At 45.1% G+C, this 136,222-nt stretch overlaps 6 protein-coding genes and 1 long non-coding RNA gene across 31 annotated transcripts; 2 read left to right on the plus strand and 5 right to left on the minus strand.

Annotated features, from left to right (window-relative positions):
• Nucleotides 1-1,627: 1,627 nt before the first annotated feature.
• LOC118081003 (uncharacterized) lies at nucleotides 1,628-7,261 on the minus strand. The gene is made up of 3 exons (XM_035107095.3): nucleotides 6,803-7,261; nucleotides 5,438-5,527; nucleotides 1,628-4,091 (listed from the first exon to the last, which is right to left on the minus strand). The coding sequence occupies exons 2-3, from the start codon at nucleotides 5,472-5,474 to the stop codon at nucleotides 3,316-3,318; spliced, it is 813 nt and encodes a 270-aa protein (XP_034962986.1). The 5' UTR covers nucleotides 5,475-5,527; nucleotides 6,803-7,261; the 3' UTR covers nucleotides 1,628-3,315.
• Nucleotides 7,262-7,315: 54 nt separating this feature from the next.
• LOC132591586 (uncharacterized) lies at nucleotides 7,316-101,104 on the plus strand. 23 transcript variants are annotated; one of them, XM_088663537.1, is made up of 5 exons: nucleotides 7,316-7,421; nucleotides 9,407-9,593; nucleotides 19,591-21,537; nucleotides 45,377-45,388; nucleotides 47,549-49,322. In XM_088663537.1, exons 2-5 carry the CDS (start codon nucleotides 9,494-9,496, stop codon nucleotides 48,688-48,690), a joined length of 3,201 nt encoding a protein of 1,066 aa, XP_088519663.1. In that variant the 5' UTR covers nucleotides 7,316-7,421; nucleotides 9,407-9,493; the 3' UTR covers nucleotides 48,691-49,322. The 23 variants fall into 23 exon arrangements, 22 of the variants coding, with proteins under 22 accessions (XP_088519663.1, XP_060126400.1, XP_088519641.1 ...); XM_088663519.1 differs by lacking the exons at nucleotides 7,316-7,421; nucleotides 9,407-9,593; nucleotides 19,591-21,537; nucleotides 45,377-45,388 and adding exons at nucleotides 33,813-34,209; nucleotides 34,757-34,909; nucleotides 40,567-40,717 and having other exon boundaries at nucleotides 47,354-49,936; XM_060270417.2 differs by lacking the exons at nucleotides 7,316-7,421; nucleotides 45,377-45,388; nucleotides 47,549-49,322 and adding an exon at nucleotides 7,714-7,957 and having other exon boundaries at nucleotides 19,591-23,166.
• LOC148687068 (uncharacterized) lies at nucleotides 48,682-61,849 on the minus strand. Of its 2 annotated transcripts, none has more exons than XR_015948517.1 (3): nucleotides 61,641-61,849; nucleotides 49,931-50,023; nucleotides 48,682-49,293 (listed from the first exon to the last, which is right to left on the minus strand). It is a non-coding gene; the product is annotated as an uncharacterized LOC148687068 (long non-coding RNA). The 2 variants fall into 2 exon arrangements; XR_015948518.1 differs by lacking the exon at nucleotides 61,641-61,849 and adding an exon at nucleotides 53,157-53,278.
• Nucleotides 78,196-79,298, minus strand: LOC148687069 (endogenous retrovirus group PABLB member 1 Env polyprotein-like). Its single transcript, XM_088663637.1, has one exon. It carries the CDS (start codon nucleotides 79,162-79,164, stop codon nucleotides 78,334-78,336), a length of 831 nt encoding a protein of 276 aa, XP_088519763.1. The 5' UTR covers nucleotides 79,165-79,298; the 3' UTR covers nucleotides 78,196-78,333.
• LOC118080976 (uncharacterized) lies at nucleotides 89,269-100,505 on the plus strand. Of its 2 annotated transcripts, none has more exons than XM_060270322.2 (2): nucleotides 89,269-89,418; nucleotides 97,183-100,505. In XM_060270322.2, exons 1-2 carry the CDS (start codon nucleotides 89,406-89,408, stop codon nucleotides 99,435-99,437), a joined length of 2,268 nt encoding a protein of 755 aa, XP_060126305.2. In that variant the 5' UTR covers nucleotides 89,269-89,405; the 3' UTR covers nucleotides 99,438-100,505. The 2 variants fall into 2 exon arrangements, with proteins under 2 accessions (XP_060126305.2, XP_060126310.2); XM_060270327.2 differs by lacking the exon at nucleotides 89,269-89,418 and adding an exon at nucleotides 89,763-89,913.
• A 9,081-nt stretch (nucleotides 101,105-110,185) lies between the features above and the next one.
• On the minus strand, nucleotides 110,186-119,206 carry LOC118080983 (uncharacterized). The gene is made up of 6 exons (XM_088663574.1): nucleotides 119,097-119,206; nucleotides 117,991-118,061; nucleotides 116,103-116,176; nucleotides 115,564-115,690; nucleotides 113,945-114,058; nucleotides 110,186-111,841 (listed from the first exon to the last, which is right to left on the minus strand). Exons 2-6 carry the CDS (start codon nucleotides 118,052-118,054, stop codon nucleotides 110,451-110,453), a joined length of 1,770 nt encoding a protein of 589 aa, XP_088519700.1. The 5' UTR covers nucleotides 118,055-118,061; nucleotides 119,097-119,206; the 3' UTR covers nucleotides 110,186-110,450.
• A 1,798-nt stretch (nucleotides 119,207-121,004) lies between these two features.
• On the minus strand, nucleotides 121,005-131,041 carry LOC118080981 (uncharacterized). Its single transcript, XM_088663553.1, has 3 exons — nucleotides 130,905-131,041; nucleotides 125,954-126,059; nucleotides 121,005-124,273 (listed from the first exon to the last, which is right to left on the minus strand). The coding sequence occupies exons 2-3, from the start codon at nucleotides 125,985-125,987 to the stop codon at nucleotides 122,298-122,300; spliced, it is 2,010 nt and encodes a 669-aa protein (XP_088519679.1). The 5' UTR covers nucleotides 125,988-126,059; nucleotides 130,905-131,041; the 3' UTR covers nucleotides 121,005-122,297.
• Nucleotides 131,042-136,222: the final 5,181 nt, after the last annotated feature.

The raw sequence follows: 136,222 nt of genomic DNA on the forward strand, positions 1-136,222 counted from the left end.
CCTCAACCAACCATTTCTCATAAGACTTGGTTTCCAGACCTTTGATCATCTGTCGTCCTCCTCTGCACATTCCAGCTTGTTAATATCCTTCTTAAATTGCTTTTTTTTGCTGCTGCTGCTGCTATTGCCCCACTTTGCCAGGAGGGGGCACGACAGGGGAAAAATGTAGCTGGAGTCCTCTTTCCCCTCACTACAAGTTGTCTAGGAATGCGAACAGTTGCAGCACTCTGTTCCCTTAACTCATTAAGTGCCTTTCTGGATTGAGAAAGTGAGCAGAGGTGGCGGAGGCAAGTTGTCTAGGAATGCAAACAGTTGCAGCACTCTGTTCCCTTAACTCATCAAGTGCCTTTCTAGGTCGAGAAAGTGAGCAGAGGTAAGTTGTCTAGGAATGCGAACAGTTGCAGCACTCTGTTCCCTTAACTCATCAAGTGCCTTTCTGGGTCGAGAAAGTGAGCAGAGGTGACAGAGGCAAGTTGTCTAGGAATGCAAACAGTTGCAGCACTCTGTTCCCTTAACTCATTAAGTGCCTTTCTGGGTCAAGAAAGTGAGCAGAGGTGACGGAGGCTCCCACATCTATTTGCAGAGGCAGAGCAAGGGCGAAGGAATCTGGCCATTTGCAGCCTCATCTGGGTGCCTGGTCTGGGTGCAAAGGAGGGCGCCTAAAAGCAATGCAACTGAAGAAGCGTTACATTTCCAAAAGGGTCATTGTGTGCAATTTTCAAAGAGAAACAGCCTCAAACTTCATTCGGCATGAGCAGACCCACACAGGGGAGAAGCCGTATCAATGTCCTGGCTGTGACCAAAGTTTCAGCCAGAACTTGCACCTTCTCTGGCAGGAGGGGGACTCATGGGGCGGGGGGGGGGAGAGAAGGTGCACACTTGCACGGACTGTGGGAAAAGCTTCAACAGGAGTTCTGCCTTCCCTTCTTATAAGGGGCGAGGACCCTGTGGCCCTCCAGATGTTTGCTGGGTGTGGGTACCCAACTACCGCCAGCCCAGTAGCCAGAGATGATGGGAGTTGTATTCTAGCAATGTCTAGAGGGTCTCAGATTCAGTTTCTGAGCACAATTCAAAGTGTTGGTGTTGACCTTTAAAGCCCTAAATGGCCTCGGTCCAGTATACCTGAAGGAGCGTCTCCACCCCCATCGTTCTGCCCGGACACTGAGGTCCAGCGCCGAGGGTCTTCTGGCGGTTCCCTCGCTACGAGAAGCCAAGTTACAGGGAACCAGGCAGAGGGCCTTCTCGGTAGTGGCACCCACTATGCCCTCCCACCAGAGGTCAAAGAAAACAACAATTACCAGACCTTTAGAAGGCATCTCAAGGCAGCCCTGTTTAGGGAAGCTTTTGATGTTTGATTTCTGTATTTTAATGTTTTGTTGGAAGCCGCCCAGAGTGGCTGGGGGAACCCGGCCAGATGGGCGGGGTATAAATAATAAATTATTATTATTATCATCCCTACTTTATGCAATGGGGGCATGATGGCTGTGATTGCTCCTACCATTTGTGCCAATCACAACATCAAACATATATATTCCGCTTACAACTACTGCCTCAATATTTATCTAAAAGGCTGCTGTCATAATTGCTTGCTAAGGGGAGGAGGGAAAATAAAGAAAACTTGTAAGAGTGAAGGGTGTACAGTCTTTATTTATGTTCAGCCTCACAACAACCCTGTGAGGTAGGCTCGGGGGGGGGCTATTCCCATTTTCCAGATTGGTTAAATGAGGCTAACTTGGACAAGACAGGAAGGCTATATATGGGCAGGACATGAAGCCAGAACATCCACACCCAAATTAAAGCCTCTTATCTACGGAGGCATCCGATACAACAACAGAGTGATAAGGTTACTCAGAAAAATTAACGTCCGGGCTTAAAAATTAAGGCTAGCACTAGAATTTTGAAAAGGGTGTGATACCGTGATTAAGAAATAGACTTGAAAGGCCCAAGTTGAGGCATGCTTACTCATGAGCAAGTCCCCAGGGTGGAAAGTTAAGTGTGCATAGGATTGCCACCTTAAATGTGTTTAAACAAATAGAAAGAAAATACCAGAGTGTGCGTTAATTTAAGTCTTCCATTTGCTATAAACGGGGAAGGACTTCTTATTTTTTAACCAAATAATATTCTTTACATGTTTAAACAAAGATGTCCGCTAGCATTTATAACCGAGGCAACTAAGAATACTTTTAATCATAGAGTTGGGAGAGACCACAAGGGCCATCCAGTCCAACCCCCTGCCAAGCAGGAAACACCATCAAAGCATTCCTGACATATGGCCGTCAACCCTCCGCTTAAAGACCTCCAAAGAAGGAGACTCAACCACACTCCTTGGCAGCAAATTCCACTGCTGAACAGCTCTTACTGTCAGAAAGTTCTTCCTAATGTTTAGGTGGAATCTTCTTTCTTGTAGCTTGAATCCATTGCACCGTGTCCGCTTCTCTGGAGCAGCAGAAAACAACATTTTACCCTCTTCTATATGACATCCTTTTATATATTTGAACATGGCTATCATATCACCCCTTAACCTTAACTTAGGTTTCTATGTTGACCATGGAGGAGGGGGGTCTTCCCTCCTCCATGGCCAGCACGGAATTGCAGTCTACTTGCTTTTAAGTAGGCATATTAGGGCCGGCCTGAGCCATTTTAGCTGCTTAGGGTGGAACAAATGGCAGCCTCTCAGGTCACAGTGGGTAAAACCAAAAGCTGGGAGTAAAAAGAAAACAACATAAAACCATTTGCTGCACTTTCATGACACCCAAAATTAGTTGCCTGAGGCAGCCGCCTCACGTTGCCTAACGGTTCAGCCAGTCCTGAGGTAACTTCTGTGGCTTTTATTTACAAAGCTACTCTAAGAACACAGAAGATAACAAAATCCTTTATCAGACCAGGAAGCTGACGATTCTCTGGTTCGAATCGCCTGATGGTTCCAGCAAGAAGGTTCCTGCTTCCCTTCTCCAGGTCCTCATTGGGAAAGTCTCTGTTGAGTAAGGAGCAGTTCCCTCGTTTTAAAGGTTTCCTCCCAGGAGGGAACCCTCCTATGTACAAAGAGAGCTAAACATCAGAAAACCTTGCCGCCGGGCCTACGACACACACCAACCAACCAACTAAACACAGCCTGTCAGCATTGGCGGCCATTTTGTCAGCCTTGTGTGGATTGTGAGAACGGAGGACTTTTGACTAGTATCTAGCTAGGCATCAGGGTCCAGAGTTGCGCATGCCCTGAACCGAGCCGCAGCCCCCCCGATTCCTGACTTCACCCCGTTTCAACACCAACAAGCTTCATGCCTTTCGACCTTTCCTCAACAGAGTGAGGCGCTTTCACAAGGCCTCGCCGACGTGGGCTCTCATGCAGCCCGCCAGGCCGGCGTCAAAGCGCTTGCCGGGCTCCGGGAGATTGGCGAGGCCCTTCCGCGCGTGAGCCCGCTCGTGCTTGAGCAGGCCCGAGCTCTGCTTGAAGCGCTTCCCGCACTGAGGGCACTTGTAGGGCTTCTGCCCTGTGTGGTTCCTCTTGTGCCTCGTGAGGCTGGACTTGTTGCTGAAGGTGTTGCCGCACTCGGCGCAACCGTACGGCTTCTCTCCGGTGTGGATCCTCTCGTGCTTCACCAGGTTGGAGCTCTGCGAGAAGCGCTTGCCGCAGACCGAGCAGCTGTAGGGGGTTTCCCCTGTGTGCGTCCTTCTGTGGACCAGGAGGCTGGAGCTCTGCTTGAAGCTCTTGCCGCACGCCGAGCAGCGGTAAGGCCGGAGCCCCGTGTGGTTCCTCATGTGGCGGATGAGGCTGGAGCTCTGGCTGAACCTCTTGCCGCAGTTGGGGCAACTGAAGGGCTTCTCGCCCGTGTGCTTCCTCTTGTGCCGCGTCAGGCTGGACTTGTTGCTGAAGCTGTTCCCGCACTGGGCGCAGCCGTAGGGCTTCTCCCCGGTGTGCGTCCGGTCGTGGGTCAGGAGGGCCGACCGCTTCTTGAAGCCCTTTCCGCACTCGGAGCACTTGTAGCGCTTGTCACCCGTGCTGGGTCTCTCATGGCTCGGTGGGCCGCCAAAGCTTTTGGCGTAGAGGGGGCAGGTCTCTCCCGGGTAGATCTTTCCGCGCTCCTCGCTGCCTGGAACAGAGAAACGGGCCGTCAGGTGTCGGGAGCAAGTCGGCAGTAAAATCACACCCTGCAAGTGATCTGCACAGACCAGGCAGTGTGTCAGGCCTAGTGAGCACAGCAGTCCGTCCCTGGTAGGTCTTGCCCCCATGGATCTGTTGCCAAGACTGAAACCCCCCCGCCTCCCCACAGCTAAGTCTCCTCCTCTCCAGAGTTTTCCCCAAGCAATTGGAGACTGCGCCTGCATGCAGCCAACCTCTCCTCTGCCCTCTTCATGCTGCTGCCTGTAAGACCACTCTAATCGTCTGGGCATTTTATCTGTGGCATCACACCCTACAGAATATCATAGGGCGATGACCCAAAAATGGGCATTTTTCGCTATTACCCCGAGACTATGGCATGCCCTTCCTTGTGCTAGACATGAAGCAGCCACTGTCGGTAGCTTCATTCTGGTTTTCCCGACTGACTCCTCAAAACCTGCTTTTATTTACCTGAGTTCCCTGAATTCATTTTTTATGCTACAGCTTTACTGTGTTTTTGTTTTAAGAGATATTTGACTGTGGAACAGTCTCAGGAGGTAGTGGACTCTCCTTCCTTGGAGGTTTTTAAGCAGAAGTTGGATGGAGACACCTGCCATGGATGTTTTAGTTGAGATTCCTGCATTGCAGGGGGTTGGACTAGATGACCCTCTGCACCCAGGATAGTAGCCAAGCGGGAAACCAGAGAGAGGAAGCCCCCTTCCTCACTTTGTTGCATTGCAGAGAAATGCAGCATGAAGCTCTCTCTCTCTCTCTCTCTCTCTCTCTCTCTCTCTGTGTGTGTGTGTGTGTGTGTGTGTGTGTGTGTGAGAGAGAGAGAGAGAGGATCTAGACACAGGAAAAGTTATAACAAAAGAAAAAAATCTCTATGGAAAATCGGATTTTAAAATTTACTGCTCTCTGGCGCCATCTGGTGTTGCATGTTTATAGTGCATTCAAATCACTGTTTCTTTACTAACGCAGCTAAGTGCAGAGACTCAGGTACTGCTTGAGGGCTTCATAGAGGCATCTGGTTGGCTACTGTGAGATGAGGATGCTGGACAAATGGCAGGGCTCTGGCCTGATCCAAACGCTCTTTTTAAGTCTGGAGGGACGGAGCCCTTACATCCTTCGCTATCTCTCAAACAGGATAGCAGAAAATGAAATAAATGGAAGGCTAGCAACTTTTGTGGGCTCGTTTACATGGGCTCTTTGTTTTAAAAGCAAACACCGCAAGGACAAAAACATACAAGCAGAAAACCCCCACACACCACAACCAAGCAGGCAGCTAATGACAAATATTATAAAGAAATCCAGGGGCTCTATCGAATGCATCCTTACCCAACAAGATGGCGTTGACACCCTCATCTCCCTGCATGGTGTCTCCTAATACAGCTCTTGGATATGGATCCAACAAACCGACTTGCACCCCTGGAAAGGGCGTCACCCACGTGGAGATATAGAAAGTTAAAAAAGAATATTTATTAGCCCATTTGGGGAAATGTTCTGGGTGGGTTTGAGCATGGAGTCTGGACTAGCCAGGTTAAAACCGTCCCAGCCAACACTTTAGCTCTGAACATGGCCCCCAGTAATCACTTAAGAGTTGAAATGTTGCAAAGTACCCAAAACAGGGTGGGTTTCCCCCCCCCCCCATTCCTCTCTCTGTATTTAGGGTATATCCAGCCTAACCAGACAGGGGGACATTTCATATATCTGAGAAAGTTGTCTTACAAGGCCAGGGAGCCATCTGCAAGAAACAGTCACAGATAGCCCAGGCTGGCATTAGTAAGGTGCTTAACACATGCTTAAAATGTTTAAAAAATCCTTTGTCTTGATTTAAACCACAAGGGACAGCACAAATGTGGAAAAAATGGATAGAGAGGGTTCTTTGGTAGCTTTTAGCTGAACAGGAATTTCAAGCATGAGAGGGAGTGGGTTGGCAGAGAAGGGAAGCCATCCCTCAACTCTATCCCTCCTTCTCCCGTCTTTTTAGTAGAAGGTGCTTTTTAAAAACTATCCTGTAAAGAGACTGAGGCCGCAATAGGAACCCTATTTACCTGGGAGTAAGCCCCACGGAATTCAATTGGATTTCCTTTTGAGTAGGCTTATTAGGATTGTGCCGCAGTATGTATTGTTTTATTTAACAGATACTTATGTTGCTTTTCAGGCCCAGAGGTCCTTTCAACGCAGCCCTCAATTTTAAAAACCCTAACAAAAATAATTGCAATCCAGCACCACAGTCTTATCAGTACAAAATTTACATGAAGGTCCACTCCCGTTTCTATTTCAGCTGGCATAGAAACACAGAATGTTAGCCTCATAACAGGCTAGGTTTTTTTCAAAGGCAGGTAACTTTTGTAGCCTTATTTACAAAGCTAGGTTGCACCTGGACACTGATGTGAAACATGCATCCTGCAATAATTTTCTGCTGCTTGGAACTTTGTTGCCCATCTGCCTTTAATATTGCCTTTAATATTGGGGGGGACGGACACTTGCACCTTTAGAAAGCTACACCTGTGGAAAATTACTAGCTCTACGCATCTCTTATATGCAAGAGCATAGGAATGTGCCTTATAGTGAATCAGATCATTGGTCCAATCGACACGGACTCAAAGATGTTAGGCAGGTGTCTCCCCCGGCAGCCTCACCTGGAGATGCCGGGAATCACACCGGCGCCTCTCCATCGCTCTTAGAAGCCTTTCTTACCTGTTCAGACAGAAGCCCTTGAGATCGCCCCTCTTCTCCTCGAGCACCACTAGCAGCAGCAGCTCGTCGACACCCGTGACTATCACACGTACTTTCTACCCCGCGTCAATCAGTTAACACGAATCTCCGGCGCGCGCGCGCATGCACCGGGTTCCATCCTCGCCACCTTCCAGGTGGTGCATACATGCATTCATTTGAAAGAACCGCGGCTGCGTGCTCGGAATACGGAGCCCGCAAAGGGAAACAGGCAGCCTTGAAAACGCGTCCAGGCGGGGGCCACTAATCCGAATTAAGGAGGCTCCGTAGTGCACGCGCGCCTGGCAAAGCAGTTTATGGATTGAAGGAGGGCGCAAATGGAGCTTTTTAGCAGCGGGTCGCGGGGGGAACGCAAATAAGCCTCGCTCAGTTCTCCCTCATTGTTGTGCTGTGTTTTGTTGGTTGCTATTTCCACCCCTCCTCCCGCCTCCAAAGGCGGGTTTTCCACTCTGTTTCCGCTTCCCATCATGTGGTTGAAGCCAAGCCAGAAGATGGGCAAGGCTAAGCCCACACCAATCGCTGTTTGAGCGCATGGATGAAGGAGGCTGGAAGGAGGTTTTGAAAAGAGGTGCCTTGGGGCCAGGTGAGATGCGTCCTCCAAACGAGCCTGAGGGCACCAGGTTGGGAAAGACTGTCATCCTGGTCGCTGCCACATTTTTTTCTTATTCATCCATGCTTATCAGGGTTGCATCTTTCCTTCAGCTTTGTTGCTGTGATACATTACAAACGTGCTCCATTTCTCAATAAGCAGATTATATTTGCTGCCGACCCTCGCTAGCTCTTGTTATGTTAACTTACCCATAAATATGCTACGAACCAGAATTCCACAGTGCATGGGAGTTCTGTGTTTATGCTTATTCAGGACTGTTTCTGTAAAAAGGACATACAGTACCAGACAAAAGGCTGAACGTGGAGAGAAACTTCTCCTTCCTCCCCAGAGTTGCCTCCACTTCCGCCTTCACCAGCAGAGATAAAATCGGGGCATGCAAAGGAGGCGGGAAGCGGGGCTGCATCGTGCGGAGGGGGCTGCTTTCTAATTAAGACTCCTAATTAAGCGCCGTCACTCCCTGCCTCACACGCGGGGTCTCCCATTCCCGCCCCCGCTGCCCAGGATTTCGGGTGAGTGCAAAGCCAATGGCGGGGAAGGAGGGAAAGGGCATAGCTGCCAAGTTATCCCTTTTTTTAAGGGAAATTCTGAATAGGCTTCCTCGCAAGAAAAGGGAAAACTTGGCAGCTATGGGGAAAGGGTTTTGCGAGGGGGTCCAGGATGAGAAGCCCCGGGACGGAGAGAAGAGAAGGGAGGAAAGGGAGCTGTTTTTTAAATGGGGGCTTTGAAGGCGGAGTGGGGGGGGGGAGAGAAAAGATTCCTCCTTCAGGGATGTGGTGCAAAGGGGGAGAGGACTGGGCATTGCCGACCAGGATCGCCTTAGTAACATTATTAATTTTAATTTTAATATCTGTACCCTGGCAGGAGGCCCCTCGAGTAGGACCTTATCTTTAGGCAACAGGCGAAAGGATTCGTCTTCTCCCAGGCGTTTGGCTCATTAAACAAGCAATGGCCTTCGCAACTGCATTGGGGGAGGGTGTCGTTTTTATTTCTTGCTGTGTTATGCATCTGTGTTTTTCTATTGTAAACTGTCCTGTGATCTGTGGAGGAAGGACAGTAAACAATGTAAAGAATAGCAGTAAAAATAGGAGGCCCTGTTGCATTAAAGGGGATGGTTGGAACAGAGTCTGATCAGCATGCATTGCAAGACAGACTTAGCAAGGAATAATAATAATAATAATAATAATAATAATAATAATAATAATAATAATAATACTGTAATAATAAATACGTTACTTGCACCCTGCCCATCTGGGCGGCTTCTAACAAAATAAAGTACATTACAACATAAAAAACCTCCCTGTACAGGGCTGCCATCAAAAGTCTTCCAAATTGTAGAAATAGTCTTCAATTTTAAAGAAATGCCCACTTTAAGGAATCACCTGGTATAAACATGTATGTTATCCTCTAGGTCCATACACACACATAATATCGGAAAAGATCAGAGATCGATCAACCCAAAAGTTTAAAAGGGAATGGGAGATCTGTAGACAATAATTAAAAGAACAGTGTCCCCTTATAAAAACTTTAGAATGCTCCAAATAACTCTCGGAATTGAATAAGGCATAAAGAATTCAGACAAGATTTAATAAAGATAAAGCTTATTGATAAATAGAGGCAAGTAATTAGGAAAATAAGTTACCTATATCAAGGAAACAGGAAGTTGATGACTGGAGTAATTTTTTGCATTCGTGATGTATTATTCTATTTCTTTTTGTAAGAGATGTATTGTGCTTTTGCTTTTTCTATGCCTTTGTTGTGTGTGTATGTGTTGATTTTAAACCAATAAAGATTAAATAAACAAAATAAAAAATAAAAAGGAAGGGAGGTGTTTGAAAATGGATGGAGGCTCTAGGGATGGGGGTGCCCAGTTGGGGCTTCTCCAGGGGCAGCAGAATGTCTTGGGCAGGAGAATCCCTGCAGGGGCTCTGAGACTCCCTTGGCTTCTTCCTTCCTCCCAGGAAGCTGCAACTTGCTCTGGCTTCTGGGCTACTCAGGAAGCTGAACCTGCAAACCTAGCTGAGACGGAACCTGCAAACCTGGCCAGGATGGAAGGAGGAAGATGGACGGTTGACCTGGTCAGGCTGTCTCCTGCATCCCTCCCCACAACCTCTGAGCATTCCCTCCCAGGACCCAGGGAGAAATCTGGTAAGTTCCAGGGGAGAGGAGATGGGGACAGGGATGGATGGATGGTGGAGGGAGAAAGAGAAAAGATGGAGAGGAGACAAAAGGCAGAGAGTTCCTGGCAAGAAGAATGAAGGGGTGAGGCCTTCTCCAAAGCAACTTTGTTTCTTGAATCCCTTTCATAAAGTAGTGGGGGCAGATTTTCTTCCTCCAGGCTTTTAAATCTTAGGAGTTACAGTGGTACCTTGGTTCTCAAACTTAATCGGTTCCGGAAGTCATCCAAAAGCAAAGCATTCCAAAACCAAGGTGCACTTTCCCATAGAAAGTAATGCAAAATTGTAGATGATAAAAATTAAAATAAATTTTTTTGTACCTGCACTGATGATAGACATTGTTTGGATGGGGGTCTTTTATCCCTTTCCACAGTCACTCACACAATCATAAAACAAAAAGCAAGCAGAGGACCGCTTCTGCACACATGCGCAGCGCAATAGAGCACTTCTACGCATGCGAGCGAAGAAATCTGGAAAAATTACGTAACGTAACACGAGGTACCACTGTATCGATACATTCTCCACATTTTTTATCTATCTAAATTGTCCATAAACTGACGCATTTTACAAGTGATTCCTAAAGTCCAGCTAACGTTTTGATTTCCTTCCAGTAATCTCACCTGTAATTCCAAATAAAGAGGCTTCTGGTTTCTTAACAAAAATTATTTTAAACTGTTTTCCCCCCAATTCATTATATACCAATTCCCAAATGATACTGTAATCTTATGTGACCACCACGTATAGCAAAAGGTACCCACTTCTTTACATTTCCATCAGATATTTGAACTTATTCTATACATTTTAGATAACTTAAAGGTAAAGGGACCCCTGACCATTAGGTTCAGTTGTGACCGACTCTGGGGTTGCGGTGCTCATCTCATTTTACTGGCCGAGGGAGCCGGCGATTTTACTGGCCGAGGGAGCCGGTGTACAGCTTCCAGGTCATGTGGCCAGCATGACAAAGCCGCTTCTGGCAAACTAGAGCAGTACACGGAAACGCCGTTTACCTTCCCGATGTAGCGGTACCTGTTTATCTCCTTGCACTTTGACGTGCTTTCAAACTGCTAGGTTGGCAGGAGTTGGGACCGAGCAACAGGAGCTCACCCCGTCAAGGGGATTTGAACCGCCGACCTTCTGATCAGCAAGCCCTAGGCTCTGTGATTTAACCCACAGCGCCAACTGCTTCCCATTTAGATAACTTACTAGGAGTCAAATATCACCAATACATCATTTTCATGTAGTTTTCTTTCAATGTACAGCAAGCTATGAATTTCAGATCTGTTTTCCAAAGCCTCTCTGAATCTGCCTTTTGTATGTTATGTCCTAAGTCCTTTTCCCTTTTAGTCATAAATGATTTGACCTGTTCATCCTTTGTACACTATTCTAGGAGCAAGTGATAGATTTTAGACAGATTTTTTATGTTACTTCCTAAGAGGTTTTTTTTAAAATTCTGATGTCTCACAATTAAAACCTTTCTTTCTGTCTAGCTTAAAGATATTGTTGTATCCAGTCAGTTACAGCTTCCCTTATCTCTTCAAAATCTTAATTTCAGTTGGTTTTCAACTTTAGTTAACAGCTTTCTATAAGTTGGCCAATTACTTCTCGTATTCAAAAATTTTCAGAGATATTGCTTCCAAGGGGTAAAGCCACCAGGGTGTTTTTTAATCAAACAAATTTTTATAATTCTCCCATACCCTAAAAATGGATTTTCTTACTATATGATTCTGAAAAGCTCTATGCACCTTGGCCTTTTCCTACCATAAATATGCATGCTATCCATAATTCATGTCCTTCGAGTTCTAAAATACTGTATCTGTGTTTTCCAATGTAATCCATTTCCGGTTGCAGCAGATACAGGATGCTTCATAATAAAGTTTCAAATCTGGCAGGGCAAAACCTCCTCTCTCTCTTACATCTGTTAATAATTTGACTTACGAGATAAGAACACAAGAGTTATTCTTACTAGGCATCTTCACAACAGACATCCCAAAAGATAATAAGAGTCTTTCTATATGCAATAACTGCCGCTAGGATGGCGATTGCAAAATACTGGGAAAGCAACACAATTCCAACAAAGAAGAATGGTTATTAAAATAGATGAGCATATCGAACTGGCAAAACTAACAGAATTATTATGAAACCAACCAAGTGGAAAAATCAGTAGAGAATGGGATGTCTTTGCAAATTATATGAGGAAAGCAGGTTCCCAAAATCATGATTGGCTTAGCCTAGATTAAAAACTCCACAGGTAAACAAATTGTCTGTCCACAATGTATAAAATTATTACAGACAACCAAAGTCTGAGATTATACGAACTGTATAGTGGTTGAAGGAAGTCAATAATTTCTATCCTTTGTTTATTCCCGTTCCATATAAACCTAGATATGTCTTCTTGCCATTTTTCAAAGCATCCTGCGTTGCCTTTTGCCGGGACTGATTGGAATAAAAATAACATTTTTGGCAATACATTCATTTTTATTACTGATATTCTTCCCCAAAATGATAAATTCATTCTTCCCCATATCTCTAAATCTTTTTATTTCTTTCCACACATTTTCGTAATTGTCTATAAAATATCAATATTCTAAGCTGTGAAACAAATATCAGTATTTGACTTTTTTATGTATAACTAACTGTATTCTGTTGTAATTCCTTTTTGTCTTGCTCCATCGTGCTTTTTACCAAAATCTTAGTATTATTCTTATTTAGTTTAAAGCCTGTGACCTGCCCGAAGGCCTGTATCTTTTCTAACACCTTTGGTAGAGTATTTTTGGGATCCTTCACTGTAATTACAAGGTCAACTGCAAAAGCTTTTAATTTACCGTATTTAATTTACCGTAATTTACCGTATATGCTTTATTTCCTACTGTTATTCCTCTAATTAATTTCTCCACTCTTTCTCTCTCGCCAGGGCCTCTAATACCAAAATAAATAATAATGGTGATAGGGGATACCCTTGTCCCCGTCATTATTTTACACTTTTCTATTATAACCTTATTAACAATCAGCATGACCTGTTGGTAAGAATAAATTGCATCAATTCCTCTCCAAAATGCTTCTCCAAAACTCATTTTTTCTATTATCTTTTTCATAAAAGCCCATGAAACATTATCAAAAGCCTTTTCCGCATCTATGGAAGTTTAGTTTAGTTTATTGTTACGGTTCTCGACCAGCATACACATCCTATATAATAAAGTGCAAGTGTCTCTGCGTCCAGTATTCCCTGTGTCCCTGGGTTTCCGCTACTGCGCATGTGCCCCACGGACACAGGGATTGGACGCAGAGACTGGAAGCACACACCGCGCACTCTCCCCACTGATGAAGAGAACCAGAACCCAGTAAACGAGCCACTGGCAGAATGGGGTGCGGGACAGCGAGATGCTTGACGAAGCCGTTGGCCCTGCCGGCGCCGCCATCTTCCCGCACCCCATTCTGCCGCCTGCTCAGGACTCGGCCTCTTCAGCTGCTCGGTGGTCCGTCGGGGGAGCCTGGGGCCCTCGACGCGCATCCCCTGTGCGGTCCCAGGGCTTCCCCTCCGTTCCCGCCCAGTCACCTGTTGTGCCCGCTTCTCCGGGCGGCGCGGTGTGGGGCGGCGGCCACGGCCTCGGCTTTTCCTATAACCGAGCGCCGGGGATGCGCGTGTGCTCTCCCCCCCTGCTCCCAACCGCCGCAACGCTGCTGCTGTACTACGACCTCGCGGGGGCAGGGCGGGCGTTTGCGGGGTTTACAAACACCACGTGTCGCTGCCAGGTGGCTGCAGCCCACGCTCAGTGGGGTCAGAAGAGGGGAAGGTCTTGGGGGGGAGGCGGCCGTTTCCCTCCCCCCCCACTATTGCAGTGGTTTGCAACTGGGTGCACGTTTGCGTGGGGCGCTCTGCAAGCAGCGACTTGGGTGCATGAAGGACCCATCGCCTGCAAAAGTCGCAGGACGGATGGCGCCCTGAGGCATAAAGCTCAGCCCAAGCCGTAGCCCGGTGCTTCCTTCCTGTTTTGGACGTTCAAATTAATACAGGGCGTGGGGAATATCGGGATATTCGCGAAATCGGGATATTCGCGAAATCTCCGACGAAAGTGTCCCCCGCAGGCTTTCAGCCAGAGTTCGCTTCTGCTTGCAAAGTGCTTAGGACTCACCCGAAGGCCCGTTTTCGCTCCTGCTGTTCGGAGCCTCTGTCTGCTGATTCCTCCGTCCAGAGAGGCCGCGTTTGAGGGGAAATTAAAGCATTTGGGGCGGTGGGGAGAGAAAGCCGTCTGTGTCTGCCCCTCTCTCGGCTGCGCTTTTATTTTATTTTAATTTTTTATGGAGGCTTTTATTGGGTGTTGCTTAGGGAAACGGGATCCACAGCGACCTTTTGATAAAAGAGGCTGGAGCCGGAGTGGCTTGACCACCACATCTCTCTCCACATACAAACCACACACACACAACCCCCCCACCCTTCCCACCCCCAATACTTTCAGTCCTCCCTATTCCACAGTGACCCTGAGTGCAGACTTGCCACCAGCCTGGCTGCAATGCACACTTAGCTCGCGCAGGCGGCGCGTCCCAGAGAAGCCCCGCTCGCTTCTCTCTCTCTCTCTCTCTCTCTCACACACACACACAAAAACCGCCCACCCGCCGCCACAGCAAACCACCCAGGGGGAGCCTGGGGCCCTCGATGCACATCCCCGCCGGTGGAGGCGACGACGGAGGCGATGCCTGCGCGGTCCCAGGGCTTCCCCTCCGTTCCCGCCTGGCTAGTGCCCGTTTACTAAACGGGCTGAATGACACTAGTATATACATAAAACAATCCAAAATAAAATCTAAAATATACGCAATAAATATAAACCATTCCAACCATTATAAAAAATATTAGATAAAAGAAGATATCACTACTTGGGAGGGTACAACAAATGGTAGCAATGGATCATCTTTGGCTCTGTCCTGAAATTTTTTAGCACTACTTACTAGGTTGGCTCGGATTTTTATGGCTCTAGCACAGAACTTGGCTACCTTTAAGAGTTTTTCTGTACTGGTCCAGTAAAACGCTTCTGCTTCGCTGCATAGACCAGAAACAGTTCTCTTTGCAGAGCATTAAGCACAGCGGCTGGATTCTTGTTGTGGTAAAACTTTGTAGCTTTGCAGCAGAAACGACCCACAGAAGCCCAACTTTCTACAGACAGTTTTATTGCAGACAGATAACAGAAACACCTCCAGAGCTTTCAGACATGACTGCTCCACACCCCACAGGCAAACAAAACAAATGCTCTCTATATACTGAGCATCTTAACGACTTAACAACTTAAATCACATGACCTTGCTAATTTGCCAGCGTCTTAGGTTTAAAGCCCTTACACCCCCTCTCGCTGGCAAAAAATAAAGAGTCCTACAAAGTTATTTCAGACCCAAGCGGTTTTGTAAATCCATCAGCTAAATTTTCATGACTGGGACAGTAACTTAATTTAACTATTCCTGTTCTCACTGTTTGACAAACATTTTGAAAGCGGATATCCAAATGTTTTGTACGACCTTTAAACTGTCCAATTTTTGTGCTAACTTAAGACACGGTTGAATATAACCCCATATAGTGATGAAAAACAAACCAAGTGCCTTCATAAAATACAACTCTTTCTGCATGGCCTCACGCCACCTACTGGCTTCCTCCTGGGGTAATTGCTCAACCTCCTCAAAATTTTCAGGTTTGCAATTCGCCAACCCTACCCAAACACTAATGGCTTGATACCTTTCTGGAGGTTTTACTTTGTTGGTATGCTTGGAACGCCTTGGCAGCTCCTGCGATGCTCTATCAGTTGCCCCCTCTGACCCAGAATCACTGGTCGTCACCTGTTTGTCACTAGCAGTTGAGGGACTTTCTGACTCTGACTTTATATGTCTCCCTTGCTGTACAGGTGAACCTACTGGGCTAGATGATTCTGACTTTTCAAACTTGTGTGAACTAGAAGGTTTCTCACTCTTGTCTTCAGACTCAGATTCCTCAGCCTGTTCTGGAACTGATTCTCGCCCTGGGGCCTGTGTCTGATCTTTATCATTTGACACATCAAATAGTATGTCAGAATTGCCATGGATTCTATTCCAACCATCCTGTTCGCAAAATTCAGCACTTCTGCTGATTGTGATTTTTGTTTGATTACCTTCTACATTTACAAATCTCCAACCTTTTGTGTTTGCTTGATAACCACAGAAAATCATTTCTTTAGATCTGGGATCGCCTTTCTTGCATTGTGCCCTAGGCACCAGAACATAAGCACGACATCCAAAAACTCTTAGATGGTCAATTTTTGTTTCCCCCCCCAAATAACATGAAATAAGGAGTGTTGCCTAGTGTGCTGTTGTACACTCTATTAAAAGAATAATTCGCATACAGTGCAGCCTCTGCCCAAAAACGCTGTGGTAGTCCAGAATCAAACAGCAAAGCAGCAATGGCTTCTTGCAATGTTCGAAATTTTCTTTCCGCAACTGAGTTCTCCTGTGGTGAATAAGGATTGGTAAGTCTATGGACTATACCCTTCCTTTTTAACCACATCTCTAGCGTGTGGTTCACAAACTCTCCACCACGATCCAATTGTATCTTACGCACCCTAGTGTCAAATTTACACTCCACTTCTTCAATCTAATCCATCAGAATTGATGGTGCTTGTGATTTTTCTTTCAGAAAGAAAACCCAACTGGCCCTTGAAAAATCATCCACCAAAATTTGCATAAATCTCGCACCTCCAAGTGACTTGACTGGCAAGGGGCCACACACATCTGTGTGTACAAGTTCAAAGGGTTTCTTGCTTACTCTATCAGATCTAGGGTAGTTACATGTCTTAACCTTAGCGTGTTTACAAGCACAACAATCCAAAAAATTTGAACAGGGTTTAAGGTTACACCCCTCAGCTAAATCTGGCATCTTGCCTACATACTTAAAGCATATATGAGCTAACCTTCTGTGTAGTAGATGTGCACAACCTGTATGAGGAGCCTTATTTACACATTTAGCTTGTGCTTCACCTGTTGAACAGCTGCCTGCTGCCAACTGCTCTTCATCCAAAACAAAAAGCCCTTCCTCACAGGGAATTTTAACTAACTCCTTCCCCTGTTTTGAAATAGTGCACACATCTTTTTCAAACTCAACCTTAAAACCACTTTTTACCAGGCATGACACACTCAAAAGTCCATTCTTCATTCCTGGAAGAACAAAAACAGGAAGGTTAGTTTGCAAACAATTAACATAAATGGTGCCTTTAAGGTTCATTTCTCGTTTGCTATTGTCTGCTATAGTCACAGTTTTTGCAACTGGTAAAGTCTTGCAGTTTCTAAGACTGCCACAAGATGTCGCCGGGACTAAACTGTGAGTAGCCCCACTGTCAATTACCCATTTCAAGGTTTGTAGGTTCCTTTTAGGGCTCTGTTGTGCTGCCATTGCAAACAATCCCTTATCAGCACCTTCTCCCCCTCTGGGTCATTGACTCTTGTAGTTCTCACGTCGGTAGCTCTGGAAACTGGCCTTGGACTGCTGAAATTCCTGTTGCTTTTCTGGGCACTTTGCTATTAGATGAAATCTGCTGCCACATCGAAAACACGACTTGCTGGCCATAGCAGACACTTGTGAGACTTCTTTACAGCTCTGCCTGCCAGTTCCCCCATGCTGGGAATTCACCTTCTCTCTGGGCGTGACTCTATGGTGAATATGCCTAAGGGCTTCCCAAATTTCAAATGCAGACCTTAAGCCTTCCACATGGGGCAGTTGAGAGTCATCTATTGATACCATTAACATGCATCTAGCTTTAGTATCCATTTTATCATGTTCTCTGTTCTGAGCGTGTGCAGCAGCCTGTTGCTCTGCTGTGGCATCTGCTGCAACAGCCAAAAATGGCTTTCGCCTCTGGACATAGTCCGTCCAAACTTCATTGGCTTCCAACCAGACTTGAGCCCTCTTAGACCACTGCACATAATTAGCAGAGTTTAGCTTTGGAAAGGGAACCTGGAAATTTTCCACTGCCATTCTTGGGTTCTGTTGCCACCCCCTCTGTGTGCCCTTGCTTCTCTTCCCCCTTGGGATTTGCTTTACTCACTTTTCAGACGCTTCAAGCCTTCTCTGAAGCCTTTAAACTTTTTTTCTCCTCCGTCTCTTCACTAGCAATCTGCCACCGTCTTGTGTTTATTGGCAAAAAAAATACAACGGGAGATCAAACTAGCCTTTTGCAGCTAATTAAAGCTGTAAGCCTTCACTTACGCAGCTCTCTCGGTTCCTCCTTTTTATGGCTGGATTTACGACCAAGCAGGTCTTCTCACATCTGAAGCCACTTTCACTGCCTCTGCACACGATACAGCCATCAAAACGTGAGAGTCCACAACATTAGAATCCAAAACATAACTCAGTCCATAACCTAATAGTTTTTCTGTACTGGTCCAGTAAAACACTTCTGCTTCGCTGCACAGACCAGAAACAGTTCTCTTTGCAGAGCATTAAGCACAGCGGCTGGATTCTTCTTGTGGTAAAACTTTGTAGCTTTGCAGCAGAAACGACCCACAGAAGCCCAACTTTCTACAGACAGTTTTATTGCAGACAGATAACAGAAACACCTCCAGAGCTTTCAAGACATGACAGCTCCACACCCCACAGGCAAACAGGCAAACACGCTCTATATTCTGAGCGTCTTAACAACTTAAATCACATGACCTTGCTAATTTGCCAGCGTCTTAGGTTTAAAGCCCTAACAACCTTTGCTGTCACATTAGAGTTAGCATCTGAAAGAAGCCACTCTATATAGAAGTTGTCCGAGCATCCAGGAAGCTCAACCAGTATCATGTGGATGAGCTCGCCTCGCACCTCCTCGTAGTAGCTGCAACACAGGAGTATGTGGCCAATAGTTACCACTTCCCCAGATCCACACGGGCAGCATCTCTCGCACATTGGGATCTGTTTGTACTTCCCTTGAAGAACTGCTGAAGGCATTATGCTTTCACTTTTGCCCACATCTATTCAACATTAAGGCCACTTTTTCTCATTTTTTACTTCCAAATATTCAATAATATCAATTATATTTCTTATATTCTCCTTCATCTGGTAGAAAGCAGGCCTGATTGTGATTAATTTTTTTCTGCTAAAACACCTTTCATTATTTTCTCGCCTTTTAGTTCAAGAATTATTGAGTTGTAGTCCAAAAGCGTTCTTGGTTGTATTTCTAATTTTTCAATCTATGGTCTTCCATCATACAGGAGGCAGTGATGGCCAACAACTTGGATAGCTTAAAAAAGGATTAAACTGATGTCTGTGTTCTGTCCTTGTAGTCCTAGGCAATAATGTTTCTTAATACCAGTTCCTGAAAAGGAGAGGAAGGCAGAGGGCTCTTGTGCCCCTAGGCTGCTTGCTGGTTTCCCACAGGCATCTAGTTGGCCACTGTGAGAACAGGATGCTGGACTAGGTGGGCCTTTCCCCAATCGAGCAGCTTATTCTTATGTTCTAATACAGGCATCCCCAGACTTGGCCCTCCAGATGTTTTGGGACTGCAACTCCCATCATCCCTAGCTAGCACAGGACCAGTGGTCAGTGAGGATGGGAATTGTAGTCCCAAAACATCTGGAGGGCTGAGTTTGGGGATGCCTGTTCTAATATATTGCAATATTTTTACACTTACATTTGGCATAGTAACACTAAAGTTTTACTTCTTAGTCATAGGAGAGACTGCTACTCAAGCCTGTGATCATTTCCTCCCTGGAAAAAGAGAAATACAGAGATGTGTCTAGGAAGCCAATTCCAACATAGATTATTAAAAAATGCAGTTTATTAAGTGTAAATGGAGTTAGCGTGTTGTTCTTGCCATTCTCTCATCTGCGTTCCTAAAAATTTAGAACATAGGAAGGACAGCGGAGAATGGAGACGGTGTTAAAATAAGAGAAGGTGCATATTGGGAATGGCAAGTGTTCAGTTTCTTTCTTGTCTTTCTTGAAAGTCTAATAGGATTTTCTTTCCTCCCAATCCCAAACAGGTGAGGAAGATGAGGGCCAGAATTCTATGGAGCCACCTGTGACTTCATTGGGAAGAACAAAGAAACAGTTTAAATGCATGGAATGTGGGATATGGTTTAGTCACAGTGGAACACTTAGAAGACATCAACAAACTCACACAGGGAAGAAATCATTGGAACGTATACAGTGTGGAAAAAGCATCAGTCAAAATGGACAACTTAGAATATATCAACGAACTCACACGGGGGAGAAATCATTTAAATGTACTGAATGTGGAAAGAGCTTCAGTGGAATTGGAGCACTTAAAACACACCAACGAACTCACACGGGGGAGAAACCATTTAAATGTATTGAATGTGGAAAGAGCTTCAGTCAATATGGACACCTTAGAAGACATCAACGAACTCACACAAGGGAGAAACTATTTGAATGTATTGAATGTGGAAAGAGCTTCACTCATTATGGATTCCTTAGAAGACATCAACGAACTCACATGGGAGAGCAACCATTTAAATGTATTGAATGTGGAAAGTGCTTCACTCAATATGGACACCTTAGAATACATCAACGAACTCACACAGGGGAGAAACCATTTAAATGTATTGAATGTGGAAAGAGCTTCAGTGAAAATGGAGCACTTAGAAGACACCAACGAACTCACACAGGGGACAAACCATTTGAATGTATTGAATGTGGAAAGAGCTTCAGTGAAAATGGAGCACTTAGAAGACACCAACGAACTCACACAGGGGACAAACCATTTGAATGTATTGAATGTGGAAAGAGATTCAGTGTAAGTGGAGCACTTAGAACACATCAACGAACTCACACGGGTGAGAAACCATTTGAATGTATTGAATGTGGAAAGAGCTTCAGTGTAAGTGGAAACCTTAGAAAACATCAACGAACTCACACGGGCGAGAAACCATTTGAATGTATTGAATGTGGAAAGAGCTTCAGTGAAAATGGAGCACTTAGAGGACATCAACGAACTCACACGGGGGACAAACCATTTAAATGTATTGAATGTGGAAAGTGCTTCAGTCTAAGTGGACACCTTAAAATACATCAACGAACTCACACAGGGGACAAACCATTTAAATGTATTGAATGTGGAAAGAGCTTCACTCAAAAGGGAACCCTTAGAAAACATCAACGAACTCACACAGGGGAGAACCCATTTGAATGTATTGAATGTGGAAAGAGCTTCAGTCAATATGGAAACCTTAGAATACATCAACGAACTCACACAGGGGAGAAACCATTTGAATGTACTGAATGTGAAAAGAGCTTCACTCAATATGGACACCTTAGAATACATCAACGAACTCACACAGGGGAGAAACCATTTAAATGTATTGAATGTGGAAGGAGCTTCAGTGGAAGTGGACACCTTAGAAGACATGAACGAACTCACACAGGGGAGAAACCATTTAAATGTATTGAATGTGGAAAGAGCTTCAGTCAATATGGAAACTTTAGAACTCACCAACAAACCCACACAGGGGAGAAACCATTTGAATGTATTGAATGTGGAAAGAGATTCAGTGGAAGTGGAGCACTTAAAACACATCAACGAACTCACACGGGTGAGAAACCATTTGCATGTATTGAATGTGGAAAGAGCTTCAGTCGAAGTGGAGACCTTAGAATACATCAACGAACTCACACAGGGGAGAAACCATTTAAATGTATTGAATGTGGAAAGAGCTTCAGTGGAAGTGGAAACCTTAGAAAACATCAACAAACTCACACGGGGGAGAAACCATTTGAATGTATTGAATGTGGAAAGAGCTTCAGTCGAAGTGGAGACCTTAGAATACATCAACGAACTCACACAGGGGAGAAACCATTTAAATGTATTGAATGTGGAAAGAGCTTCAGTGGAAGTGGAAACCTTAGAAAACATCAACAAACTCACACGGGGGAGAAACCATTTGAATGTATTGAATGTGGAAAGAGCTTCAGTGGAAGTGGAGCACATGGAAGACATCAACGAATTCACACAGGGGAGAAACCATTTAAATGTATTGATTGTGGAAAGAGCATCATTCGAAATGGACACCTTAGGAAATATCAGCTTATTCACGCAGGGGGGAAACCATAGATATTTGGAAAGAGCTTCAGAGGGAGTGGAGATCTTAATATTAATAAGCAAATTTACAGGGGGGGGGTATCGTATAAAATGTATGGAGTTTTCCACTCAGGTTTCCCAGATTTCCTGGGAAGTGAAGATGACTGTCAAGTCTCTCGATGTTTCGAAAACAATTTGGAAGTGTTTGTTTTCATTCTTGGGGGCCATGCTATTTGGCGATCCCCTCTTTTTCAAGAGGGTATCTGAAGACTGTTGATCTGGATAGCTTGGAATCTGGCATTCTGGACTTTTCCCACAATGCTGCGTATTGCTTAGAAAAGAGAGCTGGATCTGGATTTCCTGTGTCTGCATCATTCCCACGTTTTTCCAGCTGTAGTCTTCTGCAATGCTCTCGCCACTTGTAGGGCTTCCCTTTCGCGTGGATTCTCTATTTATGAAGAAGGCCCAGCTTTTTCTCATGTGCTTGTCAATCCCAGGGTTCTTTTTTCAGTGGGGTTCCCAATAGGTCTTGCCAGGCTTAGCCCCTTATCAACGGCTTTTCATGCTTAGCGCTGGAGTGCTTCTTCCTTGAGTCATGGGCTGCAATGAGAAACAGACTGCAAATTACTGAAATCAAAACAAGGGAGAAAGAAATGAAACCTCTGTCACTAGATGTCAACTGCCGCCATCTATTGTTCAAGGTGCTGGTAGTGGTTATCATATTTGTATCCCACCCATCTGGTTGGGTTCCTGCAGCCCAGAGGCGTCAACTTCTGTAAATGATTGAGAAGACTGGCAAGATGTTCTGGCATCACACGTGCAACAACACACAACATCCTGATGTCCTGTGCATGCCATTGCAAGCTCCCAGGGGGGAGAGCCAAACGCCCTCAGAATATTGAACATTAAGATGGACCTCCCCACCCCACATTCCCCTCACAGAGCTACAATTCTCAGGGTGGTTTAACAATCACTCCCTCTTCACAGGGAACTCTGGGAATTGTAGTTAGGGGGGGGATAGAGGGGCCTCCTAATAATGCTCAGCACCAGTAACAAACTACAGATCCCATAATTCCTATTTTAGGATTATTTTGAAATGAAAGCAACAATCAATGCTCGACATGTGTTTTACACTTCTCGGTAGTGGCACCCGCCCACCAGATGTCGAAGAGAACCACTACCAGACTTTTAGAAGACATCTGAAGGCAGTCCTGTTTAGGGAAGCTTTTAATGTTTGATGGCTTACTGTATTTTAATATTTTGTTGGAAGCTGCCCAGAGTGGCTGGGGAAGCCCAGCCAGATGGGCAGGGTAATGAATAAATCATCATCATTATCTGATTTTTTCCGTATGGTTGATTTTTATTACTTTTTGAACGGTTTAAATAGTTTTTGACTTTTTTACTGATAATTTTATTGCTTTGTTATTTTTGTAAAACGCTTTGAGGTTTTATTACAATTGAGAGGCATATTAATTTTGCGAAGCTAATTAAGTAAGGAAATAAACAAATGTTCCAGCTGTTACCTGGTAGCTTCCTACCTGAAATGGTTCCACTGTGCCCTCTTCTTTGTCCTAGACCTAGAAGGAAGGGGCAGTTGGGACTGAATCCTTGTTGGCATTCTATGCAAAGTCCTTGCGCACGTGGGGAGGGCGGAAGCAAAATGAAAGGGAGAACATTTTAGTAAAATACATTTTCAGCAACAGATTGTATCTGAGAGGCAATGTGCTGTAGTAGTTAGAGCGCTACGCTAGGACCCGGGAGACCAGGGTTCGAATTCCCACTCATTTATGAAGCTCTTGGGCCAGTCACAGTCTACCTCGCAGGGAATAAAACGGGGTAGAGGGAAAACCACATATGCCGTCACCTCGAGCTCCTTGGGGAAAGCTGGGATAGAAATCTAATAAATAAATGAGAGGCTGTTTGAGATCATCTGGAGTGAAAAGACTGAGGCAAGGGAATGACACAGAATTGCCAGGATTCAAAAGCAGCTCCAAGGGAAGGCGCTGGGCTGCCGCTGGAGCATGGTGAAGGTTGAATGCAGCTGAGATTCCCGCATTGCAGGGGGTTGGACTAGATGACCCTTGGGTCCCAACTTTCAAGATTCTATTATTCTTTACATTTGTACTGCCAAGCTCTTTTAGAGGCCTACATGTGAAACTTGGAAAATTAGAATATCATCGAAAAGTGTATTTATTTCAGTAACGCAGCTTAAAAGGTGAAATCAGTATATGAGATAGATGCATGACATGAAAAGCAAGATATGTCAAGCCTTTATTTGTTGTAATTGTAATTATTTGTGGTAAGGTGGGTGAATTATAAATGGAATGTAATTAATGAAATGTAATAGTGATGTTTATATTTGTTTATTTTTTATTGTAACTACAGTATTTGTTTTATTACTGTGGAATTTCCAAAAGAAAGCATTTGTAAGAATAAAAATAAAAAATAAGCTGCATTACTGAAATAAATGCACTTTTCGATGATATTCTAATTTTCCGAGTTTCACCTGTAAATCAATAACCAAAACGGCCCTCACATTTGACACCCCGCTTCCTCCCGCTGCCAAAATGCAAGCGCACCGGGCTTCCGGTCCAGCGCCAGCGCCGATCGGCGGGGTTTTGTCTCGCGTCCGAGACGGCCCGCTTTCGCTAGGGGGGGGGAGGGCAGAGAGAGCGACTCTGCGCCCCTTTGAACCCAGGGTCGAGCGTCCCTGGGGCGAATTTACTCAGCAGTGCCCCAAATTCGGACTCCCCAACTCTCCGGTAAGCTCTAGTAAGAGCCCCGGAGCGAGGAGGGTGGAAGTCGCGGGGGCCATTTTGAGTGTCAGCGTCACCCTGGCGGAGGGAAGCTCCGAGCCGGAGGCGGAGAGCGCTGGATTCTTCCAAAGAAGAAATTTAAAATAAAGACTGTAAGTAAGAATTCGAAAATATATTATTTGATTTTATTTCGGCATTGGGAGGAAGGAAAAAAAAGAAACGGAAGCCACCTCCTCCCACCGGTATCTACATGACCCAGTTAAAAAGGGTCCCAAGCCTTGATTTGAAGATTTATTTATAAAGATTCCTTCAAAGACTTTAAGAGAAAGGAGAGTTCCCCCCCGAAAGCAGGGCAAAGGGGGAGAAACAGTGTGTGGATTAAAATTCCCTGCAAAATGTGGAAATAAAGCTGGGAAAACCTATCCCTTCCTCGGAGCCAGCAGCCTGACAGATCAGCAAGTATATCAAGTATTTAGAGGAAAAGAAAGAAAGAAAGAAAAGAACTTATTATAAACTTTTTGGAACTTATATTTAAAACATCTGTTTGATTTTGAGAACTTATATTGCAGCCAGTTTGTTAAAATGGGGTTGGAAAAATAAACAGCGACCATTTCCCGCTCCCCCAAAACGGACACTGACCTTGGAAGGATTGAAAAAATGTCAACAAAAGAGTACTCAGCTGGGTTCCAACAAAATGTTTTGAGAATCTTGTGGGAAATGACTACTGGAAGGCACTATGAAGAAGCACAATCGCAGGAGACAATGCAACAACCGCAGATGGTGGATAGAAATAGCGACTTTTCTGTCGGAGACAACACGGAAATTGAACTGAAGGACAATGATAGCGACTGTGACAGGAACAGCACAAATGAAAAGGAAGTACAACGCGAAGGAAAAGACAATTTGGTATTGGAAGACGGTTGGAGGAACACCCCTCCTTTGTGGGGGGAAAGACAGGATATGGTGGATTTACAGAATAAACACAAGGAAAAGATCAGTCAAAGAAGAGGAAAAACCCAGGGGGGGTACAAGGATGATTGGACTGTAAAACACTGGAAAAAGGGGGTGGGTTGAAGGAAAATTGGACATTTGATTAATAGGATTGATTAACAGGATTGAAAATTGGTCTGAAGACTACGAAGCTTGCTGTGACGGAGGGGGGTAGCTGGGAAAAGAGGAGGGGAAGGCGTATTGAGGATAGTTAAGTATGGAATTGAAAATTAGTAGGAAAATTGGTCTAAAATTTATGGAGGTTTTTGGAGGGAAAAATTAGGCTAGGGAGGAAATTAGATTTGGAATAGGTAAAAGCAAGACGGCATGAAATGATTAGTAAGGAAGGAAGTTTTGAGAGGAATTAAAAAAAAAAAAGATTAATATAGTAAAATATTAGAAAACTGGTAAAGGAGAATTAATATGAAGACCGGGGTAGGGGGGAGGTAGGGGAAGCCAGAAAAACAATGATTATGGATAAAGATTTAATAAGGTATTTTTTCTTTTTCCTTTTTTCTTCTTTCTTTTTCTCTTTTTTCTATTTTTCATTTTTTTTTTCCTACAGGACAGGCACGGAAAATAGTTGGGAGGGTACCCTCCCTTATCCTCCCAGGCTCTTGGGGCTCTCTGGTGGCAGGGGAGGGCTCTGAGGGGTGGAGAGGGGGGTGGGGATAAACCCAACTATAAAATGGATTGTCTCCGTCGATTCGCCGCGCATGGGTGGCTCTAGTGGCAGAAGAGGGCCCGTGGGGGGTGGTGGAGGGAGGGAATTAATTTGTTATATATGTTGTCCTTGTGTGTAAAATCAATAAAATATATTTAAAAAAAAAAAAAAACAAAATGCAAGCGCACCTTTCCTCCTCTGCAATGAAGTGTGCGAAGCGAAAACAAAAGCCACTTGTAGGGCTTCCCTTTTGCATGGATTCTCTATTTATGAAGAAGGCCCAGCCTTTTCTCACGTGCATGTCAATCCCAGGGTTCTCTTTTTCTGTGTGCTTAACTCCTAACCAACGGCTTTTCACGCTTAGCGCTGGAGTGCTTCTTCCTCCGGTCATGGGCTGCAACAAGAAACAGACTGCAAATTACTGAAATCAAAACAAGGGAGAAAGAAATGAAACCTCTGTCACTAGATGTCAACTGCCGGCATCTATTGTTCAAGGTGCTGGTAGTGGTTATCATATTTGTATCCCACCCATCTGGCTGGGTTCCTGCAGCCCAGAGGCGCCAACTTCTGTAAATGATTGAGAAGACCTGGCAAGATGTTCTGGCATCACACGTGCAACAACACACAACATCCCATTCCCCTCACAGAGCTACAATTCTCGGGGTGGTTTAACAATCAGTCCCTCTTCACAGGGAACTCTGGGAATTGTAGTTAGGGGGGAATACAGGGGCCTCTTAACAATGCTCAGCACCCTTAACAAACTACAGCTCCCAGAATTCCTTGGGGGAAGTCATCCGAAAATAGCTTAGGGCTACCATTGCCTTTGTAGTTCCATCCTCCTTAACTGGGTGGTAGAGGAGAATACTCTAACCCACCTTAACTGGGTGGTAGAGAAGGGGAAGAAATGGAGGCAGTGAGAGATTTTACTTTCTTGGGCTCCTTGATCACTGCAGATGGTGACAGCAGTCATGAAATTAAAAGACGCCTGCTTCTTGGGAGGAAAGCAATGACAAACCTAGACAGCATCTTAAAAAGCAGAGACATCACCTTGCCGACAAAGGTCCGTATAGTTAAAGCTATGGTTTTCCCAGTAGTGATGTATGGAAGTGAGAGCTGGACCATCAAGAAGGCTGATCGCCGAAGAATTGATGCTTTTGAATTATGGTGCAGGAGGAGACTCTTGAGAGTCCCATGGACTGCAAGAAGATCAAACCTATCCATTCTTAAGGAAATCAGCCCTGAGTGCTCACTGGAAGGACAGATCGTGAAGCTGAGGCTCCAATACTTTGGCCACCTCATGAGAAGAGAAGAATCCTTGGAAAAGACCTTGATGTTGGGAAAGATGGAGGGCTCTAGGAGAAGAGGACGACAGAGGACGAGATGGTTGGACAGTGTTCTCGAAGCTACGAACATGAGTTTGACCAAACTGCGGGAGGCAGTGCAAGACAGGAGTGCCTGGCGTGCTATGGTCCATGGGGTCACGAAGAGTCGGACACGACTAAACGACTAAACAACAACAACAAGAGGAGAATGTTTGCAGGAGCAGCCCAATTCAGAAAGGATCTCAGGTAAGAGGGCCCAGGAAAGAGTCTCTACCTTAGCCTCTGGAGAGCCACTGTCAGAGTAGATCATTCTGAGCTAGCTGCACTTATGGTCTGATTTCATTACGAGACAGCTTCAGGTATTTTGGGGTGTTTCAAGTACCTCAAACCAAGAAGAGGTCTCTCTCTCTCACATCCACTCCATGTTTTTGAAACATTTGGGTATGCAGTTAAGACATTTCCCAAATACTGAGGATTGATAATTTATCACCTCTGTGGGTTCTCTGGTGTCTAGCAAGATTTGTCCATCGAGCAAAGCATTTCCCGCACTTGATAGATTTAAAGCAGGCATCCCCGAACTGCGGCCCTCCAGATGTTTTGGCCTACAACTCCCATTATCCCTAGCTAAGAGGACCAATGATCAGAGATGATGGGAATTGTAGTGCAAAACATCTGGAGGGCCAAAGTTTGGGGATGCCTGATTTAAAGGGTTTCTTTAAATGTGTGAACTCTCTGGTGTATCATAAGGACTGAAAGATATGCAAATATTTTCCTGCACTCTGGGCACTGAAAAGGTCTCTCTTCTACATGTGCTCTCCGGGGATCCACAAGCTTTGCCTGTTGCGCAAAGCATTTCCCATACTCCGTCTCCAACTCTTGAAAGGGTTTATCTGCTGTGTGGATTCTCTGGTGTCTTGCAAGGTTTGTCTGTCGGGCAAAGCATTTCCCACACTGCAAGCACTGGAAGGGTTTCTCTCTCTCGTGTGGCTTCTCTGGTGTCTCCTAAGGACTGACTGATAAGGAAAGCACTTCCCACACAACAGGTACGGAAAGGGTTTTCCTCCTGCGTTCACTTTCTGGTGCAGCCCAAGGTCTGTTGGGCGAGCAAAGCATTTCCTACACTTGATGCACTGAAAGGGTTTTTCTTCTGCATGCACTCTCTGGTGGAGAGTGAGGCTCGTCTGTCAAGTAAAGCACTTCCTACACTCCAAGCACTGGAAGGGTTTTTCTCCTGTGTGGATTCTCTGGTGTAATGAAAGGCTTTTTCGGTGAGCAAAGCATTTCCTACACTCCAGGCACTTGAAGCTTTTATTTCCTCTGTGGATTCTCCGATGACTATCAAGGTGCAACGGATGAGCAAAATGTCTCCCACAGTCTAGGCACTGGAAAGCTGGGGTAGAAATCTAATAAATAAATAAGACATCCCCTGAATATAAACCAATGTGGGGTTATTTTAGGAATAATAAATATAAGATGGTGTCTTATTTTTGGAGAAACACGGTAAAGCCTAGGTTAAAGGGGCACGACTGCCCTTACTTAAAATGGCCACCGGAGCCTCGCATGTGACACAACGGCCACTAAATTATAAAGCGAAAACCCCTCGCTGTGCCCCCAAGTGCATGTTAGGAGAAATGATGAACGACTGCCTAATGCTGCCAGGCGTTTATTAATGCAGCCGCCGGGAGAGGCTTTGGGCTTGGCCCCTGCGCACACATCGTGATATATATTTAGATTAAGGATCGGGGGTGATGATGCGCCCTGGGACCCAGAGAACCACTTTTAAAATCCTGACCGGGGGGGGGGTCAAATAGCGAAGCCCGACAGCCCTGTAGCAACAGACAGGCCCAGACAGAAGGAGGGGGATCATATGGGCCCCTTGACGCGGGCCTCCGAATCCAAAGGGGGCCTCGGTCAGCATATTCGCAATCAGTAAAATGAAAAAAAGTAACAAAAGGGTTAAAAACAGGGCCACATTATCTTATCTACCTGGCCCGGGCCTCTGTCTGGCCCTGCAAGGGCCTGGCAACAGAAGGTGCGTTCTGAAGCAACCGAGTTGTTCAGTTCCATAAAAACCCCAGGAAGTGGCAAGGGGAAGGTAGGGGATTGAAAATTGAGGGGGGGGGAATTGGGCACTGCAAATATCTGAGGACTTAAACTGGGGAGAGAAAGTGCATGGTTGTTGTTTTTTTTTAAAAAAAGACGCATTCAGTCGTAGGGTTGCATTCAGTCGTAGTATATGTGAAATGGAGGGTAATAGCCCCCCTTCAGATCCCCCTGAGCCTCAGAGTCCCCCTGAGTCGAGGTGAGATATTGTGGAGAGGGCAGGTTTCATCCCTGTGTCTCCCCCCCCCATTATGTTCTGACCCATTATGTATCCCTGCCTTCTATTCATTGCACCTTGTTGCTGGAAAAGGCCTGTTTTCAGTTGAAACAAAATAAAAATAAAAATATTCCTTCCAGCAGCACCTTAAAGACCAACTAAGGTGCTGCTGGAATGAATTTTTTTATTTTGTTTTGACTATGTCAGACGTTGTGGCTAATCCCTGTGACTGCCCCCACGTGTCCCGATCCATGATCTATTCTGTTTGTTTCCCCCCCTTCCGTGACCGGCGTATCTCATGACGTTTTGAAGGATGGTATTTATTTTTGTCTTGTGGTTATTTGGTGGGGGGGGGTAGTGGTGTTAAATTGTCAAGTAAAAACCCCTTGCCATGCCCTCAAGAGCGTTGCTGTGGGTTATCCCCCCCCCCGGGGCCTAGTGGAGGCCTGGCAGCCTGACAGGAGCCTAGGGGTGATAATGGCCGCCTTCGTGGTTTCAGTTGCTTGGTTGATGATGATGTCATTTGGTTTGTGGGTGTGGCTTAGATTTCACAGGAAGGGAGGGGGTGTACTGTGGGAGGAATTCCACTTGAGGGCGCTGTTTGACTTGGTGGAAAAGCAGGTCTGTACCTGGGCAGGTGTGTGATTTGAGGGATTTTTGCCCCCAACAATGCGTGGGGAGTGGCCTGGATCGTTGTGTCAAAATTTCAGGATGATCGGTCAAGCGGTTACGGAGAAAAGTGGAACCTGGAATTTCACGATTTTTACATTTTTATATATATAGATAATTTTACTGCTTTATTCTTTTTGTAAAATGCTTTGAGGTTTTATTACAATTGAGAGGCATATAAATTTTGTGAAGCTAATTAAGTAAGTAAATAAACAAATGTTCCAGCTGTTACCTGTTAGCTTCCTACCTGAAATGGTTCCACTGCACCCCTTTCCTTTGTCCTAGAAGGAAGGGGCAATTGGGACTGAATCCTTGTTGTCATTTTATGCAAAGTCCTTGCGCACGTGGGGAGGGGGGGAACAAGGGGGGGAGCAAAACGAAAGGGAGAACATTTCAGTAAAATACATTTTTGGTAACAGATTGTATCCGAGAGGCAATGTGCTGTAGTGGTTAGAGCGCTGCGCTAGGACCTGGGAGATTAGGGTTTGAATTCCCACTCATTTATGAAGCTCGCCACCTTGGGCCAGTCACAGTCTGACTCACAGGGCTGTTGCGAACATAAAACGGGGTAGAGGGAAAACCACATCTGCCGTCACCTTGAGCTCCTTGGGGAAAGCTGGGGTAGAAATCTAATAAATAAATGAGAGGCTGTTTGAGATCATCTGGAGTGAAAAGACTGAGGCGAGGGAATGACACAGAATTGCCGGGATTCGAAAGCAGCTCCAAAGGGAAGGCGCTGGGCTGCCATCGGAGCATGACGAAGGCTGAATCCAGCTGAGATTCCTGCATTGCAGGGGGCTGGACTAGATGACCCTTGGGTCCCAACTCTCAAGATTCTATTATTCTTTCCTTTACATTTGTACTGCCAAGATCTTTTACAGGCCTACAGGTGAAACTCGGAAAATTAGAATATCGTCGAAAAGTGTATTTATTTCAGTAACGCAGCTTAAAAGGTGAAATCAGTATATGAGATAGATATGCAAGATATGTCAAGCCTTTATTTGTTGTAATTGTAATTATTTGTTGTTAGGCGGGTGAATTATAAATGGAATGTAATTAATGAAATGTAATAGTGATGTAATGAGTTGCAATTCAGTGACTTCTCTTTCCAGTCTGTTTCTGAAAATTTTCTCTAATAAAACAGCTGCTTTGAGATCCTGTATAGAATGTCCTGGGAGACTGAAGTGTTCTCCTACTGGTTTCTCTGTCCTCTGGTTCCTGATGTCAGATTTATGTCCATTTATCCTTTGGCGTAGGGTTTGGCCTGTTTGTCCAATATAGAGAGCTGAAGGGCACTGTTGGCATTTGATGGCATACACAATGTTAGAAGATGAGCAATTAAATAGTCCTGAGATGGTATGTTGGATGTTGCTGGGACCAGTAATGGTGTTGTCCGGGTGTATGTGGCAGCAAAGTTGGCATCTGGGTTTATTGCAGGCTCTGGTACCAGTGTCCATGTTAAGTCTGGTGGTTGTATTATTGTGGGTGAGGAGTTGTTTAAGATTGGGTGGCTGTCTGTAGGCAATGAAAGGTCTTCCTCCCAGAGCTTGAGAAAGAGAGCTGTCACTGTCCAGGAGAGGTTGTAGATCCCTGATGATGCGTTGTACATTTCAGTAAAACATTTCAGCAAATGAACATTTCAGTAAAATACATTTCAGTAAAATACATTTCAGTAAAATAATTTTCGGCAACAGATTGTATCCGAGAGGCAATGTGCTGTAGTGGTTAGAGCGCTGCGCTAGGACCCGGGAGACCAGGGTTCGAATTCCCACTTATTTATGAAGCTCGCCACCTTGGGCCAGTCACAGTCTACCTCACAGGGCTGTTGCGAGCATAAAACAGGGTAGAGGGAAAACCACATATGCCGTCACCTCGAGCTCCTTCGGGAAAGCTGGGAAAGAAATCGAATAAATAAATGAGAGGCCGTTTGAGATCATCTGGAGTGAAAAGACTGAGGCGAGGGAATGACACAGAATTGCTGGGATTCGAAAGCAGCTCCAAAGGGAAGGCGCTGGGCTGCCGCCACAGCATGGCGAAGGCTGAATCCAGCTGAGATTCCTGCATTGCAGGGGGCTGGACTAGATGACCTTTGGGTCCCAACTCTCAAGATTCTAACTCTCAAGATTCTATTATTCTTTCCTTTACATTTGTACTGCCGAGATCTTTTACAGGCCTACAGGTGAAACCCGGAAAATTAGAATATCGTTGAAAAGTGTATTTATTTCAGCAACACAACTTAAAAGGTGAAACCAATATATGAGATAGATGCATGACATGCAAAGCAAGATATGCCAAGCCTTTATGTATTTGTTGAAATTGTAATTATTTGTCGTTAGGCGGGTGAATTATAAATGGAATGTAATTAATGAAATGTAATAGTGATGTTTATTTTTGTTTATTTTTGTATTATTGTAACTATTTGTTTTATTACTGTGGAATTTCCAAAAGAAAGCATTTGTAAAAACTAAAAGAAAAATGAAAAATAAGATGCATTACTGAAATAAATGCACTTTTCGATGATATTCTAATTTTCCGAGTTTCACCTGTAAATCAATAACCAAAACGGCCCTCACATTTGACACCCTGCTTCCTTCCGCGGCCAAAATGCAAGCGCACCTTTCCTCCTCTGCAATGAGGCGTGCAAAGCGAAAACAAAGGAATGCACCACTTCTCGCTGTCAGACATGAGCAGCCCAGGTTGCACTTCTCTTCTCCTTGCAAGACCAGCCGCCCACCGCGCCTTCTTCAAGACCCATTAAACAGTGTGTGCGACCCCTGTGCCCACCACCCACCCCCTTTTTACTACAGAGAGGCAGCAGGCAAGAAACCTCTAACGCGGCGGGGAGCTGCTAGTCCTGCTTTCGCCTTTCCAAAACGCAAAGGGTTGTGGGCGTTGTAGTTTTCTGGATTGTTGCCGCTTTGTTAAACCAAGGGTCCCCCGCGCCTCCAATCGCTGCAAGTATAAGGAATGGCAGATAAACTCCGATTGCATATGGGCTGAAGGAGATGGCAAAAGCTGGGAATGTTTGAGTCTCTGTGTGTGTGCATGGAAACTATCTTAAAGAAGTTTTTTAAACTATCTTAAAGAAGTCTTTGCGGAGCCCGCAAAGGAAGACAGGTAGCCTTGAAAACGCGTCCAGACGGGGGCCACTAATCCGAATTAAGGAGGCTCCGTAGTGCACGCGCGCCCGGCAAAGCAGTTTATGGATTGAAGGAGGGCGCAAATGGAGCTTTTTAGGAGCGGGTCCGGGGGGGGGGGGCGCAAATAAGCCTCGCTCAGTTCCCCCTCATTGTTGTGCTGTGTTTTGTTGGTTGCTATTTCCACCCCTCCTCCCGCTTCCAAAGGCGGGTTTTCCTCTTTGTTTCCGCTTCCCATCATGTGGTTGAAGCCAAGCCAGAAGATGGGCAAGGCTAAGTCCACACCAATCTGCTGTTTGAGCGCATGGATGAGGGAGGCTGGAAGGAGGTTTTGAAAAAAGGTGCAGATTATATTTGCTTCCGACCCTCACTTGCTCTTGTTATGTGAACTTTATATGCTACGAACCAGTCCATGGGAGTTCTGTGTTTCTGCTTATTCAGGGCTGCTTCTGTAAAAAGTACATACAGTAACAGACAAAAGGCTGGGCGTGGAGAGAAACTCCTCCTTCCTCCCCAGAGTTGCCTCCACTTCCGCCTTCACCAGCAGAGATAAAATCGGGGCATGCAAAGGAGGCGGGAAGCGGGGCTGCATCGTGCGGAGGCAGAGGAGGGGGCTGCTTCCTAATTAAGGCTCCTAATTAAGCGCCATCACTCCCTGCCTCACACGCGGGGTCTCCCATTCTCGCCCCCGCTGCCCAGGATTTCGGGTGAGTGCAAAGCCAATGGTGGGGAAGGAGGGAAAGGGTTTTGCGAGGGGGTCCAGGATGAGAAGCCCCTGGACGGGGAGAAGAGAAGGGAGGAAAGGGAGCTGTTTTTTAAATGGGGGCTTTGAAGGCGGAGGGGGGGGGAGAGAAAAAAGATTCCTCCTTCAGGGATGTGGTGCAAAGGGGGAGAGGACTGGGCATTGCCGACCAGCAGGGGCGTAGCCAGGGGGGGCAGGGGGCAGTTGCCCCCCTAGAACACAAGCGTACCTAGGGGGGTACGCTAGCCTACGCCCCAAAAAGGAGAGAAAAGCTCCGTCTCCCCCCCCCTCCGTCTTTGGCAGGGAAAAGAGCAGAGGACTGCCCCCTCCCCTTGGGCCAACGTCCACGCCCCCGGGGATCCCGGTCATTACGTCATCACCAGCCAGCCAATCGGGTGGCTGGACGTGGCGGCGTGGCCGGGCCCCTTTAGCGAGCGGAGAGGCTGGGGGAAATGCTTTGCATGTGCCTCTACTCCGCGCTAACGCTTTCCGGGCCGGTGCCTTGCCTTCAGAGCTCCAGAGGCCAGACCCTTGTCTCCAGACCCTTGCCTCCAGTCCTCCAGACCCGCGCAGGGGATCGTGCTTCGCTGTTGCTGCCCCCCTGCCTCACCTGGCTAGATCCATTCCCTGCCTGGCTGGATCCCTGCCTTGTCGGCCTCCACCAGGTGAGTTGTGCATGTGTGCTGGGGGGGGGGGCTCTGCCGCCCGCTGCTGCTAGCCCGCTGCTGCTAGCCCTGGAAGACGGAGCCTGCTCAGCCTGGCCGAGGGAGGGAGGGGGCTGCAGGAGGGGCGTTTTTTGGGGTCCATGGTGAGAGACAAGCCCCAGGCAGGCAGGCAGCCTGCCTCTGGGGGAAGGAGGTACAAACCCCAGGCGACCACCCTCCTTTCGGCGCCAGTGTTCAGGAAACGGTGTTCAGGAGGAACCTCTTCTGTTGGATCCCTGGCCTTTCCCCCAGACCTGGCTCTTTCCACCTCCATATTCTCCCTTTCCACCCTTCAAAGCTGATGGAGCGAGGGTGGATGCACTTGGCAATTGATTGAGTTTCGGGGGGCAGCTTCAAAAGATAAGTAAAACACACACGCAAGCACCCCAACCCTCTGCTCCTGCCCCCTGCTCCTGCCCCCCCTGCGTACGCCCCTGGGCTGGACCCAGGGGGTGTGAGGGAGGGGGGAGCTGCAGAGGGTTGGGGGTGTTTGTGTGGTTTTTTTGCTTATCTTTTGAAGCTGCCCCCCCCCCCAAGAAACGTGAGCCCCAAGGAATCCATTGCCAAGCGCATCCACCCTCGCTTCATCCATGCGCTCAGGTAGCCAAGTGGATTTTTTTCTTTTTGCAGGGTTGCCTTGCAAGAGGGTTTCTGTGTGTCTCCCCCCCCCCCGTAAACGGTCCTGTGTCGTGGTTAGAGGGCTGAATTAGGAGCAAGGAGACCTGGGTTCGAAGCCCCACTCAGACATGAAGTTCAGTGGTCAGCCTTTGGACTCCCCCTCCTCTCAGACTGGCCTAACTTGCAGGGTTGTTGAGAGTGAAAATTGGGGGTGAGGAGGCAATTTCGCCCGTCTTGAGCTCCTTGCAGGAGAGCAAGGTTAGAGACATGATAAGTAAATCTTCTTTGGCGATCACTCGTAGCCGAGTTTCTTCCATAAACACGATTTTAACAATGGGTCCGTAAGTGACTGTGGAGGCCAATTCTGGATCCACACATCCTTCCACAGTGGGGACATTGGTTTCCAGGCAGGAGTTCATCACAGTGGGGACTAGTAAATAATAGGGCATTTTTTATGTCCTCTTCAGTAGGACTTGTGTTGAGGATTGCAGTCATTCCCATCCATTGAAATCTTCTCCACCTTATCTCATTTTCCATCATTTCTGTTCTTTGGCGCATGTCTGCTATCTTTGATCTCTTTTCTGGGTGGAAAAAAACAACCCTTTAAAGCTCTCACTACCTACTAATTTAAACGTTTTCCTCTCTTTTATTTCATTTATTTTTTAAATTGAATTTTAATGTTACCCTTTGCTGATAGATCTCAAGGCATCCAGTCTAAGAAGCCTATGTACTGTGAATGCTTCTTCCATGATCTCACCCCCCCCCCCTAGTGCAGCTTCTGTTTTCTTGTTTTCTTAATATGTGGAACAGTGTTGCTTACCTGAATCATTAACAGCCTATAAGAGGATTTTTTGTTTTTATGCAATCTGCTGCTCTTGTTTGTTGAGAGGCCTGTTGTTAGAATAAGCCTCCATGTGAGAAGTTGGTAAATTTACTAGTATTATTAAAATACAGGTAAATAAGAGCAGTTTGCTCTGGAAAGGAATCTTGTTGAAGCTTACCTGCGAGTAAATTTACATGTCAAAACTCCTTGAAAGGGTTTGCACAGAACCAAGAAGAGGGATGGGTGGCAAAAAGCCTCAGAGACAGCCTCTTAGCTGATCTTATGAAAATGCAGTTTTTTAATGATCCTGTGACCAAATAAATCCAATTCGAAACCTGACTTCAGATAGACAATTGCTGCAGATGGAAGTTCTACTTTTGATAAACAGTTTGCTTTTACTGGAAGGGATGCTCATTTTCCTTTTGATCATAGTCATAATACTTCTTAGGATTCCTTTGTATTCAAATAATATATTGCCTATTTTTATGCCCTTGGGTGGTGTGTGTGCCAAACTGGGTCTGTTTCGGGTCGGATCCTCCCTCCGCATGTGCGCGCAGGGCTGGGCTGCGAGGAAAAGCCTCTCCACGCTGGGAAGGGGCAGCAATCCATGTGGGCGCAGGGCAATGATAGCCACCATTTTGTTGGTGCCGCATGTGCACCATGTGGGAAGTTTTACCTGTTGAACTCTTCCCAGCGGCCTACGGGAGTTTAAAATAAATAAACTGTTTTCCAGTCTGGATTTGAAGTTGATAGATAAATAGTTAATACTGTTAATGATTTTAATAAATAAATAAAAAAACTTGATTTGGCCCGGTAGTGTTCTTTTTTCTGAATTTGGTCACACACACACCCACCCCTTTAGACCTGAGCTTGGCTTGTGTTAATCAGAGCAAAAAAACATTAGTGCACTGGTGAGCAGAGGTGAATTATCTTTGATTTGTAAGTGGATTGAGGTAATTTAATCTGAGTTGGTTAGCAATTTGAATTTATATCCGTGGTAGAGGCTTGTTATTTCAGTTCATTTGTGGACAGGGTTTGGTGCCTGATTTGAAGTAAACTAATAATTATATAACAAATAGGGTGGCAATTTATTTGATGGTTGCAGGAAATATTGGTGCTTGATTTGCCTGGAAGTCCACCTCTCTCTCTTTCTCCCCCACCCCCTCAGCTAGAGGCTGTTGTAAGAATTTTGAGCTCACTGTTCATAAATGTACCAAGCAGGAAGACAGGACTGAAAACCATTTTGACTCCCAAACTGACCAAATGTTTCTCTATGAGGAGTGAGGAAATGGGGAGGGGGAACCTCCCCTTTGTCTCTCTGCTCACAGATCCTGCCTTTAGGGCACATTTAAGATATGAATTAAAAAATCCGATTTGTTTTATTTTTTTTAAAAAATTGATTTTTTTATCCACCCTGCTCGGCATGCAATTATATACAATAAAATTTTGGTTTCATTTTGCCTTTTCCGTGCTGAAATGTCACAACCTGGACGGCCATGGCTTCCCCCCCCCCCCAGATTTGATCCTGGCTACGCCATGCCAACCAGGATCACCTTAGTAACATTATTAATTTTAATTTTAATATCTGTACCCTGGCAGGAGGGCACTTGAGTAGGACCTTATCTTTAGGCAACAGGCGAAAGCATTCCTCTTCTCCCAGGCGTTTAGCTCATTAAACAATCAATGGCCTTCGCAACTGCATTGGGGGAAGGTGTCGTTTTTATTTCTTGCTCTGTTAGGCATCTCTGTGTTTTTCTATTGTAAACTGTCCTGTGATCTGTGGAGGACAGTAAACAATGTAAAGAATAGCAGTAAAAATAGGAGACCATGTTGCATTAAAGGGGATGGTTGGAACAGAGTATGATCAGCATGCGTAGCAAGAAAGGCTTAGGAAGGAATAATAAAAATAAAAAATAAAAATTCATTACTTGCACCCTGCCCATCTGGGCGGCTTCCAACAAAATAAAATACATTAAAACATCAAAAACCTCCCTGTACAGGGCTGCCATCAGAAGTCTTCCAGTTTGTAGAAATGGTCTTCAATTTTAAAGAGATGCCCTCTTTAATGAATCACGTGGTATAAACATGTATGTTATCCTCTAGGTCCATACACACACATAATATCGGAAAAGATCAGAGATCGATCAACCCAAAGTTTAAAAGGGAATGTGAGATGTGTAGACAATATTTAAATGAACAGTGTCCCCTTATAAAAACTTTAGAATGCTTCGAATAACTCTCGGAATTGAATACGGCATAAAGAATTCAGACAAGATTGAATAAAGATAAAGCTTATTGATAAATAGAGGCAAGTAATTAGGAAAATAAATAACCTATATCAAGGAAGCAGGAAGTTGATGGCTGGGATAATTTTTTGCATTCGTGATGTATTATTCTATTTCTTTTTTTAAGAGATGTATTGTGCTTTTTGTTTTCTTTTTCTAAGCCAGGGGTGTCAAACTCAAATTCATCGGGGGCCGCATCAGCAGTTTGGTCACCCTCAAAGGGCCGGTTGCGTCTGTAGGACTATGTGTCCACTCTTTATTATCATAAATTATTGTCACTGCATTCAATTATTACTGTTTTTTGTAATAATGTAAGCTCATTCCCGCCCCCACGCTGATCACATTCCTGCGTCGTGGCGCGTGTGTGGGAGGGGATGTAAACGAGGGAAATTTGAACAAAAGGTGGGGATCGACGGCTTCTGGGGGGGGGGGCTCAACTAAACCTTCGGCAGGAAGGAGAAAGCCACTGCTGGGATTAAAAACCTGCAGATGGAAAGAGGGCTTCCCTCTCCCGCCCTGCGCACACCCAAACCCCGCTAGGCAGGATGCCACACGCTGCAACCCACCCCATGCTTTGGAGAGGGGCAGGAACATGCGGTGCAGCGCCAACTCCCTGCTTTGCTTTTGCATCTTCCCTCCTCAGCGCCAGAATCCCTTTCCCTCGCGCTGAGGGAGGGCAGCGGATTTCCCGAGGAGGAAGGCGGCGGCAGCCCCAGCGGACGTGCATCTTCGCCTCAGAGCTGCTCTTCCCCCCCACCCGCGCTGTTGTCGTCTTCGCCACCGCTTCTCCCTACTGCAGGCAGAGGAGGCTTGAAAACCTCCCCTCCCCCCCAAAAAAATCCCCTCCCACCTACTCAAACCGCGAGGCGACTCCATCTGGAGCCCTACATCACGAGGGGCTGAGAGGAGGTGGCGGCAGAGCGGGAAGAGCAGGAACCCGTGCCGTCGTCGCCGCCTCCCTCCTGGCCGCCCCCCGGGGAGCAGCTCCGCCGGAACTGAGAAGCCAAAGGGCGGCTCGGGGGTGGGGGGCAGAGCAAAAGCCAGGCACCCTCCCGAGTGTCTATGAGGAGAAAACGGGGGAAGAGGGAAGAGAAACCCGGCTCCATCAAGAGAGCGGCTGTTGCGCTTTGCCTACTTCCCCCTCAGGCTCACTCCGCGTCCCTTTCGCCCGCTCACTCGCCCACCTCCCGGATGCAGCAGAGGAGAGGAAGGGAAGCGGCGGGCGGCGGCTCCCCAGTGCCGCCTCACTCGCTCTCGGAGACAACAGCAAAGCCCGCCAAAAAAAAAAAAATCCAGCGCTGCTCCGTCCCGGCACCAACTTTGCCGGCGGCGCCTGTAGGGCTTTCCTACCTCCTCGGCGGGCCTCCTCCTCCTCCTCCTGCATCTCACTTCCCCGTCTGGCCGCTGTGCCACTGCCTCCCTCAGCTTCATTCAAAATTGAAATTCCCTGGCCAAGGCCGTCAGCGCGGCTCCAGCGCCCCGGCCTCCGCCTGCAGCCCCGCCCCCGGTTTTGACCCTCGGCCAATCGCAGGCTCCAGAACTACTGTCAGCGGCTATTGTCGGCGCCGGCTACGCGGGCCACATGACGAGGTCTGGCGGGCCGGATTAGGCCCCTGGGCCTTGTGTTTGACACCCGTGTTCTAAGCTTTCGTTGTGTGCGTATGTGTTGCTTTTAAACCAATAAAGACTAAATAAACAAAATAAAAAATAAAAAGGAAGGGAGGTGTTTGAAAATGGGTGGAGGCTCTTGGGACGGGGGTGCCCAGTTGGGGCTTCTCCAGGGGCAGCAGAATGTCTTGGGCAGGAGAATCCCTGCAGGGGCTCTGAGACTCCCTTGGCTTCTTCCTCCCTCCCAGGAAGCTGCAACTTGCTCTGTTTTCTGCTCTCCTCAGGAAGCTGAACATGCAAACCTAGCTGAGACGGAACCTGCAAACCTGGCCAGGATGGAAGGAGGAAGATGGACGGTTGACCTGGTCAGGCTGTCTCCTGCATCCCTCCCCACAACCTCTGAGCATTCCCTCCCAGGACCCAGGGAGAAATCTGGTGAGTTCCAGGGGAGAGGAGATGGGGATAGGGATGGATGGATGGTGGATGGAGAAAGAGGTAAAGATGGAGAGGAAACAAAAAGCAGAGAGTTCTTGGCAGGAAGAATGAAGGGGTGAGGCCTTCTCCAAAGCAACTCTTTGTTTCTTGAATCCCTTTCATAAAGTAGTGGGGGCAGTTTTTTTTTCTTTTATTTTTTTCTCGTTCTGCCTCGTGTCTTTTTTAAAATAAAAATAAAAATTTTTATTGGTTTTACAAAATAAACATAGGAGACACAAATCATATTCGTTCCACCCTCTTCCACCCCCCCCCACGAGCCTCCTCCTGCCACGAGATGGTCCCGTGCCGGGCGGATAGTTTAAGGTGATCCATTTTTATAGTTGAGGTTTATCCCCATCCCCCTCCCCCTCCTCCCTCCCCCAGAGTCCTCTTCTGCCACCAGTGGGACCCGGGTTACGAGACAAGACAGAGAAGAGTATCCACCCCACTATCTATCCATACGTCTCTACTAAGAAAAAAGAAAAAGAGCCCCCCCCCATCCCTCCCTCTCCCGCCCTAAAAAAAAATAAAAAAATCCCCTCCCCCCACAAAAAAGAAAGAAAAAGAAGAGAAAGGATATATCTATCTATCTATATATCTATTCATTCTTCATGCACATTTTTATATTGGCTTCCCCTACCTCCCCCCTTCCAGATTTGCATTTTAAGATCTCAATTAAGCAGTTTTCTATTCATAATCCCCGTTCTATTTCCCAACTTCCCAATCTTATTTTTTTTACATATTGTCCATTTTTTTCTGAATTCTCTTTTAATATTATTTCATCCCCCCACCTCGCCCCCAGGACCCATCCTAGGGGCAAGGGAGGTTCCAAAACAATTCTTTTTCGAATTGTGCTCCCTCCCACTCCACCCCAGTGACACCCCCCCCTGCCACCAGGAGTCCCCAGAAGGCCAATTTTTGATTTTTTCATCTACTCTCAGTTTTTTTTCCTACCCCCCCCCCCGGTCCCAGCCAGTCCCTTCCATTCCAGCAAGATCCAAAGTCCGCAATCCAGTTTTTCCATCCTTTTATCCGTCCTGATAACAAAAAAAAAAAATCTTTCCTACTTCATCCCACCCCCTTTCTGGCATGTTTTACCACCCGAACAACTCTATTCCCCTGGACTTCTCCCTTTCTTTGGACACTTGTTACTTTGTAAATGTTCTGGGATCCAAAAAAGTTCTGATTTTTCCTCAATATAGGAACTCTAGACCCAAACCAGTCTTGTTGGACATTTTCCTGCTTTCCCTCCTGGTAGCTTTTTTCTTGTTTTGAATTCTCAACGACCTTCAGTTCAATTTCCTTGATATCTTCCTCTGACTTTTCCGACTTGACTCTACTGTCCTCAGACTGTAAAAAGTCACTGTCGTTCAAATCATTGGCATTAATGTCTTCTTCTAATTTTGAATTATTGATGATGTTGTCCTCCGCTTGTAAGTGTTGTTCTCCTTCTCGCTGTTGTAGTATATCATGGCACACTCTCAATTCGAAGAGCAGTTCCAAAACTTTCTGTTGAAATCCAGGTGCATAAACTTCTGTTGACATTTCTAGACCGTTTCAAGGTCAGCACTTTCCTGGGAAAACGGAAATGGTTGCTACATATTCCTCCGTCAACATTTGACACAAACTGGCTGTATTGTTTCTTCTTAATTACTGTTACAGTCACCTCTTAAAAGCTTTTTAAAACAAAGTAACTCCGCAAAGTCCATTCAATCTTTTCCTTTTTATTCCTTCTTCCCAATCCCTTTAGTTCGCTGGTCTGTCAGGACCACCGTCTCCGGGGAGGGAGGGGGCTTTTCCAACTTTTAAATCCTGTCTGTGCAGGGAATTTTAACTGCAAATATCCTTCTCCCCTTTACCCTGCCTCAAGGGGAGAATCGTTTTTTAAGTCCTTGTAAATTTCTTAATAGAAAATAAAGTTCTTTTCCAGGCTACGGATATTTTTCGGCTGCTTCTTAAATCAATCTGTGGGAGGAGATGGCTTCCGTTTTTTAGGTCTCTCTCCCGTTCCGAATTGATAACCAATAAAGTAAAATTTCAGTCCTTTACTCACAGAGTCCAATTCTCTGGATCCTATATTTTGGAAGAATCTGCCGCACACCACCTCCGGCTCGAAGCTTCACTTCGCTAGGGTAAAACTGACGTTCAAAATGGCCCCCGCGACTACAACCCTTTGCTCCGGGGCTCTTATTAGAACTCACCGGAGACTTGGGGAATCACCAAAATTGAGGCACCACTGAACTCTTCGTTCTCAGAACGCTCCTTCTGAAACTCTTTTGGGGCGCTGCGTCGCTTTCGCAGCCCTCCCCCCCCCCCTAGCAAAGCTGGGCTGTCTCGGAACTCGAGACAAACCCGGCCGGTCAGATCGGGCGACAAACCGGAAGCCGATTTTCTTCCTCCAGGATTTTAAATCTTAGGAGTTACAGTGGTACCTTGGTTCTCAAACTTAATCGGTTCCGGAAGTCATCCAAAAGCAAAGCGTTCCAAAACCAAGGTGCACTTTCCCATAGAAAGTAATGCAAAATTGTAGTTGATAAAAATTTAAATTATTATTTTTTGTACCTGCACTGATGATACTCATTGTTTGGATGGGGGGCTTTTATCCCTTTCCACAGTCACTCACTCAATCATAAAACAAAAAGCAAGCAGAGGACCGCTTCTGCACACATACGCAGCGCAATAGAGCACTTCTACGTGTGCGAGCGGAGAAATCTGGAAAAATTACGTAACGTAACACGAGGTACCACTGTATTGATACATTCTCCACATTTTTATCTATCTAAATTGTCCATGAACTGACTTATTTTACAAGTGATTCCTAAAGTCCAGATAACGTTTTGATTTCCTTCCAGTAATCTCATAGGTAAATTTTCCCCATTCTTTTTTAAAGTCCTTGTTTTCTGTTGCATACATACCGTATATTATGGCGTGTGAGACGACTTTTTAACCCCAGAAAATCGTCTCAAAAGTCGGGGTCCGTCTTATACGCCGGGACTGGAGAATCTGCGGTCGCCGCATCTGGTGGTGGGAGCTCAAAAACGGCCACGGCCGCATCCCCGCTGTATGCGACGGCCGTATGAACACCCAGGGAATGAGGGGAGCCTCTTCACTGCCGTCCCCACTCTCCTCCTCTCTGGCTCCTTTTCCCTCTCGCTGCCTCTGCCTGCCTTGATCTCTCTCTCTCTTTCCCTGCACTGCTGCTTCGATTGCTGACTCTCCCTGCCTTATTTCTCCGTGTCTCTCTCTCCCTGCGTTGCTGCTTCCTCCGCTGACGCTCCCTGCTTTATCTCTCCGTCTCTCTCTCTTTCTCTCTCCCCGCGTTGCTGCTTCCTCTGCTGACTCTCCCTGCTTTATCTCTCCTTGTCTCTCTCTCTCTCTCTCTCCCCGCGTTGCTGCTTCCTCCGCTGACTCTCCCTGCTTTATCTCTCCGTCTCTCTTTCTCTCTCCCCGCGTTGCTGCTTCCTCCGCTGACTCTCCCTGCTTTATCTCTCCGTGTCTCTCTCTCTCTCCCCACGTTGCTGCTTCCTCCGCTGACTCTCCCTGCTTTATCTCTCCGTCTCTCTCTCTCTCTCTCCCTACGTTGCTGCTTCCTCCGCTGACTCTCCCTGCTTTATTTCTCCATGTCTCTCTCTTTCATTGAGGAGGAAGGCTGGACTGAGCTGTTTTCCTTGATACACTCGCTTTGTATGATGAGAGGTTTGTTTTTTAAAAAAATGAGGTGGTATTCAAACATGTAATACAGTCCAAGACAAGCTTTGCCATTTAATTCTATGGCATATAAACTGACCAAAAGTGTGGAAGGAACTGGAGTAGAAGAGACTACTCTGGGTTGAGTTGTTTTTAATCTTCAATCGCCAATACACAACTCCATGAATTAGGCTTTTTCTCCCACTGTAGCTTCAGATCTGAACCCCTTCTGCCCTTGGTTTTCTTAAATGGTTTTATATTCATTGCATTTTAGACTTTCCCTAGTGAATGGGGGGGGGGGCGAGAAGCCATGGCAAAAGGGCAGCTCTCCCAGGAAAGGATGTGGAGAAAAGGCCATCGAGTTTCAATGAAACCCAGTTCATCCCACAGGAGCATAGGGAGTTGCCTTATAGACCAAGCAAGGCCATTGGTCCATCTCACTTGGTGCTGTCTGCACTGACTGGCAGCAGAGCTCCAGGGATTACCATATTGAAATCAAATCTGATATTTTTTAATTTTTTATTTGGTGTGCATTGGAAGAGGGGTAGTCTTAGATGGCGAGTATATCCCAAACTCTATATTTTAACTGGAAAAGTTGGGGGTCGTCTTATACGCCGGAATATACGGTAGTGTTTTCTGGTCTTTTGAGATTTTGGTACCTGTAATTCCAAATAAAGAGGCTTCTGGTTTCTTAACAAAAATTATTTTAAACTGTTTTTTCTCAATTCATTATATACCATTTCCCAAAATGATACTGTAATCTTATGTGACCACCACATATAGCATTTACATTTCCATCAGATATTTGAACTTATTCTATACATTTTAGATAACTTGAAGGTAAAGGGAACCCTGACCATTAGGTCCAGTCGTGACCGACTCTGGGGTTGCGGCGCTCATCTCGCCTTATTGGCCGAGGGAGCCTGCATACAGCTTCCAGGTCATGTGGACAGCATGACAAAACCACTTCTGGCAAACCAAAGCAGTACATGGAAACATCGTTTACCTTCCCGCTATAGCGGTATATATTTATCTACCTGCACTTTGACGTGCTTTTGAACTGCTAGGTTGGCAGGAACTGGGACCGAGCAACGGGAGCTCACCCTGTTGCAGCGATTCGAACCGCTGACCTTCTGATCGGCAAGCCCTAGGCTCTGTGATTTCACCTACAGTGCCACCTGCGTCCCATTTAGATAACTTACTAGGAGTCAAATACCACCAATACATCATTTTCATGTAGTATTCTTTCAATGTACAGCAAGGTGTGAATTTCAGATCTGTTTTCCAAAGCCTCTCCCAATCTGCCTTTTGCATGTTATGTCCTAAGTCCTTTTCCCTTTTAGTCATACCTGATTCGACCTGTTCATGCTTTGTACACCATTCTAGGAGCAAGTTCTAGATTTTAGACAGATTTTTTATGTTACTTCCTAAGATTTTTTTTCCCCAATTGTGATGTCTCATAATTAAAACCTTTCTTTTTGACTTTTTTATGTATAACTCTGTTCTCTGTTGTAATTCCTTTTTTTCTTGCTCTATCATGCTTTTTACCAAAAGCTTAGTCTTATTCTTGTTTAGTTTAAATTACAAGGTCAACTGCAAAAGCTTTTAATTTACCATATATGTTTTATTTCCTATTGTTATTCCTCTAATTAAGTTCTCCAGTCTTTCTCTCTTGCCAGGACCTCTAAATAATAATGGTAATAGGGGATAACCTTGTCCCCTTCATTATTTTACACTTCTCTGTTATAACCTTATTAACAATAAGCATGGCCTGTTGGTAAGAATAAATTGCATCAATTCCTCTCCCTAATTCTCTCCCAAAACTCATTTTTTCTATTATCTTTTTCATAAAAGCCCATGAAACGTTATCAAAACCCTTTTCCGCATCTATTTAACATTAAGGCCGCTTTTTCTCATTTCTTACTTCCAAATATTCAATCATATCAATTATATTCCTTATATTCTCCTTCATCTGATGTTTTGATAGAAAGCAGGCCTGATTGTGATTAATTTTTTCTACTAAAACACCTTTCATTGTATTGCCCAAAATATGAGCAATACTCTACATGGAGAATTTTTTCTCGCCTTTTAGTTCAAGAATTATTGAGTTGTGGTCCAAAAGCATTCTTGGTTGTATTTCTAATCTTTCAATCTATGGTCTTTCATTATACAGGAGACAGTGATGGCCAACAACTTGGACAGCTTGAAAAAGGATTAAACTGATTATGTGCTCTGCCCTTGTGGACCTAGGCAATAATGCTTCTTAATACTAGTTCCTGGAAAGCACAGGAAGGCAGAGAGCTCTTGTGCTCATATCCTGCTTGCTGGTTTCCCACAGGCATCTAGTTGGCCACTGTGAGAACAGGATGCTGGACTAGGTGGGCCTTTGCCCAGTCGAGCAGCCTATTCTTATGTTCTAATACAGGCATCCCCAGACTTGGCCCTCCAGATGTTTTAGGACTACCAACTCCCACCATCCCTAGCTAGCACATGACCAGTGGTCAGGGATGATGGGAATTGTAGTCCCAAAACATCTGGAGGGCCGAGTTTGGGGGTGCCTGTTCTAATATAGTGCAATATTTTTACATTTGGCATAGTAACACTAAAGTTTTACTTCTTAGTCATAGATGAGACTGCTACACGAGCCTGTGATCATTTCCTCCCTGGAAAAAAAGAAATACAGAGATGTGTCTAAGAAGCCAATTACAATTAACTGTGAATGGAGTTAGCGTGTTGTTCTTGCCATTATCTCATCTACATTCCTAAAAATTTGGAAGGTAGTGAGGGCAGTGGAAAATGGAGATGGTGTTAAAATAAGAGAAGGTGCAAATTGGGATTGACATGTGTTCACTTTCTTTCTTGTTTTTCTTGAAAGTCTAATAGATTTTCTTTCCTCCCAATCCCAAACAGGTGAGGAAGATGAGGGCCAGAATTCTATGGAGCCACCTGTGACTTCATTGGGAAGAACAAAGAAACAGTTTAAATGCATGGAATGTGGGATGTACTATAGTCACAGTGAAACACTTAGAAGACATCAACAAATTCACACAGGGAAGAAATCATTGGAACGTATAGAGTGTGGAAAAAGCATCAGTCAAAATGGAGCACTTCAAATACATCAAAGAACTCACACGGGGGAGAAACCATTTGAATGCATTGAATGTGGAAAGAGCTTCAGTGGAAGTGGAGACCTTAGAAGACATCAAAGAACTCACACGAGGGAGAAACCATTTAAATGTACTGAATGTGGAAAGAGCTTCAGTCAATATGGACACCTTATAAGACATCAACAAACTCACACAGGGGAGAAACCATTTGAATGTATTGAATGTGGAAAGAGCTTCAATCAAAATGGACAACTTATAAGACATCAACGAACCCACAGGGGGGAGAACCCATTTAAATGTATTGAATGTGGAAAGAGCTTCAGTGGAATTGGAGACTTTAGAATACATCAACGAACTCACAGAGGGGAGAAACCATTTGAATGTATTGAATGTGGAAAGAGCTTCAGTCGAAATGGACACCTTAGAACACATCAACGAACTCACACGGGGGAGAAACCATTTACATGTATTGAATGTGGAAAGAGCTTCAGTCGATATGGAAACCTTAGAACACACCAACGAACTCACACGGGAGAGAAACCATTTAAATGTATTGAATGTGGAAAGAGCTTCAGTGGAAGTGGACACCTTAGAAGACATCAACGAACTCACACGGGGGAGAAACCATTTGAATGTATTGAATGTGGAAGAAGCTTCAGTGGAAGTGGAGACCTTAGAACACACCAACGAACTCACACAGGGGAGAAACCATTTGAATGTATTGAATGTGGAAAGAGCTTCATTGAAAATGGAGCACTTAAAAGACATCAAAGAACTCACACGGGGGAGAAACCATTTAAATGTATTGAATGTGGAAAGAGCTACAGTGGGAGTGGAGACCTTAAAATACATCAACGAACTCACACAGGGGAGAAACCATTTAAATGTATTGAATGTGGAAAGAGCTTCAGTGGAAGTGGACACCTTAGAAGACATCAACGAACTCACACGGGGGAGAAACCATTTGAATGTATTGAATGTGGAAGAAGCTTCAGTCAATATGGACACCTTAGAAGACATCAACGAACTCACACAGGGGAGAAACCATTTGAATGCATTGAATGTGGAAAGAGCTTCAATCGATATGGACACCTTAGAAGACATCAACAAACTCACACAAGAGAGAAACCATTTAAATGAGGAAAGCTTCATTCGAAATCGACACCTTAGGAAACAACAGCTAACTCATGCAGGGGGGAAACCATAGATATTTGGAAAGATCTTCAGCGGGAGTGGAAATCTTAATATCAATAAGCAAATTCACACAGGGGGAAAACTATATAAATGTATGGAGTTTTCCACTCAGGATTCCCAGATTTCCTGGGAAGTGAAGATGGCTGTCAAGTCTCTGGATGTTTCGAAAACAATTTGGAAGTGTTTGTTTTCATTCTTGGGGGCCGTGCTATTTGGCGATTCCCCTCTTTTTCAAGAGGGTATCTGAAGACTGTTGATCTGGATAGCTTGGTATCTGGCATTCTGGACTTTTCCCACAATGCTGCGTATTGCTCAGAAAAGAGAGCTGGATCTGGATTTCCTGTAGTCTTCTGCAATGCGCTTGCCACTTGTAGGGCTTCCCTTTCGCATGGATTCTCTGTTTATGAAGAAGGCCCAGGTTCTTCTCACGTGCATGTCAATCCCAGGGTTCTCTTTTCTGTGTGGTTCCCATTATGTCTTGCCAAGCTTAGCTCCTAGTCAACAGCTTTTCACACATACCGCTGGAGTGCTTCTTCCTTGAGTCATGGGCTGCAATGAGAAACAGACTGCAAATTACTGAAATCAAAACAAGGGAGAAAGAAACGAAACCTCTGTCACTAGATGTCTACTGCCGGCATCTATTGTTCAAAGTGCTGGTAGTGGTTATCATATTTGTATCCCACCCATCTGGTTGGGTTCCTGCAGCCCAGAGGCGTCAACTTCTGTAAATGATTGAGAAGACCTGGCAAGATGTTCTGGCATCGCACGTGCAACAACACACAACATCCTGATGTCCTGTGCATGCCATTGCAAGGACTCAGGGGGGAGAGCCAAACGCCCTCAGAATATTGAACATTGAGATGGACCTCCCCACCCTCCCATATTTTAATATTTTGTTGGAAGCTGCCCAGAGTGGCTGGGGAAGCCCAGCCAGATGGGCAGGGTAATAAATAAATCATCATCCTCATCATCATCATTATCTGATTTTTTTTCCGTATGGTTGATTTTTATTACTTTTTGAATGTTTTAAATAGTTTTTGACTTTTTTTACTGATAATTTTATTGCTTTGTTCTTTTTGTAAAACGCTTTGAGGTTTTATTACAATTGAGAGGCATATAAATTTTGCGAAGCTAATTAAGCAAGGAAATAAACAAATGTTCCAGCTATTACCTGGTAGCTTCCTACCTGAAATGGTTCCACTGTGCCCTCTTCTTTGTCCTAGACCTAGAAGGAAGGGGCAGTTGGGACTGAAATCTTGTTGGCATTCTATGCAAAGTCCTTGCGCACGGGGGGAACAAGGGGGGGGGAAGCAAAACGAAAGGGAGAACATTTCAGTAAAATACATTTTCGGCAACAGATTGTATCCGAGAGGCAATGTCCTGTAGTGGTTAGAGCGCTGCGCTAGGACCCGGGAGACCAGGGTTCGAATTCCCACTCATTTATGAAGCTATTGGGCCAGTCACAGTCTACCTCACAGGGAATAAAACGGGGTAGAGGGAAAACCACATATGCTGTCACGTCGAGCTCCTTGGGGAAAGCTGGGATAGAAATCTAATAAATAAATGAGAGGCTGTTTGAGATCATCTGGAGTGAAAAGACTGAGGCAAGGGAATGACACAGAATTGCCAGGATTCAAAAGCAGCTCCAAAGGGAAGGCGCTGGGCTGCCGCTGGAGCATGGTGAAGGTTGAATGCAGCTGAGATTCCTGCATTGCAGGGGGTTGGACTAGATGGCCCTTGTGTACCAACTCTCAATATTCTATTATTCTTTCCTTTACATTTGTATTGCCAAGATCTTTTACAGGCCTACAGGTGAAACTCGGAAAATTAGAATATCGTCGAAAAGTGCATTTTTTTCAGTAACGCAGCTTAAAAGGTGAAATCAGTATATGAGATAGATGCATGACATGAAAAGCAAGATATGTCAAGCCTTTATTTGTTGTAATTGTAATTATTTGTGGTTAGGTGGGTGAATTATAAATGGAATGTAATTAATGAAATGTAATAGTGATGTTTATTTTTGTTTATTTTGTTTGGAACTACGGTATTTGTTTTATTACTGTGGAATTTCCAAAAGAAAGCATTTGTAAGAATAAAAATAAAAAATAAAATGCATTACTGAAATAAATGCACTTTTTGATTATATTCTAAATTTCTGAGTTTCACCTGTAAATCAATAATCAAAACGGCCATCACATTTGACACCCCGCTTTCTCCCGCTGCCAAAATGCAAGCGCACCTTTCCTCCTCTGCAATGAAGCGTGCAAAGCCAAAACAAAGGAATGCACCACTTCTCGCTGTCAGACACGCACAGCCCGGGTTGCACTTCTCTTCCCCTTGCAAGACCAGCCGCCCACCGCGCCTTCTTCAAGACCCATTAAAACACGTGCACGACCCTTGCGCCCACCACCCACCCCCTTCTTACTACAGGGAGGCAGCAGGCAGAAACCTCTAACGCTGCGGGGAGCTGCTAGTCCTGCTTTCGCCTTTCCAAAACGCAAAGGGTTGTGGGCGTTGTAGTTTTCTGGATTGTTGCCGCTATGTTAAACCAAGGGTCCCCTGCGCCTCCAATCGCTGCAAGTATAAGGAATGGCAGATAAACTCCGATTGCATATGGCAGACATAGGCAACCTTGGCTCTTCAGATGTTTTGGAACTACAACTCCCATGATCCCTAGCTAACAGGGCCAGTGGTCAGGGTTCATGGGAGTTGTAGTTCCAAAACGACTGGAGAGCCAAGGATGCCTATGCCTGGCATATGGGCTGAAGGCATAGCTGCCAAGTACCCTGTTTTCCCCTGGAAACCCCGTTTTTTCAGACCATTTCCCGATGGTCCTCGTATCACTTCGTCTCCCGCTATTCTCCCTTATATTCTGCTGCCAGCGGCCTTCCCCCCCCCCCTGCTTTGCCCAAAATGGCCGGCGCCGAAAGTCACGTCTACGAATGTCCAGAAGTGCGTAGACGCGACTTCCGGTGTTGGCGGTGGCCATTTTTTGTGCCAATAGATGGGCAAAGTGACGCAACTTCCGGTGTCGCGCGGCTACCAGTCCCGGATTTTGCAGTCCAGGACTTGGCAGGTATGGCTGAAGGAGATGGCAAAAGCTGGGAATGTTTGAGTGCAGCTCCCGATGTTGTGTGTGTGTGTGTGTTTCTGTTTGTGTGCGTGCGTGGAAACTGTCATAAAGAAGTCCTTTTAATTTTTCTTCTATTTCCACCCCTCCTCCCGCTTCCAAAGGCGGGTTTTCCTCTTTGTTTCCGCTTCCCATCACGTGGTTGAAGCCAAGCCAGAAGATGGGCAAGGCTAAGCCCACACCAATCTGCTGTTTGAGCGCATGGATGAGGGAGGCTGGAAGGAGGTTTGAAAAGAGGTGCCTTGGGGCCAGGTGAGATGCGTCCTCCAAACGAGCCTGAGGGCACCAGGTTGGGAAAGACTGTCATCCTGGTCGCTGCCACATTTTTTTCTTATTCATCCATGCTTAACATTTGCTTTCTTTGTATTTAAGCGGTGGATACAGCATGTAAGTTCTAAGACAAAGCAGTCCTTCCTTCTGGAATAATGCACTTTACAACACACACACACACCCCGCAAGGGCTGCATCTTTCCTTCAGCTTTGTTGCTGTGATACATAACAAATGTGCTCCACTTCTCAGGAAGCAGATTATATTTGCTGCCGACCCTGCTGGCTCTTGTTATGTGAACTTTACATGCTACGAACCAGAATTCCACAGTCCATGGGAGTTCTGTGTTTATGCTTATTCAGGGCTGTTTCTGTAAAAAGGACATACAGTAACAGACAAAAGGCTGGGCGTGGAGAGAAACTTCTCCTTCCTCTCCAGAATTGCCTCCACTTCCGGCTCCACCGGCAGAGATAAAATCGGGGCTTGCAAAGGAGGAAGGGAAGGAGGCGGGAAGCAGAGGCAGAAGAGGGGGCTGCTTCCTAATTAAGCCTCCTAATTAAGCGCCTTCACTCCCTACCTCCAACGCGGGGTCTCCCATTCCCACCCCCGCTGCCCAGGATTTCGGATGAGTGCAAAGCCAATGGCGGGGAAGGAGGGAAGGGGGTCCAGGATGAGAAGCCCCGGGACGGGGAGAAGAGAAGGGAGGAAAGGGAGCTATTTTTAAAATGGGGGCTTTGAAGACGGAGTGGGGGGGGGAGAGAAGCTTCTTCCTGCAGGGAACGATGCTAGCCATGATCGGAACGCATTAAATTCGTAAGTAGAGGTACCACTGTATTCAGAGCAATCCTTTGCAGATAAACTCTGAAGTTCCATGGGATCTACTCTCAGGTCAGTAATGTGCATACCATCAGCCTTTGAAGGGAGGCGGGACAGGCAGATAAAGTATTCAGACAAGATTTAATAAAGATAAAGCTTATTGAAAAATAGAGGCAAGTAATTAGGAAAATAAATAACCTTTATCAAGGAAGCAGGAAGTTGATGACTGGAATAATTTATTGCATTCGTGATGTATTCCTCCATTTCTTTTTGTAAGAGATGTATTGTCCTTTTTGTTTTCTTTTTCTTCTAAGCTTTCGTTGTGTGCGTATGTGTTGGGTTTAAACCAATAAAGATTAAATAAACAAAATAAAAAAAGAAGAAGAGAGGTGTTTGAAAATGGGTGGAGGCTCTTGGGATGAGGGTGCCCAGTTGGGGCTTCTCCAGGGGCAGCAGAATGTCTTGGGCAGGAGAATCCCTGCAGGGGCTCTGAGACTCCCTTGGCTTCTCCATGGGCGTAGGCAGGGGGGCAGGAGGGGGCAGCTGCCCCCCCTAGAAGCAAAAAAAAATAATGTATTTTACAGACCATAACCAGCACTTTTCCCCTCCAAAAACTGAAGTGGTAAAGGCTTTGCTTTAGCAAGAGCAGCTAAGTCTCCGCTTGCTGGGGGGGGGGCCACAGCAGTAACAAAAACACATCAAATAAATAAAGCAAAGTGGCTACCAGTAGTTAAGCAGTTAAGACAATGGAGCATATATCCCCAGGCAAGATTTGATAGCTGACCATTTCACCCTATTGTTCTTAAGTGGGACTTGTTAATGAGCATTCAGGAGCATTAAGAGTTCTATTGGCGATTTAATGAGGGTGCAGACTCAGAGGATTCAATTTGACTAAGGTGGCTCTGCAAGGCTAAAAGGAAGTGAATAAGAAAGGGGGGGCTGTAGCTTTGACAGACACAGTGATGTTTATAAAAAGCATTGGTGTTCCAGTCTGCCCCTCCTCCTGCATCTGTATACTGTAAATCAGGGGTGGCCACCTCCCAAGAGACTCTGATCTACTCAGAGTTTAAAACTGGGGGCGATCTACCCCCTTTTGGGGGGTTCAGGTCAAAGCTGTTGAGTTTTTTTTTAAGGAAGGGAAGCCCTGTTTTTTGGGGTTTAGGTCAAACTTGTTGAGCTTCTTTTAGGAGGGAGGGAGGCCCATTTTTGTTTAGGGCTTCAGGTCATAGTTCAATTTTTTTGAGGGAGGAGGAAAATTTTGGGTGAGCTTTTTTTAGGGGTGCCAGTGACCTACCAGTGATCTACCACAGACATCCAGTGATCTACTGGTAGATCACAATCTACCTGTTGGACGTGCCTGCTGTAAATCAAGCAGAGAGAAAGCTGCTTACAAGGCTCCTGTACATGCAGAGTTCCAGCATCACAGCGTCACCCAGAGGCACCCACAAATATGAATTATCCCTCTCTCTCTTTCTTCCTTCCTTCCCTCCCTCTTCCATCCTTAATAAAATACGGGGGGGGCAGAAAAGCCGGCATAGAAAGCCCATCAACATGGGGGGATGACTCTTTCAAATACGGTATTTACCAGTAATTTGGGGGGGGGGAGGCACCTAGGCCTCTAGGAGTTGGCTGCTATGCCTAGGAGTAGGACAATTCAAGAAAGCAGAACGATGCATATGGTATGGTAATATATCAATAGAATCGTAGAATTGTAGTCAGAAGGGACCACAAGGGTCATCTAGTCCAACCCGCTGCAATGCAGGATTTTTTTCCTAAGGTGGGGCTTGAACCATGGTTGAAATATTATGCTGATTTGCAGCAACGCCTCGGAGCTGTCGTAGCTGCGGCCATGCCTTGCCCCGCCCTTCCACCCCCTCTCGCCTGCCCGACCCTCCTGTCCTCTTGCTGCAGAGTTCCAGCATCACAGCGTCATCCAGAGACACCCACAAATATGAGTTATCTCTCTATTTCTTCCTTCCTTCCCTCCCTCTTCCATCCTTAATAAAATACGGGGGGGCAGATAAGCCCCACATAGAAAGCCCATCAACATGGGGGGATGACTCTTTCAAATACGGTATTTACCAGTAATTGGGGGGGGGCACCTAGGCCTCTAGGAGTTGGATGCTATGCCTAGGAGTAGGACAATTCAAGAAAGCAGAATGATGCATATGTATGGTAATATATCAATAGAATCATAGAATTGTAGTCGGAAGGGACCACAAGGGTCATCTAGTCCAACCCCCTGCAATGCAGGATTTTTTTCCTAAGGTGGGGCTTGAACCATGGTTGAAATATTATGCTGATATGCAGCAACGCCTCGGAGCCGTCGTGGCTGCGGCCGTGTCTTGCCTCGCCCTCGCCCGCCCTGCCACCCCCTCTCGCCTGCCCGACCCTCCCGTCCTCTCCAGCCAAGCAGGGTAGCCGCCAACGCTACCAGCCCCAGAAGCACAAGGTGGCCGCTGCTGCCACCGCCACGATGTCATCAGGCCCGTTGGCCCTTTAGCCCTGCCCACTTTGTGGCCCCTCCCCTTCTGTGCCTTGGCCCCGCCCCTGAACGACCATGGCTTGCCCCCCCCCCCTAGTTTTGATCCTGGCTACGCCCCTGGGCTTCTCCCTCCCTCCCAGGAAGCTGCAGCTTCCTCTGGCTTCTGGGCTCCTCAGGAAGCTGAACCTGCAAACCTAGCTGAGACGGAACCTGCACACCTGGCCAGGATGGAAGGAGGAAGATGGACGGTTGACCTGGTCAGGCTGTCTCCCGCATCCCTCCCCACAACCTCTGAGCATTCCCTCTCAGGACCCTCAGAGAAATCTGGTGAGTTCCAGGGGAGAGGAGATGGGGACAGGGATGGGTGAATGTGGCAGGAGAAAGAGGTAAAGATGGAGAGGAAACAAAAGGCAGCGAGTTGGTTGTATTTCTAATTTTTCAATCTATGGTCTTCCATCATACAGGAGACAGTGATGGCCAACAACTTGGATAGCTTGAAAAAGGATTAAACTGATGTCTGTGCTCTGCCCTCGTGGTCCTAGGCAAAAATGCTTCTTAATACTAGTTCCTGGAAAGCACAGGAAGGCAGAGAGCTCTTGTGCTCATATCCTGCTTGCTGGTTTCCCACAGGCATCTAGTTGGCCACTGTGAGAACAGGATGCTGGACTAGGTGGGCCTTTGCCCAGTCGAGCAGCCTATTCTTATGTTCTAATACAGGCATCCCCAGACTTGGCCCTCCAGATGTTTTAGGACTACAACTCCCACCATCCCTAGCTTGCACATCTCCTTGTGCCCTCCATCTTTCCCCAACATCAGGGTCTTTTCCAAGGATTTTTCTCTTCTTCTCTTCTCATGAGGTGACCAAAGTATTGGAGCCTCAGCTTCACGATCTGTCCTTCCAGTGAGCACTCAGGGCTGATTTCCTTCAGAATGGATAGGTTTGATCTTCTTGCAGTCCATGGGACTCTCAAGAGTCTCCTCCAGCACCATAATTCAAAAGCATCAATTCTTTGGCGATCAGCCTTCTTCATGGTCCAGCTCTCACTTCATACATCACTACTGGGAAAACCATAGCTTTAACTATATGGACCTTTGTCGGCAAGGTGATGTCTCTGCTTTTTAAGATGCTGTCCAGGTTTGTCATTGCTTTTCTCCCAAGAAGCAGGCGTCTCTTAATTTCGTGACTGCTGTCACCATCTGCAGTGATCAAGGAGCCCAAGAAAGTAAAATCTCTCACTGCCTCCATTTCTTCCCCTTCTATTTGCAAGGAGGTGATGGGACCAGTGGCCATGATCTTGGTTTTTTTGATGTTGAGCTTCAGACCATATTTTGCACTCTCCTCTTTCACCCTCATTAAAAGGTTCTTTAATTCCTCCTCACTTTCTGCCATCAAGGTTGTGTCATCTGCATATCTGAGGTTGTTGATATTTCTTCCGGCAATCTTAATTCCGGTTTGGGATTCATCTAGTCCAGCCTTTCGCATGATGAATTCTGCATATAAGTTAAATAAGCAGGGAGACAATATACAACCTTGTCGTACTCCTTTCCCAATTTTGAACCAATCAGTTGTTCCATACAGTGGTACCTCGGTTTATGAACACAATTGGTTCCGGAAGTTTGTTCATAAACCGAAGTGTTCATAAACCGAAGCGAACTTTCCCATTGAAAGTAATGGAAAGTGGATTAATCCGTTCCAGACAATGAAAAACACCCCCTAAAGCAGCAATTTAACACAAATTTTACTGTCTACCAAGACCATTGATACATAAAATGAAGGCAATAATGTATTGTACTATAAAATAATTAAGACAGTATTGTAGATGAAAAAAAAGTAAAATTTATTTATTTTTCTTATCTGGACTGATAGTCATTGTTTGGATGGGGGCTCAGGGTCCTCTTCGCTTCTGTGGCAGCGGTGGTAGTTCGGCGACGGGGCAGCTGGGCTAGGGCCTCCTCCTTACCCCTCCGCACCCCGCTTTTGCCCCTGGGACCCTCCGGCCCCGGATCTCCGGGTGGCCAGGCGGACTGGGCGGAAGGCACGGAAGCGCTCTGATGCCTTCAGCCCAGTCCGCGGAGCTCCTGAGGGCAGCCAGCACGTTCGTGCGGCCCGAGCGGCTCCTGAGCCGCTGACGCCGTGTGGGTGCCCAGCGACGGCGGTCTCAGCAACTCAGGAGCCGCTCAGGCTGCGCAAACACGCTGACTGCCCTCAGGAGCTCCGCGGACTGGGCCGAAGGCATCGGAGTGCTTCCGTGCCTTCCGTGCCTTCGGCCCAGTCCGCGGAGCTCCTGAGGGCAGCCAGCATTTTCGCGCTGCCTGAGCAGCTCCTGAGCCGTTGACTCCGACACCGCTGACGCCGTGTGGGTGCCGGGGGTGCCCGGTGGACCGGCCGAGAGGTCGCCCCTCCCCCGGCGAGCGCAACAGCCCGAAATTGAGGGCGCCCAGCTGCCGATTAGCCGCCGACCAGACAGAGCCCCAGGGGCCAGAGGCCTGGGATCTCCTGTCTTGCGGAGCGCCGAGGCCTCGGACCCGACCTTTCTGCCCCCGCCGCCATGCTCAATCCGAAGAAGGAGAGGAGTCCCTCCGAGAAAGGAGCCTCGGACCCATCGACCACCCCCACCAGCTGCTGCTGCGCCGCCACGCCGGGATCGCCCGGCCACCCGGAGATCCGGGGCCAGAGGGTCCCTGGGGCAAAAGCGAGGTAAGGAGGGGTAAGGAGGAGGCCCTGGCCTAGCTGCTCCGTGAAGGCATCAGAGCGCTTTCACGGATGCTCCGATGCCTCAGTGGAGGCCTCAGTAGGCCTTGGAAACCTTGGAAACCTCGGGTTACTTACTTCCGGGTTATGATTGCTCGTCAACCGAAAGTTCGTAACCCGAGGTGTTCGTAAACCGAGGTTCCACTGTATCCAGTTCTAACTGTAGCTTCTTGTCCCACATAGAGATTTCTCAGGAGACAGATGAGGTGATCAGGCACTCCCATTTCTTTAAGAACTTGCCATAGTTTGCTGTGGTTGACACGGTCAAAGGCTTTTGCATAGTCAACGAAGCAGAAGTAGACGTTTTTCTGGAACTCTCTAGCTTTCTCCATAATCCAGCGCATGTTTGCTATTTGGTCTCTGGTTCCTCTGCCCCTTCGAAATCCAGCTTGCACTTCCTAAGCCTGCCTTGTAGAATTTTAAGCATAACCTTGCTAGCGTGTGAAATGAGCGCAATTGTGCGGTAGTTGGAGCATTCTTTGACACTGCCCTTCTTTGGAATTGGGATGTAGACTGATCTTCTCCAGTCCTCCGGCCATTGCTGAGTTTTCCAAATTTGCTGGCATATTGGGTGTAGCACCTTAACAGCATCATCTTTTAAAATTTTAAATAGTTCAGCTGGAATATCATCACTTCCACTGGCCTTGTTATTAGCAGTGCTTTCTAAGGCCCATTTGACTTCACTCTCCAAGATGTCTGGCTCAAGGTCAGCAACCACACTACCTGGAGTGTACGAGACCTCCATATCTTTCTGGTATAATTCCTCTGTGTATTCTTGCCACCTCTTCTTGATGTCTTCTGCTTCTGTTAGGTCCTTACCACTTTTGTCCTTGATTATGGTAATCTTTGTATGAAATGTTCCTTTCATATCTCCAATTTTCTTGGACAGATCTCTGGTTTTCCCCATTCTATTGTTTTCCTCTATTTCTTTGCATTGCTCATTTAAGAAGACCCTCTTGTCTCTCCTTGCTATTTTTTGGAAATCTGTATTCAGTTTCCTGTATCTTTCCCTATCTCCCTTGCATTTTGCTTGCCTCCTCTCCCCCGCTATTTGTAAGGCCTTGTTGGACAGCCATTTAGCTTTCTTGCATTTCCTTTTCCTTGGGATGGTTTTCGTTGCTGCCTCCTGTATAATGTTACTGGCCTCCATCCATAGTTCTTCAGGCACTCTGTCCACCAAATCTAATCCTTAAACCTGTTCCTCACTTCCACTGTGTATTCATAAGGGATTTGATTTAGATTGAATCTTACTGGCCCAGTGGTTTTTCCTACTTTCTTCAGTTTAAGCTCGAATTTTGCTATAAGAAGCTGATGATCTGAGTTACAGTCAGCTCCAGGTCTTGTTTTTGCTGACTGTATAGAGCTTCTCCATCTTTGGCTGCAGAGAATATAATCAATCTGATTTCGATGCTGCCCATTTGGTGATATCCATGTGTAGAGTCGTCTCTTGTGCTGTTGGAAAAGAGTGTTTGTGATGAGCAGCTTGTTCTCTTGACAGAACTCTATTAGCCTTTGCCCTGCTTCATTTTGAACTTCAAGGCCAAACTTGCCAGTTGTTCCTTTTATCTCTTGATTCCCTACTTTAGCATTCCAATCCCCTGTAATGAGAAGAACATCCTTCTTTGGTGTCATTTCTAGAAGGTGTTGTAAGCCTTCATAGAATTGGTCAATTTCAGTTTCTTCAGCACCGGTAGTTAGTGCATAAACTTGGATTACTGTGATGTTAAAAGGTCTGCCTTGGATTCGTATCGAGATCATTCTGTCATTTTTGAGATTGCATCCCATTACAGCTTTTGTCACTCTTTTGTTGACTATAAGGGCCACTCCATTTCTTCTACAGGATTCTTGCCCACAGTAGTAGATATGATAGTCATCCAAACTGAATTTGCCCATTCCCTTCCATTTTAGTTCACTGATGCCCAGGATGTCAATATTTATTCTTGCCATCTCATTTTTGACCACATCCAGCTTACCATTATCCATGGTTCTTACATTCCAGGTTCCTATGCAATATTTTTCTTTACAGCATCGCACTTTCCTTTCGCTTCCAGGCATATCCGCAACTGAGCGACCTTTCAGCTTTGGCCCAGCCGCTTCATCAGCTCTGAATCTACTTGTACTTGTCCTCCGCTCTTCCTCAGTAGCATGTTGGACGCCTTCCGACCTGAGGGGCTCATCTTCCAGCGTCATAACTTTTATATACCTGTTGTTTTTGTCCATGGAGTTTTATTGGCAGGGATACTGGAGTGGCTCCAGGTGGATCACGTTTAGTCAAAACTCTCCACTATGACCTGTCCATCTTGGGTGGCCCTGCATGGCATAGCTCATAGCTTCTCTGAGTTATTCAAGCCCCTTCGCCACGACAAGGCATTGATCCATGAAGGGGACATTTGGCATACTAACACTAAGTTTTACTTCTTAGTCATAGGAGAGACTGCTACTTGAGCCTGTGATCATTTCCTCCCTGGTAAAAAAGAAATACAGAGATGTGTCTCAGAAGCCAATAACTTTATTTTTATTATTTTTATTAATATTTAATTTTCACACTACAATGCATAACAATATAACATTTTTGTATATAGTTCCTGTAAAAGCTTACATAACAGAAGCTTACATAACAAAGTCCATTTCCCCCCCTAATCTTTCCCCCTCCCTTCCCACCCTCTTACCTAGTCCGGCCTTCCTTCTTCAAATCTTTCGCCATGTACAGTCTGTTCATTCGTGCTTGTATATTCGGGTTGGCTTCCCCCCTTTCTACCCAGTTCCTGTAAAATGTCCACTTATTTGTTATTTTTTGGCATTTATTTCCCCATCTGTCCTCTACCACAGGGGTGACCAACTCCCAAGAGACTGATCTACTTTCAGAATTAAAATCTGGCAGTGCTCTACCCCCGTTTTTTAGGGGTTCGGCTCAAAGTTGTTGAGCTTTTTTTAGGGAGAAGAAAGGGGGTGGGTGATATGCAGCCTGCACAGATGGAAGACTGGGGTGTAGGGTGAGGGAGGGAGATGCTCGGATTTGGGCGAGGATGGAGGAGAGCAACCACCACGTTTTCCATGGCTGCTCTTCACCCACATACACACACACCCTTCTCTCTCTCTTGGTTAAATAAAGGCAACAGCAACCGAGCCCAATGGCAGGGAAAAGTTTGAACAAGTGCAGAAAAAAGGTTGATCAAGTTCCAAAGAGCGGCAATAAACACTCTCCCCCCCCCCTTTTTTGCAAACTGTCTCCATGTTTGCATGGGTGTGGGGCGGTCATAAAAGATTGGGCGGGTTTTTTTCCCCCTCCCCCTCTTTCTTTTCACTTTTTAAGTTCCCAAAGAAAGGAGAGACATCTTCTCTCTTTCTGATGTTTGCAACCACAATCTTTTAAGAAAGGGGGGAAAGAGGGTGGAGGGCAGGGAAATACATCTTTTGACCAGGGGCAGTGGAGAGAGAGACAAACCTTTCCCCTGCTGCTTCTTAGCAACAATTAAGGTTGCAGTTTCCTAAGAGACATCACACATTTTCCTAGGTTCCGAGGCATGCGGGGCTCCTTCCTGTACTTGTGAGGATGTGTGTGTGCATTTCCTCCTATAATCCATTTAGCCCCAGGCTAAATTTTGGGAAAGGGAGGGAGGCGCTGGATGCAAAAGCTCTGGTCTTTGTTCCACGGAGCAGTATAAAATGCAGGAAGGAGATGGGGGCGGGGCCAGGTGCTCCTAGGGAAAAGCAAATGAAAAGGAGCCAACGATCCACTGCAAGCCTCCTGGGGATCTACCAGTCGACCACGATCGACGTGTTGGCCAGCCCTGCTCTACCATTATCTGTGCAAATATTTCTGATTGTACGTATTCAAAAACGTGCATGCCGTTGCAAGGGCCCAGGGGTGGGAGCCAAACATCCTCAGAACATTGAACATTGGGGAAGGACCTCCCCACCTCCCATTCCCCTCACAGAGCTACAATTCTCAGGGTGGTTTAACAATCAGTCCCTCTTCACGGGGAACTCTGGGAATTGTAGTTAGGGGGGATTAGAGGGGCCTCCTAATATTGCTCAGCACCCTTAACAAACTACAGCTCCCATAATTCCTTGGGGAAAGTCATCCAAAAATAGCTTAGGATTACTTTGAAATGAAAGCAACAATCAATGTACTGTACTATAAAATAGTTTTTCTTTAGGCAAGCCTATCCACACATGTAGAATGCTCGACATGTGTTTTACATTTCTCGGTAGTGGCGCCCGCCCTGTGGAACGCCCTCCCACCAGATGTCAAAGAGAACAACAACTACCAGACTTTTAGAAGACATCTGAAGGCAGCCCTGTTTAGGGAAGCTTTTAATGTTTCAAGCCCAGCCAGATGGGCAGGGTAATAAATCATCATCATCATCATTATCTGATTTCTTTCTGTATGGTTGATTTTTATTACTTTTTGAATGTTTTTAATAGTTTTTTACTTTTTTTACTGATAATTTTATTGCTTTATTCTTTTTGTAAAACGCTTTGAGGTTTTATTACAATTGAGAGGCATATAAATTTTGCGAAGCTAATTAAGTAATGAAATAAACAAATATTCCAGCTGTTACCTGGTAGCTTCCTACCTGAAATGGTTCCACTGTGCCCTATTTTTTGTCCTAGACCTAGAAGGAAGGGGCAGTTGGGACTGAATTCTTGTTGGCATTCTATGCAAAGTCCTTGCGCACGGGGGGAACAAGGGGGGGGAAGCAAAACGAAAGGGAGAACATTTCAGTAAAATACATTTTCGGCAACAGATTGTATCTGAGAGGCATTGTCCTGTAGTGGTTAGAGCGCTGCGCTAGGACCCGGGAGACCAGGGTTCGAATTCCTACTCATTTATGAAGCTCTTGGGCCAGTCACAGTCTACCTCACAGGGAATAAAACGGGGTAGAGGGAAAACCACATATGCCGTCACGTCGAGCTCCTTGGGGAAAGCTGGGATAGAAATCTAATAAATGAGAGGCTGTTTGAGATCATCTGGAGTGAAAAGACTGAGGGTGAGGGAATGACACAGAATTGCCAGGATTCGAAAGCAGCTCCAAAGGGAAGGTGCAGGGCTGCCGCCGGAGCATGGCGAAGGGTTGGACTAGATGACCCTTGGGTCCCAACTCTCAAGATTCTATTATTCTTTCCTTTACATTTGTACTGCCAAGCTCTTTTACAGGCCTACAGGTGAAACTCGGAAAATTAGAATATCATCGAAAAGTGCATTTATTTCAGGAACGCAGCTTAAAAGGTGAAATTAGTATATGAGATAGATGCATGACATGCAAAGCAAGATATGTCAAGCCTTTATTTGTTGTAATTGTAATTATTTGTGGTTAGGTGGGTGAATTATAAATGGAATGAAATTAATGAAATGTAATAGTGATGTTTATTTTTGTTTATTTTGTATTGTAACTACAGTATTTGTTTTATTACCGTGGAATTTCCAAAAGAAAGTATTTGTAAGAATAAAAATAAAGAATAGGCTGCATTACTGAAATAAAAGCACTTTTTGATTATATTCTAAATTTCTGAGTTTCACCTGTAAATCAATAACCAAAACAGCCCTCACATTTGACACCCCGCTTTCTCCCGCTACCAAAATGCAAGCGCACCTTTCCTCCTCTGCAATGAAGCGTGCAAAGCCAAAACAAAGGAATGCACCACTTCTCGCTGTCAGACACGCGCAGCCCGGGTTGCACTTCTCTTCCCCTTGCACCAGCCCTCCTCCTCCCCGTTGCAAAACCAGCCTCCCACCGCGCCTTCTTCAAGACCCATTAAACCGCGCGAACGACCCCTGCGCCCACCACCCACCCCCTTCTTACTACTGGGAGGCAGCAGGCAAGAAACCTCTTAACGCTGCGGGGAGCTGCTAGTCCTGCTTTCGCCTTTCCAAAACGCAAAGGGTTGTGGGCATTGTAGTTTTCTGGATTGTTGCCGCTTTGTTAAACCAAGGGTCCCCCGCGCCTCCAATCGCTGCAAGTATAAGGTATGGCAGATAAACTCCGATTGCATATGGGCTGAAGGAGATGGCAAAAGCTGGGAATGTTTGAGTGCAGTTCCCTGTGTCTGTGTGTGTGTGTGTGTGTGTGTGTGTGTGTGTGTGTGTGTGTGTGTAAACTGTCATAAAGAAGTCCTTTTAATTGTTCTTTTCTATTTCCACCCCTCCTCCCGCTTCCAAAGGCACGTTTTCCTCTTTGTTTCCGCTTCCCATCACGTGGTTGAAGCCAAGCCAGAAGATGGGCAAGGCTAAGCCCTCACCAATCTGCTGTTTGAGTGCATGGATGAGGGAGGCTGGAAGGAGGTTTTGAAAAAAGGTGCCTTGAGGCCAGGTGAGATGCGTCCTCCAAACGAGCCTGAGGGCACCAGGTTGGGAAAAACTGTCATCCTGGTCACTGCCACATTTTTTTCTTATTCATCCATGCTTATCAGGGTTGCATCTTTCCTTCAGCTTTGTTGCTGTGATACATAACAAACGTGCTCCACTTCTCAGTAAACAGATTATATTTGCTGCCGACCCTCGCTAGCTCTTGTTATGTTAACTTTATATGCTACGAACCAGAATTCCGCAGTCCATGGGAGTTCTGTGTTTCTGCTTATTCAGGGCTGCTTCTGTAAAAAGTACATACAGTAACAGACAAAAGGCTGGGCGTGGAGAGAAACTTCTCCTTCCTCCCCAGAGTTGCCTCCACTTCCGCCTTCACCAGCAGAGATAAAATCGGGGCATGCAAAGGAGGCGGGTAGCGGGTCTGCATCGTGCGGAGGCAGAGGAGGGGGCTGCTCCCTAATTAAGGCTCCTAATTAAGCGCCATCACTACCTGCCTCCCGTGCGGGGTCTCCCATTCCCGCCCCCGCTGCCCAGGATTTCGGGTGAGTGCAAAGCCAATGGCGGTGAAGGAGGGAATGGGCTTTGCAAGGGTGTCCAGGGTGAGAAGCCCCGGGACGGGGAGAAGAGAAGGGAGGAAATTGAGCTGTTTTTTAAATGGGGGCTTTGAAGACGGAGTGGGGGGGGGAGAGAGAAGCTCCCTCCTGCAGGGATCTGGTGCAAAGGGAGTTGCAGGGAAGGAAGGGGGAGAGGAGTGGACATTGCTGGCCAGGATCGCCTTAATAATAGTATTAATTTTAATATCTGTACCCTGGCAGAAGACTCCTCGGAGGAGGACCTTATCTTTAGGCAACAGGCCAAAGCATTCCTCTTCTCCCAGGCGTTTGGCTCATTAAACCATCAATGGCCTTCGCAACTGCGTTTTGCGTGGAGGGGGACTTGTCGTTTTTATCTCTTACTCTGTTATGCATCTCTCTGTTTTTCTATTGTAAACTGTCCTGTGATCTGTGGAGGAAGGACAGTAAAAAATGTTTTAAAAAGTAGTAAAAATAGGAGGGCCTGTTGCATTAAAAGGAATGGTTGTAAAGAGTCGGAGCAGCATGCATAGCAAGACAGGCTTAGGAAGGAATAATAATAATAATGATGATGATGATGTAATAATAAATTTGTTACTTGCACCCTGCCCATCTGGGTGGCTTCCAACAAAATAAAACACATTAAACATCAAAAACTTCCCTGTACAGGGCTGCCATCCAAAGTCTTCCAATTTGTTGAAATGGTCTTCAGTTTTAAAGAAATGCCCTCTTTAAGGAATCACATGGTATAAACATGTATGTTATCCTCTAGGTCCATACACACACATAATACTGCCAAGCAGTGCTCCAAAGTGCTTATCTTGGGAACTTGCCATCTAAGTTGATTATTCCTGACCAAAGTTCCTGTTTCCCAAAAGGACAGGAGGGGGAGCAAAGAAGAAAATGGATGGGTTTGAAGGCTCTTTCCATCAGCCGCCTCTCTCCCCTGAGCAACAAGAGAAAAGGGTGTTTGCAGGGCAGGAGAACAGAGGAGGAGGCAACGAGGCCAGAGGGAGCAGTGGGTAGATCCACCTCCTCTCCCATGGGGTTCAGATGCAAGCAAGGGGCTTCCTCCTCCTCCATGCAAGGGCCACCCATGTATTCAGAGCAGTCCTTTGCAGATTAACTCTCAAGTTCCATGGGATCTACTCTCGGGTCAGTAAGGTGCATCCCATGCCAGCCTTTGAAGGGAGGTGGGACAGGCAGATTATGTTGTTGTTGTTGTTGTTTAGTCGTTTAGTCGTTTAGTCGTGTCCGACTCTTCGTGACCCCATGGACCATAGCACGCCAGGCACTCCTGTCTTGCACTGCCTCCCGTAGTTTGGTCAAACTCATGTTCGTAGCTTCGAGAACACTGTCCAACCATCTTGTCCTCTGTCGTCCCCTTCTCCTAGTGCCCTCAATCTTTCCCAACATCAGGGTCTTTTCCAAGGATTCTTCTCTTCTCATGAGGTGGCCAAAGTATTGGAGCCTCAGCTTCACGATCTGTCCTTCCAGGGAGCACTCAGGGCTGATTTCCTTAAGAATGGATAGGTTTGATCTTCTAGCAGTCCATGGGACTCTCAAGAGTCTCCTCCAGCACCATAATTCAAAAGCATCAATTCTTCGGCGATCAGCCTTCTTTATGGTCCAGCTCTCACTTCCATACATCACTACTGGGAAAACCATAGCTTTAACTATACGGACCTTTGTCGGCAAGGTGATGTCTCTGCTTTTTAAGATGCTGTCTAGGTTTGTCATTGCTTTTCTCCCAAGAAGCAGGCGTCTTTTAATTTCGTGACTGCTGTCACCATCTGCAGTGATCAAGGAGCCCAAGAAAGTAAAATCTCTCACTGCCTCAATTTCTTCCCCTTCTATTTGCCAGGAGGTGATGGGACCAGTGGCCATGATCTTGGTTTTTTTGATGTTGAGCTTCAGACCATATTTTGCGCTCTCCTCTTTCACCCTCATTAAAAGGTTCTTTAATTCCTCCTCGCTTTCTGCCATCAAGGTTGTGTCATCTGCATATCTGAGGTTGTTGATATTTCTTCCGGCAATCTTAATTCCTGCTTGGGATTCATCTAGTCCAGCCTTTCGCATGATGAATTCTGCATATAAGTTAAATAAGCAGGGAGACAATATACAACCTTGTCGTACTCCTTTCCCAATTTTGAACCAATCAGTTGTTCCATATCCAGTTCTAACTGTAGCTTCTTGTCCCACATAGAGATTTCTCAGGAGACAGATGAGGTGATCAGGCACTCCCATTTCTTTAAGAACTTGCCATAGTTTGCTGTGGTCGACACAGTCAAAGGCTTTTGCATAGTCAATGAAGCAGAAGTAGACGTTTTTCTGGAACTCTCTAGCTTTCTCCATAATCCAGCGCATGTTTGCTATTTGGTCTCTGGTGGTTCCTCTGCCTTTTCGAAATCCAGGTTGCACTTCTGGGAGTTCTCGGTCCACATACTGCCTAAGCCTGCCTTGTAGAATTTTAAGCATAACCTTGCTAGCGTGTGAAATGAGCGCAATTGTGCGGTAGTTAGAGCATTCTTTGGCACTGCCCTTCTTTGGAATTGGGATGTAGACTGATCTTCTCCAATCCTCTGGCCATTGCTGAGTTTTCCAAACTTGCTGGCATATTGGGTGTAGCACCTTAACAGCATTATCTTTTAAAATTTTAAATAGTTCAGCTGGAATATCATCACTTCCACTGGCCTTGTTATTAGCAGTGCTTTCTAAGGCCCATTTGACTTCACTCTCCAAGATGTCTGGCTCAAGGTCAGCAACCACACTACCTGGGGTGTACGAGACCTCCATATCTTTCTGGTATAATTCCTCTGTGTATTCTTGCCACCTCTTCTTGATGTCTTCTGCTTCTGTTAGGTCCTTACCACTTTTGTCCTTGATTATGGTAATCTTTGTACGAAATGTTCCTTTCATATCTCCAATTTTCTTGAACAGATCTCTGGTTTTCCCCATTCTATTGTTTTCCTCTATTTCTTTGCATTGCTCATTTAAGAAGACCCTCTTGTCTCTCCTTGCTGTTTTTTGGAAATCTGCCTTCAGTTTCCTGTATCTTTCCCTATCTCCCTTGCATTTTGCTTGCCTCCTCTCCTCCGCTATTTGTAAGGCCTTGTTGGACAGCCATTTTGCTTTCTTGCATTTCCTTTTCCTTGGGATGGTTTTCGTTGCTGCCTCCTGTATAATGTTACAAGCCTCCATCCATAGTTCTTCAGGCACTCTGTCCACCAAATCTAAATCCTTAAACCTGTTCCTCACTTCCACTGTGTATTCATAAGGGATTTGATTCAGATTGTATCTTACTGGCCCAGCGGTTTTTCCTACTTTCTTCAGTTTAAGCTGGATTTTTGCTATAAGAAGCTGATGATCTGAGTTACAGTCAGCTCCAGGTCTTGTTTTTGCTGACTGTATAGAGCTTCTCCATCTTTGGCTGCAGAGAATATAATCAATCTGATTTCGATGCTGCCCATTTGGTGATATCCATGTGTAGAGTCGTCTCTTGTGTTGTTGGAAGAGAGTGTTTGTGATGACCAGCTTGTTCTCTTGACAGAACTCTATTAGCCTTTGCCCTGCTTCATTTTGAACTCCAAGGCCAAACTTGCCAGTTGTTCCTTTTATCTCTTGATTCCCTACTTTAGCATTCCAATCCCCTGTAATGAGAAGAACATCCTTCTTCAGGTATCTGAAGAAGTGTGCATGCACACGAAAGCTCATACCAAAATAAAAACTTAGTTGGTCTTTAAGGTGCTACTGAAGGAATTTTTTTATTTTACTTCGATCCAGACCAACACGGCTACCTACCTGTAATCCTTCTTTGGTGTCATTTCTAGAAGGTGTTGTAGGTCTTCATAGAATTGGTCAATTTCACTTTCTTCAGCACCGGTAGTTGGTGCATAAACTTGGATTACTGTGATGTTAAAAGGTCTGCCTAGGATTCGTATCGAGATCATTCTGTCATTTTTGAGATTGCATCCCATTACAGCTTTTGCCACTCTTTTGTTGACTATGAGGGCCACTCCATTTCTTCTACAGGATTCCTGCCCACAGTAGTAGATATGATAGTCACCCGAACTGAATTCACCCATTCCCTTCCATTTTAGTTCACTGATGCCCAGGATGTCGATATTTATTCTTGTCATCTCATTTTTGACCACATCCAGCTTACCTCTATTCATGGTTCTTACATTCCAGGTTCCTATGCAATATTTTTCTTTACAGCATCGGACTTTCCTTTCGCTTCCAGGCATATCCGCAACTGAGCGTCCTTTCGGCTTTGGCCCAGCCGCTTCATCAGCTCTGAATCTACTTGTACTTGTCCTCCGCTCTTCCTCAGTAGCATGTTGGACGCCTTCCGACCTGAGGGGCTCATCTTCCAGCGTCATAACTTTTATATGCCTGTTGTCTTTGTCCATGGAGTTTTCTTGGCAGGGATACTGGAGTGGCTTGCCAGTTCCTTCTCCAGGTGGATCACGTTTAGTCAAAACTCTCCACTATGACCTGTCCATCTTGGGTGGCCCTGCATGGCATAGCTCATAGCTTCTCTGAGTTATTCAAGCCCCTTCGCCACGACAAGGCATTGATCCATGAAGTTCCATGGGATCTACTCTCGGGTTAGTAAGGTGCATCCCATGCCAGCCTTTGAAGGGAGGTGGGACAGGCAGATTATAGGAATGGGCAAAGGTGTTTGAAAATGGGTGGGGGCTCTTGGGAAGGGGTCTTTTTGTATGCAACAATGGCAGCGAGGATGCTGATTGCCAAGGGATAGAAAGGAGATAAAATTCCATCAAAAAAGGAGTGGCAAGTAAAAATGCTTCAATATATAGAAGTAGCATAGATGACGGAAAAGATCAGAGTTCGATTGATATAAATAAAATCTGGCTTTATTCCCTTATGGGGTACATAAGAGCCTTACAGAGTTCTCCATCGTTAGGAGAAAAATAACAGAGCCAACGAGAGAATATTGAGAAGCAAAGCAGCTAGTAAGCTTGATCTTTAGTGACTGTTGCAACTGGGTCTTTCCTCATGGCAGGACAAAGGAGAAGAACCCAGAACAAAAGAGAACCTCCACTTTTATCATTTTCCCATCACCAAGAAACAACCCCAAAATACATCATTCCTACTGTACATCACAGCTACGTAATCAATACCTCACAAAAAGGGAGGGTTCAAGGTAGAAATCTGAGCACCTTTTACACCTCTCCTAGTCCTCCTCTCACCCCTCCCAGGTGTGAATTCCTAAACACAAAGAGAAATTAACATTTTCGTAAGAGTTGATCACTGTCTTTTGTTCGAAAGAGTCTTCCATTGTGAATGAAAGTTCCTTCACATTTGGTCTGTTTGGGAGAATCAAAGCGGTTTTCAGGCCTGTCTTCCTGTACTGTTTGCTTGGTACGTTTATGAACATTTATAAGTGATTAGGAAAATAAATAACCTATATCAAGGAAGTCGGAAGTTGATGGCTGGAATAATTTTTTGCATTCATGATGTATTATTCTATTTCTTTAATAAGAGATGTGTTGTGCTTTTTTGTTTTCTTTTTCTTTTTCTAAGCCTTCCTTGTGTGTGTATGAGTTGATTTTAAACCAATAAATATTAAATAAACAAAATAAAAAGGAAGGGAGGTGTTTGAAAATGGATGGAGGCTCTGGGATGGGGGTGCCCAGTTGGGGCTTCTCCGGGGGCAGCAGAATGTCTTGGGCAGGAGAATCCCTGCAGGAGCTCTGTGACTCCCTTGGCTTCTTCCTCCCTCCCAGGAAGCTGCAACTTGCTCTGATTTCTGCCCTCCTCAGGAAGCTGAACCTGCAAACCTGGCCAGGATGGAAGGAGGAAGATGGACGGTTGACCTGGTCAGGCTGTCTCCCGCATCCTTCCCCATAACCTCTGAGCATTCCCTCCCAGGTCCCTGGGAGAAATCTGGTGAGTTCCAGGGGAGAGGAGATGGGGACAGGGATGGATGGATGGTGGAGGGAGAAAGAGGAAAAGATGGAGAGGAGACAAAAGGCAGAGAGTTCCTGGCAGGAAGAATGAAGAGGTGAGCCCTTCTCTAAAGCAGCTCTTTGATTCTTGAATCCCTTTCATAAGGTCGTAGGGGCAGATTTTCTTCCTCCAGGCCTTTAAATCTTAGGAGTTACAGTGGTACCTTGGTTCTCAAACGTAATCGGTTCCGGAAGTCTTCCAAAACCAAAGCGTTCCAAAACCAAGGTGCACTTTCCCATAGAAAGTAATGCAAAATTGTAATGATAAAAATTAAAATTAATTTTTTTTTATCTGCACTGATAATAGTCATTGTTTGGATGGGGGGCTTTTATCCCTTTCCACAGTCACTCACTCAATCATAAAACAAGAAACAAGTGGAGGACCGCTTCTGCAAACGCACGCAGCGCAATAGAGTGCTTCTACTCGTGTGAGCAGAGAAACCTGGAAAAATAACAGAGGGTTACATAACACGAGAATATTGATACATTCTCCACATTTTTCATTTATCTAAATTGTTCATAAATTTATTTACAAGTGATTCCCAGCTAATGTTTTGATTTCCTTCCAGTAATCTCATAGGTAAATTATAAATTCCCCCCATTCTTTTTTAAAGTCCTTGTTTTCTTGATTCCCGAGTCTCGCCGCTAATTTTGCCAATTCAGCATAGTCCAGCAGTTTGGTTTGCCATTCTTCCCTAGTTGGGATTATTGCATATTTTCATCTTTCCCAATCTGCCTCTCCCAATCTGCCCTTTGTATGTTATGTCCTAAGTCCTTTGCCCATTTAGTCATAACTGATTTGACCTGTTCATCCTTTGTACACCATTCTAGGACGAAGTGATACATTTTACACAGATTTTTTATGCTCCTTCCTAAGAGGTTTTTTTTAAATTGTGATGTCTCATAACAGGGTCAACTGCAAAAGCTTTTAATTTACCGTATATGCTTTATTTCCTCCTGTTTTTTTATGTTACTTCCTAAGAGTTCTTTTTGAAATCGTGATGTCTCATAACTAAAACCATTCTTTTTGTCTAGGTTAAAGATATTGTTGAATTGATGGTACTGTAACCAGTCAGTTACAGCTTCCCTTATCTCTTCAAAATCTTTTAATTTCAGTTGGTTTTCAACTTTAGTTAACAGCTTTTTATAAGTCGGCCAAATACTTCTCATATTCAAAAATTTTCAGAGATATTGCTTCCAAGGGGTAAAGCCACCAGGGTGTTTTTTACTCAAACAAATGGTTATACTTCTCCCATACCCTGAAAATGGATTTTCTTACTATAGGATTCTGAAAAGCTCTATGCACCTTGGCCTTTTCCTACCATAAATATGCATGCTATCCATAATTCATGTCCTTCCAGATCTAAAATATTGTATCTGTGTTTTCCAATGTAATCCATTTCCGGTTGCAGCAGATACAGGATGCTTCATAATAAAGTTTCAAATCTGGAAGGGCAAAACCTTCTCTCTCTCTTACATCTGTTAATAATTTATTTTCTATCCTTTGTTCCCGTTCCAGATAAACCTAGATATATCTTCATGCAATTTTTCAAAGCATCTTGCGTTGCTTGTTGCCAGGACTGATTGGAATAAGAAGAACATTTTTGGCAACACATTCACTTTTATTACTGATATTCTCCCCAAAAATGATAAATTCATTCTGCCCCATATCTCTCAATCTCTTTTTTTTTCTTTCCACACATTCTCGTAATTGTCTTTAAAAATATCAATATTCTTAGCTGTCAAACAAATCTCTCAGTATTTGACTTTTTATGTATAACTAACTCTGTTTTCTGTTGTAATTCCTTTCTGTCTTGATCCATCATGCTTTTTACCAAAAGCTTAGTCTTATTATTTAGTTTAAAGCCTTCTACCTGCCCGAAGGCCTGTATCTTTTCTAACACCTTTGGTAGAGTATTTTTGGGATCCTTCACTGTAATTGCAAGGTCAACTGCAAAAGCTTTTAATTTACTGTATATGCTTTATTTCCTACTGTTACTCCTCTAATTAATTTCTCCACTCATTCTCTCTCGCCGGGGCCTCTAATACCAAAATAAATTATAATGGTTATAGGGGCTACCCTTGTCCCCTTCATTATTTTACACTTTTCTGTTCTAACCTTATTAACAATCAGCATGGCCTGTTGGTAAGAATAAATTGCATCAATTCCTCTCCCAAATGCTTCCCCAAAACTCATTTTTTTCTATTATCTTTTTCATAAAAGCCCATGAAACGTTATCAAGTGTCTTTTCAGCATCTACAAACATTAAGGCCGCCTTTTCTCATTTCTAACTTCCAAATATTCAATCATATCAATTATATTCCTTATATTCTCCTTCATCTGATGTTTTGGTAGAAAGCAGGCCTGATTGTGATTAATTTTATTTTCTGCTAAAACACCTTTCATTCTATTGCCTAAAATATGAGTAATGCTCTAAATGGAGTATTTTTCTCGCCTTTTAGTTCAAGAATTATTGAGTTCTGGTCTGAAAGCGTTCTTGCTTGTATTTCTACTTTTTCAATCTATGGACTTCCATCCTCCTGGAGACAGTGATGGCCAACAACTTGGACAGCTTGAAAAAGAGGATTAGACTGATGTCTGTGCTGTACCCTCGTGGTCCTAGGCAAAATGCTTCTTAATACTAGCTCCTGGAAAGCACAGGAAGTCAGAGGGCTCTTGTGCTCAAAAATCCTGCTTGCTGGTTTCCCACAGGCATCTAGTTGGCCACTGTGAGAACAGGATGCTGGACTAGGTGGGCCTTTGCCTAATCAAGCAGGCTCTTCCTATGTTCTAATACAGGCACACCCAAACTTGGTCCTTCAGATGTTTTGGGACTACAACTCCCATCATCCCTAGCTAACAGGACCAGTGGTCAATGATGTGAATTGTAGTACCAAAACATCTGGAGGGCCGAGTTGCGGGTGCCTGTTCTAATATATTGCAATATTTTTACACTTACACGTGGCATAGTAACACTAAAGTTTTATTTCTTAGTCATAGGTGAGGCTGCTACTCAAGCCTGTGATCATTTCTTCCCTGGAAAAAGAGAAATACTGAGATGTGTCTAAGAAGCCCATTCCAGCATAGATTATAAAATAATGAAGTTTATTAAGTGTGAATGGAGTGATCTTGTGTTGTTATTGCCGTTATCTCATCTCATCTCCATTCCCCAAAATTTGGAACATAGCGAGGGCAGTGGAAAAAGGAGAGGTGTTAAGAGAAGGTGCATATTGGGATTGACATGTGTTCAGTTTCTTTCTTGTCTTTCTTGAAAGTCTAACAGGATTCTCTTTCCTCCTACTCCCAAGCAGGTGAGGAAGGTGATGGCCAGAATTCTATGGAGCCATCTGTCACTTCATCGGGAAGAACAAAGAAACAGTTTAAATGCATGGAATGTGGGATGTGCTTTAATAACAGTGGAAGACTGAGGAGACACCAACAAACACACAGAGGGGAGAAACCATTGGAATATATGGCATGTGGAAAAAGCATCAGTCAAAATGGAGCACTTCAAATACATCACCGAACCCACACGGGGGAGAAACCATTCAAATGTACTGAATGTGGAAAGTGCTTCCGTCAAAATGGAGTACTTAGAATACATCAACGAACCCACACGGGGGAGAAACCATTTGAATGTATTGAATGTGGAAAGAGCTTCAGTGAAAGGGGACACCTTAGAATACATAAACGAACTCACATGGGGGAGAAACCATTTAAATGTTTTGAATGCGGAAAGAGCTTCACTCAAAATGCAAACCTCAGAATACATCAACGAACTCACACAGGGGAGAAACCATTTAAATGTATCGAATGTGGAAAGAGCTTCAGTGGAAGTGGACACCTTAGAATACATCAACGAACTCACACAAGGGAGAAACCATTTGAATGTATTGAATGTGGAAAGAGCTTTAATGAAAGTGGAAACCTTAGGAGACATCAACGAACTCACACGGGGGAGAAACCATTTGAATGTATTGAATGTGGAAAGTGCTTCAGGCGAAATGAACACCTTAGAATACATCAACGAACTCACACGGGGGAGAAACCATTTGAATGTATTGAATGTGGAAAGGGCTTCATTGAAAGTGGAGCACTTAGAAAACATCAACGAACTCACACGGGGGAGAAACCATTTGAATGTACTGAATGTGGAAAGAGCTTCAGTGGAAATGGAGGCCTTCGAACACACCAACGAACTCACACGGGAGAGAAACCATTTGAATGTATTGAATGTGGAAAGAGCTTCGGTTACAGTGCAGCACTTAGAATACATCAACGAACTCACACAGGGGAAAAACCATTTAAATGTATTGAATGTGGAAAGAGCTTCAGTGAAAATGGAGCTCTTAGAATACATCAACGAACTCACACAGGGGAAAAACCATTTAAATGTACTGAATGTGGAAAGTGCTTCATTCGAAATGGACACCTTAGAAGACATCAACGAACTCACACGGGGGAGAAACCATTTGAATGTATTGAATGTGGAAAGAGCTTCAGTGAAAATGAAACACTTAGAAGACATCAACGAACTCACACGGGGGATAAACCATTTGAATGTATTGAATGTGGAAAGAGCTTCAGTGAAAATGGACACCTTAGGAAACATCAGCTTACTCATGCAGGGGGGAAACCATAGATATTTGGAAAGAGCTTCAGGGGGAGTGGAGATCTTAATATTAATAAGCAAATTCACATGGGGGGGATTGTATATAATGTTTTCCACTCAGGTTTCCCAGCTTTCCTGGGAAGTGAAGATGACTGTCAAGTCTCTGGATGTTTCAAAAAGAATAATCTAATGACAAAAATAAAGAAAGTGGAAATACTCTAATGGCAAAATTGATATCTGACCACAACCCGGTGATGTTAGAGATGAGAGAAGGCAAAAAGAAAAGTAAGGGATGGAGATTAAATGGGAGGTTATTAAATGATGATAAATTAGTTGAAAACACAAATAAATTGATGAAAGAATATTTTGAATTAAATATGATACAAGAAACAGATTTGAGAACAGTGTGGGATGCGGGAAAGGGGTTTTTATATACAGCAAAATATAATACAAAAAAGAAATAGAGAAGCTAAGTCAAATAAGATAAAACAGAAGATTGCAGATAATGAAAAATTATTTGCTAAATCACCCAAGGATGTGCAAGTGAATAAAAAAATTAAAATACTACAAGCTCATCTATCAACAATATTGAGTGAGGACATGGAAAATAGAATAAAATGGATGAAACAAAAATCATTCAAATTAGGCAATAGACTAGATAAACTCTTAGCGTGGATGATCAAGAAAAAACAGAAGGAGAAATAAATAAGGTAATATTTTGTTGTTTAGTCGTGTCCGACTCTTCGTGACCCCAAGGACCATAGCACGCCAAGCACTCCTGTCTTGCACTGCCTCCCGCAGTTTGGTCAAACTCATTTTCGTAGCTTCGAGAACACTGTCCAACCATCTCGTCCTCTGTCGTCCCCTTCTCCTAGTGCCCTCAATCTTTCCCAACATCAGGGTCTTTTCCAGGGAGTCTTCTCTTTTCATGAGGTGGGCAAAGTATTGGAGCCTCAGCTTCAGGATCTGTCCTTCCAGTGAGCACTCAGGGCTGATTTCCTTCAGAATGGATAGGTTTGATCTTCTTGCAGTCCATGGGACTCTCAAGAGTCTCCTCCAGCACCATAATTCAAAAGCATCAATTCTTCGGCGAGAGAATTGATGCTTTTGAATAGAGGAATCTATTACAATACCGATTAATAATTTAATGAATAAAATAATGTTGGAAGGTGAAATCCCCAATTCATGGCAAGAGGCTAATATTACATTAATACAGAAACAGGGAACAGAGAGAGAAATGGTTAATAATTATAGGCCTATATCATTACTTAATAATTATTATAAATTATTTGCGGGAATATTAGCAAACAGATTGAAATAATATTGAAAGACACCTTACATCTTGATCAGGCAGGATTCCTGCTGAACAGACATAGAAAATCAAACATGAGGACAGTAATAGATTTACTGGAATATTTAGAATTAAGACCAAGCAAAGGAGCGGCATTCATGCTAATTGATGCCGAAAAAGCATTTGACTACCTATCGAGAAGTTTTTTACAGAAGATCTTAGAATTAATTCCATTAGGTGAAAACTATTGTGGAGCTATAAAGGCGATCTATGAGAATCAATATGCTTCTCTGGTAATAAATAATGACAAGACGGAGAGATTCTCAGTATAAAGGGGCACCAGACAGGGCTTTCCCCTCTCACCTTTACTCTTTATTCTATCTCTAGAAATATTACTAACAGAATTAAGAGAAGAAAAAGAATCAAAGGAATTACACTGGGAAGAGAGGTTTATAAGACCATGGCTTTTGCAGATGACATCCTATTAGCCACAGAAGAACCTCAAATTGGTATTAAAAAAGTGATAGACATAAATAATTTCTGCAAAGTGTCAGGTTTTAAAATGAATATGAATAAAACAAAATTAATGGTAAAAATATGCAGGAACAGGAACAAAAAGAAGGATCAGGTGGAGTTACAGGTCGTGAAGAAGGCCAAATATTTAGGTATAAATTTAACAATGAAAAATTGTGGAACGAAATAAGAAAATATTTAGAATCTTGGAAAAGGTTAAAATTTTCACTCTGGGGGAGAGTTGCCATAATAAAAATGAATGTATTACCAAAGTTACTATACCGATTATAAATAAGGAAAAGTGCTTTGAATTATGGAAAATAGATATAACCAATTTTGTTTGGCTGGGTAAAAGACCCCAAATAAAATATAAATTGATGACAGAAAGATAAGGTGGAGGTGGTTTGGCGTTACCAAATTTTAAATTATATTATGAAGCGGAATGCCTAATTTGGATTCAAAATTGGATCAGATTGGGGAAAAATAGTACTGTATGTTGGATTTCGAGGGTTTCAATATTCAATTTGGTTGGCATGCTGTCGGAAAAGCCAGTGGTGCGAGACAGGGATCCACAGATGCAAAAAAGTACACAGACAAGTGCTGAGAGAGCTCTGAGCGAAGAGCTGAGCGAAGTGCCGACCGAAGTGCTCACCTTCCTCCCAGCCCCAGCTCTTCTTTATTAAGAATTCTCCCCTCGTAAAATACATTAACCATTAACACATACATCACTCATGCCAACAAGGAAGATGTGTAAACAGACAGACTGGCGCCAGTGGTCCTGTGGTCCTGTGGTAAATTACTTGATGGATTACTCCCCAATAAACCTGTGCCTTACACAGAGAACTCCACCCGCACACCCCCACATCACCTCTTTCTGTTTATTTTTAAGCAACAGGGTAAATTAACACGTGGAAGCCTGATAGGGAGTCGCTGATACCTCGCAATGAAGGCTCCACGTGAAATTCCAGTGGAGAGGCATGCAGCCTGAAACCAGGTCATACATTGACCAAAGAGGGAGGGTAAACATTGAATGCAGCAACATAACATAACCAAGCCACAGGCTAATCCTATAACCGTCAAAAGTGTTTTCCTGATCCAGGCACCGTTAGGCAACCAAGACAGCAGCCATTCCCATGGATCAAAACCCACGGCAGGTTGCAAGGGCCGTGCAGCCACCAAGTTCTCCATTTCTTGTATAGTATGAGTAATGTTAGGACCATTATCTTGCACATACATGCAACAATGACTATGTATTAAGGCACATACGCCTCTTTTCGAGGCTAAAATTACATCCTGTAATTCTGTATTGATCAATTTCATGCCTTTAACTGTGTCATTGAACAAAGCCTCTGTCCAGTTAGCTAAGTGATGCAAATCTCTATAATTCATTGCTACTCCTAATAATGGCAAAATACTACGAGCTATCTGAGTATCAGTATATTGTGTTATAGGGGCATTGACTTCGTGTTTATAGCGCAAGCGGGTGTGAGGAAGGGCATCTAACTTATACACCAGTTGTATCACTACCCCTAGAGTGCAAGTCCCTGAAAAAGCAGAGGGAATCTCTTTGTATGCTTTCTTACCACACAAAAGCCACAGATTTGATTGTAACACGCATGTGGATCTCCAACTCTTCTTCATCCAATCAAACCATGAATGAAAATCACGGCATGTAGCCTGTTGGTAATATGTCATGTATCTGGTAACATTAGTAAGTGTTACCTTGGGCCTGCCGCTTTGGGTAGTGACGTTAAGAAAACAAGAACTACCATTAACATATAAGTCCAATTACAATGAGGATAATGTCCTAAAAATCTGCTACTATCATGATTAAAACGAAAACATCGTGGAGCTACTTCTAATAATGATAATATAACAGGGGGTGAACTAATACGATTATCTCTCATATTATTACTAATTCTAAAAGAATCATTAATAGGAATACCATGCAGTAATATACCCGAGTGTCGTGACTACGGGGAAATATGTAAGCAAATCCAACAATCAGAATAGTTAAGCAATTTCGCAAACTGAGAAATATCCTGTACATAGGTATTATTATTCCATATGGAATGATAAGAGTCATGTCTTTGATACTTCTGTAAAATGGCAGCACGCCTAGAGCGATTATGGCTTGCAGATCGAATAAATGGAAGGTGATCTTAACGGAGTGCAGCCATATTTAGAGCACGATGCCGCCAGGTGCAATGGTGTTTCAGACCGGGTGACAGGCGCTGTCCTCCAGAAAGAGTGTAGAAAGGTCTGCCTCCTCCCTCTGCGGCATCTGCGACGACTGGGCTGAAGAAGAAACTGTAGATGATTGCCAGGGTCGTACATAGCGTGCTGGCACCCACAGAGGGTCCCCATCGATGGCATATCCACGTCCCCAGGTAATCAGCGGTACAGGGCCACGCCATGCTGGATCCGGATGTTTCCTGAAAGACACAAGGGGGCGAGGCAGCTCCTCCTCTTTTCTAAAATGTAATTCTGCTGGAGGAAGCTGCTTATTATGTGGGTATAAAAGATTAAAAAGCACTTGATGCACAATATAAGATATTTTAACAATAGGAGCGTTCTTTCCACTTAGTTGTTTAAAAAGCAGAGATTTAAAAGTTGAATGCTCAACAAATGCTTGTCCTGTAGAAGTAAAAGGAATACCATGAGTTAATTTCACATTCCACAATTTACAGAAATCAGAAAATCACTTAGAAATATACGCAGGGCCATTATCCGTTCTGATGCTGCTAGGCTTTCCCATGACCGAAAAACAGCGCAGAGTGTGCTGTATTACGTGCCTGGCTGTCTCCCCTTTTAAGGGCGTCGCCCAGATGAAGCCCAAAGACGTGTCCACCGTGAGGTGCAGTCTTGAAAAAAGAGGCTAACAACGGGGTGAGAGTGACATCCATTTGCCAAATTGAGAGAGGGGCAATCCCTCTGGGATTGACAGCATCAAAAGGAAACATGGTAGGGGCTTTAGAACAAGAAAAACATTGCGAGATAATGTCTCGTGCCTGAGAAATTGGTATTTGAAAAGACTTGGCTAGAACCCTGGCAGATTGATGAAAGGTGGCATGGCTCAGCAGAGGGTCAAAAAACAAAGAAAAGACCAGCTCTTGCTTCAAAGCAGCGTCTGCTACAGCATCTTGTAGCAGACGCTGCAAAGAGAGAAACAATTGCAACAAAATCATCATCCAGAGCAGGGTAATGTATGCCACTGACAAGAATGTTAAAAGTCTGGAGACATACTGAGTATAAACAATCAGGTTAAACTTCACATTCTGAAACAGATCAAATGCCAAAATCACCACAGCCAATTCAGAACGCTGAGCGGAGTTCTGCTCCGTTGTAAATCTTGTCTTCCAGGCCCCCTCCTCCCTCCACACAACCACCCCCCTCATCTTTGTCCCATCTGTGAAGAGGGTGAGAGCAGAGGTGATAGGGGAGGGGGAGCACAGGGAACGGAGGGAATAGGAGACAGAGGAAAGAAAGATCAATGCCACAGCACATTGTCTTCCCTTGATAACAATGTCCATAACAGCTGCTGGAGAAGTATGTACGTTCCGCAGTGGCGCATGGGGCAAGTGTAGCCATTCAATAAGACAAACGCGAGACTGAGAAAATTCTGCAGGCCAGTAGAGAACAGCAGTGGGCAGCAATTTTGTGGCAAAAACAGCCAATGACAATGGTCCTGTAGAATCCAGACGATCCACCATAGATTTTTGCAAATGGTGATTAATCGTTGCCAGGGCTGATTCCATATCCGGTATGATGTCTGCCGGTTGCTTATGTCCTTTCAGGGCAGTGTACAGAGGTGATAGTACACACGTTGGCAAGTCTATGTATGATTTTGCCCAATTTGAATGTCCTAACAGCAGTTGTAGATCCACCAGCCAGAGTACCGCTGGAGAATGCAGCTGCAGTATCAGGGGGGGTGCTGCTTGTTGTGTATCCTTGTGTTCCAGGTATGTGATAGGCAGGGTGCGTTGAATTTTTTCCGGGGCGATTTTAAGCCCTGCAGAGGTGAGATCCTCTGTCAGCTGGTGCACCCATGTTTCAGGAATGTCTTTAGCGGCAAGCAATTTTGCTGTGTGGGATTCAGAGCCGATTGATTGACAGGCTTTTAACATGTCGGCTATTGCCACATTAGGTGTAGCCACCAGCGGGCGCAAAGCTTGTTTACAGTCTTCATTGGCATTATCAAAGGCTAATTGTCTTATGATTACTTCTTGTGCTGCTGTATATTGAACCTGGCGTCTGAGGGTATTGTACAGTCTGTCTATGAAAGCGCCATAAGGTTCAGTGGGTCCTTGCTGCACGCTCCCCCATCGCCCCCCTTTTCCTAACTTCTCAGGAGGAACAGACATCAAAGCCTCCTGGGCAGCTGAAACTGTGGCGTCCCAATACTGAGGATCCAGGGCCAATTGCTGTGCAGTTGTTAAAAAATTCCCAGCTCCTGTGAGACCATCCAGGACGTCTGCAGGAGTTAACAGGACAGGGGGAGGGGGGGGAGGTGCCCCCGCTGCCAAGGCTGCAAAGGCATTGGCATGTGCTGCCAGTGTAGCATTATTCAAATATGTTTGGATATCATGGACTCGGCATTGACAAGCCCAGGTCCAACTTTGCATAAAAACCATCATTTGATTTGGTTTGAGCACTGTTCTAGCCAGTAATTTGATATCCTCTGGCAATAATTGCTGTTGAAAAATAGTGCCAAAGAGACCAAGAGTATACGGGGAATGCAATCCATTGTCTCTTACTGACTGATACAATTCTTTGATGTATCGGAGTTCAAATTGCTCCTGCCATGGTGCCCTGCCCCCAGGTCCCGCAGGCACAATCACAGTAGACTCAAAAGCCAGCAAAGGAGCTGCTGCTTTAAGAGATTCCTGGAGCTTTGTAGCATTCCCCCCCTCCTGCTTCACTGTGGGCATGGTACTTTGAAATGCAGGCAAAAGCTGAGAAACATAAGCTGGAGGGGGTGGGGTGGCAGACAAAGGAAGCTGCTGTTTTCCTGGCGGAGTTAAATTAGGTGGGTCCGGACCAGGAAGCATGGGGGCAGGCAATGCTGGATAAACAGAAGGCTTCAGTGGGGGAGGCGTGCATGCGGGCGGTGCAGAGGGGAGGCTTGAAGCAGCTGCCAGAAAGATATTCTTTGGCGTGACTAGTGCCAAGCATGCTCTTATTTTTCCCCACGTAGTTAAGACACGTACTCCAATGCTGGGATGAGCATGAAAATGTTCACCAAGTTTGTCCCAAAAATCTAATTCCCAAGTTCCACCCTCTGGAAACCATGGGCAGTGCTCATTAATAGTGTGAATAAAAGCAATAAGATCGTCTTCTGAGGCATGCTGATTGTTAGAAGTCAGCAGGTATTTTAAGTCTTGAAGAAAACGTTTCTGTGGCACGGAAAGCGAAGTGCCCATTGTAAATGCAGGAAAAGAAAGATAAGCAATAGCTGGGAACCACTCACCGGAGATCCGAAGATGGGGTAGGCGCCTAAACCCTTGCCGGGCGGGTGAGTAGCTGATGCAGGACCACGACGTGCGTCCTTTCAACAATGGCGAAGAACTTTGCCTCACACAGGGGCACCACTTGTCGGAAAAGCCAGTGGTGCGAGACAGGGATCCGCAGATGCAAAAAAGTACACAGACAAATGCTGAGAGAGCTCTGAGCGAAGAGCTGAGCGAAGTGCCGACCGAAGTGCTCACCTTCCTCCCAGCCCCAGCTCTTCTTTATTAAGAATTCTCCCCTCGTAAAATACATTAACCATTAACACATACATCACTCATGCCAACAAGGAAGATGTGTAAACAGACAGACTGGCGCCAGTGGTCCTGTGGTCCTGTGGTAAATTACTTGATGGATTACTCCCCAATAAACCTGTGCCTTACACAGAGAACTCCACCCGCACACCCCCACAGCATGCATATTTAAATTATGATAAAGTTAAGATTAATAGAGAATTTACAAACCATATATTGAGAGGTGCATTATACAATGTTTGGAACAGGTATAGATTAGCTTTAGAACCGCAAACTCCATGGTGCATCTCACCAGTGGAAGCTTTAAGTATCAAAAATTAAATATGGAGGTAAATTGGCATACAGTACGTATAAAAAAATAGTTGAGGAAAACCAGGGTAATTATAGATTAAAATCTTATGAAGAATTGAAGGGATTACATATAGATAGATGGAGATATATACAACTCACAGGTGTCTTTAAAGAAGACCAAAAGAGGTTTTATGAAAGAGGATTCTAAATTCAATAATTTGGTGATACAAAATAATAACAAATTATTATCAAAAATATATAAGTTATTATTAGATTGGGATATCATGGAAGAGGGAATTAAAGAAACAATGATAAAGTGGTCACAAGACCTCGGACAAACAATATATTTAGAGCGGTGGGAGAAATTGTGGAAGGATGGCATAAGATTTACGGCTTCTTACACCATCAAGGAGAATTTTATATAAATGTTCCATCGTTGGTATATGACACCTGTCAAGCTAGCCAAGATCGATAAAAAGCTATCAAACCTCTGCTGGAGGTGTAACCGGGAGATTGGAACATTAATCCACATGTGGTGGAGATGCGATGAGGTCAAGAAATTCTGGTGTGTAGTTCATGAAGAATTAAATAAAATATTAAAAATATCTTTTAACACACACCCAGAAGCATTTCTCCTGGGACTAATGGATAAGGAAATACTAAGTGGGAAAAGGAGGATCTTTCTATATGCAACTACAGCGGCGAGGATAGTAATAGTGGCAAGATGGAAACAACAAAATCCGCCAACAAAAGAAGAGTGGATCTGTAAATTAAATGAATATCTATTACTGGTACCTGAAATGGTTCCACAGCGCCCTATTCTTTGTCCTAGAACAGGCATCCCCAAACTGCGGCCCTCCAGATGTTTTGGCCTACAACTCCCATGATCCCTAGCTAACAGAACCAGTGGTTGGGGATGATGGGAATTGTAGTCCAAAACATCTGTAGGGCCAAAGTTTGGGGATGCCTGTCCTAGAAGGAAGGGGCAATTGGGACTGAATCCTTGTTGGCATTCTATGCAAAGTCCTTGCGCATGTGGGGAGGGGGGGGGCAAGGGGGGAAGCAAAACGAAAGGGAGAACATTTCAGTAAAATACATTTTCGGCAACAGATTGTATCTGAGAGGCAATGTGCTGTAGTGGTTAGAGCGCTGTGCTAGGACCCGGGAGACCAGGGTTCGAATTCCCACTCATTTATGAAGCTCGCCACCTTGGGCCAGTCACAGTCTACCTCACAGGGCTGTTGCAAGCATAAAACAGGGTAGAGGGAAAACCACATATGCCGTCACCTCGAGCTCCTTGGGGAAAGCTGGGAAAGAAATCTAATAAATAAATAAGAGGCCGTTTGAGATCATCTGGAGTGAAAAGACTGAGGCGAGGGAATGACACAGAATTGCCGGGATTCGAAAGCAGCTCCAAAGGGAAGGCGCTGGGCTGTCGCCGGAGCATGGCAAAGGCTGAATGCAGCTGAGATTCCTGCATTGCAGGGGGTTGGACTACATGACCCTTGGGTACCAACTCTCAAGATTCTATTATTCTTTCCTTTACATTTGTACTGCCGAGATCTTTTACAGGCCTACAGGTGAAACTCAGAAAATTAGAATACCGTCGAAAAGTGCATTTATTTCAGTAACGCAGCTTAAAAGGTGAAATCAGTATATGACAGGGATCCCCAAACTAAGGCCCAGGGGCCGGATGCGGCCCAATCACCTTCTAAATCCGGCCCATGGACAGTCCAGGAATCGGCGTGTTTTTACATGAGTTGAATGTGTCCTTTTATTTTAAATGCATCTCTGGGTTATTTGTGGGGCATAGGGATTCGTTCATTTTTTTCCTTCAAAATATAGTCCGGCCCCCCACAATACCTGAGGGACAGTGGACCAGCCCCCTGCTGAAAAAGTTTGCTGACCCCTGGTATATGAGATAGATGCATGACATGCAAAGCAAGATATGTCAAGCCTTTATTTGTTGTAATTGTAATTATTTGTGGTTAGGTGGGTGAATTATGAATGGAATGGAATTAATGAAATGTAATAGTGATGTTTATTTTTGTAGTGTAATTTTGTTTTATTACTGTGGAATTTCCAAAAGAAAGCATTTGTCGATATTAAAATAAAAAATAAGTTGCATTGCTGAAATAAATGCACTTTTCGATGATATTCTAAATTTCTGAGTTTCACCTGTAAATCAATAACCAAAACGGCCCTCACATTTGACACCCCGCTTTCTCCCGCTACCAAAATGCAAGCACACCTTTCCTCCTTTGCAATGAGGCGTGCAAAGCGAAAACAAAGGAATGCACCACTTCTCGCTGTCAGACACGAGCAGCCCAGGTTGCACTTCTCTTCCCCTTGCAAGACCAGCCGCCCACCGCGCCTTCTTCAAGACCCAATAAACCGCGCGTGCGCGACCCCTTCACCCTGCACCCTCCACTCATCCCCTTCTTACTACAGGGAGGTGCTGGAGGAGACTCTTGAGAGTCCCATGGACTGCAAGAAGATCAAACCTATCCATTCTGAAGGAAATCAGCCCTGAGTGCTCACTGGAAGGACAGATCCTGAAGCTGAGGCTCCAATACTTTGGCCACCTCATGAGAAGAGAAGAATCCTTGGAAAAGACCCTGATGTTGGGAAAGATTGAGGGCACAAGGAGAAGGGGACGACAGAGGACGAGATGGTTGGACAGTGTTCTCGAAGCTACGAACATGAGTTTGACCAAACTGCGGGAGGCAGTGCAAGACAGGAGTGCTTGGCGTGCTATGGTCCTTGGGGTCACGAAGAGATGGCAAAAATGTGATGGTAAAATGGGTGATAGACATTGGCAAACCAAATAGATCAATGGGGGAAGTTATGGAATTCGGACATCAAATTTACTGTGTGTATGACAATTAGAGAAAATATATTTAAAATGTTTTATAGATGGTATATCACCCCTGAAAAAATTGCCAAATTCTATAAATCAGGGGATGGGAAATGCTGGAAATGTCAGGGGGAAATAGGCAGCCTATAGCACTGTTGGTGGACATGACCGAGAGTGATGGAATTTTGGGACAAGATATATGACAAATTGAAAAAAAATGCTTAAATTCACATTTGCAAAACCCTGAAATTTTTCTCTTAAGTTTGATCCCAAATAACATCCCAAAAGATAGAATCAATATCCTGCTCTACGCTTGTGCAGCAGCTAGGACCCTAATAGCATCAAAATGGAAGGGGGAGACGATACCGACGGTCCAGGAATGGGAGGAAAAAATTGTAGACTATTTGAAGATGGCAAAATTAACGGCAATAATTAGGAATGTACCGAAGAATAAAATAATGAAGGAATGGGAATATGTACAGAAGTACTTGGAAAGTGAAATAATAAAAAATAACTTTATGGCGTGCTTAGACTGAAAACATGAGAGGTGAGGTTGAATTTATAGGCATTGAGAAGAAATGAAAACGTGGGAAGTAACAGTTATAGCAAGAGAAAGTGAATATGGTAAGGAAAGCGTGCAGTAAATAATGGGAGGTAACTTTTTGTTTATTTGTCTTTTGTTTCTTTCTTTTTTTATTGTATGTTACAATTTGCTTTCGTTATATTTTGTTTTGTTGTATGAAGGTGGTGTTCTGGAAATTTGGACCCAAAAATGCGTTGCCTTATAGGAAGGACAGACGCTGACTGGAAGCTCCGGAATTTGCGCTAGGTTCAGCTCCGTCGGGAGAATGACAGAGACCACACGATGCTGTCAGGTAAAACAAACAGATCCCTTTATTGCAGAATGCAAAGCTACAGCTGTAGGGTCCCTGCCTCTGGAAAGAAGGAAGGACCCGGGAAAATGGTGAAGCCCCTTCTTATATCCTCCTGTCCCTGCGAGAAAATCCCCGGACTGGGAGGGAGGGGAAGGACAGGGAGGATGGGTGGCAATCGGACTAGCTGGGTGCGGAGATGACTTGTTCTTTTAGATGGCGAGATGTCAATCGCTCTCCTCCTGTCGCTGATGGTGTTTCCCTTTGTTTGGCAGGAGGGGCAATCAGTCAAGTTGGGTGCAGAGGTGGGGCAGTTCCTGGCGATTTCCGAGGAGTGGACGCCCGTCCGGCAGGTGTTTTCCTCCAGGTCATGGAAGGTTGAAAATGGCATTTTATTTGAATAAACATGTTCCAGCTAATCCCCTTATTGTCCGTGTGTCCTTGAATGGGTATAGAGTGGTAGTGGGGCAAAGTTCAGGTGGGTTGGGGTCATGTAGGGTGCATATAGAAAACATACCTAATGCAGAGATTTCTAATTAAAAGGTAGCAAAACTTAATCAAACTTAATCAAACTTACATCAACGGTTAGCAATACTAGCAATCCTGACATCTACAGTTCTAAGGTATAAAGAAGAATTCTAATACAGAGAGGTACTAGCAATATAAGACAGCGGGTATTTTTTCCCTGGGAACGTTTGAAGGCACTTAATGAGAGAAGGGTTTCATAATTAGAAGACACATAAGATAAGCAGACATATAATCTAAAGGGGCATATAAGGGGACATATAAAAGGGCAAAGTTATGGCAAAAGCGCATAAAATGGGCTGCATTATGAACTGGAGTAAGAAAGTGTCACTTTGGATTTGGGTGGCTTTCCCCCCTCCTTCTTCCGGAGACATTGTTTCAGCAGCTGTAGCGAAATGTCCCTTGGCTTTCGGCTGTCAAGGTAATCTCTGGCTGTCAGTGTTACAATGTTTACTCACGCCTCATTGATTTATGTGAGCGGATTAGCAGGATATCGTTGGCTTGTAATGTGAATCATTGAAGTTGTTTGTCCTGGGCGGAGGGGAGGTGGAGCGGGGAAATGAAGAGTATGATAACTGTTTAGGAGGGGTTTGCATATGCTTGTCTTTAGGCCAGGGGGAAATGAAGAATTTATGGTAATTGTTGGGAGGTGTTTGCATATGCTGATCCGTAGGGCAGGGTTGCATCCGTGCAGGAGGGGTGCGAGTCTCTGGAGTGGAGCAGAGGCGAAGAAGATGGTGATGCAAGGGATTCTGGGTGACTGCAGCTGTCAAACGTGGTTACCCCTCTCTGTCCATTAGTAGTGGTGTCCTGATGCCCCCCAAAAACCCCAAAATGCGGTTTTATAACAGTGGATTTTTGTATCAGTTGATTTTCTATTATATGATTTGTGAATGTGTTTTCTGTTATTTGATGTTTTGTTTTTTGTTATATGTTTTCGATTCTTCTTTTCTTTTCTGTAAATATCTTTGAGAGTTTTGTAACTTTTAATAACCAAATAAAGCTTATTTTAAAACAATATATATATATAAAAGGAAGAGTCGGACACGACTAAACGACTAAACAACAAAGCAGGCAAGAAACCTCTAACGCGGCGGGGAGCTGCTAGTCCTGCTTTCGCCTTTCCAAAACGCAAAGGGTTGTGGGCATTGTAGTTTTCTGGATTGTTGCCGCTTTGTTAAACCAAGGGTCCCCACGCCTCCAAACGCTGCAAGTATAAGGTATGGCAGATAAACTCTTGGGCTGAAGGAGATGGCAAAAGCTGGGAATGTTTGAGTGAAGTTCCCGATGGGATATGTGTGTGTGTATGCGCGTGGAAACTGTCATAAAGAAGTCCTTTTAATTTTTCTTCTCTTCTATTTCCACCCCTCCTCCCGCTTCCAAAGGCGGGTTTTCCTCTTTGTTTCCGCTTCCCGTCATGTGGTTGAAGCCAAGCCAGAAGATGGGCAAGGCTAAGTCCTCACCAATCTGCTGTTTGAGCGCATGGAGGTTTTGAAAAGAGGGGCCAGTTGGGATGCGTCCTCCAAACGAGCCTGAGGGCACGAGGTTGGGAAAGACTGTCATCCTGGTCACTGCCACGTTTTTTCTTATTCATCCATGCTTATCATTTGCTTTCTTTGTATTTAAGCGATGGATACAGCACGTAAGTTCTAAGACAAATCAGTCCTTCCTTCTGGAATAATGCACTTTACAACAACCCCCCCCCCCCAAAGAGCTGCATCTTTCCTTCAGCTTTGTTGCTGTGATACATAACAAACGTGCTCCACTTCTCAGGAAGCAGATTATATTTGCTGCCGACCCTCGCTGGCTCTTATTATGTGAACTTTATATGCTACGAACCAGTCCATGAGAGTTCTGTGTTTATGCTTATTCAGGGCTGTTTCTGTAAAAAGGACGTACAGTAACAGACAAAAGGCTGGGCGTGGAGAGAAACCTCTCCTTCCTCTCCAGAGTTGCCTCCACTTCCGGCTCCACCGGCAGAGATGCAATCGGGGCTTGCAAAGGAGGAAGGGAAGGAGGCGGGAAGCAGAGGCAGAAGAGGGGGCTGCTTCCTAATTAAGCCTCCTAATTAAGCGCCTTCACTCCCTACCTCCAACGTGGGGTCTCCCATTCCCGCCCCCGCTGCCCAGGATTTCGGGTGAGTGCAAAGCCAATGGCGGGGAAGGAGGGAAGGGGCTTTGCGAGGGGGTCCAGGATGAGAAGCCCCGGGACAAGGGGGGGGGAGAGGAGGAAAGGGAGCTGTTTTTTAAATGGGGGCTTTGAAGACGGAGTGGTGGGGAGCGAGAAGCTTCCTCCTGCAGGGATCTGGTGCAAAGGGAGTTGCAGGGAACGATGCTAGCCATGATCGCCTTAATAATAGTATGGATTTTGATTTTAATATCTGTACCCTGGCAGAAGACCCCTCGGAGTAGGACCTTATCTTTAGGCAACAGGCCAAAGCATTCCTCTTCTCCCAGGCGTTTGGCTCATTAAACAAACATTGGCCTTCACAACTGCGTTTACTCTGTTATGTCTGTTATGCATCTCTATGTAAATAATAGCAGTAAAAATAGGAGGCCCTGTTGCATTAAAGGGGATGGTTGGAATAGAGTCTGATCAGCATGCATAGCAAGAAAGATTTAGGAAGGAATAAAATAAAACACATTAAAACATCAACATCAAAAACTTTCCTGTACAGGGCTGCCAGCAGAAGTATTCCAGTTTGTAGAAATGGTCTTCAATTTTAAAGAAATGCCCACTTTAATGAATCACGTGGTATAAACATGTATGTTATCCTCTAGGTCCATACACACACATAATATTTGCATGCAGTGCTCCAAAGTGCTTATCCTGGGAACTTGCAATCTATGTTGATTACTTAGGGGGAGCAGAGGAGCAAATGGATGGGTTTGAAGGCTCTTTCCACCAGCCACCTCTCTCCCCTGAGCAACAAGAGCAAAGGGTGTTTGCAGGGCAGGAGGACAGAGGAGGAGGCAGCGAGGGCAGAGGGAGCAGTGGGCAGATCCACCTCCTCTCCCAGGGGGTCTAGATGCAAGCAAGGGGCTTCCTCCCTCTCCATGCAAGGGCCACCCATGTATTCAGAGCAGTCCTTTGCTGATAAACTCTTAAGTTCCAAGGGGTCTACTCTCAGGCCACTAATGTGCATACCATGCCAGCCTTGGAAGGGAGGTGGGACAGGCAGATAAAAGGAATGGCCAATGTTGTTTGAAAATGGGTGGGGGTTCTTTGGAAGGGGTATTTTTGTATGCAACAGTGGCAGAGAGGATGCTGATTGCCAAGGGATAGAAAGGAGATGAAATTCCATCAAAAGAGTGGCAAGGAAAAATGCTTCAATATATAGAACTAGCATAGATGACGGAAAAGATCAGAGACCGATCAACCCAAAAGTTTAAAAGGGAATGGGAGATCTGTAGACAATATTTAAAAGAACAGTATCCCCTTATAAAAACTTTAGAATGCTTCGAATAACTCTCGGAATTGATTAAGGCATAAAGAATTCAGACAAGATTTAATATAATTTATTATTTATACCCCGCCCATCTGGCTGGGTTTCCCCCACCACTCTGGGCGGCTTCCAACAAATACCGAAATACATTAAAATATCACAGCTTAAAAGCTTCCCGAAACAGGGCTGCCTTTAGGTGTTTTCTAAATGTCAGGTAGCTGTTTATCTCCTTGACCTCCGATGGAAGGGCGTTCCACAGGGCGGGTGTCACTACCGAGAAGGCCCTTTGCCTGGTTCCCTGTAGCTTTGCTTCTCGCAGTGAGCGAACCGCCAGAAGGCCCACGGCGCTGGATCTCAGTGTCCGGGCTGAACAATGGGGGTGGAGACGCTCCTTCAGGTACCGTGTTTCTCCTTTTTTAAGACGTAGGCCTAATATAAGACATAGCAGGATTTCTAAGCAATTGTGCGATATAAGCCATAACCCGAAAATAAGACATAGTGATAGACCCTTTCCCCCTCCCGCCAGCCAACTCCCCCCCTAAAAATCTCTCCCCATTTCGCTGTCGCTCCAAAGACACGTATTTCTTTTAAAAGCTTGTAAAAATGCACCGAAGAGCCATAGCTGCTGGTTGCTTCAGCCTCGTGATTTCCCCTCCCGTTCGATTTTTTTTTTTTTAAGCTAGGCTGTGTGAGCTCTACTTCGTGAAGAGGAGAAAAGTGGCATTTGCGGTGGGGAGGAGATGAAACAGGAGGAAGAAAAGAGGGGCGATTGAAGACGCTGCCTTTAGGGAGAGACTCTGTGTGCGCGTCTCTCTCTCTCTCTCTCTCCCCTGCGTGTCTCTCTCTCTCTCTCTCTCTCTCTCTCTCTCTCTCTCTCTCTCTCTCTCTCTCTCTCACACACACACACACACACACACACACACAGCCCACCTCTCGCTTCCCCCCACCTTCCCCCCTTTTAAAAGCCTTTTAAAAAGTGAGGATTCTTTTTCTTTCTATTGCTTGTCTGTAGAGCTGCCCCTTTAAGGATTTTTACTGGTACCGGGATCGCTGCCGGTGGCTTCTCGCTGTTTAGGAGCTGCTAAAAGTTAACATTTTGTGGGTAAGAGAAGCAGTTAGGACCAGCAGATTATCTCACCCCGCTTTCCTGCTGGCTCAATTGCTACTTAATTGCTACCATTTACCATCTTAATTGCTGCTCAGCTGCCTTCTTTGTTTTCTACAGTATCTCTTATCAGCCGGTAGCCTCTTTGCTATCAGTGCTACAAAGTGCTACATTGTTGGAACTTTCGCTCTTAAGTCTTGGGCTGGCTGGTAGAGATCCTTATTTGCTATACCTTTACCTTCATAGGCTACTGCTACGATTGCATCACACAGATAGATTCCATTATACTGTACTCTGGTTTAAATTTAAGAAGCTCCAGTGTAGCAGATTGCTATTAAGTGAGTCCCCACCTGGGAGGAGAGAGAGAGAGAGCAGCCCTTCGGAGGAGCTCCCTCCCTCCCTCGCGAACATCCCAGGGCCGGGGAGAGAGGGTTGGGCCAGGGACGCACACACCTCCCTTCCCTCAGACTCCCTCTCACGGAGCTTGGTGGTGGCTGTTGCCCATCCTTTTCTTTCAGTCAAGAATCCTGCCCCGCAGGGAGCCAGGGAGCAAGAAGGGCACTGCTCCTGACGTAATAAAAATAAGACATTCCCTGAAAATAAGCCACCCAGTGTTTTTTTGAGGAAAAAAAAGTTATAAGACGGCGTCTTAAAATGTGAGAAACACGGTATACAGGACCGAGGCCGTTTAGGGCTTTAATGGTCAGCACCAAGACTTTGAATTGTGCTTGGAAACGTACTGGAAGCCAATTTAGGTTTCTTAGGACCAGTGTTATGTGGTCTTGGCGGCCACTCCCAGTAACCAGTCTAGCTGCCACATTCTGGATTAATTGCAGTTTCCGGGCCACCTTCAAAGGTAGCCGCACATAGAGGGCATTGCAGTAGTCCAAGCGGGAGAGAACTAGAGCATGCACCACTCTGGTGAGACAGTCTGTGGGCAGGTAGGGTCTCAGCCTGCGTACCAGATGGTAATAAAGATGAAGCTTATTGAAAAATAGAGGCAAGTGATTAGGAAAATAAATAACCTATATCAAGGAAGTCGGAAGTTGATGGTTGGAATAATTTTTTTGCATTCGTGATGTATTACTCTATTTTTTTTGTAAGAGATGTATTGTGCTTTTTTGTTTTCTTTTTCTAAGCTTTCATTGTGTGTGTATGTGTTGATTTTAAATAAAGATTATTTTTTTTGTACCTGCACTGATGATAGTCATTGTTTGGATGGGGGGCTTTTATCCCTTTCCACAGTCACTCACTCACTCAATCAATCAATCATAAAACAAAAAACTAGTGGAGGACCGCTTCTGCAAACGCACGCTGCGCAATAGAGTGCTTCTACACGTGCGAGCGGCAAAACCTGGAAAAATAACAGAGGGTTATGTAACACGAGAATATTGATACATTCTCCACATTTTTCATTTATCTAAATTGTTCATAAACTTATTTACAAGTGATTCCCAGCTAATGTTTTGATTTCCTTCCAGTAATCTCATAGGTAAATTATAAATTTTTCCCATTCTTTTTTAAAGTAATTGTTTTCTTGATTCCCGAGTCTCGCCGCTATTTTTGCCAATTCAGCATAGACCAGCAGTTTGGCTTGCCATTCTTCCCTAGTTGGGATTATTGCATATTTTCATCTTTGGTATAATAACATCTGTGCAGCTGTTGTCGCATTCATAGTGTTTTCCGGTCTTTTGATATTTCTGTACCTGTAATTCCAAATAAAGAGGCTTCTTGTTTCTTACAAAAGTTATTTTAAGCATTTTTTCCCTCAATTCATTATATACCATTTCCCAAAATGATACTGTTATCTTACATGACCACCACATATAGCAAAAGGTACCCACTTTCTTTACATTTCCAGCAGATATTTGAACTTATTCTATACATTTTTGATAACTTACTAGGAGTCAAATACCACCAATACATCATTTCCATGTAGTTTTCTTTCATTTTACAGCAAGCTGTGAATTCCAGATCTGTTTTCCAAAGCCTCTCCCAATCTGCCCTTTGTATGTTATGTCCTTAGTCCTTTTCCCATTTAGTCATAACTGATTTGACCTGTTCATCCGTTGTACACCATTCTAGGAGCAAGTGATACATTTTACACAGATTTTTTATGTTACTTCCTAAGAGGTTTTTTTTTAATTGTGATGTCTCATAACATGGTCAACTGCAAAAGCTTTTAATTTACCGTATATGCTTTATTTCCTCCTGTTTTTTACAAGTGATACATTTTACACAGATTTTTTATGTTACTTCCTAAGAGGTTTTTTTTTTAATTGTGATGTCTCATAACAGGGTCAACTGCAAAAGCCTTTAATTTACCGTATATGCTTTATTTCCTCCTGTTTTTTATGTTACTTCCTAAGAGTTCTTTTTGAAATCGTGATGTCTCATAACTAAAACCTTTCTTTTTGTCTAGTTACAGGTAGGTAGCCGTGTTGGTCTGGGTCGAAGTAAAATAAAAAAATTCCTTCAGTAGCACCTTAAGTGCCTGGGGACTCCCATTTCACTGTATCTGAAGAAGTGTGCATGCACACGAAAGCTCATACCAAAATAAAAACTTAGTTGGTCTTTAAGGTGCTACTGAAGGAATGTTTTTATTTTACTTTTTGTCTAGGTTAAAGATATTGTTGAATTGATGGTACTGTAACCAGTCAGTTACAGCCTCCTTTATCTCTTCAAAATCTTTTAATTTCAGTTGGTTTTCAACTTTAGTTAACAGCTTTTTATAAGTCGGCCAAATACTTCTCATAGTCAAAAATTGTCAGAGAGATTGCTTCCAAGGGGTAAAGCCACCAGGGTGTTTTTTACTCAAACAAATGGTTATACTTCTCCCATACCCTGAAAATGGATTTTCTTACTATAGGATTCTGAAAAGCTCTATGCACCTTGGCCTTTTCCTACCATAAATATGCATGCTATCCATAATTCATGTCCTTCCAGATCTAAAATACTGTATCTGTGTTTTCCAATGTAATCCATTTCCGGTTGCAGCAGATACAGGATGCTTCATAATAAAGTTTCAAATCTGGAAGGGCAAAACCTTCTCTCTCTCTTACATCTGTTAATAATTTGTTTTCTATCCTTTGTTTCTTCCTGTTCCAGATAAACCTAGATATATCTTCTTGCCATTTTTCAAAGCATCCTGCGTTGCCTTTTGCCGGGACTGATTGGAATAAAAATAACATTTTTGGCAATACATTCATTTTTTATTACTGATATTCTCCCCCAAAATGATAAATTCATTCTTCCCCATATCTCTAAATCTCTTTTTTTCTTTCCACACATTCTCGTAATTGTCTTTAAAAAATCAATATTCTTAGCTGTCAAACAAATCTATCAGTATTTCACTTTTTTATGTATAACTAACTCTGTTTTCTGTTGTATTTCCTTTCTGTCTTGCTCCATCATGTTTTTTACCAAAAGCTTAGTCTTATTCTTGTTTGGTTAAAGCCTGCCTATGCCCGAAGGCCTGTATCTTTTCTAACACCTTTGGTAGAGTATTTTTGGGATCCTTCACTGTAATTGCAAGGTCAACTGCAAAAGCTTTTAATTTACCGTATATGCTTTATTTCCTACTGTTATTCCTCTAATTAATTTCTCCACTCATTCTCTCTCGCCGGGGCCTCTAATACCAAAATAAATAATAATGGTGATGGGGCTACCCTTGTCCCCTTCATTATTTTACACTTTTCTGTTCTAACCTTATTAATAATCAGCATGGCCTGTTGGTAAGAATAAATTGCATCAATTCCTCTCCCAAATGCTTCCCCAAAACTCATTTGTTCTATTATCTTTTTCATAAAAGCCCATGAAACATTATCAAAAGTCTTTTCAGTATCTACAAACATTAAGGCCGCCTTTTCTCATTTCTAACTTCCAAATATTCAATCATATCAATTATATTCCTTATATTCTCCTTCATCTGATGTTTTGGTAGAAAGCAGGCCTGATTGTGATTAATTTTATTTTCTGCTAAAACACCTTTCATTTTATTGCTTAAAATACGAGCAATGCTCTAAATGGAGTATTTTTCTCGCCTTTTAGTTCAAGAATTATTGAGTTGTGGTCCAAAAGCGTTCTTGGTTATATTTCTACTTTTTCCATCTATGGTCTTCCATCCTCCTGGAGACAGTGATGAAAAAAAAGGATTAGACTGATGTCTGTGCTCTGCCCTCGTGGTCCTAGGCAATAATGCTTCTTAATACTAGTTCCTGGAAAGCACAAGAAGACAGAGGGCTCTTGTGCTCAAATCCTGCTTGCTGGTTTCCCACTGTGAGAGCAGGATGCTGAACTAGGTGGGCCTTTGCCCAATCAAGCAGTCTCTTCTTATGTTCTAATACAGGCACACCCAAACTTGGTCCTTCAGATGTTTTGGGACTACAACTCCCATCATCCCTAGCTAACATGACTAGTGGTAAATGATGATGTGAATTGTAGTACCAAAACATCTAGAGGGTCGAGTTTGGGTATGCCCTTTCTAATATATTGCAATATTTTTACACTTACATGTGGCATAGTAACACTAAAGTTTTACTTCTTAGTCATAGGTGAGGCTGCTACTCAAGCCTGTGATCATTTCTTCCTTGGAAAAAAGAGTCAGATATGTGTCTAAGAAGCCCATTCCACCATAGATTATAAAATAATGAAGTTTATTAAGTGTGAATGGAGTGATCTTGTGTTGTTCTTGCCGTTATCTCATCTCCATTCCAAAAAATTTGGAACATAGTGAGGACAGTGGAGAATGAAGAGGTGTTAATAGAAGGTGCATATTGGGATTGACATGTGTTCAGTTTCTTTCTTGTCTTTCTTGAAAGTCTAACAGGATTCTCTTTCCTCCTACTCCCAAACAGGTGAGGAAGATGAGGGCCAGAATCCCATGGAGCCATCTGTAACTTCATTGGGAAGAACAAAGAAACAGTTTAAATGCATGGAATGTGGGATGTGCTTTAATCACAGTGGAAGACTGAGGATACACCATCAAACACACACAGGGGATAAACCATTGGAATATATGGCGTGTGGAAAAAGCATCGTTCAAAATGGAGCACTTCAAATACATCAACAAACCCACACAGGGGGGAAATCATCCAAATGTACTGAATGTGGAAAGAGCTTCAGTGGAAGTGGAGCCCTTAGAAGACATCAACGAACTCACACAGGGGAGAAACTATTTGAATGTATTGAATGTGGAAAGAGCTTTAGTCAGTATGGAAACCTTAGGAGACACCAACAAACTCACACGGGGGAGAAACCATTTAAATGTATTGAATGTGGAAAGAACTTTAGTCAAAATGGACACCTTAGAACACATCAACGAACTCACACAGGGGAGAAACCATTTAAATGTAATGAATGTGGAAAGAGCTTCACTCAATATGGATATCTTAAAATCCATCGACGAACTCACACGGGGGAGAAACCATTTAAATGTATTGAATGTGGAAAGAACTTCAGTCGAAATGGACACCTTAGAAGACATCAACGAACTCACACGGGGGAGAAACCATTTGAATGTATTGAATGTGGAAAGAGCTTCAGTCGATATGGAAACCTTAGAACACACCACCAAACCCACACAGGGGACAAACCATTTAAATGTATTGAATGTGGAAAGTGCTTCAGTCGATGTGGAAACCTTAGAATACATCAACAAACTCACACGGGGGAGAAACCATTTGAATGTATTGAATGTGGAAAGAGCTTCAGTGAAAATGGACACCTTAGAATACATCAACGAACTCACACGGGGGAGAAATCATTTGAATGTATTGAATGTGGAAAGAGCTTCAGTCGATATGGAAACCTTAGAACACACCACCAAACCCACACAGGGGACAAACCATTTAAATGTATTGAATGTGGAAAGTGCTTCAGTCGATGTGGAAACCTTAGAATACATCAACGAACTCACACGGGGGAGAAACCATTTGAATGTATTGAATGTGGAAAGAGCTTCAGTGGAAGTGGAGCCCTTAGAAGACATCAAGGAACTCACACGGGCGAGAAACCATTTGAATGTATTGAATGTGGAAAGAGCTTCAGTCGATATGGAAACCTTAGAACACACCACCAAACCCACACAGGGGACAAACCATTTAAATGTATTGAATGTGGAAAGTGCTTCAGTCGATGTGGAAACCTTAGAATACATCAACGAACTCACACGGGGGAGAAACCATTTGAATGTATTGAATGTGGAAAGAACTTCAGTGGAAGTGGAGCCCTTAGAAGACATCAAGGAACTCACACGGGGAAGAAACCATTTACATGTATTGAATGTGGAAAGAGCTTCAGTGGAAGTGGAGCCCTTGGAACACACCAACGAACTCACACGGGAGAGAAACCATTTAAATGTATTGAATGTGGAAAGAGCTTCGCTCAATATGGATACCTTAAAATCCATCAACGAACTCACACGGGGGAGAAACCATTTAAATGTATTGAATGTGGAAAGAGCTTCACTCAATATGGAAACCTTAGAACACACCAACAAACCCACACGGGGGAGAAACCATTTGAATGTATTGAATGTGGAAAGAGCTTCAGTGGAAGTGGAGACCTTAGAATACATCAACGAACTCACACGGGGGAGAAACCATTTAAATGTATTGAATGTGGAAAGAGCTTCAGTGGAAGTGGAGCACTTAGATCACACCAACGAACTCACACGGGGGAGAAACCATTTGAATGTATTGAATGTGGAAAGAGCTTCAGTCGAAATGGACAACTTAGAATACATCAACAAACTCACACGGGGGAGAAATCATTTAAATGTATTGAATGTGGAAAGTGCTTCAGTCGAAATGGACACCTTAGAATACATCAACGAACTCACACGGGGGAGAAACCATTTAAATGTATTGAATGTGGAAAGAGCTTCAGTGGAAGTGGAGCACTTAGATCACACCAACGAACTCACACGGGGGAGAAACCATTTAAATGTATTGAATGTGGAAAGAGCTTCAGTAGAAGTGGAGACCTTAGAAAACATCAGCGAACTCACACGGGGAAGAAACCATTTAAATGTATTGAATGTGGAAAGTGCTTCATTCGGAATGGACACCTTAGGAAACATCAGCTTACTCACGCAGGGGGGAAATCATAGATATTTGGAAAGAGCTTCAGAGGGAGTGAATATATTAATATTAATAAGCAAATTCACACCGGGGGGGGGGGAGAGAGTCATATATAATGTATGGAGTTTTCCACTCAGGTTTCCCAGATTTCCTGGGGAGTGAAGATGGCTGTCAAGTCTCTGGATGTTTCGAAAAGAATTTGGAAGCGTTTGTTTTCATTCTTGGGGGCCATGCTTTTTGGCGATTCCCCTCTCTTTCAAGAGGGTATCTGAAGACTGTTGATCAGGATAGCTTGGAATCAGGCATTCTGGACTTTTCCCATAATACTGCGTATTGCTCAGAAATGAGAGCTGGATCTGGATTTCCTGTGTCTGCATCATTCCCACGTTTTTCCAGCTGTAGTCTTCTGCAATGCTCTCGCCACTTGTAGGGCTTCCCTTTCGCGTGGATTCTCTATTTATGAAGAAGGCCCAGCTTTTTCTCATGTGCTTGTCAATCCCAGGGTTCTTTTTTCAGTGGGGTTCCCAATAGGTCTTGCCAGGCTTAGCCCCTTATCAACGGCTTTTCATGCTTAGCGCTGGAGTGCTTCTTCCTTGAGTCATGGGCTGCAATGAGAAACAGACTGCAAATTACTGAAATCAAAACAAGGGAGAAAGAAATGAAACCTCTGTCACTAGATGTCAACTGCCGCCATCTATTGTTCAAGGTGCTGGTAGTGGTTATCATATTTGTATCCCACCCATCTGGTTGGGTTCCTGCAGCCCAGAGGCGTCAACTTCTGTAAATGATTGAGAAGACCTGGCAAGATGTTCTGACATCGCACGTGCAACAACACAACACACAACATCCTGATGTCCTGTGCATGCCATTGCAAGCTCCCAGGGGGGAGAGCCAAACGCCCTCAGAACATTGAACATTGAGATGGACCTCCCCACCCACCATTCCGCTCACAGAGCTACAATTCTCAGGGTGGTTTAACAATCAGTCCCTCTTCACAGGGAACTCTGGGAATTGTAGTTAGGGGGGAATAGAGGAGCCTCCTAATAATGCTTAGCACCCTTAACAAACTACAGCTCCCGTAATTCCTTGGGGGAAGTCATCCGAAAATAGTTTAGGATTATTTTGAAATGAAAGCAACAATCTATGTACTGTACTAGAAAACCTTTTTTGTTTAGGCAAGCCTATCCACACATGTAGAATGCTCAACATGTGTTTTACACTTCTCGGTAGTGGCGCCCGCCCTGTGGAACACCCTCCCACCAGATGTCAAAGAGAACATCCCATAGTGTTCCAAAAACCAAGGCACGCTCTCCAATAGAAAGTAATGCTAAACGGATACTTCCGTGCCAGACTTTTAAAAACAACCCCTAAAACAGCAATTTAACATGAATTCTGCTATCTAATGAGACCATCGATCCATAAAATGAAAACAATAATCAATGTACTATACTATAAAATATTTTTTGTTTAGGCAAGCCTCGGTAGTGGCACCCGCCCTGTGGAACACCCTCTCACCAGATGTCAAAGAGAACAACAACTCCCAGACTTTTAGAAGACATCTGAAGGCAGCCCTGTTTAGAAAAGCTTTTAATGTTTGATGGATTGACTGTATTTTAATATTTTGTTGGAAGCTGCCCAGAGTGACTGGGGAAGCCCAGCCAGATGGGCGGAATATAAATAAAAAATCATCATCATCCATGGAGGCGCTAGGACCCTGTTGCGCTCTGCAGCGCCAGGGTAATTCCTCATTCCAGCACTGCATTTCATTGGTAGAGCTCTACCAATGAACTGCAGCGCCGGGGTCATCCCTGCCGGTGGGAAGGCTCCAGATGCTTTTCCGCAGTCCATACCTCTTCCCCGCTGGCTCCGCAGCCCCGATCTGGCCTCCGAGCTCTCCCCGCTGACTCGGGGGGCGGGGGAGCCATGTGGCGACAGGCATTGACACTTCTCTCTTTAATTTTCTCCTTTTCCCCCTCCCTCCAAACTCAGTTCTTATTTCCCGCCAGACTTCCGGTTTACCACCATTTGCGAAGCCACGCAAAGGAGCTTCTCGGGGGACCGAGGCTCCCTGCCTGGGGAAGATAGGGGGGCGTGAAAGCTACACAACCCCCCATGAAGAAACCCCAGCCTGGGCTGGTTGGGGACGTGGTGCCAGCGAAGCCAGGACTTGTCTCCCTGCTTCCCGCTAGCCCTTTGAGGCAGCGAGAGAAGGCGGGCGGTAGACGGGGCTTCTGGCAATATCGCTACTTCTCCTAGGCACAGCTTGGTGTCTGCTCCAATTGAGCGGTGGATCCTTCCCAAAATTTGACTTAATCTGCTAAACAGACTCTCTGAGTAATAACTCTTTAATTTGATTGAAATTTGAGGATCGGAGAGGGTCTAAAGGGACCGGGAAGTTGCCCCTCTCTGCTGCGTTAAAAACGAAAGTAAAGACAAGCAGCTACAACCGGATGTACTATTTAAATAAATTAATATCTCCTAAACGACAGCACGAAACCCCTCCAAAATCAGGGGTAAGGGGGAGAGGACTTTCCACTAGAGACCCCTGAAATTTGAGACATTTGGACTGTGTATTTTCGCTGCAATTTGCTTCGAAAGGGGCTCCCCCCGGCAAGACAGACAGAGCGCTGACGTCACAAAGGCTCTGCTATTTGCATGAATTTTTCAACTCTCGGCTCTGTGTAGACTGCCTTTGAAGTATTCTGACAGCTGTCAGAGCCCTGGGTTCATGGAATAAATGCAATTTTCTGCCTATTTGAGGATGGAAACCCAATGAAAAATTATTTTAAAGACTTTCCTCATATTATAAGACTGTAATTGACTGCAACTGACTGGGAAAATTAGAAAAGGGTTGTTCACTGCCCTCTATTGGAATGAGGAGATAAAAGGAATTGTTGTAGGTTCAAAGCAATACAAGTTAAAAGCCTTTGCTGACGATTTAGTATTGACATTGCAGGACCCAGAGATAAGTGTAGTGAGAGCGCTGAAACTGATCCAGGAGTTCGGACAGTTGGCTGGATTCAAATTAAATAAAATAAAGACTAAAGTTTTAGGCAAAAATTTATCAATAGAAGAAACTAATAAGCTGCAAAATATTACAGGTTTAGGTGAAATACCTGGGGGTGAATATGACAGCCAAGAATATCAATTTGTTTAAAAATAATTATGAAAAATTATGGAAAGAGATAAAGCATGTCTTAGAAGGTTGGTCAAATTTGAAGTTATATATTATGGGCCGTATTTCAGTTATAAAAATGAATGTATTGCCAAAAATGTTATTTCTATTTCAAGCATTACCGATCGTTGATAATGTTGCTTGCTTTAAAGAATGGCAAAAGGTATTATCAAAATTCATCTGGCAGGGGGAAAAACCAAGAATTAAATATAAACTTTTAACGGATGTGAAGGAAAGAGGAGGTTTTTCCCTACCAGATTTGAAGTTATACTTTGAAGCAGCAGCCTTTTGCTGGTTGAGAGAATGGTTTTTACTAGAAAATGATGATATACTTGATTTAGAAGGTCATGATAATGCGTTTGGTTGGCATGCATATTTATGGTATGACAAAGTCAAGGTTCATAGAGGCTTTAAAAGTCATATTATTAGAAAAACTCTGTATAATGTGTGGATTAGATACAAAGACCTGTTAGAACCAAAAACACCCAGATGGATTTCACCGGTAGAAGCTAAAACTCAAAAAAGATTGAACATGTCAACAGATTGGTTGAGATATAGGGACATATTAGTGGAAGAAGGTGTTCAAGTAAAGCTTAAACCATATGAGGTGTTGAAGAGTAAAATAAATGACTGGTTACAATATTATCAAATTAATTAAATGTATAAGATGGATAAGAAAGTTGGTTTTCAGATGAAAAAAATCTAAGCTGGAAACAGAATTGTTAGATTCAAAAAGTAAGAATTTATCAAAAATGTATAATTTAGTATTGGAATGGCATACAAAAGATGAGCAAATGAAAAGTGTGATGATAAAATGGGCAAATGATGTGGGGCAGAACATCATGGTGGAAGATTGGGAAAGGTTGTGGAAGCAAAACATGAAGTTTACCGCGTGTACAGTTTTAAAAGAAAATTTAATGAAAATGATGTATAGATGGTATCTGACTCCGGTAAAGCTAGCTAATATATCATAAACAAGACAATAAATGCTGGAAATGTAAAGAGCAAGAAGGAACTTTATTCCACATGTGGTGGACGTGCCCCCAAGTGAGAGACTTCTGGGAAAAGATTTATAATGAATTGAAAAAAGTGTTGAAAAACACTTTTATTAAGAAACCAGAGGCCTTCTTACTTGGGATAATGGGGGATGATATACCCAAGAAAGACGTTACTTTCTTTCTGTATGCCACAACAGCAGCAAGAATTTTATTGGCAAAGAATTGGAAGAATGAAGAATTACCAAATGTGGATGAATGGCAGAAGAAGTTGATAGACTATATGGAACTGTCTGAATTGACGGGGAGACTCCGGGATCGAAGTGAAGAAGCAGCGGAAGAAGATTGGAATAAATTTAAAGTATATTTGAAAAATAAGCGTATTATAGATTAGAATAAATGGTAGTGAGGGAGATAAAAGGAGGTTGTAGATAATTCAGTGATGTGTAATAAGTTTTGTTAGAGGATAATTATAACTTAATTAAGAAGTAAGATAGAGATCAAGTGTATAAGGATAAGATGTAAACGAGAGTAATAAGGTAATATTAAAGCAATAATTAGAGCTGAAATAAGATCTAGAATTTACTAAGGAAGACGTAAAGAAGCGCAGGAGGAGGAGGAAAGAGGAAGTCAGTAGATTAGAAACAAGGGTGATTAGTTAGAATTTTTGTTTTTGTAATTTTTTGTTTTGTATTTTCTTTTGTGTTTTGTATGTTTTTGTTGTTTAAAAAATACTTAATAAATACATTTATAGGAAAAAGAAAAAAACTCAGTTCTTATTTCCCTTCAAGTGTCTCCACCCTTTCTTCTTCCACGCCACTCCATTTTTGTCCTTAATGCTGTTAATTCCTTCTCCCAAGTCTTTTCCACCTTTACTGTTTTCTCTGTCTCCAGCGTTCGGTCCCCCTTAAGTTTCTCACTCTTATTCTCAAAGGCCCCCCCCCAACCATGCTTTCTCTTTCTGCCTTTCTCTCTTGTCCTCCTCTCCCCCCACCTCTTTTTCTTTCTGTCTGTAGCGAGGATAGGAGAGTTTCCACGGCAGTATTTTTAGAAGTATTTTAGTCTTTTAAAGACTGCACCCTTTGAGTCTCCTGAGCTGGATAATTTACGGTGAGAGTAATTTCCTCTTCTTATCTGCTTCTCCCCCTTGATTTTAATCTGAAGAATGCTGAGAATCCCATCTGGAAAGCTTCAGCTGTGGGTCACCCCCCCCAGCCTTTCTTGGGGTCACGCAGCCCTCGGTTACCCCAAAATAACCTCCTCAAGCAAACGCTCCTGCACGGAGCTCTTGGGAGTGTGTCCATGGGGGGGGGAGGTAAAACCGGACGTTTTTGAGCAGCTTTTTATTTGGAAGGGGCGTAATTTGGGATAAGCAGGCGGTTGCCTATGCGGGGAACAGCGGTGGACGGGGGGTTTCTGGGGGATAGGATACAAGAAGCGTGGAGAGAAAGTGGGGAAAGAAGATATGGGGGAAAGAGGGAGGCAGATTCAGAGAGATGGGGCAGTTTTAAAAATGAGTCTTGCCTGGATCGGGCCAGGAGATCCATCTAGCTCTAGGAAGGCTCTCCAGCAGGGCCTGAAAGAAATGGCTGGTTGTTCCCTGTACCTGTCTTCAAAGGTAGACTGTCCCTGAGTGTGGAGGCTCAGTGCGACTCTCATAGCTGCTGTCTACAGGAGAATGTGGCTGTGAGTTTTTTGGGGGGGGGCGCTGGAGGGATCTCTGAACCATGGCGCTGGATAGGCTTAAGACGACCCTGGGCGAGGGAATGACACAGAATTGCCGGGATTTGAAAGCAGCTCCAAAGGGAAGGCGCTGGGCTGCCGTCGGAGCATGACGAAGGCTGAATCCAGCTGAGATTCCTGCATTGCAGGCGGTTGGACTAGATGACCCTTGGGTCCCAACTCTCAAGATTCTATTATTCTTTCCTTTACATTTGTACTGCCGAGATCTTTTATAGGCCTACATGTGAAACTCGAAAAATTAGAATATCGTCGAAAAGTGTATTTATTTCAGCAACGCAACTTAAAAGGTGAAACCAATGACATGCAAAGCAAGATATGTCAAACCTTTATTTGTTGTAATTGTAATTATTTGTCGTTAGGCGGGTCAATTATAAATGGAATGTAACTAATGAAATGTAATAGCGATGTTTATTTTTGTAACTATTTGTTTTATTACTGTGGAATTTCCAAAAGAAAGCATTTGTAGAAATAAAAATAAAAAATAAGTTGCATTACTGAAATAAATGCACTTTTCAATATTCTAAATTTCTGAGTTTCACCTGTAAATCAATAACCAAAACGGCCCTCACATTTGACACCCCGCTTCCTTCCGCTGCCAAAATGCAAGCGCACCTTTCCCTCCTCTGCAATGAAGCGTGCAAAGCCAAAACAAAGGAATGCACCACTTCTCGCTGTCAGACACGCGCAGCCTGGGTTGCACTTCTCTTCCCCTTGCACCTGCCCTCCTCCTTCCCCTTGCAAGACCAGCCGCCCACCGTGCCTTCTGCAAGACCCATTAAACCACGCGCACGACCCACCCCCTTTTTACTACAGGGAGGCAGCAGGCAAGAAACCTCTAATGCGGCGGGGAGCTGCTAGTCCTGCTTTCACCTTTCCAAAACGCAAAGGGTTGTGGGCGTTGTAGTTTTCTGGATTGTTGCCGCTTTGTTAAACCAGGGGTCCCCCGCGCCTCCAATGGCTGCAAGTTTAAGGAATGGCAGATAAACTCCGATTGCATATGGGCTGAAGGTGATGGTAAAAGCTGGGAATGTTTGAGTCTGTGTGTTTGTGCATGGAAACTATCTTAAAGAAGTCCTTTTAATTTTTCTTCTATTCCCACCTCCTTTTCTTCTATGTTTTGGCTTTCCTTTGGTGCTTTTCTTTTCTCTTTCCTTGTTTTTGTTTAGTTTCTTTTATTTTGTGGTATTATGAGTTTTAATAAAATCATTTTTTGAAAAAAACAAAACAAAAACCCTGACTTTTTTTGGAGAAATACACCTGTATGCTTGGATATTGTCATCTTTTTGCAGTGTCATTGCAGTGTATGGGCTACAAGCAGGCTTAACCCCAGTCATTGTTGCTGTTTGTTAAAAGATCCAATAAAAACTGATTTTTAAAAATATGAAGTTATATACGTATTTGACATAATACAAAATCAATTTTAAAAATATAGCACCATAGAATTGTAGAGTTGGAAGGGACCCCAAGGGTCCTCTAGAGTCTAGACCACGGGTGTCAAACACAAGGCCCGGGGGCCAAATCCGGCCCGCCAGACCTTGTCATGTGGCCCGCCGAGTGCCCCAGCCAGCGGGACCCAGCAGCGGGACCTTGCTGCTGAAGCGCTGTGTCGACAAAGCGCCGGCAAACAGCTGGGGGCGGGGGGGGGGGTAGAAAGGCGGCCAGAGCAGCGCTGCGTGGAGCGCCCCGAGCCACAGCAGGAGAAGGAGGAGGCAGCTTGCCGGGTCAGCGCCCGGCAGCGCCGCATGGAGAGTCCCGAGCCTCTGCAACGCAGCAGTGCTCTGTAGCACTTTGAATCAGCAACGCAGCAGTGCTCTGAAGCACAGACAAAGCACCCAGTAGTGCCGTGTGGAGGAGGAGGAGGATTCAAAGTGCTACAGAGCACTGCTGCGTCCCAGAGGCTCGGGACTCTCCGCACGGCACTGCCGGGCACCGACCCGGCAAGCTGCCGCCTCCTCCTCCTCCTGCCGCGGCTCAGCCTCACGAACGTGCAACTCTGAGGCTTTACGCACTTCTCCTAAAACGGACACCCGCTGCCTCACGCTGCACAGGAAATGCTTTTTGCCCCTGGGTCCCTTCACGCTCTTTTCTGGCGCTGAATCAAGGCGGCGACCCCCCCCTTCCCTTTCTTTCTTCCTCTCTCTCGTTCTTATTCTTTCTTTCCCTCTCCTTCCTTCCTTCTTTATCTCTGTCTTCTCTCCCTCTTTCTTTTTCTTTCCTTCTTTATTCCTTCTTTCCTACTCTTCTTTCTCTCACCTCTTTCCTTCCTCTCTCCCTCCTGCTCCTTTTTTTCTTTTTTTCTTTCTTTTTTTCTTTCTTTCTTTCTTTCTTTCTTTCTTTCTTTCTTCCTTCCTTCCCATCTTTCTTCCTCTCCCTCATTCTTATTCTTTCTTTCCCTCTACTTCCTTCCTTCTTTCTCCCTTTCTGTCTTCTCTCCCTCTTTCTTTTTCTTTTCTTCTTTATTCCCTTCCTTATTTCCTACTCTTCTTTCTCTCCCCTCTTTCCTTCCTTCCTCTCTCCCTCCCACTCCCTCTTTTCTTCCTTCCTTCCTTCCTTCCCTCCCTCTCCCTCTCCTCAGAAACATAGGATGCTGCTTTATACTTCTGGCCCTTAAACCCTGGAACCAGGAGAGCAGCTCCAGTGAGTCAACCTCAGCCAGTCCCTTTGGTGAAGGGTGGTGGCTCACTGGCAGAACATCTGTCCTGCATGCAGAAGGACCCCAGCATCTCCAGGTACTAGTAGCTCTGCAAAGGTCCTGCATGAAACCCTAGCGAGCCTCCACCACCCAGTGCAGTTACCAAAAATCATTTTTCAATAAATTGTACAATAATTGTACATTTGAATATCTACTTGCCATTATTCTGACTATGTTTCTGCTTTCAGAGCTAGTTATTACTTACATTATTACAAAAAACAGTAATAATTGAAAGCAGTGACAATAATTTATGATAATAAAGAGTGGACACATAGTCCTATAGATACAACCGGCCCTTTGAGGGTGACCAAACTGCTGATGCGGCCCCCGATGAATTTGAGTTTGACACCCCTGGTCTAGACCAACCCCCTGCAATACAGGAATCTCAGCTAAAGCATCCATGACAGGTGGCTCTCTGACCTCTGCTTATAAGCCACCAAGGAAGGAGAGTCCACAGCCTCCCGAGGGAGCCCCTTCCATTGTCAAACAGCTCCCACCCTTAGAAATTTCTTCCTGATGTTTAGCCAGAATCTCCTTTCTTGTAACCTGAATCCATTGGTTCAGATCCTTCCCTCCAGAGCAGGAGAAAACAAGCTTGCTCCCTCTTCCATGTGACAGCCCTTGATATATTTGAAGATGGCTCTCCTATCTCCCCTCAGTCTCCTCTTTTCCAGGCTAAACATACCCAGCTCCTTCAACCATTCCTCATAACTCGGTGTATATTGCGGCCCTCCATTTGTTGCTAGACTGCAACTCCCATCATCCCAGGCCATTTATGCTGACTGGGGACTGATGGGAATTGGGAGTTTGTCTGTGTGTACACACACACACACACACACACACACGAAAAGAAAGGGAGGGCCCTGTGTCTTATTACACCAAAACATGGCAAAGTTTCCCCATTTTTCTATGAATGATTTGACTGAATAAATGATCTGCTGATTTCTATGAATGATCTGCTGGTTTCTAAACCAGAGCTTTAAAAAAATCTCTCCAGCATTTTGTTTTGAGTGTTGGCCTAAACATTGGCAAGCCACGGGTCTAGCCCCCCCAGCCATGAAGCTCAGTGGGTGACTTTGAGCAAACCCAGCCTTAACCTACCTCAAATTGTTGCTGTGAAGATAAAATGGGGAAAAGAATCACATACATACACTAGTACTCAAAATTGTGGAAACTTTTTGGGGAAAGTGTATTTCTGAGGTTTGATTGCTCGTAACACCACTTTTTGGGGGGGTAATGCCATAAAATTGTATATCAATGAAAAAATAATTTAATGAAGATATGTAATACAACAAAGTTTGTTCAATGATCTGTAGTCTATCAAAAGGGACATGGGTGGCGCTGTGGTCTAAACCACTGAGCCTTTTCGGCTTGCCAATCAGAAGGTCGGCAGTTTGAATCCCCGCGACGGAGTGAGCTCCCGTTGCTTGGTCCCAGCTCCTGCCAACCTAGCAGTTCGAAAGCACGTCAAAGTGCAAGGAGATAAATACCGTGTTTCTCATATTATAAGACATGTCTTATATTTATTTTTTCCTCAAAAAAACACACTATGGCTTATTTTCAAGGGATGACTTATTTTTTCCTCCTCCTCCTGCCGCGGCCGGCATTGCTGCTGCGCCTATCACTATGTCTTATTTTCGGGGTATGGCTTCTATTCCTTGAATGCTTAAAAATCCTGCTATGGCTTATTTTATGGGTATGTCTTAAAATATGAGAAACAGGGTAGGTACCGCTCCAGCGGGAAGGTAAACGGAGTTTCTGTGCGCTGCTCTGGTTTCGGTGTTCCGTTGCGCCAGAAGCGGCTTAGTCATGTTGGCCACATGACCCGGAAAAACTGTCTGCGGACAAACACTGCCTCCCTTGGCCTGTAAAGAGAGATGAGCGCCTCAACTCAAGAGTCATCCGCGACTGGACTTAACGGTCAGGGGTCCTTTACCTTTATCAAAAGTTATAGCCAAATTACCAGAAAAAGGAAACACAATTTGCCTAGGTTGATACACAGTAGCTTTCCTTCATTTGAATGTAGCCAATGAGCACGAGTGTTGAGAAAGACAATCAGTTGTTATGAGCCATCAAACCTTGGACATAGCACCCCCTTTCGGAAATCCCCCTGCCACCATGTCCAGGAAAATCCAGACATATGGCAGCCCTACAGGAGAGAAAGGGTTAAACTCTCTTATTGGTTTTTTAATTAAAGTTTGTGTTCTACAATCTCAAATAAACATTTTACATACTTAAGATACCAACATCTCCCCTTCTTCTCTTTCCATGGTTCATTTTACATATCTTATATACCTGCATATTTTACAAAAATGATACCAATCGGTTTTCCATGAATACAGCCATCAAAACTTATTTACACTTGTTCTTGAACATTTAAGGCGGCGTGAAAGATGGCCAGTCATGGGAAGTCCCTCCTGGATGGGATCTCTCGTGCTCAATGAGGTGTGATCTTGCGGGAACTTTTGTAGGGTTTCTTCCTCGTGTGGATTCTCACATGTTGAACAAGGTTCCCTCTCTCGCTGAAGTTCTTCTCACAGTGGGGGCATTCATATGGTTTCTCTCCTGTGTGCATTCGCTCGTGTCGCAAAAGTTTACCTTTCTGTATAAAGGCTTTCCCACACTCTAAGCAAACGTAAGGTCTCTCCCCTGTGTGAATCCTCTCATGAATTATCAGCGATGACCTGCGGTCAAAGCTCTTCCCACAGCGCAAACATGTGAACGGATTCTCACCTGAATGTTTTTTTCTCTGATGATGTTGAAGGGCTGAACTTTTGCTGAACATTCTCCCACAGTCTGAGCATTTATTCTTATGCATTCTCAAATGCTTAACAAGGCACGATTTCTGACTTAAACGTTTGCCGCATTCGGGGCACTGATACTGTTTTTTTCCTCCGTGGGTTCTCTCATGATTTACGCGGCTCGAACTGCACCGAAAGGTTTTCCTACAGAATGAGCACTGATAAGGTTTCTCACCAGTGTGGATTCTCCTGTGTGATTTAAGATCTGAACTAAATCTGAAGCTTTTCCCGCAATCTGAGCAATTATGCAGTTTCTCTCCTCTGTGCGTTTTCTTGTGCCTGTTATAGTTAGGCAAACAATTGAAGCTCCTGCCGCAGTCCAAGCATTTGTAGGGTTTCTCTCCTGTGTGTGTCCTCTTGTGAACTTTAAGGTGCTCTTTCGCTCTGAATCCTTTCCCACACTCTGAGCATTGGAACGGCTTCTCTTCTTTGTGGATGTATTCATGTCTAGCAACATGCGCTTTGCTCTGGAACTTCTTCCCACAGTAGGAACAACCGTGTGGCTTCTCTCTGGTGTGGACGCGTCTGTGTAGCTGAAGGTTTCGGTTCTGCATGAAACTTTTCCCACAATCTGCACACGAGTGTGGCCTCTCTCCTGTGTGGATTCTCTCGTGTGAGTGAAGGTTTGACGGCGAACTGAACATTCTCCCACAGTCCGAGCACGTATATGGCTTTTCTCCTGTGTGGGTCCGCTGATGTATAACAAGGTAAGTGTTATTACAAAAGGTTTTTCCACAGACAGAGCACTTTTCCGACGGTTTTCTGTTCGGGGCTTTAGAAGGGGAGTTTCTCTTTGGTCTGCTCTTAATTTGTGTTTGCTCTTTGCTCTTCCGAGCTGGAATGGCTTTGGCCCTTCGATTCCCAAGACGCTTTCTCCGAGGCCACTCTGCTCCATGCCAGGTGCGAGAGCTCTTCCCATTTCTCTGGCTCTCTTCAGCCCTTTGCAACTGCACCTCGTCTGGATTCCCCAGGGTGAAACTTTCCGGCTGAACAGGTTTCTTTGTATTCACACTCACCTGCTCATCTCCTGTTGGAAGGAGACAGAAAACTGTCAATGTGTATTCTGAAAGGAGCTACGAACACTAGAGAAGGAGCAGGAAAAAGTCAAGGAAGCTTCCTGGGAACCGTGGGCTACTCACAGCTAACCTATGATTTATGCATGGTGTGGGGAAAGCAGAAAGGGGGCAAACTGCGGGCCAAACCCTTCTGACATCCCTGCCTACATCACAGGGTTGTTGTGAAGATGCTATGAGGGTAGAGGTGGTATACACAGCCCAAATGCCCTGTTTTTACATGGGAATTTGCAGCAATCTTCTTTCCAAGGGACCTATTATCTCCAGACCTGATTTGTTAAAATAATAACTGTTGTGTTAAAATAATAACTATTATTATTATTATTATTATTATTATTATTATTATTATACACACGGGTGGGGCTGTGGTCTAAACCACAGAGCCTAGGGCTTGCTGATTGGAAGGTCAGCAGTTCGAATCCCCGCAACGGGGCGAGCTCTAGCTGCTTGGTCCCAGCTCCTGCCCACCTAGCAGTTTGAAAGCACGTCAAAGTACAAGTAAATAAATAGGTACTGCTCTGGAGGGAAGGTAAACGGCGTTTCCGTGCACTGCTCTGGTTCGCCAGAAGCGGCTTAGTCATTCTGGCCACATGACCCGGAAGCTGTCTGTGGACAAACACTGGCTCCCTCAGCCTATAGAGCAAGATGAGCGCCACAACCCCAGAGTCGTCGTCCGCAACTAGACCCAACGGTCAGGGGTACCTTTTCCTTTCCTTGCCTTTCCTTCCAAGACACTAATTATCTCCAGACCTGATTTGCTTCCCCACTGTTGCAGCACCCGATGCTGCCAGGCCACATTTGGGGGGCCCCAAACCAAGTGTGTTAAAATAATAACTATTATTATTATAGAAACAGAAGTTTCTAAACAGTATTTAGAAACAGCAGCATGTAGGGCCCCTGACCAAAATCTATTCCAGCTACAGCCAGAATGCTAAAAGTGTCAGTTTGCATTTCTTAGAGCAGAAAGTATTGATCTGATCTGTAGAGATCTTTCCTATTATAGTTAATTCTGGAAGCTTCTCTGTGTGAAAGAAACAAGCAGAAGGTTCCTGATGTTTGGGTTATTCCTTCAGAGAGGCTGAGTACAGCTGGCCTAAACTGGTTCTGTTATCTCTTCTGTCAAGGTCATGCTGACTATAATAGTAAGGCCAGAAGGAGCCTGGGTTTCATTTTCTCTTTCTATCTCTTTTCCTTCTGGTGTGGTGTTCGGTACATAGTATGCTTAGTGTTACGGTTGTTAGAAGTTATTGCAAGTTTAAGTCTGCTGCAACTGGATTTCTTAGGGACAGTGCCAGTCCTGAATGTATTGGATTTGTGACCATTATGCTCATTTGCCTTCAGTAGCAGTAAAGCTCTGCTCATACCTGCCAAGTCTCCCGCTGAAAAATGAGGGACGCGGCACCGGAAGTTGCGTAGAAGCAACTTCCGGACCACTCTTCCCATGTGTGGGCACGGGAAGTAGGGCAGAGCGGCACCAGAAGTCGCTTCTACACATGCCCGGCGGCCATCTTGGTGACGGCCGCTGCCTTGCAGCCACCACCAAGATGGCTGCCGGGCATGCGTAGAAGTGACTTCTGGTGCCACTCTGCCCTATTTCCGGTGCCCACACATGGGAAGAGCGGCACCCAAAATGGAGGCTCCCGGCAGGTAGGAAACCCGCGGGATTTGCGGGATTTTTCTCCATTCAGGAGAACAGTGGGAAACGAATTAAAATCCGGGGGTTTCCTGCAAAAAAAACAACAACAGTATACTTGGCAGCTAAGGCTCTGCTGGATGAAATACAATTGCCTCTGGTCTATTTTTGGGGAATCCTGCAATGAGTTTAAGTTTTTACTCTGCTAACTATATGCTGGAATCTGCTCTGGATCAGTATTGAGTAGAGTTTCAATGACAAACAGGAGCACTGGACTTTTAGCATTCTGTCCCTCCCCGTGAGGGGCATGTTGTGCAAAATGAACACAAAACAACCTGCAGGCTTGCATAAAGATCTAGCGTGGCATTGCGATTGGCGCAACTCTGAATGGCTCCTTGCCAGCCTCCGTTTCGAAATGGCTCACCTGAGCTTCTGCCTGGTGGGATCTCATGCTCCTTGTGTTCCTGCTGATCAGGTCCCCACAGCACTTCCCCTCGCTCCAGGGCGGAGATCAGGTCTGGTTTCGAAGGTTGAAATGCTGCTCATGAGAGGAAGAAAACACGAGAGTGTGGGGTGGGGGTGGGGGGAATTGGTATGTTACCGGAAAAAAGAACTCCTATTGTTAGTTAGAGTTCTTAGCCAAAATAAAAATAAAAAAATTCTACCCAGTAGCCCCTTAGGGACCAACTAAGTTTGTCATAGGTATGAGCTTTCGTGTGCATGCACACTTCTTCAGATGCGAAGTTCTTAGCCTTCACCACAAGGTCCCAAGGTGAGTTCAAACCACTTTAAAATGATCGAGGACTGACTGCAGATACCATCTTATCAGGAGATAAGATATAGGAATTGGACCTTTAGTGTGGTGGCACTTGCCCAATGTTCAGCCCAGACGCGGAGGTCCAGCTCCAAGGGCCTTCTGGTGGTTCCCCCACTGCGAGAAGTGAAGTTACAGGGAACCAAGCAGAGGGCCTTCTCGGTAGTGGCACTCGCCCTGTGGAACGCCCTCTCGTCAGATGTCAAGGAGGTAAGTGTTCATACAACTTTTAGAAGACATCTGAAGGCAGCCCAGTATCAGGAGGTTTTAATGTTTGATAATTATGTTTCTGTTGGAAGCCACCCAGAGTGGCTGAGGCAATACAGTCAGATGGGGAGGGTACAAATATTATATTATTATTATTATCCTTTGAAATTCCCTCCCATTAAATGGCACCCTACTGAAGAACTTCCTCTTCCAACAAGCATTTTCAGTAAGTCAAATGGAATCCGTTCTGGAAGTCTGTTCAACTTCCAAAACTTTTGGAAACCAAAGCGCAGCTTCCAATTGGCTGCAGGAAGCTCCTGCAGCCAATAAGAAGCCGTGGAACCCCGTCCGACACCCGGGTTCCAAAGAACGTTTGCAAACCGAAACACTCATTTCCAGGTTTGCGACGTTTGGAAGCCAAAATGTTCGACTTGCAAGGCGTTTGGGATCCAAGGTACGACTGTAGATATATTTTCCAATCTGCATCTGTATTGGAATTATGTTTAGACGTTCACATTTCTTATGGTTTTTGTGCCTGCCATTCTGGGATCCTTTGGTGGGAAAGGCAGGAAATAAATGTAATAATTATTACTATGGATGATGATGTTAATGTTTAAAGCATCAGGCCCAAGCTGGGTTCAACCCTATAGCTCCATTACGGAGACCTCCACAGATCATGGGTAACCCCCACTGCACAAACACACCATTTGCAAGCGTAGTCACACGTCTGCCTCCTAATGTGCGCATGGGTTCACCTATTGCTGCAAAGAGGCATTTTATAACCCCTGAGATCCAACCAGCCCACCCTCGCCAGCTGTTGCAAGGCAAGGGTCAAGTATCCTGGACCAGCTATAGTCTCCAGATGTTTTTCAAATGCCCTGTAGAGCACATTGCAATAACCCAATGGTAGCACTGAAACACCTGCCCTCCTCACCAGCCTCAAGGGTTGTTGTTATTCTTAAGCAGAAAGGGAGGGCATGTCTCTGTGGCCAGGTCTATTGTTTCACATAAGGGATGCTCACCCACGGAAGCCACATTCTCATAGCTCTTCAGCATGACGTCCCTGTAGGTGGCTCTTTGCGTTGAGTCCAGCAGAGCCCACTCTGCTTTTGTGAAATACACAGCCACATCCTCAAATGCTACAGGCTCCTAAAAGAAGAAGGAAACTTTTGAAGCAACTGCCAGCCTGGGGCCACGCTTAAAAGCTGGGAGATTTGCAATGGATTTTCTGTAGTTTCATCACCAGTTCAGCAACCTTTAGAACAGGCATCCCCAAAGTGCGGCCCTCCAGATGTTTTGGCCTACAACTCCCATGATCCCTAGCTAAGAGGACAAGTGGTCAGGGATGATGGGAATTGTAGTCCAAAACATCTGGAGGGCCGAAGTTTGGGGATGCCTGCTTTAGGAGGCCAAAGGCTCCACGCAACTGATCTGAGAGCCAGTGTGACATCATGGTTAGAACACTGAACTAGGACCAGGGAGACCAGTGTTCGAATCCCCACTCAGCCATGAAGCTCACTGGGTGACCTCAGTCAGTCACTTGTCTCTCAGCCTAACCTACCTCATAAGGTTGTTGCCAGATATTTGTGGCATTTGAAACCACCATAAATCCATCACCGAGCAGCACTTCCAGCACTGCAAAAAAATGCAGCAGCGTCAGCAAGCAGAATCACCCGGATGGAGTAACAAATGACTCAAGCACAAGAGTTTCCGAGGCGTTTACTTGTCTTGCCCGTAATGAGCTTAATGGTTGCAATATATACCATTAGTCCAAAGGTTTTCAACCCTTTTGAGTCCACGGCTTCCTTGACCGACTACATTCTTTCTGCGGCACCCCTGTGAGGCTCAGGAGCCCAGTCCGTCACCCCTTGTGGGGTATTTCCTCAGCCTCCTCTACCTTCTCCTTGGGAGTCCTCTGGGCAGCCGCTGCTACTGCTCCTGGTCTCTGATCTGCCCCCCTGCCCCAAAGAGAGGTGCCTCCTCACACTGCCCCACAGGGGCCTGGGAAGAGGATGCTCCCAGCTTTAGTGGCCCAACAGAGACAGGCCAAAGGTGAATATGAAGCCAGCACCTTACCTTGGGAGGCAGCAGTGGGTATTGCCACACCTGCATGGTGGAAAGGGTCCCCTTCAGCACCGGGCACTCAGCTCCCAGGCAGGCCTTGTGGCAGCCTCCCTCCCCAGCCTCCCACTTGTCTGCCCATTCCCAACAGCAAGGGCTGGTGGACTGGCTGGCTGGGCTCCCTTGCCTGCCTGCTTGCTTACTCCAAGGTGGCCTCAGCTCCTGGCAACCAGCAGCCCCAGAGGCACCGTTCACCTGTGGAGCTTGTAGCCAGGGCTGCTGTGCAGCTGTGGAAGCATTTGGGAGGCAGGGATGCAAGAGGGCATCAGAGGAGGAAGGGAAGGAAAAGAGGGACAGAGGCCAGTGTTGCCAGCGGCACTCCTGACCATCATTCAAGGCACGCCAGGGTGCCACGGCACGCTGGTTGAAAACCACTGCATTAGTCCATAATGGCTGCTGAGCCCCTCTCAGTGGTACAACTTAGTCACAGCAGAAGAGATGAAGAATGATTGGAGTTCTCACAGCTGCTGCTCCAGAAGCTGCACATGCGCAAGATGACCAGTCAATCACCTTGCACATGCATAAACAATCCAGGCTTTTCTGCCAGCTTCCGGAAGCTACTTCACATTCAGATAACAGAAACTCTCTCAGAGAGCTTTCTGACAAACGAATGACCAACCCCAGAAGTTGTGAGGATAAAACAGAGGGGAGGAGAACCATGGACGCTCCCTTGAGCTCCTTGGCATTAAAGATGGTATATAAATGCAATAAATAAATTAATCTAAATCAAACTAAATCAAAGAGAATCATGATAGGACAGGAGTTAAGAGGATGGCCTATGAGCTCTTTGAAGAAATGCTCTCTGTGTGAGAGATGCAGGCATAGATATAGATAGGAGTTTGTTTTTGAGTTGGGAAAATGTTCTGCGACGGGAGTCTAAGGCCTTGTTCTGACCAATGCTGCAAGCCTGCGCAGCAATAGCAGTTGGGAGCTAACTTGTCAGCTGGAGGGGTTACCTGTCTGTTATGGGGGAAAGCAGTTTCTATTAAAGCTGAGGAGCTGGAAGAGATGGGATCTGAAGATGTGATTAAAAAATAAACAGAGAAAAAAAACTAAGGAAAACAGCTAAGTCTTGAGCATTATTGCTACCCAGCATGCTGCTAATGCTCGCTTGGTGGGGTATGTTGTTTGTTTTGTTTATTTGATCGTAAGTCGCTTTGGGTTGCCCTGGGCAAGTCAAAGCAACTAACAAATTTAATAAATCATCACCACCACCATCATGTACACACAATAAAAAGGATTTCTGGAGGGGCCCCAAGATAAGTGCTATTTCCACTTTCCGTCTTGCTATGACAGTCATCGTCAGCTATCTCAAACAATTCTCGCACCTGGTTTGTCTCCACCGCGGCCATTCTTTGTCAAGCCAATGCAGCGGAAGACTCTGGGAACCATGCACCTCCTGTGAGAGGAAGAAAGTTAATTCAGAAAACGTTGTGATCCTCCTTTTTTCCTCTCTTATGGCTGGGCCCCTTAAACCCACCCTCCCCCTCCCCCTCCTTCTCTCTCCCTTTTATACAGTATTGCAAAGCCTTAAAGCAGACCTTCACCCACCTCTGAACACCAGGAGGTCTCATCATCTCCAGAAACTCCTGGAGAACCCTGCCCTAACTCCTTACAATCTAAATATACCGTAATTTGAGTGGGTGGAAGATATAGGGTTATGGCATGGCATTCTAGAGCAGACTCCTATGAACAAACGGAGCCCTTAGAGAACCATAGAATTCTAGAGCTGGAAAGGGGACCCATAGGGTCCTCTAGTCCACCTCACCCCCGCAATCCAAGAATCCTGTCCACAGCCATCCCTGAGCGGGAGCCAGACACAAGGATATTAAGGCTGTGACGGGGTGAGCTCCCGTTGCTTGGTCCCAGCTCCTGCCAACCTAGCAGTTCGAAAGCACGTCAAAATGCAAGTAGATAAATAGGAACCGCTACAGCGGGAAGGTAAACGGCGTTTCCATGTGCTGCTCTGGTTTGCCAGAAGCGGCTTTGTCATGCTGGCCACATGACCTGGAAGCTATACACCGGCTCCCTCGGCCAATAATGTGAGATTAGCGCGCAACCCCAGAGTCGGTCACGACTGGACCTAATGGTCAGGGGTCCCTTTACCTTTTTAATATCCCCAATTAAGTTTCAGGGTAGCAAACTCTGCCAAGTAACTAATTCAATCAGTTATGGATGCAGATATTTTCACTGGAACATTTCACTGGAACAGCCACATATTTTCTCTGGAACAAGAGCAACAAGAAATGCAAAGAGGGAGGAGACGATGGAAGGAACACAGAAAATAGCCCCCCCCCCCGCACTTTCCCTAAAAAGGGGGAAAGTTTGCATAGAAAGACAGACAGGAATGTCTCTGAGGCCCAATCCAAGCAAGGAATTGGCTCCCTAGCAAAAACCAGCAAGCCTCAGCAGCCCCCATGCCCCTTTCCTATACCTGCAGACGCCTCTCTGCCCACCGAGAAGCAGCCCCGAAGAAAAGGAGAGCGAACCGCGAGGCTGAGGAAGCAAGTCCCCCAGGCGCGCGCGGGAAGACCAAATTCCACTGAGCATGCTCAAAGGGAGTGTGCGCATGCTCAGTAGCAGCAACCGAAGCCTTTCCCCGCCCCTCTCACGCCCCCTTCTCTTGCCCTCACTTAGAAACAGATTTACCTGGAGCCTCTACTGACTCCATAACGTGGGCGAGGAGGGCTAAAATTTGCAAGGGTGGGGAAGATGCGGAGATGCGGGCACGTGTGTGTGCACATGTCACGTGTGTGCGTGATCGATTGTCGTGGCCGAGCTTTACTCGCTGGTTAAAAGTTGTCCCCGGCGACAAATGCAGGCGCGGGCAGGGCTTGAGTACCTGCCGTAGCTGCTTGGTTAAAGGGGATATATGGGCTCTGTGGTGGGTCACCATGCCCCTTATGAACTCACTTTTGAATACGGAGGAGAAACAGGAGTAGCATCTGTTCTACATTACCCAGTTCCAACTTCAAATAGAGCAGAAGGGTCCCCCCCCACATATATTCAGTAAAATAGAAACACCGTCACCCGAACTCACCCCCACCCACCTTTCTCCCATCTACCTCTTTTCCACCTTTCCTTCACAATGTCTCAACAAATGAAACTGATCTGAAAAAATGTCAGGAGAGACATTGCACATATTTCTGTAAACCAAGAAAATCCTTAATAATAATAATAATAATAATATAGAGCAGACGGGGTATTGGGGTGAGCCCTGGTTCAAATCGTTGCTCTGCCACAAAGTTTGCTGGCTGCTCTTAAAATAATAATAATATTGTAATAAAAACTAAAATTAAAAAAAAATCCTTCCAGTAGCATTGTAATAATTTATTGTTTATACCCCGCCCTTCTGGCTGGGTTTCCCCAGCCATTCTGTGCAGCTCCCGACAGAATATTAAAAACACAATAGAACATCAAACATTAAAAACTTCCCTAAACAGATGTCTTCTAAAAGTCCCATAGTTGCTTATTTCTTTGACATCTGATAGGAGGGCGTTCCACAGGGTGGGTGCCACTATCGAGAAGGCCCTGTAACTTCACTTCTTGCAGTGAGGGAACCACCAGAAGGCCCTCGGAGCTGGACCTCAGTGTCTGGGCTGAACGATGGGGGTGGAGATGCTCCTTCAGGTATACTAGGCCGAGGCCGTTTAGGGTTTAAAGGACAGCAACAACACTTTGAATTGTCCTCGGAAACGTACTTGGAGCCAATGTAGGACCGGTGTTATATGGCCTCAGTGGCCACTCCCATTCACCAGTCTAGTTGTAGTTTCCTGGTCACCTTCAAAGGTAGCCCCACGTAGAGCACATTGAAGCAGTCCAAGCGGAAGAGAACTAGAGCATGCACCATTCTTGTGAGACAGTCTGCGGGCAGGTAGGGTCTCAGCCTGCGTACCAGATGGAGCTGGTAGACAGCTGCCCTGGACACAGAATTGACCTGCACCTCCATGGACAGCTGGGAGTCCAAATTGACTCCCAGGCTGCACACCTGGTCCTTTTGGGGCACAGTTACTCCATTCAGGACCAGGGAGTCCTCCACACCTGCCCACCACCCCATCCCCCCAAAACAGTACTTCAGGTTGAGGATTCAACCTCAAGCCAGTCATGTCCTCTAAATGTGGCCTACCTCTCAGGGCAGCTGTGAAGACAAAAGCAGGGAATGTACAAAAACATTGTAGTGTTCTTAAAAAAAAAGTAGTTGAAAGGAGAGAGGTTTCACTGTGTACATGTTTATAGGTATGCTAACTACTGGTCCTGACCTACTTGAATGTGAAGCGCTTTGATAAATTTATGGTGATATATAAAAGTAATGCTTTTGTAGAAATACACAGGACAAATCTAAAATATTCATCTAAAACAAGTTTAATAAAAATTGTCAGGAGGGGAAAAAAACCAAACCCCTCTTTAGTACCCTGTATTACAAATCAACCCACAGAGTCCAGACTTGTGTGGTGAAAGAATTGCTTTCTTGGAAGACAATATATTTCAATATAATTCTAGAGGCAGGTTTAGAAAGGAATGCAGAAAATCATAACACTACAAAAGAAGCGAATTACAAGCAGCGTCTTGATGTCCTTGGCAGAGCGAGCAGGAATATTGCAATAATAATAATAATAGAGGAAAATGTGCATAAAAATACCATCTTCCATACCCATTATTCCTCATTTCACAATATACTTACCTGTCTGAGGTGGTGGTGGGGAGAAACAGTTTAGCAACTGTCCTGTTAGTGATTCAATGTAATGTGTGTGTGAATGTGCCTAATGCAAAGGGATTTATGTAAATAAAAGTGAAATGATTTATAACAGGGGTCCTGCGGACAGTCCAAGAATCAGCATGTTTTTACATGAGTAGAATGTGTCCTTTAATTTAAAATGCATCTCTAGGTTATTTGTGAGGCTTGCCTGGTGTTTTTACATGAGTAGAATGTGTCCTTTTATTTAAAATGCACCTCTGGGTTATTTGTGGGGCATAGGAATTTGTTCATTCCCCCCCCCCAAAAAAATAGTCTGGCCCCCCACAAGGTCTGAGGGATAGTGGACCGGCCCCCTGCTGAAAAAGTTTGCTGACCCCTGATTTATAAGAATGTTTGTGAATATAACTGAACATTCAGAAGGCTGCAGATTCTCTATCCCTGAACTGCACAGGTCAGTTCACACATTATCCGCTTGGTACACAGAAAGGCTTTTAACACAGGAGGTATATTATTATGGGTTGTAATCAATGCCAGTCCTACTTGACACAGACCTATTGAAACTAATGGACAGTCCTATCTTAGGTGTCTTAATTCCACTAGGTCTACTCTGAGCAGGAGTCGCATTGGCAATAACCCTATACGCAAAGATCACACATGCTTGTGGAGTATAGTGCCACATTTGCATAGGGTGTGCATGTGCTGGGAAGCTGGAGTCAATCACATAGCCAGATGCTCAAACAATCATATGGTCCTCTCATGGGCAACTTAGGTACTAGCAGTCTAAGAACACCTTAACCATCTCTTCCACCCTTGGTGTACATTAAGCCATAGTTTCCCCTGTGCGTGTATCGTGTGTCTAGCAAGAAATGATGCACAATGGGAAGTTCCCCGCCATAGGTTCCCTCCCCATCTGGGTTCTTTACTGTGCCATAAGGTATGTCACAGAATATTCATAAGGTTTGTCTCCTGCATGACTTCGCCGGTCTGTAATACAGTGTGAGAAGGCTGTGTGTCTATACAGTTTCCCTCGGGCACAGATTCACTTGGGTTCGAGATGACCAGATTCTGAACCAAAGTTTCCTCCTCAGCCTGAGCGTACGGCCTCAGTCCTGCGTGAGTCCTCCCATGCCTGACAAGGTGCGACCTCCGATTGAAGCTTTTCCCACAGTCCGGACAGCAGTACGGTTTTTCTCCTGTATGGATCCTCTTGTGCCTAACAAAGTGCGATCTCCAGTTAAAGCACTTCCCGCACTCGGAACACTTAAACACCTTCTCTTCTCTCCGGTTGCCCACGTCCGTTGTAAGGAGGGAGGGACCCTTGTGGCTTTCATCGTTGCCACTTCGACATTTGTATGCTGTACCTCCCGCAACGATCCCCTCGTGGGCATTTGCGCCGGTTAGATAAAACGGGCTACCACGGCTGCAGCTCGTGTCATTGTCCACGCATCTGTGGGTCTGTTCCTGCACATGGATTCCTTCTTGTGGATTGACGCTAGTCATGAGAAGGGAGCAATGACTGTAGCTGGTCTCCGTGTTTGGCCATTCATACAGCTGGCCCCCTAGATGTGCTTGCCCGTGCGAATTCATGCCTGCAATGAGGAGGGAGCCACGACCGTAGTCCTTCTCACCCTCTAAGCCTTTGTAGGGCTGGTTCTCTGCAAAGAACTGCTCGGGCGGATTCACGGTTCCAGCAAGGAGGGAACCGTTTTCATAGCTCGCTCTGCTGTCTGGCCATTTGTAAGGTCGGCCTCCGATGTGGGTTGCCATATGGGTGTTCAGGTGTGACCTCCGGTTGAAGCACTTCCCACAGATGGCGCATTTATATGGCTTCTCCCCCGTGTGGATTCTCTCGTGTCGGAGGAGCTCGGAGGTCTGGCTAAAACTTTTCCCACAGTCGGCGCAGGAGTAGGGTTTCTCTCCTGTGTGGATCCTCTCGTGCCTCATCAGCTTTGACGACTGGTTGAAGCTTTTCCCACAGCTGAAGCACGTAAACGATTTCTCTCCTCTGTGGGCGGTCTCGTGCCGAAGGAGGTTGGACCGGATGCTAAAAATCCTCCCACACTCTGCGCATTCGTAAAGTTCTTTTTCCAGGTGGGTTCTCTGGTGTCGATTCAGTTTCGACTTCTCGATGAAGCTTTTCCCACACTTTGCGCACTTGTAGGGTCTCTCCCCTGTGTGGGTTCTCTTATGTGTGACAAGGTGCGACTTCCAGTTAAAGCTCTCCCCGCAAATGGGGCACAGGAAAGGCGTCTCTCCTGTATGGAGCCTCTTATGTGCTAGAAGGGATGAACTCTGCGTGAAGCTTTTCCCACAGTCTGTACAGGAATAGGGCTTTTCTCCTGTATGGATATTCTCATGTCTAATCAGAGTGGAGGCGTGACTGAAGCTTTTCCCACAGTCCGAACATTTATATGGTCTCTCTCCTGTATGGGTAATCCCGTGTCTAATAAGGTCCGATCGGAAGCTAAAACTTTTCCCGCAGTCGACACACTGATACGGTTTCTCTCCGGAATGGGTCCTCTGATGCCTGTTACGATTGGACCGTTCGGTGAAGCTTTTCCCGCAGTGCACACATTTATATGGCTTCTCGCCTGTGTGGATTCTTTTATGTGCCAGAAGGTTCGAGGCCTGAGCGAAGGTCTTCCCACACTCATTGCACGTCCTTGGGCCCTGAGTTTTGCGGATTCGCTTTCGTGCTGGGCCTTTGCAAAGATCCTGGGAGCCACCCCCATTAGGAATGGCGCTAGCCCTTCTCTTTGATAGGTGGTGGTCCAGCTCCTTCTCAGCCCTGTGATGATTTAGCACAGTCTCTCTTCTCTCAAGGCACTGGGAAACTGCTTCTCCTGCTAATCCCGGTGATGACCCTGTTTGTTTTTCTTGCTCAGAACTTTGCATCTGCATGTCCTGCCCATCACCTGTTAGAAGAAACAGATAATCATGACCTGATGCTAATTAATTACTAATAAAATAAATAAATAATAATATTTATACCCCACCCACCTGACTGGGTTTCCCCAGCCACTCTGGGCGGCTCCCAACAGAATACTAAAAACACACAATAAAACATCAAACATTAAAAACTTCCCTAAGTCAGATGTCTTCAAAAAGTCTGAGAGTTGCTTATTTCCTTGACATCTGCTAGGAGGGTGTTCCACTGGGAGGGTGCCACCACCAAGAAGGCCCTCTGTCTGGTTCCCTGTAGCTTCACTTCTCGCAGGGAGGGAACTGCCAGAAAGCCCCCGGAGCTGGACCTCAGTGTCCAGAAATTAGTCAGGAGATTGGGGGGGGGGGAGTGACTGAATGGTTTATAACTAGTGGAATGTCTCCAAAAGTAAACAAATGTATCTCAGCTATTGGCAAAAAACTTAAAACTATTTGCCTGGTCCAACCTGTCTATGCTATTATTATGTGCTGACAAAAATACACCATTTATATTATACCTTCCCGAGATCCGGTTATTCTCTTTTTTAAAAAATTGCACTTTGCTTAAAGATAGCACAATGTTTCGCAAATGTTTTATAATTGCTTTTGTAGTAGGAAGCCAATAAAAATTGAATTACTGTAAAAGGACGACAGAAATGAGTTGGGAGAATACAGCTGTGGCTTACGAAATCTCATGCCGCAATAAGGCTGCAATCACACACACCCCAAACTACGGTGAGAGTAAGCCTCAGTAAACTCAGTGGGAGTTACATCCAAGTAAATACACATAGGATGGCACAGATCCCTTTCTGAGTCACCCAGGCAACTCCTAGCGAGGTTGTTTAGCACCTTCTGTTCATAAACTGTCCTGGCTTGCTTTCCAAGGAATGCTAGCTACTACCACAAGGTACATTTCATGCGCTGGGTTCTAAGTAAGAGGCATGAAATGCCCCATGGATACTTCTCTGATAACACAGGTGCTTTGGACCACATTGTAGCTGCACATTGACCAAGTACCTAACCAGTTTTATACTCTCTTATGAGAGAACAAGGCTGGAACATCGTTATGAAAATATAAAATAAATCTAGAAAGGTGACTTTTGACACCTGTGTTCCTATGATTACAGAAGACAAGATGTATCGCGGGGATGGGGAACCCTGGGCCTCCGGAGATCAGATGTGGCCCTCCAAGCCTTTCTATCTGGCCCTCAGGACCCTCTCCAGCAACTTCCCCTCCCTTCAAACACTCATCAAGCATTTTGTGTCCTTAAACTCTGATAATGCCTCTTGCCTGCCTGGCTAGAAGACAAGGGTGGGATGTGGGACTTTGTGCCTATGGCACAAAGGCAAATTTTACATCTATTGCTGTGTCCAACATTGCCTCTGGTCCCGCCCACTCCTGAGATGTCCCCATCCCCACCTCAAAACGATAAGCATTCTCATTGGGTTGTTTTGGGGTCCCCTCCTCAGTTTACCTACCCCCAGTGCCTTTTTCTCTGCAAGTCTTGGGGGGGGGTCCCCTGAGCCTGCCGACAGCTCCTTCTTGTTTGCTGGCAGTGCCATATTGGCTGCCCTAAGCGTCAACACACACACCACTGAATGTTGCAAACAGAAGCAATTATACATCTAAGACGACCCAGATATCTACTGAGAAAGGATGAAGGGCTCTTTACCCAGAAAGGCCACATTCCCAGCACTCTCCGGCATGATGCTGTTGTGCAGGATTCTTTGATCTGGATCCAGCAGTGTCCCTTGATCGCTGGCGAAATTCACTGGCACCTGAAAGACAACATTACTGTCCAGTGAGGCTTTGTGCAACGCCTGATTTTCAACCAGATATGCTTGTAGGGCTAAACTCCAGCCTAGCTCACACCAAGCACGCTTACACAGGGTTAGAAACTCATATATAAGCTAGGCGCCAAATGGCTCCTGAAACCAAGGTTGCAGTCGCCAAAACGGAATGTCTAGTTGCCATTTTGGGGCAAGACGGCGCTAAAGTCTTATTTTCCAAATGACGGATGGATTGTGATTGATTCCCAGTTAAACGTCTGGCTAGTTCAGATGACAACCTTGACCTAGGGCTCTTCAGCTTTGAGAACTTAGAAAAGCCTCTTGCGGCGGTCCTGACAGACCAGTGAGCTAAAGGGATTGGGAAGAAGGAATAAAAAGGAAAAGACTGAATGGACTTTGTGGAGTTACACTGTTTTAAAAAGCTTTTAGAGGTGACTGTAACGGTTTAAGAAGAAACAATGCAGCCAGTTTGTGTCAAATGTCGACGGAGGAACATGTAGCAACCACTTCCGTTTTCCCAGGCAAGTGTTGACCTTGAACGGTTTAGAAATGTCAACAAAAGTTTATGCACCTGGATTTCAACAGAAAGTTTTGGAACTGCTCTGGGAATTGAGAGTGTGCCATGATATATTACAACAGCGAGAAGGAGAACAAGCGGAGGACAACATCACCAACAATTCAACATTAGAAGAAGACATTGATGCCAATGATCTGAACGACAGTGACTTTTTACAGTCTGAGGACAGTAGAGTTAAGTCGGAAAAGCCAGAGGAAGATATCAAGGAAACTGAACTAAAGGTCGTTGAGAACTCAAAACAAGAAAAACGCTACCAGGAGGGAAAGCAGGAAAATGTCCAACAAGATTGGTTTGGGTTTAGAGTTCCTACATTGGGGAAAAACCAGAACTTTTTTGGATCCCAGAACATTTACAAAGTAACAAGTGTCCAAAGAAAGGGAGAAATCCAGGGGAATAGAGCTGTTCGGGTGGTAAAACATTTCAGAAAGGGGGTGGGATGAAGTAGGAAAGATTTTCTTTGTTACCAGGACGGATAAAAGGATGGGAAAACTGGATTGTGGACTTCGGACCTTGCTGGAATGGAAGGGACTGGCTGGGACGGGGAGGGGGGAGGAAAAAAAACACAATTGAGAGTAAATGGAAAAATCAAAAATTGGGAAGATAAAAAGAAATTAGAGGTACGGAGGTACCTGGAAGAAATTGTGGCAACGGATGAAAAGACGGTTAATTTTATGGGAAGTTAGGAGAAATAATCAATCAAGAATATTAGGAAAATAATTGTTGAGGGGTGAATATTAGAAGGGTCGGTTGGGCTCTTCGCCCCCCCATTTCTCCCTGGCCTTCGGGGGACTCCTGGTGGCAGGGGGGGTCACTGGGGTGGGGTGGGGGGGAGGGAGCGCAATTCGAAAAAGAATTGTTTCGGAACCTCCCTTGCCCCCAGGGACCCATCGTGGCAGGATGGGTCCTGGGGGTGGGGTGGGGGGATGAAATAATATTAAAAGAGAATTCGGGGGAAAAATGGACAATAAGCAAAAAATAAGAGTGGGAAGTTGGGAAATAGAATAGGGATTATGAATAGAAAACTGCTTTATTGAGATCTTAAAATGCAAATCTGGAAGGGGGGAGGTAGGGGAAGCCAATATAAAAAATGTGAATGAAGAACGAATATATATATATATATATATATATATATATATATATATATATATATCTTTTTTCTTTTCTTTTCTTTTCATTTTTCTCTTTTTTGTGGGGGGGTGGGGATTTTTTTCAGGGCAAGAGAGGGAGGGATGGGGGGGCTTTTTTTCTTTTTTCCTAGTAGAGATGTATGGATAGATAGTGGGGTGGATACTCTTCTCTGTCTTGTCTCGTAACCCGGAGCCCACTGGTGGCAGAAGAGGACTCTGGGGGAGGGAAGGGGGGGAGGGGGATAAACCCCAAGTATAAAAATGGACCACCTTCAACTATCCGCCCGGCCCGGGACCATCTCGTGGCAGGAGGGGACTCGTGGGGGTGTGTGGAAGAGGGTGGAACGAATATGATTTGTGTCTCTTATGTTTATCTTGTAAAACCAATAAAAATTATTTAAAAAAAGAAAGAAAAGCCTCTTGATCCAGGGACAGTCCACATATATATTGGCCTATTCCGACCTTTTTTTCTTATTGGTGTCTGCTCTTGCTAAGGCTGCACAGAAAAAGCAATTTGGTTCCAGAAATCCATTCTGCTTGTGCAGATAAAATATAACTGATAGAATTCTACAGGGTGGGGGTATTAGTGTGTGAAAACAGCTCAGATCCAAGGATCCCTAGATGGTGGAGATGTCAGGTGCCATCCTGGCACCCAGGCATCTTCACTTGGTGACGAGTAGTGAAAAGCCAGGTGCAAAATGTGCAGTGCAGAAAGCAAGCAGCCATGGGGCTAACACGTTCATAGGAATCTAATGAAAATGGTTCAGGATCACATCTGAGCTCTATGTATTTTTGTATCTTTGGAAAATCTACTATGGCTGGAGACAAATGAGATTATCAAAGTAAAAAGCAACAATTTGGCAATGTGGAGTGCTCCTGTTCAAGGTTCTAGCCAAGTTGCCATTCCCATTCCCAGCAACAGTCAGCATTCCATGGAACTCGCCAAGTCGTCATTGAGGTGTTTGTGGGAGGGCCTTAATTTCATTTCATTTTAATAACTTATATAACACTTAATGCAACAAAAACCCCTAGCAGTTTACACAAATGAGCACAAGCAAAAAAATCAATACCCAATATCAAAATACAATAAAAAAATTAGCAAAACATTAAAACAGAAACACTGACATTATGTCTGTGATCTGCTAAAAATATTTTGAAGGAAAGACATAGTGACCCACAACCCTATATGATCACTGGCAGCGAAAGCAATATGCAGATGGGTGCACAAACTATCTTCTCTTGAGGCAGCTTCCTGTGTTCCTTTCATGACATAATTTAAGGGCATTAATTTGAGAACTACAAACTCAAGGAGTGATTCTCCCTCCCGTTATTTTAGTAGCAAACTCTGTCCATGAAATACTGGGCAGAAAAAAATGACTCAGTTCTTAGATCCCAGCAAGTCCCTCTCTCCAAGTTCCCGCCTCGTAAAATTTCTTTTGTGCTTCTGAAAACCTTGGTGTTCACCCAAGTTGGCCGAAAACCTCCCCCTTGAGTGTGGATGCTGCTGTTTTGGCTACATAAGGATCCACATTTGGAGAATGCGTTTGCCATGGGTTGTATGAGACTTAGCGCTAAGTAAGCCTGTCAGCACAAGGGGTTTTGCTTGTGCAACAGGACTCCCCTCCCCTCCTCCTTAAACCTGTTAAGGGGTTCCCCCCCAACCCTCCAGAGCAAATTTGGGGAGGGTGAAGAATGAGGGGGGAATCCCCTTGTACAAGCAGAAATCCTTTTGCTGTGGGGCATTTTAGCTGGCCACCACCTTATTTGCTTACAAGATAATGCTTAAACTGCAGGCATAGTGCAATCAATCACTCTCTTTATTTCCATCAATGACCAGTATTGGCATGGTGCAACTCAAATCCCCAAGATCAGATAAAACCCAACTAAGGAAAACAACAGCCACAGAGCTAAATACAGTACAAGCTGCAGTCACCATGGGCTATGAGTTCATTTATTGAAATAAGCCCCGTCAATGGTGAGGGATGGTGAGCATTAGTCAAAAATGTGCCAACGGCTATAGCTTTCCCACCCCTGACTTAGCATCAAAAAATATATAAATCTGTATTTTAATTGTGCCTTTAGTCTGTAATACCCTTCAGCATTTTATACAGTACATAGTATTTTAATAGCTGGATTTGGTTCGTGAGCTTATGTTATGGGATGCCTATATCACCTCAGTTAATAAAATACATTTTTTATTACTGCATGAATTGCCTTTTGCATAAATATTAAGGCAATTTACAAGCATTTAATTAAAGCAACCTAAAATAGGTTTAAAAAGAAGACAAATAAGCACCCAAGGCAGAGACCATATATATCTATATCTAGCTGCGAAAGCTTGTTGAGACAAAAATGTCTCCGATTGTTTCCAGAAGCTACAAATAGTTGGCACCTGTCATCTTCAGACAGGGGTGTTCCCCAAAAACAGAAGCAGTCACAGTGGGAACCCTGCTCCCAGTTGCTTCTGATATTTTAAGAACTTCCAGTGGAGACTCTCCTGTAGAATTTAGTGACCCCATGTAAGGCGTACGGAGGTCTCCCCATTATTAAACAAAAACAACAAACAGCTCACATCCCACTTCGAGATCATCTCTCCTATTTCAAAAGCCCCTCCCCCAATGCAGGTCCAAACATTCCCAACAAGGACCGCCCAGCTATCCATCCATCCGCTGCCCTCTTCCGCCTTGACCCACAAAGACTGTCCGTTTAAAGCGCATGCCACCCACCAAACAAACAAAAGAACCCTGGAAGCTGTAGTTGACCGAGATGCTGGGAACTGTAGCTTTGTGAGGGACACCTCTCAGGATTCTTGGGGTGTGTGTGCTTTAAATGGGTTCGCAGCCAAAGAAAGGCAGAGAGCGAGGCAGCATCACCCTAAACGCGCCCCGCTTGCTGGGTTGCACGTGGTCTCTTTGGAGACCCTGCCCAGCGCCGGAAAGAGCGTCCTGTCTCGGGCGCAATGGAGTCGCTGGGAATAGGAAGGCCGAGGCCCCCGCTCTCCCATTTCCCTGCCCACCTCCCCAAGTCCCTTCTCGCTGCCTTACTCCATGCTGGCACCCTCTGTTCCCACGGCAAAACAAAACAAACTCCTCCTCTTCCTTCGTCTTTCTTTCTTTCTTTCTCACCCACATCTAAAGTACTGATCCAGCCCAGATCCACTCGCTGCGTCTTGGAGAGAGAGCGCCTCTGGATGCAAAATAAGTTCGGGAATCGAGGGGTTTCTTTTCCCTCCCGGGGATCTGTTGTCTCTTTGCTCTGCTCAACCCTGCCAGACTGAGCAGAAAGGATTCCGGAGGGCAAACTCCTCCCCTCTCCTCGGTCCCAAGGCAGGAGTTGGGGACCATCTGGTCATCGATCCAACAGCCAAGAAGCGTGATTTGTGGCGGCCCCAAAGACTTCTCCCCCAACAACCCACCGCCTTCTCAACCGACCAGCGCAACCCTTGTCTGCATCTAGGACGGCAGCCTAACAGGAGCAGATGGTGTTGCGGGTGAGAAATCGAAGCTGATGCGCAAAACTGCAGCAGACTCTCAGCCAAGTTCAGAACGAGAAAGGAGGCATTGCCTTATCAACGCGACCAGGAAATGTTTGAAAGGCTGGAGGCCAGGTCTGTCAGCAGCTATTAAAGGTAAAGGTAAAGGACCCCTGACAGTTAAGTCCAGTTGTAGACGACTCTGGGGTTGCGGCGCTCATCTCGCTTTACAGGCCCAGGGGAGCTGGCGTTTGTCCACAGACAGTTTTTCCGGGTCACTTGGCCAGCATGACTAAGCCGCTTCTGGCGCAACAGAACACCGAAACCAGAGCAGCGCACAGAAACACTGTTTACCTTCCCGCCGGAGCAGTACCTATTTATCTACTTGTACTTTGGTGTTTTCGAACTGCTAGGTTGGCAGGACCTGGGACCGAGCAACGGGAGCTCACCCTGTCATGGGGATTCGAACCGCCGACCTTCTGATCAGCAAGCCCAAGAGGCTCAGTGCTACTAGAAGACGCCAAATGGAGCCTCCAGGGCTGGTGACAGTATATCTCCGAATTACCAGATTGTAGGAGCAAAGAATAGGGGACAGCTGCACCATTGCACAAGGAGAGTCCCAGTCCTGTGTTCTGTTCCACAGGGGCCAGCCAGATACATATGGGAAACACAAACATGACCTGTACATTCCCTAGTGTGAAAAGATCTCAGAAGCATTCCCTTAGCTCATTTTATTATTATTATTATTATTATTATTATTATTAATAATATTTATTGATCACTTTCCACAAGATGGCTCAAAGTGACTCACAGATCTACAAAATACAGAACAAATTGAGCATTGATTAAAAAAAAAATTTACACAGGAAAAATGCAATTAAAAAAAACACACGCTAAAAGTGCTCATCCAACAACTATAATAAGGACTAAGATGACTCTCGAGGTCCCTTCCAAGTCTACAATTCTATGATTCTGTTAAAATTTCCTACCTCACTTCACTAAAAAATGAACACCACGCTTTCTAGTTTACAGGAAGCCATAATTTGTGAAGCAGGTTATGGTGTGGTGTAATCAAATGCATGCAAACTTATAGAGTTAAATAATTAACAGTTATTTGGGATATATTGCAAGGACTTAGCTTTTTGCCCTTGCTTTTCCTGACCCAGAAGATTGGACCCTGTTTTATGTGCTTGAAATCCCCAAGCCCGATCCCTGAAACGTAACGTAAATTGCAGGCTTACTGTACTTAAAATATCATCTGAAGGAGTGTGCACGTACATGAAAGCTCATACCTATGACAAACTTAGTTGGTCTCTAAGGTGCTACTGGAAGGAATTTTTTATTTAAAATATCAAGCAGTAGTTGTTGTTGTTTAGTCGTTTAGTCGTGTCCGACTCTTCGTTACCCCATGGACCATAGCACGCCAGGCACTCCTGTCTTGCACTGCCTCCCGCAGTTTGGTCAAACTCATGTTCGTAGCTTCGAGAACACTCTTAAAAAGCTGTTTTTCCTCCAATATATGGTAATGGCCCAATGGTTTGTGCACATCTGAGAACCTCCCACTGAGACTTTTCATGATTTATTGAAGTCCAGGAGTCTGGGCTGCTCTCACCATAATGCAAAATGAAGCATCGTTTGGGGGAGGAGATTCAAAGGAAACTTAATCTCTGTGCCTCATTATTTAAAAATCAGCTGGAAGATAGGAAGCCTGCCTTATACAAGGTTGTGTTTCCTTTTTTTACCCACCTAGCTAGGCCTGGGTGATGGGGCCCTTCCATCTCTACAGTTCTATGATTCAGTCTTTTCCTGTCCTTCCTGGGTATATAATAGAATCATAGATGCCACAAGGAGCACAGGGAGATAGATGCTCTGTGGTTCACCAGACAGCCATTAGTCTCTACGTACTAATGCAGTGAAAGACTGCAGAAACCCCCTACCCTACACAACTGACTCCACCACTTCTACGATTTATCAAATTTAAACCTGTATATACTGTATACCACCCTTCCTCCCTGATGAGCCCAGGGTGGCAAACAAACGATAAAACAATAAAAACATATTAAAAGCAATTCCAGCATGCAGATGCAAACTGGGGAAGATCTCAGCTTAAAAAGCTCTGATTGTCCTAACAAGAGAGAATTTGGGTGCTCGTTCGGATTTCGGGGCTTCCTTCAGACACCACAACTTTCAATATATAGACGTTGCACACCTAAAGAGGCGGGGACTTCTGGCTCCTCCAATCAGAACGATGGGGTAAGTTACAAACGAACTTTGCAAATTCCTACAACAATCCTGCCGCACCAGAGCGGACGGGGTGGGGGGGTTGGAGAGAGAGAGAGAGAGAGAGAGAGGGGGGGAGAGAGAGAGAGAGAGAGAGAGAGAGAGAGAGAGAGAGAGAGAGAGAGAGAGAGAGAGAGAGAGAGAGAGAGAGAGAGAGAGGCCTGATGGGAAATGCAGTCCAATTCCCCTTTAGGGACCAAAGGATCTACCCAAAGGAGAACTACATTGTGCAGGAGCATAAGGAAGGAATAGTTTTAAAACTCGAGGTGTCAGAGATCGTACCCCTTGCGCTGGAGAATTGGAGAGGTCTCGTTTCCTCTGTCCCCCAAATCTAGCTGGGGAAACAAGCAATGTTTGTGGGGGGGGAGGAATGCCAGACAAGAGAAAGAAAAGGTGATACTGAAATGGGATGAACTTGAAGCCCAGCCGCTAGTCCCTAGGAATGTGAACGGCTCGCCTCCCCCCCCCCCCTGGCTCCTAAGATACACATTTTGTCCTGGTCCTTTCCAAATTTCTCTATAGGGAGGGTTTTACTGCCGCCGTCCAGAAAGGAGCTTGTTCAATTGATGCGCCCCCGTGTTTCCCAGGCAGCTGAGAGCTGGGTGCAAAATGGGCTTTTGCTTGCGGAGTCTGTACCTTACATCGCGGTGTTTGCGGCGCTATTTCGGGAAGCTCAAGCCAAACGGGTCCCCTTTTGGAGAGGTCACAGAGACGAGACGAAGAAGACAGGCCAGATGGAGTGAATAAACTGCAAATCAAGAGGGGAGGGGAGGGAGAGAGAGGAGAGAGAAAAATTTCCTGGCTCTTATTATGATACAGGGACGTGTCTCACGCTCCTGGCACGAGCATGCGCGCTCGCAGCCGCCGAAGAGCCTCTTGTGCCCTTACTTTGCCCACACGTGCCTTTTGTGATGCTGCGTTCAGGGGAGGGGGGGTGGAAGGTGGCCGCATTTGTGCATCGTCAAAGAGGAAATTCAGCACCCAGCCGCCCCCACCCCCCCGGGAGGAAAGAGAAGGACAATAGAGGGCACAGATTCCCAAATACTAATTTGCATGGGGAAATGCAATTTTGGAAATAATTGCTGTCCAGTAATTTGAATAGGGCAGTCACAGTGGGGGTGATTTGCGGCATGTGCGCCTCCTTAGTCAAGCCCTGCTGCTCAGGGGAATTTCATCATCATCATCATTATCATCATCATCATCATCATCATCATCAGTGATGACTGGGTTGCCCCAGCCACTTGCTCTGACCTTAAAAAGGCAGAGACCCAGCGGTGGAAAACCACTGAACAACTATCTCATGTTAAGAAGACATCTGAAGGCAGCCCTATTTATGGAAGTTTTTAATAACTGATGTCTTAATGTATTTTTAATCTTTTGTTGGAAGCCGCTCAGAGTGGGCGGGGTATAAATAATAATAATAATAAAATAATAATAATAATAATAATAATAATAATAATTGAACCTCCAGATCTCTGTGCTACAGTTTCCACCATTCCGTAGCTTCGAGAACACTGTCCAACCATCTCGTCCTCTATCGTCCCCTTCTCCTTGTGCCCTCCATCTTTCCCAACATCAGGGTCTTTTCCAGGGAGTCTTCTCTTCTCATGAGGTGGCCAGAGTATTGGAGCCTCAAGCTTCAGGATCTGTCCTTCCAGTGAGCACTCAGGGCTGATTTCCTTCAGAATGGATAGGTTTGATCTTCTTGCAGTCCATGGGACTCTCAAGAGTCTCCTCCAGCACCATAATTCAAAAGCATCAATTCTTCGGCGATCAGCCTTCTTGATGGTTCAGCTCTCACTTCCATACATCACTACTGGGACATATGGCAACCCTAAAAATGGTTCAATAAAATATGAACAGTGGTTAAAACTGAGAGCTACAATTCCCAGAGTTCCTTGGGGGAAGTGTTTGCTTGTGAAGTCACACTGGGAATCTGGGCACCACAATTTCAGAAGGATGTTAAGCTGGAACATGTGCAGAGGAGGGCAACCAAAATGATCAAGGGTCTGGAAACCCAGCCTTATAAAGAGCGCTTGAAGGAGCTGGGTATGTTTAGCCTGGGGAAGAGCAGACTGAGCAGAGATATGGTAGCCATCTTCAAACTGGAGATTGCGGGGGGTTGGGCTAGATGGCCCTTGGGGTCCTTTCAAACTCTACAGTTCTATGAGTCTACATAGGAGCTGCTGTCTTTGCCAATCTGGAGCCCTGCAGATGTTTCAGACTCCAGCTGCCTCCAAACAGGAATTGTAGTCCAAAATATCTGGAGAGCACCAGGTTGACGGAGGTTGTGCTAAAGCAAGGAGGTGAGGGCAAGCGAGGGAGAAACATGCGGGGGAAAGTATGTGAGGGATATTGGGGTGGGGAGAATTCCAGAGGGGTAATTGTGTTTTATGCTATAGCAGGAATGGGGAACCTGTGGCCGTGTTGAACTACAACTCCCAGCATCTCTTATGATTGGTCGTTCTGGCTGGGGCTGGTGGCAGCTGGAGTCCTGCAACATCTGGAGGGACACAACATCTGTCCTGTGCTGCAGCAAAACACCATTAAGGCTGTGAGCACTAAAACTCAACATGTGTAGTTTCCCTCCCAAAATTCTGGGAACTTTAGTGTCCCCCGCCCCCAGGAGCTAAAATTCCCAGAAGGCCTTAACAAAGTGCAGTGCTTTGAGGTGCAGCCAGCCACCCTATAAGCA

This window comes from Zootoca vivipara, chromosome 2 (genome assembly GCF_965207765.1).
Source record: "Zootoca vivipara chromosome 2, rZooViv2.hap1.1, whole genome shotgun sequence".
Classification (NCBI taxonomy): Eukaryota; Metazoa; Chordata; class Lepidosauria; order Squamata; family Lacertidae; genus Zootoca; species Zootoca vivipara.

Excerpts from the sequence above, each read along its gene's own strand:
- LOC118080981 (XM_088663553.1), bottom strand. The coding sequence starts at position 125,987 with ATGCCGGAGAGTGCTGGGAATGTGGCCTTTCTGG. Across the intron at positions 124,274-125,953 it reads TGGGAATGTGGCCTTTCTGG|GTGATGGGCAGGACATGCAG; the intron begins GTAAAGAGCCCT and ends TTCTTCTAACAG.
- LOC118080983 (XM_088663574.1), bottom strand. The coding sequence starts at position 118,054 with ATGGTTCCCAGAGTCTTCCGCTGCATTGGCTTGACAAAGAATGGCCGC. Across the intron at positions 115,691-116,102 it reads TCTGGCAACAACCTTATGAG|GAGCCTGTAGCATTTGAGGA; the intron begins GTAGGTTAGGCT and ends TTCTTCTTTTAG. Across the intron at positions 111,842-113,944 it reads CCCACCAGGCAGAAGCTCAG|GAGATGAGCAGGTGAGTGTG; the intron begins GTGAGCCATTTC and ends TCCTTCCAACAG.
- LOC148687069 (XM_088663637.1), bottom strand. The coding sequence starts at position 79,164 with ATGACATATTACCAACAGGCTACATGCCGTGATTTTCATTCATGGTTT.
- LOC118081003 (XM_035107095.3), bottom strand. The coding sequence starts at position 5,474 with ATGCAGGGAGATGAGGGTGTCAACGCCATCTTGTTGG. Across the intron at positions 4,092-5,437 it reads TGTCAACGCCATCTTGTTGG|GCAGCGAGGAGCGCGGAAAG; the intron begins GTAAGGATGCAT and ends TCTCTGTTCCAG.
- LOC132591586 (XM_088663537.1), top strand. The coding sequence starts at position 9,494 with ATGGAAGGAGGAAGATGGACGGTTGACCTGGTCAGGCTGTCTCCTGCA. Across the intron at positions 9,594-19,590 it reads AGGACCCAGGGAGAAATCTG|GTGAGGAAGATGAGGGCCAG; the intron begins GTAAGTTCCAGG and ends AATCCCAAACAG.